Source organism: Taudactylus pleione, unplaced genomic scaffold (assembly GCF_031769625.1).
Source record: "Taudactylus pleione unplaced genomic scaffold, aTauple2 ptg000122l, whole genome shotgun sequence".
Taxonomy (NCBI): domain Eukaryota; kingdom Metazoa; phylum Chordata; class Amphibia; order Anura; family Myobatrachidae; genus Taudactylus; species Taudactylus pleione.
The window spans coordinates 1,884,797-2,028,975 of record NW_028284524.1 but is presented as its reverse complement, the minus strand read 5'-3'; the positions used below and the strand labels follow the sequence as shown (position 1 = coordinate 2,028,975).

Sequence of the window (144,179 nt, the reverse complement as noted above, 5' to 3'; positions counted from 1 at the left end):
ATATATCAGCTAATTGGGTTTCCTGTAATCTTTGTCACAATGATCAAGCAAAAATGCAATGAGCATGAAGTGTTCTTGTGAATTAAGGTCCAACTCAAACTGTTGTGGAAACCAATTGCCTTATCATTTGCTGTTCTTATTTCATGTAGTCTGAATCCTATCAGTTTTACAATATTTTGTCTGTATTCCAATGGAAGAGCTAGAGCAAATATCTTGGTATATTTACTAAGCAGTGGTTTTGCCCATGGACTAAACAAAAGGATGGATGTGCTATGGGATGTTCTATTCCAAAACCTAACTTACCTGAGGTTTTCCTAAACCACCATCTACCATCCCAGTCCTGAGGGCTAAATGTAATAGCATGTGGGTTCCCAGCAACGGAATGGGTATGTAATGCCAGCTGTCTGGATGCGTCCTGTCAGAATACTGACAGCGCCATCCCGATGGTTGGTATCCCGACAGCGGTCGGGTAAGTATACTTACCCTCCCACCCTAACTCTCCCTTCTTGTAGCCTAACCCACCCCATTCCTCACCTTATCCCTTCCCGATAGTGCCTAAACCTAGCCCCCCCTTCGTGCCTAAACCTAACCCTCCCCCATACTGTTTAACCCTAACCCCCCCACTAGTGGTTACTAACCCTAACCTCCCCCCCAAAATCTAACCCTAACCCCACTATGCTCGCTAAACCTTACCCCCTCCCCCATGCGGCTAAAGCTAAGGGCACCCCGGGCTTACCTCGTTCGGGCTCGCGTCCTTTGGCATTCCGGTGTCGGGATTAAGATAGGAGTTGGTATTTCGAAGCCTATCTTAAGTTCTTTGTCGGGATTTCGATGTCAATGTTGAGACCGGCGGCATCGCGCCCGCCGTTCTCATAACTACATCCCCCAACCAGAGTCTTCGGTAAGTTTCCTTTGAAACCCGCCGCAAGCAATAGGTTGCGAGTGAGCTGCCAACTCAGCAACCGTTTAGCAATGTCTGGTGGCTTAAAAAGCCACATTCGCCTGCCAATTTTCTGGGAACGCACTGGTTTTTATTTATTGTTTTTAAACACAACCCTCCCTCCCGCTAAGCTAGACTAGCCATAGCGCTTGTGCCTTGGCTGGTATTGTAAACATGTGGGAAAAAAGTGCATGGGGTACTCCCGATTTTTCTAACACCAGCGCTAGGCTTCTACAGCCAACCACAGAGGGTGATACAGTGTGGGGGTCCCCCCACCATCATTCCACTAGCCCTAAACAGTTAGTTTCCCCAGGAGAGTGGGGCCTGCAAAAAAAAAAAAAAAAGTGTAGTAACCTCCCCGAGTGCGACAAGCCCTAGTGCCAATATCACTAGGGCTCTCCTCTGTACTCCAGTGGCAGTGGGTATGGTAATAAAGATAAATGTGATAATAAATATTGTTGTTTTACAGGTGGAAGCCTTCCTGACTAAATAATATCATCCTGGTTGAGGATCTCCCTGAATGACTTGATCTGCAAAAAGTATAATTATTATTGTTGATTTTTACAGCACCATAGTGATTCACTATGATGGACAGTGGGGAATACACTTTATTCTGATAATACTCCATATACGTATAGATGCTACGAGACTATAAGAGAACTCATGTAAGGCTATTAATATACTAGATCAATTCACATTGATTTTGGATCAATTCACAATTAAGGGCCGAATTCAATTGTCGGCGAAAAGTACCGGACTTTTTGCTTGGTGCACTTTCCGCCGTCATCGCTGGTTTTGCCTCCGAAAAAGTATCTCGCTCGTCACCGTTTTTTGCCCTATTCAATTCCAAAGGACGCGAAAACGCGTCCCGGGGAAACTCAAACAGGTGAAAAGTGCTGTCAGATTTGGGGAAATCAGCCTGACACCCCCCAAAAGATGCACTGACATGGAGGATCATTATGGACAGTGGCGGGCTGGGCCGGGGGGCAGGGTGCCATCTGCCCCCCGGGCCGGTCCCCGCTGGGCCGGTCCCTACGTTGGCTTGCTGCCGCAATCGGAGCTGAGCTCCGATCGGGCAGCTATATCCGGCCCGCGGGCCGCATGCGATCGGGTAGTAGTACAGGCAGGGCCATATCTAGTTAGCCCTGCAGTCTCTGTATTACCAGGCCAGAGCACCAGACGCCTGCCGCAATACATCATACACACGTGTGCAGCGCTCCCGCCTGTCTCTTCCTGTCCATTAGCAACAGTAACAATTTGAGTTGCCGGGCACTCGCTGCCGCGCTGCGTGGTTTGATAGCAAGCGAGTCGCTGGAGTCCCAGCCTCGGCTGCCCCCGGATCTCCCTTCTTCCGTTCCTCCTTGCTCAGCCACTACCTCCTCCACTGTGTGGAGAGAAATCAAAACGTCGTGATGTCTCTGCCCATGCGGCGAAGCCAGGGGGGAAGTGTACGTGAAACAGCAGCAGGCATCAGTCACCGGGTGCCTGGAGGGCGCGGTCTCCATCCTCCCCACACAGCCTGCAAGACCCTGCAACCGGCACCCAGCGCCCCAGGCAGGCGGTAATTGACATGCAAGAAGTTAAAGTAAATATAAATGTACAATACACTGGGGCCTCTCCTGCAGGTGTTATATGTGCATACATTGCTGCATTTAGGGAAAAGTGCTCCCTATATATATATATATATATATATATGATATATATATATATAATTGATTACACACTACCCACATCGACAGCCGCCCCTTTTGTAGTGAGCCCCAGAGCGAGAGAATTTCTCTCTTGCTCCGGGGCTTGCGCACGCGCAGTGCGGCCGCTGCGTGTGCGCACAGCCAAACATCGACCAACTTGCGAGCGCTCAGGCGCTTGCGAGCGGGTCTGAATGATGTCCTCTGTTTGGGGTTTGTATGTTCTTCCAATGTTTGTGGGGGTTTAAGCCCACACTGCAAAAACATACTGGTAGGTTAACTGGTTTCTGACAAAAGAAAACCAATAACTCTAATGTGTATACGTGTGACAGGGAATATAGGTTTATAAGCTACGCTGGAGCAGAGATGTATGTGAATGATATTCTCTGTAAATCTCTGTGAAATGTGTGCGCTATATAAATATCTGTTAATTAATAAATTACTATATAAAGGTTTGGGGGAGTTATAGGCATAAAATAGATTATATAAGAGTGGGGGTGTTGGGCATAAAAAAGTTTTATATATTGAAAGAAATGTGATTACACACAATAATGTCTATAGAGTAGAGCACTGTAAATTAAAAGGGGTGTAGTAGGTATTACCGCTGGACGCATGTCCAGCAGTTCAAATCCAGACAGCAGCAGCCCGGCAAGGGTGAAAATCCTGATTGTCAAAAGGTAAGTATGTTCTAACCTAATTCTACCCCCTAACCCTAACCTTCCTTAGGGGTGCCTGACCCTAATGCCCCCTCTAAGTGCCTAAACTTAACCCCCCCTTCCCCGCCGACCTAAACCTAAGTCCCCCAGGGGGGCGCCTGACCCTAACCTCCCCCCGGGGGTGCCTAACCCTCCCTTCCCCTAGCCTGACCCTATCTCTCCCGGGGGGGGTGCCTAACCCTAAGTCCCCCCCGGGAACCCTAAACCTAACCCTCCCCCCCGCGCGGCTGTCCACGCCCGGCATCACTTTGATCAGGATGCCGGGCATCGGTCTTCCGGCGTCGGTAAAATGACAGGCGTCTAGATCTAACATCCCTATTTGAGCCATTGATTAGGACACGCTTTCGCGGTCGGTCTGCACGCGAGACCTCACAATCTCTATTTAAGCATAAGCCGTTGTTTATGGGCCAGTGCCCTGGACTTGCCCCCCATGCAAAAAGTTGCCAGCCAGCCCCTGATTATGGACACCCCCGAATAGCCCTGCTGAAGGTGTTTGGGGTGCTTAAATGCTCTTAATTATTGCTATTTAGCGTCTTTGCACAAGTGTTTTAAGAATAGCATTTAGAAGGGTTTTTTGTAAAAATAAGTAGTCCCAGCAAATTTGGGGTACTTAAAAATGGGTGCAAGCATGGTTAAAAATTGCTAAAGTGAGGTTTTAAAAAACATGCAAAACGCACCATCAGCATGCACCTGCAATAAAAACAACAACTTGGGCATACTTGGGGGACCCCCTGGAGTCTATTTAGCTAGTTTTTAAGTTTTTCCGCCAACTATGTTTTTTTTCGTCCCCAAAAAGAAAGTACTTTTTTGGGGTGATATAAAGTATTTTTAAACTTTTTTTTTTACACAGATTACCTTTGGGGGACTGTCCCAAGGCTGCAGGGGTGTTCCCGCAACTTTGCACCCCAAACCCACAATTCTGCACTTTTTTTCGCCTCCATTCAGAGGCGAATCTTTTCCGATGGTTACAAGGCGCAGACTTTTCGCACCGGCGAAAAGTCTTTGCAATTGAATACGGGTATAAGTTTCTGCCTGGCGAAATGATGTCATCGTTGGAAACTCTTCGACGAAAACGTCTTATCGCGGCTAATTGAATACTGCCCTATGTGGATGACCCTGTATGTTTCTCGCCCTTAGATAATAAAAGCTTGTAGTTAAGGGCGCAGATTTCTATGTAAGGATTATTACTAACATCAATCTCATTTACTAACAATGCCTTTTGGTGTAAAATATAGACTAAACCATATTGACTAATCATAAACTTTTTCCAGGGTATAAACTAGGTAAAGATTAATTGATTATTAGTACCTTTGCAGATGTTGCAGATAAATGATATGTTGTCACCTGGTATCTCTGTGTACAGTGACCGGCATTTCTGTGAATGCATAGACTGAGAGAAATAACTATGCTATAGCCATGCTTATGTCCTTTGGTGTGATGCATATTGAGTTGTACAGTGTGTTGAATTCGTCAATAAACCTTTTAATATATTCCTTCCTATAAACCTCTAAGATTCACCTGCCTAGAACCTCTAAGACAAAACCCTGCCTAAAACCTCTAAACAGAACGCTAATTGCGTACGCAGTTTAACCGCAAATAAAGACAGGAGTGGAATCTGTGTTTCCAACGCACAAGTATTATTCAGGTAAAAGTACAGTCAGTTACACGCAATCTATACATACACAAGTTAGGCGTAAAAGGAAATAATACAGACCCAAGTACGGTTATACATACGCTGCGCCTCTGGACCCAGAGATAGACTTCTGACTAGATATCCTCAGTTCACCCAAAATTCAGCATGAACTGGCAAACCAGTGTTCGGACACATGTATTTATTCCCCCCCAGACTGAAACAGGACAAAGGGGGAACTTCCTGCTGATCTCATTGGTTCCCAGAGGAGAAGCATATGTAACGACACATTTAACAGGTTATTTCAAATAGACTTTCCCTGCCTCTAACAGCTGGAGTCTTTCTGGTAACGCCTCCTGTAACATTCCATCAACTAAACATTTTGTTGCTTGTAAGTTCTGCGATCCGTATCTTGAGTTTGCATGATGCGATCTCTCCACCGATAACACCGGGATTCTGTAAAAAGCGTACGCATCAGAACGAAACCAAACACACCTTGCTTATCATGTATAATACCTTAGATATCAAAAACCTCTATTTCTTAGCATTTAAACTAACTTAACCAACTTGAATCATACAATTTGATGCTAATGGAACCTTGTGTGCAAATATGTAGTGTGTGAGTATTCGGGGTTTGATATAAGGACGCTAGTTATTAATGGGTGAGATTTAAGTGCATAATTTCTCATACACGAAGTGAACATCCAGCAGTGTGGATGGCTGAGGGTTGTAGTTCTACATGCCCTCTGTCAGCAGGCCCCCACCTGTTGTGTGTTCAAAGGAAAACAAAACCTCTTTTGTTCTCACAGACTCTTGTGTGAAGTGCAAATGTATTACCACCTCAAGCTGTGGAATTTGGGGCCATCCTGTCTAGGATTCAGACAAATCCAATTGTGTAGATATTATATTACAATTGCCACAACTATACTTTATCTGCATCCAGGGATTCCCAATTTGTATGTAAAAATACCCATTGTCTCTTATTATTTATTTTTACTCAGAAAGCTTGTTTTTCCAGTTGCCCTTGGTAGGTTAACAAAAACATTGCCATCTGTTCTTAGCTCCTGAGTTATAACTTGAATTGACGCTGACCACAAAAATGGTGTCTTGCGATCTCATTTCCAAAATGGAGTCTTGCGGCCATTCGCAAGATGGCGTCGCCGCGATTAAATTTTAAACTGAACTCGTCTCAGCCAATTATTCAGCTTCCACAGTCCACCCTTTGATAGCAAACAACATGCTATCACAATCTGCTATAAAAATGTATTTTGGGCTTACATTCACATATTATTTAGTGTTATCATGGGATGGCACAAGGTGGTTCTTAATCCATCAACAATGTGTCTCTAGGCGGGGGCATAAAACTACTATTATACGCACACCGCGGATCTTGGGAGATCATGTGACAGATGTGGGGATGCACCAGTCTTATAACAGTAGTTTTGAAGGGGAATTTGAGACTTTACATTGTCTGGGTGTTCTATAAATAACATTTCAATAATATCTTCTATGCATGTCTAAATATTATACATTTAAATGATGGTACTTCCTAGTTCACGGTTGTAGTGCAGTTCTGTATCTACCTCGGTATACATATTATCATTTCTGACCATCATCATAGTTTCATCCCTTCGTTTCACTCTGTTTTCACATTTTCCACACTTCAACACAATAGGAACACACCGGACGCATATGCCAATTACTATGATGACAATCAGTATAAGGATCAAGAATTTGCCTACGCTGGCGACCACTTCCTGGACCCACTCTCCTAGACCCGAAAACCATTTCACTGGGTTCAGCCATGACACCCATCCTTCTATCTTTTCCCCTGCTTCAGCCACTGATGCGTTATGGTTCTTACGAAATTCCCACTTTAGCTGCAGAATCTCATCCATCTTCTGGTCTATCACCTCCTTAGGGTCGCTGGTATCATTGGTGACATAAGTGCAACACTTTACTCCAAATTGGGTGGCTAACGTTATGCAATACCCTCCAGTAACAGCAGTTAAATAATTCAACACTAGCCTGTGTTGCACTAGTTCTTTCTTGTACGCTTGCAATTCTCTCCCTGTGTACCTGAATGTGTCATCGTACATCTCGGTGATATTATCTATTAATTTAGCAAGTTCCTGGATATATCTAAAATTTAATGTACCCCTAGCAATTCTGGTGGGATCCAGGGCGACTAAAACTTGGAAGCCAGTTGTCTCACTGATTAACTGAGCGGCTTTATGCATATCACCAGGTATCATATTTCTCTTGCCTCTGTGTTCATATTGTGTGTGAAGATATGGTGACGGTGTGTTTTTATGCATTCCCAACATTTCAACATGTGTGAGGGTCATAACTTCTGGGACAACTCTTCCCAGATAACACAAACCTTCGGAACTCGGGGAGAGCCATTTATACGCTTTTCTTCCACATATAAAATATACATTATCAGGGAGAATATAAGGAATGGTATGCATCATTATCATTAAAACACATTTCTCTTGCAAACAATCCTATCTCAGGCTCTTCCATCTGGTATACGCAAGTTTCTGGTTGTATTATTTTAGCACAATAACCATCTGGTACTTTACCAATCATTTCTTTGGTGGAACTCAATGTATACCGGTACCTAAAATAATTCCCACTTGATTTAATTGAGCGTAGCAGATCATAGTTTATGGACTCATTATCAGCTCTTTGTGAGAAGGTCATCGTCTGATTACTCCCCGTCACTTCCCAACCTCCGGGTTTATTGGGGTTGGTTATGTTTAAACACAAAAGTGATTTATCTACTTGAAATTGATAAAGTTTGAAATGAGGCGGTTTGGATGAGAGGAATTTTCCATCCAATGTTTTCCCCTTCTGTAATTCTAAAATTTCCGTGATATTCAGCGGAAATGGCACCAACCCTACATTATGCTGTCCCTGTGGCACATGTGAACACACCCAGCAATCGGTTTGATTTAACCCCTGGCCTACCATGCTGTGATAATCCTCTAAAGGATACCCTCCCCAGTACGGGTTATATTTAGGTTGGCACCGTTGAATACAGTTCTCATCAACTAGGGACCCACAAAACTCACAAATACAGGAATCTTCAGACGATAACCCTTCACACCTTCCCCGAGTATCCGGAATGACAGCTCTCTTAACAATAACAGTACTAAGATTGGTCAGACACTCCCCTGATTGGCATTGCACTCCTCCTTTCTCCACTCCATCAGCACTGCCATCAGCTCCTGTTTCCTCAATAGGTCCCCCATCACAGACACTGGGTATCCCCGGACTGACCAGGATGGTGAACACTCTAAAAGAGAATATGAAAATGAACACAGCAGGCCCGTCCATTGTCACAACAAGACCTGCAAATTTCTCTCAGTTCAGGTATCTCACTACCACCTTTTCAATCCTCCCGGAACAAGCTCGTGAGTGACAGATCCACACTATCAGCTTTGTCTCCGACCTGTTTCTCCACCGGTTGATTGACCTTTTTACAGTGAGTGGAATGGACCCAGGTATCTCTCTCGGCCACCTTCAAAGATGTAGTACTTGTCAGCAGCACCTAGTACGGACCTTCCCACCGATCAGTCAAACAACCTGAACGTAAGAAATTTCGGATCATTACATATTCTCCTGGTTCAACATCATGGCAGTTAATTTCAGGCATATCATGGGACAACAATTTCTGTTTCTGCTGCTGTTGCTTTAACTGCTTACTCATTGATATAAGATACTTCACAGTTACCTCGTTGTTACCCTTTAGATCTTCCTGTGGACTTATAATCAAATGAGGTTGTCTACCAAACAATATTTCAAATGGGGACAGATTCAGAGGAAATCTAGGAGTGGTCCTTATACTATGTAGGACCAAAGGTAAAGCTTCTGGCCATCCTAGTCCAGTCTCCGCCATGATTTTACTTAGCTTATTTTTAATAGTCCCGTTCATCCTCTCTACCTTGGCACTGGCTTGCGGTCGGTAGGGGGTGTGAAGTCGGCTATTAATACCCATCAGCTTACACATATTTTGGAAAACATCACCTGTGAAATGGGTACCCCTATCACTTTCGATGATTCTAGGGATACCGTACCTGCATACAAATTCCTGAACTATTTTTTTGGCAGTAAACGCAGCAGTATTAGTGGCTGCTGGGTAGGCCTCAACCCAGTTAGAGAATACGTCTGTGCACACTAATACATACTTAAGGTTCCTGCAGGGTGGTAATTGGATGAAATCAATTTGTATCACCTGGAAAGGTCCATCAGTCGGTGGAATGTGGGACGGTTCGGTAGGGATCGCTTTCCCTATGTTCTTTCTCAAGCAGGTCAGACAGGACATTGCTATCTTCTCTGCTTGAGAAGAAAACCCTGGTGCGCACCAGTATGCCCTCACCAACTTGCACAAGCCCTGTTTACCCAGATGAGTCAGACCGTGTGCTGCTTCAGCCAGGCTGGGGTAATATGCCTTGGGGGCTACTGGCTTACCATGTCCGTCCCTCCAGAACCCGGAGGACTCTTGCCCACACCCCTTGGACTTCCATATGGATTTTTCCTGAATTGAACACAAATTTTGCATCTCAATTAATTTCAGCATATCAATGGTTTGGAATGACATAATTGTTTCAATTGGAGAAGGCATTTTTAACCCTGCTGCCCATTTTGCAGCTTCGTCAGCTCTGTTGTTGCCCAGTGACACTGGGTCATTCTCACATGTGTGGGCTTTGCATTTAATTACTGCCACTGCTTTGGGCAGTTGGATTGCTTCTAAGAGATGTTTTATGTGTCGGGAGTGTGCAACTGGTGTGCCTGCTGCTGTCATAAAATTTCTCAGACGCCATAGAGCCCCAAAATCGTGCACCACCCCGAACGCGTACCTCGAGTCAGTGTAAATGTTAGCAGATTTGCCTGCTGCCAGTTCACATGCTCTAGTCAGTGCTGCTAACTCTGCCACCTGGGCTGAGTGAGGAGGACCGAGAGGTTTAGCTTCCATGATGTCTGTGTCATTTACAACAGCATAACCTGTACATAATTCACCTGTGTCTGTTTGTCTATGACAACTCCCATCCGTATAGAAAGTCACATCCACATTCTCTAAAGGTGTGTCATGTATGTCAGGTCTAGCAGTAAAGGTCTGATTCAGATATGTCATACAATCGAGGGTGTCATCATGTCTGCTGAACTCACCTCCCGCCAGCAACTCCTCTCCTTCCACCCTTTGTACATCATGTTGTACATATGGCAGGTATGTTGCTGGATTCAGCGTACTGCAACGTTTAACTGTAATATTTGCAGGAGCGATTAGGGCTAGTTCCCATTTGGTGAACCTAGCCGAGGAGACGTGTCTGGTTTGAGCTGAGTTCAACAGAGCAGATACAGCATGGGGAGTATAGACAATCATATCATGGCCCAATACTATGTCCTCACTTTTACTCACCAATAAAGCGGTAGCTGCTACACTTCTCAAACAGGTGGGGAGTGATCTTGCTACCGTGTCCAATTGGGACTGTAGTATGCTATGGGCCTACTGGCATCACCATGTTTTTGTGTAAGGACACCTGCAGCACAACCATCGGCTTCCATACAATATAAATCAAAATGTTTTACATAATCGGGTATTCCCAATGCAGGAGTTTAAGATTAATCCTTAAGATTAAGAAAAGCCTGTTCTAATTCCTCAGTGTGTGTGACGCGATCGGGCTTTGAGGAAGAGACTAGTTCCTGTAAAGGCAAGGCCAAAATAGAAAAACCTGGGATCCACATTCGGCAATATCCACACATTCCCAAGAAGGTACGAATTTGCTGTTGATTCTGCGGCAGTGTCATGTTTTGTATGGCCTGGATTCTATCATTTGTGAGATGTCGTAACCCCTGGGTTAGGCAATGTCCCAAATATTTTACTCTGGGCTGGCACGACTGTAACTTGTCCTTAGCCACTTTGTGTCCTGTTTGCGAGAGATGAAGTAACAAAAGTTTAGTATCATTCACACATGACATAAATGAGTCAGAACATAGCAATAAATCGTCCACATATTGAATTAGAACTGATCCATTGGCAGGTTGAAAAGCTTGTAAACAGTCATGCAATGCCTGGGAGAAAATACTGGGGCTGTCTATGAAACCTTGGGGAAATCGTGTCCATGTATATTGCACACCTCTGTATGTAAATGCGAATAGGTACTGACAGTCAGGGTGGAGAGGCACAGAGAAGAAAGCAGAACAGAGGTCAATGACAGTGAAATGGGTTGCATTTGGTGGGATCTGCATCAGGATGACAGCTGGATTCGGCACTACAGGGTATTGGCTCTCTACTACCTTATTAACACCTCTAAGGTCTTGCACCAGCCTATAACCCCTCCCACCACTCTTCTTTACTGGAAAAATGGGACTGTTGGCTACACTAGCTGTACGAACTAAAATTCCCTGTTGCAATAATCGCTCGATTATTGGAAACACCCCTAGTTCTACTTCCTGTTTTAGTGGGTACTGGGGAATTTTTGGAGCTTGCCTACCGCATTTTAAGTGTATCATTACCGGGCTTACATTTGCCATTAATCCAGTGTCCTGTCCATCTTTTGTCTAAAGGGAATCTGGAATTTGGGACAACAATTCATCTACTTGTGATGGATTTTCTTTTTAAACTGTAGAGTGGTACATTATCCTTTGTGGGGTGTCTAACATATCCCACACCTCGTATACCATTCTCTCTGGGATATCTAAATATACACCATCAGGGATGCAATATATGACACATCCCATTTTACATAACAAGTCTGCCCAGCAGGTTAGTAGGAGCCGCGGCAGCCAGAAGAAAAGAATGTCTGGTATGCAACGGCCCAATACTAACTTCTGCGGGTCTGGTTAAAGGATAACGTTCCACTTTACCTGTCACACCCATTGTTGGTATTGTCTCGTTGGTCACCTGTAAATTAACGGGAGATTTCATCACTGACTTGGTCGCCCCTGTGTGTACAAGAAAAGGATATTCAGTACCAGCTACATCAACCATCAAGACCTGTTCTTCCCTAGTACTTCCCGTTAACCTAACTATCTGTAGACTACAGGTATGACCTGACCCCTAGCGTTGGCTACCATTCTCCAATAAAGCATTTACGGCTACAATTGGAGCTGGTGCTTGCTGAATATTTGCTGATCTCTGTGCATATCCCTTATGGGGATATCCAGGTTTCCCTTGGTGTGGGGTCCATACTCTTTTTACTGTGCAGTTTCTACTTAAGTGTCCTGTTTGTTTGCAATTAAAACATGTCCGTGATTCAGGTGAAAGCATGTGTTGTTGTGAAGTTTGAGCAGAGGGCAAAGGTGGTGGATATGGGTAAGGATAGGGAGGGTAAGGGTATTGTGGGGGAAAAGAAGTGGGTGGATATCCTGGGACCTGTGGTTGCATTGAGTTAGTGGGATAGAGTTGTGTTTGTTGTTGAGTGGGGTTAGTGAGAGCAACTTGTTCTGGCATGAGTGTGTGTGCAAGTGCAAGCGTGTCTGTTGGCTGTGATGTTAACGTCATTCTCTCCAGAGCTTGTATACTGACAGCCATCAATTTTTCGCTCTGGGTCTCCCTCTTTTTTGAGATGTTTTTGTCATATTCTATGGCAGACTCTATGAGGTTATCTATTGTAAGTTCCCGCCAGCCAGGCTGTGAGGTCTGAACCCGAGTTTTAAAATTCTCTTTTAACCCATCCAATAATATCGTGACTATCATTCCCCTGTGGTGAATGCTATCTTTAATCTCTTCTATCCCAGTGTACTGGGTGATAGCCTGCAGAGCCCGGTCGCAATATTCTTCTGCAGTTTCACTCTCTTTTTGTTTGATTGTGAAGATTTTGTTCCAGTTAACTACTACTGGAAAATATGCACCCAATTGAGTCACAATGCGGGAAATGTTACCTTGATTTACTTGGTCTGTTAAGGGAACGTCGCCATCCAATACACAGTCCGTGATGAATTTTGTCACGTCGGTATTGTGTGGCAGGCAGGCCCTTAACACCACACGCCAATCTTTATTAGTGGGCTCATGAGAACTACCCAAATTTCTTAAAAATCTTTGACATTTGGCTAGTTCCTTTTTGGGATTGGGGAAATCATTTATGATGGAATTCAGTTCTGCTCTTGTCCATGGACAATGCATTACTACTTCCCTCGTGGGAACTACACCGTTTGCATCCGCATTTCCATTCGGAACAGTTATTGTCCGAATGGGATGCAGACCGGCAGCGTTGCTACCTCTGACCTGGTTACCTGGCTGGGGGTTTAATCTGCTGCTGCTACGTATGGTATTAACAATTTCCTCAGTGGGTGCCGAGTGTATTAACACTTCCCTTGCTGTTACCGATGGAGATGGCGGCACCACCCGTGATTGTGGTGATGCAGCATCTATCATTTGTACAGCATGGGAAATAGCAGACATTGCAATAGGCTCATCTTCTACATCATAAACATTTTCTTTATGGTTACTTAAGAGGGGGTACAAATTACTTGTTACATTTTTATTGGTATTTTTGGTAACTGTACTTGCACCTCCATCCACATAAAGTGGGGGAGGTGAACTGCTGGCAATACTTTCCACGACGCTACTTTGCCGCCCGTGCGCGCCAATTTGCGCTTCGCCTGTATTGCAACTCAGCGTCGCGGATGTATTTTCTGGCAATGCGTTCGCAACGCTAGTTTGCGTCGTTTGCACATTTTTAAGCCAAGCATCCCCTTCATGCTGCCATATTTTTAAACATTCAAAATACTTAATCTTTTTCTCTCGGGATCGCACCATACTGATGTGATCCTGGACATTATCTAACACATTTTTGTCAAAACTACCAATTCTGGGAAACGGTCTAACACTCTTTCTCGTCATATTAAACCATATATCACAATACCTTATTGCATAAGTACCGTACTTAGTATGCATAATACGACGGGCTGATCCAATCAAAGCCTCCATTAGCAGCACATCATTGCTTAACATTTCTATCGTTTGCGTGGCTCCCATTTTGAGACAACTCCTACGCTTTTCAATAAAAATTTAAACTGGTGAAAGACAATCAAGATACTTTCACTTACCTGTGAACGATTTAAGTCGGCGGCGCCCACACACCTGGATAAGATTTCGTAAGGCCACTTCCACACCTAGATAAGTTTTGAAACAGGCAACTTCCAGACCCGGATAAGCTTTAGTAAGGTAACTTCCAAACCTATGAGAGTTTGTATGTCGGCCACTCTCACGCACCTCTATACAACAAAGACAACATGTACACCTGCTACTGTGTTTAGAACGGTAAAGCTGCTTACCGAGCGACTAGGCTAACCCTTGCACCTAGCCCTTAAGGATCATACGGTACCCTTAACTTTAGGGAATAAATTACCCCTACCAACAATACACACACTGTTACACACTTTTTCTCTGCGCAGAAAATAAACGTTTAACCCAGATATTGCTAGGTAGAAAAAAATGTAAACCTCAATGGCTTTGTTCAAACACGTGGCAGCAGAACCGGAAGTGCGTATACGCTATTGTGCAATCGTCCGCATACACAATTATGCAACTACCACACAAGCGTATAATTACTTCTTTTTTTTTTAACTGCGTACGCAAAAATGCGTTTTAGCTGCGTACGCAAATACTGCAGCACCCCTCTAAACACAGGTTCTATCAACAGAGGAAAAACAAACTTTTTTCCTCTCTTGTCCCTGGATTCTAATCAGCGCTTCCTCTATACACAATAACCGGCAGTACGCTCTCAGCAACACTGTGGTAATGAAAGACTAATGCGTCTCCCAAAAGGCGCCTCCACCCTTTTGCTGAGAGAGGACTGACCGAGTGTTATCGTGTATCATATAGTGTGATAAACCGATGAGCCCCCACTGTTGAATTCGTCAATAAACCTTTTAATATATTCCTTCCTATAAACCTCTAAGATTCACCTGCCTAGAACCTCTAAGACAAAACCCTGCCTAAAACCTCTAAACAGAATGCTAATTGCGTACGTTTAACCGCAAATAAAGACAGGAGTGGAATCTGTGTTTCCAACGCACAAGTATTATTCAGGTAAAAGTACAGTCAGTTACACGCAATCTATACATACACAAGTTAGGCGTAAAAGGAAATAATACAGACCCAAGTACGGTTATACATACGCTGCGCCTCTGGACCCAGAGATAGACTTCTGACTAGATATCCTCAGTTCACCCAAAATTCAGCATGAACTGGCAAACCAGTGTTCGGACACATGTATTTATTCCCCCCCAGACTGAAACAGGACAAAGGGGGAACTTCCTGCTGATCTCATTGGTTCCCAGAGGAGAAGCATATGTAACGACACATTTAACAGGTTGTTTCAAATAGACTTTCCCTGCCTCTAACAGCTGGAGTCTTTCTGGTAACGCCTCCTGTAACATTCCATCAACTAAACATTTTGTTGCTTGTAAGTTCTGCGATCCGTATCTTGAGTTTGCATGATGCGATCTCTCCACCGATAACACCGGGATTCTGTAAAAAGCGTACGCATCAGAACGAAACCAAACACACCTTGCTTATCATGTATAATACCTTAGATATCAAAAACCTCTATTTCTTAGCATTTAAACTAACTTAACCAACTTGAATCATACAATTTGATGCTAATGGAACCTTGTGTGCAAATATGTAGTGTGTGAGTATTCGGGGTTTGATATAAGGACGCTAGTTATTAATGGGTGAGATTTAAGTGCATAATTTCTCATACACGAAGTGAACATCCAGCAGTGTGGATGGCTGAGGGTTGTAGTTCTACATGCCCTCTGTCAGCAGGCCCCCACCTGTTGTGTGTTCAAAGAAAAACAAAACCTCTTTTGTTCTCACAGACTCTTGTGTGAAGTGCAAATGTATTACCACCTCAAGCTGTGGAATTTGGGGCCATCCTGTCTAGGATTCAGACAAATCCAATTGTGTAGATATTACATTACAATTGCCACAACTATACTTTATCTGCATCCAGGGATTCCCAATTTGTATGTAAAAATACCCATTGTCTCTTCTTATTTACTTTTACTCAGAAAGCTTGTTTTTTCAGTTGCCCTTGGTAGGTTAACAAAAACATTGCCATCTGTTCTTAGCTCCTGAGTTATAACTTGAATTGACGCTGACCACAAAAATGGTGTCTTGCGATCTCATTTCCAAAATGGAGTCTTGCGGCCATTCGCAAGATGGCGTCGCCGCGATTAAATTTTAAATTGAACTTGTCTCAGCCAATTATTCAGCTTCGACAGTCCACCCTTTGATAGCAAACAACATGCTATCACAATCTGCTATAAAAATTTATTTTGGGCTTACATCCACATATTATTTAGTGTTATCATGGGATGGCACAAGGTGGTTCTTAATCCATCAACAATGTGTCTCTAGGCGGGGGCATAAAACTACTATTATACGCACACCGCGGATCTTGGGAGATCATGTGACAGATGTGGGGATGCACCAGTCTTATAACAGTAGTTTTGAAGGGGAATTTGAGACTTTACATTGTCTGGGTGTTCTATAAATAACATTTCAATAATATCTTCTATGCATGTCTAAATATTATACATTTAAATGATGGTACTTCCTAGTTCACGGTTGTAGTGCAGTTCTGTATCTACCTCGGTATACATATTATCATTTCTGACCATCATCATAGTTTCATCCCTTCATTTCACTGTTTTCACATTTTCCACACTTCAACACAATAGGAACACATCGGACGCATATGCCAATTACTATGATGACAATCAGTATAAGGATCAAGAATTTGCCTACGCTGGCGACCACTTCCTGGACCCACTCTCCTAGACCCGAGAACCATTTCACTGGGTTCAGCCATGACACCCATCCTTCTATCTTTTCCCCTGCTTCAGCCACTGATGCGTTATGGTTCTTACGAAATTCCCACTTTAGCTGCAGAATCTCATCCATCTTCTGGTCTATCACCTCCTTAGGGTCGCTGGTATCATTGGTGACATAAGTGCAACACTTTACTCCAAATTGGGTGGCTAACGTTACGCAATACCCGCCAGTAACAGCAGTTAAATAATTCAACACTAGCCTGTGTTGCACTAGTTCTTTCTTGTACGCTTGCAATTCTCTCCCTATGTACCTGAATGTGTCATCGTACATCTCGGTGATATTATCTATTAATTTAGCAAGTTCCTGGATATATCTAAAATTTAATGTACCCCTAGCAATTCTGGTGGGATCCAGGGCGACTAAAACTTGGAAGCCAGTTGTCTCACTGATTAACTGAGCGGCTTTATGCATATCACCAGGTATCATATTTCTCTTGCCTCTGTGTTCATATTGTGTGTGAAGATATGGTGACGGTGTGTTTTTATGCATTCCCAACATTTCAAGATGTGTGAGGGTCATAACTTCTGGGACAACTCTTCCCAGATAACACAAACCTTCGGAACTCGGGGAGAGCCATTTATACGCTTTTCTTCCACATATAAAATATACATTATCAGGGAGAATATAAGGAATGGTATGCATCATTATCATTAAAACACATTTCTCTTGCAAACAATCCTATCTCAGGCTCTTCCATCTGGTATACGCAAGTTTCTGGTTGTATTATTTTAGCACAATAACCATCTGGTACTTTACCAATCATTTCTTTGGTGGAATTCAATGTATACCGGTACCTAAAATATTTCCCACTTGATTTAATTGAGCGTAGCAGATCATAGTTTATGGACTCATTATCAGCTCTTTGTGAGAAGGTCATCGTCTGATTATTCCCCGTCACTTCCCAACCTCCGCGTTTATTGGGGTTGGTTATGTTTAAACACAAAAGTGATTTATCTACTTGAAATTGATAGAGTTTGAAATGAGGCGGTTTGGATGAGAGGAATTTTCCATCCAATGTTTTCCCCTTCTGTAATTCTAAAAAATCCGTGATATTCAGCGGAAATGGCACCAACCCTACATTATGCTGTCCCTGTGCCACATGTGAACACACCCAGCAATCGGTTTGATTTAACCCCTTGCTTACCATGCTGTGATAATCCTCTAAAGGATACCCTCCCCAGTACGGGTTATATTTAGGTTGGCACCGTTGAATACAGTTCTCATCAACTAGGGACCCACAAAACTCACAAATACAGGAATCTTCAGACGATAACCCTTCACACCTTCCCCGAGTATCCGGAATGACAGCTCTCTTAACAATAACAGTACTAAGATTGGTCAGACACTCCCCTGATTGGCATTGCACTCCTCCTTTCTCCACTCCATCAGCACTGCCATCAGCTCCTGTTTCCTCAATAGGTCCCCCATCACAGACACTGGGTATTCCCGAACTGACCAGGATGGTGAACACTCTAAAAGAGAATATGAAAATGAACACAGCAGGCCCGTCCATTGTCACAACAAGACCTGCAAATTTCTCTCAGTTCAGGTATCTCACTACCACCTTTTCAATCCTCCCGGAACAAGCTCGCGAGTGACAGATCCACACTATCAGCTTTGTCTCCGACCTGTTTCTCCACCGGTTGATTGACCTTTTTACAGTGAGTGGAATGGACCCAGGTATCTCTCTCGGCCACCTTCAAAGATGTAGTACTTGTCAGCAGCACCTAGTACGGACCTTCCCACCGATCAGTCAAACAACCTGAAAGTAAGAAATTCCGGATCATTACATATTCTCCTGGTTCAACATCATGGCAGTTAATTTCAGGCATATCATGGGACAACAATTTCAGTTTCTGCTGCTGTTGCTTTAACTGCTTACTCATTGATATAAGATACTTCACAGTTACCTCGTTGTTACCCTTTAGATCTTCCTGTGGACTTATAATCAAATGAGGTTGTCACCAAACAATATTTCAAATGGGGACAGATTCAGAGGAAATCTAGGAGTGGTCCTTATACTATGTAGGACCAAAGGTAAAGCTTCTGGCCATCCTAGTCCAGTCTCCGCCATGATTTTACTTAGCTTATTTTTAATAGTCCCGTTCATCCTCTCTACCTTGGCACTGGCTTGCGGTCGGTAGGGGGTGTGAAATCGGCTATTAATACCCATCAGCTTACACATATTTTGGAAAACATCACCTGTGAAATGGGTACCCCTATCACTTTCGATGATTCTAGGGATACCGTACCTGCATACAAATTCCTGAACTATTTTTTTGGCAGTAAACGCAGCAGTATTAGTGGCTGCTGGGTAGGCCTCAACCCAGTTAGAGAATACGTCTGTGCACACTAATACATACTTAAGGTTCCTGCAGGGTGGTAATTGGATGAAATCAATTTGTATCACCTGGAAAGGTCCATCAGTCGGTGGAATGTGGGACGGTTCGGTAGGGATCGCTTTCCCTATGTTCTTTCTCAAGCAGGTCAGACAGGACATTGCTATCTTCTCTGCTTGTGAAGAAAACCCTGGTGCGCACCAGTATGCCCTCACCAACTTGCACATGCCCTGTTTACCCAGATGAGTCAGACCGTGTGCTGCTTCAGCCAGGCTGGGGTAATATGCCTTGGGGGCTACTGGCTTACCATGTCCGTCCCTCCAGAACCCGGAGGACTCTTGCCCACACCCCTTGGACTTCCATATGGATTTTTCCTGAATTGAACACAAATTTTGCATCTCAATTAATTTCAGCATATCAATGGTTTGGAATGACATAATTGTTTCAATTGGAGAAGACATTTTTAACCCTGCTGCCCATTTTGCAGCTTCGTCAGCTCTGTTGTTGCCCAGTGACACTGGGTCATCCTCACATGTGTGGGCTTTGCATTTAATTACTGCCACTGCTTTGGGCAGTTGGATTGCTTCTAAGAGATGTTTTATGTGTCGGGAGTGTGCAACTGGTGTGCCTGCTGCTGTCATAAAATTTCTCAGACGCCATAGAGCCCCAAAATCGTGCACCACCCCGAACGCGTACCTCGAGTCAGTGTAAATGTTAGCAGATTTGCCTGCTGCCAGTTCACATGCTCTAGTCAGTGCTGCTAACTCTGCCACCTGGGCTGAGTGAGGAGGACCGAGAGGTTTAGCTTCCATGATGTCTGTGTCATTTACAACAGCATAACCTGTACATAATTCACCTGTGTCTGTTTGTCTATGACAACTCCCATCCGTATAGAAAGTCACATCCACATTCTCTAAAGGTGTGTCATGTATGTCAGGTCTAGCAGTAAAGGTCTGATTCAGATATGTCATACAATCGTGGGTGTCATCATGTCTGCTGAACTCACCTCCCGCCAGCAACTCCTCTCCTTCCACCCTTTGTACATCATGTTGTACATATGGCAGGTATGTTGCTGGATTCAGCGTACTGCAACGTTTAACTGTAATATTTGCAGGAGCGATTAGGGCTAGTTCCCATTTGGTGAACCTAGCCGAGGAGACGTGTCTGGTTTGAGCTGAGTTCAACAGAGCAGATACAGCATGGGGAGTATAGACAATCATATCATGGCCCAATACTATGTCCTCACTTTTACTCACCAATAAAGCGGTAGCTGCTACACTTCTCAAACAGGTGGGGAGTGATCTTGCTACCGTGTCCAATTGGGCACTGTAGTATGCTATGAGCCTACTGGCATCACCATGTTTTTGTGTAAGGACACCTGCAGCACAACCATCGGCTTCCATACAATATAAATCAAAATGTTTTTCATAATCGGGTATTCCCAATGCAGGAGTTTAAGATTAATCCTTAAGATTAAGAAAAGCCTGTTCTGATTCCTCAGTGTGTGTGACGCGATCGGGCTTTGAGGAAGAGACTAGTTCCTGTAAAGGCAAGGCCAAAATAGAAAAACCTGGGATCCACATTCGGCAATATCCACACATTCACAAGAAGGTACGAATTTGCTGTTGATTCTGTGGCAGTGTCATGTTTTGTATGGCCTGGATTCTATCATTTGTGAGATGTCGTAACCCCTGGGTTAGGCAATGTCCCAAATATTTTACTCTGGGCTGGCACGACTGTAACTTGTCCTTAGCCACTTTGTGTCCTGTTTGCGAGAGATGAAGTAACAAAAGTTTAGTATCATTCACACATGACATAAATGAGTCAGAACATAGCAATAAATCGTCCACATATTGAATTAGAACTGATCCATTGGCAGGTTGAAAAGCTTGTAAACAGTCATGCAATGCCTGGGAGAAAATACTGGGGCTGTCTATGAAACCTTGGGGCAATCGTGTCCATGTATATTGCACACCTCTGTATGTAAATGCGAATAGGTACTGACAGTCAGGGTGGAGAGGCACAGAGAAGAAAGCAGAACAGAGGTCAATGACAGTGAAATGGGTTGCATTTGGTGGGATCTGCATCAGGATGACAGCTGGATTCGGCACTACAGGGTATTGGCTCTCTACTACCTTATTAACACCTCTAAGGTCTTGCACCAGCCTATAACCCCTCCCACCACTCTTCTTTACTGGAAAAATGGGACTGTTGGCTACACTAGCTGTACGAACTAAAATTCCCTGTTGCAATAATCGCTCGATTATTGGAAACACCCCTAGTTCTACTTCCTGTTTTAGTGGGTACTGGGGAATTTTTGGAGCTTGCCTACCGCATTTTAAGTGTATCATTACCGGGCTTACATTTGCCATTAATCCAGTGTCCTGTCCATCTTTTGTCTAAAGGGAATCTGGAATTTGGGACAACAATTCATCTACTTGTGATGGATTTTCTTTTAAAACTGTAGAGTGGTACATTATCCTTTGTGGGGTGTCTAACATATCCCACACCTCGTATACCATTCTCTCTGGGATATCTAAATATACACCATCAGGGAGCAATATATGACACATCCCATTTTACATAACAAGTCTGCCCAGCAGGTTAGTAGGAGCCGCGGCAGCCAGAAGAAAAGAATGTCTGGTATGCAACGGCCCAATACTAACTTCTGCGGGTCTGGTTAAAGGATAACGTTCCACTTTACCTGTCACACCCATTGTTGGTATTGTCTCGTTGGTCACCTGTAAATTAACGGGAGATTTCATCACTGACTTGGTCGCCCCTGTGTGTACAAGAAAAGGATATTCAGTACCAGCTACATCAACCATCAAGACCTGTTCTTCCCTAGTACTTCCCGTTAACCTAACTATCTGTAGACTACAGGTATGACCTGACCCCTAGCGTTGGCTACCATTCTCCAATAAAGCATTTACGGCTACAATTGGAGCTGGTGCTTGCTGAATATTTGCTGATCTCTGTGCATATCCCTTATGGGGATATCCAGGTTTCCCTTGGTGTGGGGTCCATACTCTTTTTACTGTGCAGTTTCTACTTAAGTGTCCTGTTTGTTTGCAATTAAAACATGTCCGTGATTCAGGTGAAAGCATGTGTTGTTGTGAAGTTTGAGCAGAGGGCAAAGGTGGTGGATATGGGTAAGGATAGGGAGGGTAAGGGTATTGTGGGGGAAAAGAAGTGGGTGGATATCCTGGGACCTGTGGTTGCATTGAGTTAGTGGGATAGAGTTGTGTTTGTTGTTGAGTGGGGTTAGTGAGAGCAACTTGTTCTGGCATGAGTGTGTGTGCAAGTGCAAGCGTGTCTGTTGGCTGTGATGTTAACGTCATTCTCTCCAGAGCTTGTATACTGACAGCCATCAATTTTTCGCTCTGGGTCTCCCTCTTTTTTGAGATGTTTTTGTCATATTCTATGGCAGACTCTATGAGGTTATCTATTGTAAGTTCCCGCCAGCCAGGCTGTGAGGTCTGAACCCGAGTTTTAAAATTCTCTTTTAACCCATCCAATAATATCGTGACTATCATTCCCCTGTGGTGAATGCTATCTTTAATCTCTTCTATCCCAGTGTACTGGGTGATAGCCTGCAGAGCCCGGTCGCAATATTCTTCTGCAGTTTCACTCTCTTTTTGTTTGATTGTGAAGATTTTGTTCCAGTTAACTACTACTGGAAAATATGCACCCAATTGAGTCACAATGCGGGAAATGTTACCTTGATTTACTTGGTCTGTTAAGGGAACGTCGCCATCCAATACACAGTCCGTGATGAATTTTGTCACGTCGGTATTGTGTGGCAGGCAGGCCCTTAACACCACACGCCAATCTTTATTAGTGGGCTCATGAGAACTACCCAAATTTCTTAAAAATCTTTGACATTTGGCTAGTTCCTTTTTGGGATTGGGGAAATCATTTATGATGGAATTCAGTTCTGCTCTTGTCCATGGACAATGCATTACTACTTCCCTCGTGGGAACTACACCGTTTGCATCCGCATTTCCATTCGGAACAGTTATTGTCCGAATGGGATGCAGACCGGCAGCGTTGCTACCTCTGACCTGGTTACCTGGCTGGGGGTTTAATCTGCTGCTGCTACGTATGGTATTAACAATTTCCTCAGTGGGTGCCGAGTGTATTAACACTTCCCTTGCTGTTACCGATGGAGATGGCGGCACCACCCGTGATTGTGGTGATGCAGCATCTATCATTTGTACAGCATGGGAAATAGCAGACATTGCAATAGGCTCATCTTCTACATCATAAACATTTTCTTTATGGTTACTTAAGAGGGGGTACAAATTACTTGTTACATTTTTATTGGTATTTTTGGTAACTGTACTTGCACCTCCATCCACATAAAGTGGGGGAGGTGAACTGCTGGCAATACTTTCCACGACGCTACTTTGCCGCCCGTGCGCGCCAATTTGCGCTTCGCCTGTATTGCAACTCAGCGTCGCGGATGTATTTTCTGGCAATGCGTTCGCAACGCTAGTTTGCGTCGTTTGCACATTTTTAAGCCAAGCATCCCCTTCATGCTGCCATATTTTTAAACATTCAAAATACTTAATCTTTTTCTCTCGGGATCGCACCATACTGATGTGATCCTGGACATTATCTAACACATTTTTGTCAAAACTACCAATTCTGGGAAACGGTCTAACACTCTTTCTCGTCATATTAAACCATATATCACAATACCTTATTGCATAAGTACCGTACTTAGTATGCATAATACGACGGGCTGATCCAATCAAAGCCTCCATTAGCAGCACATCATTGCTTAACATTTCTACCGTTTGCGTGGCTCCCATTTTGAGACAACTCCTACGCTTTTCAATAAAAATTTAAACTGGTGAAAGACAATCAAGATACTTTCACTTACCTGTGAACGATTTAAGTCGGCGGCGCCCACACACCTGGATAAGATTTCGTAAGGCCACTTCCACACCTAGATAAGTTTTGAAACAGGCAACTTCCAGACCCGGATAAGCTTTAGTAAGGTAACTTCCAAACCTATGAGAGTTTGTATGTCGGCCACTCTCACGCACCTCTATACAACAAAGACAACATGTACACCTGCTACTGTGTTTAGAACGGTAAAGCTGCTTACCGAGCGACTAGGCTAACCCTTGCACCTAGCCCTTAAGGATCATACGGTACCCTTAACTTTAGGGAATAAATTACCCCTACCAACAATACACACACTGTTACACACTTTTTCTCTGCGCAGAAAATAAACGTTTAACCCAGATATTGCTAGGTAGAAAAAAATGTAAACCTCAATGGCTTTGTTCAAACACGTGGCAGCAGAACCGGAAGTGCGTATACGCTATTGTGCAATCGTCCGCATACACAATTATGCAACTACCACACAAGCGTATAATTACTTCTTTTTTTTTTAACTGCGTACGCAAAAATGCGTTTTAGCTGCGTACGCAAATACTGCAGCACCCCTCTAAACACAGGTTCTATCAACAGAGGAAAAACAAACTTTTTTCCTCTCTTGTCCCTGGATTCTAATCAGCGCTTCCTCTATACACAATAACCGGCAGTACGCTCTCAGCAACACTGTGGTAATGAAAGACTAATGCGTCTCCCAAAAGGCGCCTCCACCCTTTTGCTGAGAGAGGACTGACCGAGTGTTATCGTGTATCATATAGTGTGATAAACCGATGAGCCCCCACTGTTGAATTCGTCAATAAACCTTTTAATATATTCCTTCCTATAAACCTCTAAGATTCACCTGCCTAGAACCTCTAAGACAAAACCCTGCCTAAAACCTCTAAACAGAATGCTAATTGCGTACGTTTAACCGCAAATAAAGACAGGAGTGGAATCTGTGTTTCCAACGCACAAGTATTATTCAGGTAAAAGTACAGTCAGTTACACGCAATCTATACATACACAAGTTAGGCGTAAAAGGAAATAATACAGACCCAAGTACGGTTATACATACGCTGCGCCTCTGGACCCAGAGATAGACTTCTGACTAGATATCCTCAGTTCACCCAAAATTCAGCATGAACTGGCAAACCAGTGTTCGGACACATGTATTTATTCCCCCCCAGACTGAAACAGGACAAAGGGGGAACTTCCTGCTGATCTCATTGGTTCCCAGAGGAGAAGCATATGTAACGACACATTTAACAGGTTGTTTCAAATAGACTTTCCCTGCCTCTAACAGCTGGAGTCTTTCTGGTAACGCCTCCTGTAACATTCCATCAACTAAACATTTTGTTGCTTGTAAGTTCTGCGATCCGTATCTTGAGTTTGCATGATGCGATCTCTCCACCGATAACACCGGGATTCTGTAAAAAGCGTACGCATCAGAACGAAACCAAACACACCTTGCTTATCATGTATAATACCTTAGATATCAAAAACCTCTATTTCTTAGCATTTAAACTAACTTAACCAACTTGAATCATACAATTTGATGCTAATGGAACCTTGTGTGCGAATATGTAGTGTGTGAGTATTCGGGGTTTGATATAAGGACGCTAGTTATTAATGGGTGAGATTTAAGTGCATAATTTCTCATACACGAAGTGAACATCCAGCAGTGTGGATGGCTGAGGGTTGTAGTTCTACATGCCCTCTGTCAGCAGGCCCCCACCTGTTGTGTGTTCAAAGGAAAACAAAACCTCTTTTGTTCTCATAGACTCTTGTGTGAAGTGCAAATGTATTACCACCTCAAGCTGTGGAATTTGGGGCCATCCTGTCTAGGATTCAGACAAATCCAATTGTGTAGATATTATATTACAATTGCCACAACTATACTTTATCTGCATCCAGGGATTCCCAATTTGTATGTAAAAATACCCATTGTCTCTTCTTATTTACTTTTACTCAGAAAGCTTGTTTTTCCAGTTGTCCTTGGTAGGTTAACAAAAACATTACCATCTGTTCTTAGCTCCTGAGTTATAACTTGAATTGACGCAGACCACAAAAATGGTGTCTTGCGATCTCATTTCCAAAATGGAGTCTTGCGGCCATTCGCAAGATGGCGTCGCCGCGATTAAATTTTAAACTGAACTTGTCTCAGCCAATTATTCAGCTTCGACAAGTGAGAGAATAAAACTTTGAATGAGTGCCATACATACACTGAACACAAATGGCCTGATGCAGTGTTGGACATAAGTCGGCGCACATTTCTCAAAGGAAGATTGCACAGAAAATAAATGTGCATATTTGTCCATATGCAGTGGGGTATACAGCTTGACATGTGCCTGCATCTATGACTGTAGCTTATGCGCCTGGTTTACTATGTGCCATCATCATTGTGCACTTGCGTCTGCCATATTTAGATGCAAAAGCTACACCTCCAAAATAGGGTATATTTCACTTTTGTCCAGGTATGAACCTGCGCAAGAGCTCCCCACTACAAGCCAGTTCCCCCTCTACGGTCATAAGTGTAGAAGCAATTTAAATGCTTAAGACTCTGCATTGTCCGTATTTGCGTGCACTCATTTTCTGAGCATGCACACTGCAAATTCAAGGTGATATAAATCTGCATCTGCCCCAAAATTAATACATGACAAAAATAATTTGGGCACATTTTGTTGGAAGCTGTATTTTCTATATTGTGTTTGACAATAGCCTGAATTCAGCTTGCAAAGCGTTCGCTATTCTCACATCCTATCCTGAATGCTTCTATGTAATATTTTTTTTTTATTACAAAGAAACATAATTTAGCTTGATGCATTCAGTTCCATATCATTGAAGGTGCTTTAGGCTGCACATATTGGGTGGAATTCAATTCAACACGAATTAAATAGCGCGGGAAGGAGCTCCCGGAGCTATTCAATTCAGCGAGCTGCTATGTCGGAGAATGTCAGTTCTTGCGCCTTAAACATGGTGTTTAGTCACGAGAACCGGCATTCTCCGACATAAGTGCCCTGCGCGATGCTGTTTCCATCGCGCTAAGGGCAGAAAATGGCATCGCGCCAGCAGTTTTGTCGGATTTCTGCTCACACCCCATGAGGGGAGCAAGAAGAAATCCTTCAGTTGGCCTAAACAGCGCGCTGAATTGAATAGCTCCAGGAGCTCCTTATCGGCGCTATTCAATTTGCGCTGAATTGAATTCCACCCAATGGACAGTCCCTTTGCAAGCACATTTGTCAATGCCTTTACTGATCAAACATTTTATGAGAACCCTTTCTGGAGAAGTTATCCTTTAGCAATTACAGTAGGACTGCAGTATAAATAATAAGCCAACATTTGTTTTCTGCAGTTTTAATTTAATACAAACAGCACCCTCTTGTGGCTCTAGATGTAAATCAATGGGATAAGAAATAACAGGAGCATAATAATACAACGGAGTTGTAAATAGATGTTTATATGAAGCAGAATCCAGTTTATTATAAAACTAAATATGTGATTGAATCAAAAAAATGAAGAGCTTAACAGTGTTGGACATCTGTGAAGTGCGTGCAGTCATTTGCCCCCCAATTAGAGAGTGGGAATTCTCTATGAAAAGATGCCCAATAGCAGTGGCGTAACTAGGGTCTTCGGAGCCCAGGGGAAGTTTAAGATTAGTGCACCCCCACATACAGAAAAGCATAGTTTGCGCGCCTCTGGCGCACGCCAAAAGATAGGTGTGTCACATACCAGAAGGGGTGTGGCTACTGAAAATGGGACGTGTCAACATGACACGCCACCCATTCCTTGTCACTAGGTACATTCCATTCCATATGCACCTTACCTATATAGTAGTTTCTTAAAATGTGGAACCTCTGAAGAAATACATCCTCCCTGGGACGACGACGTCTTCAGTTGGTATTCAATATTCATGTAGGTCACATCGTCCAGAAGATGCCTGTTTGTGTAGGAACATTTATAAGGTCATCATCATACAACAGCGGTTCCACCAGACTCGTGCCCCCTGTGTAACTTCCTTCCCTCTGCATCTCTCAGCACACCATCATCTCACTGCATCATCTCTTAGCTACACCATCATCTCCCTCCCTGTGTCATCTCTCAGCAACATCATCAACTCCCCCCGCATCGTCTCTCAGCACACCATCATCTCCCACCTTTGTGTCAACTCTCAGCCACACCATCACCGCCCCCCTGCGTCATCTCTCAGCCACAACATCTATTCAGGCCAAACACCAACAGTTTCTAGAATTTACATAGAATGGTGAGCAAAACAAAAACATCAAGTGAGCCATAATGAAAATGCCTTTTAATGAGAGAGGTCAGAGGAGATTGGCCAAAGATGACAGGAAAGAGACATTAACTCAAACAAACGTGGTACAACAGTGGTATGCATAAGAACATCTCTGAAAACAAAGCATGTCAAACCTTGAAGTGGATGGTCTACAGCAACATAAGACCACAATGTGTTTCATTCCTGTCAGTGAAGAATGGATACCTGAGGCTACAGTGGGCACAGACTTAAGAAAGCTGGACAGCTGAATACTGGAAAAACATCTGGTCTGGGTAATAACAACATGCAGAAGGTAGTGTGAGAATCTGGTGTAAACAACATGTATCCATCCTGTCTTGTGTAAAGTGCTGTTGGCAGTGGTGTAACGGTGTGGGGAACATTAATACCAACTGTCAGTGCTGTGAAATATGATAACTGATAATAAACATACATTGCATCCCTTTATAGCCACCGTCTACCCATCTTCTAATAGCTAATTCCAGTAGGATATCACACCGTGCCACAAAGTACATGTCATCTCAAGCTCGTTCCATGTAGAGCACATTTGGGATGTGGTAGAAATGGCGATTTGCTGTATGAATGTGCCCCCAAAAAATCTGCATAAACTGTATGATTGCATCCTCCAAATCTAAAGAATGTTTCCAGCACCTTGCTGAATCCATACAGTGAAGCATTAAGGCTGTCATGAGGCAAAGGGTGGTCCTATCAAGTACTAGAAAGGTGTACCTAATAGAGTGGCCACTAAGTGTAAGCCATCCTGCTGGGAATGAGTAATGCCGGCTGTCGGGATGCCTCCTGTCAGAAAACCGACAGCGGCATCCCGATGGTTGGTATGCCGACAGAGGTCAGGTAAGTATACTTACCCTCCCTTCTTGTAGCCTAACCCTAACCCTCCTCACGATGCACCGTAACCCTCCCTGTTAGTGCCTAAACCTAACCCATCCCCTCAGTGCCTAATCCCCCCCCAGTGGTGCCTAACCCTAACCCTCCCCCCTAGGGGTCTAACCCTAACATCCCCCCCAAAATCTAAACCTAACCCCGCTACACTCCCTAAACCTAACCCCCCCCAATGCTAAGGTTGCCCCTGACTTATCATGTTCGGGCTGGCACCCTTCGGTGTTCCAGCGCCGGGATTAAGATAGGTGTTGATATTTCAGCGCCTATCTTAAGTCCCTTTTTGGGATTTGGATATCGATATTGAGATCGGTGGCATCATGGCCGCTGGTCTCGTAACTACATCCCATCCTGCTATAGACTTATGTGGGACCTTCTGAAACATGCAATAATTGATAAGTAGTGCGGTCAACTGGATCCGAAGCCAGAGCTGCTTATTAGCCTGTGGTTCTCTAGTTCTCGGCTCCGCTGTTGCTCTTTCAGCATGTGCTTGCTATAATCCACAGATGCCCTCAGGATTGTGCCTTTATTCCAATGTGTATCACTGCTGTTAAAAACAGGGAAAGTGCTTAATTACCTTCTAGATGTTGGTTACCAGAACAAAGGGGTAGATTTATCAGAGCCTGGAGAGAGATAAAGTACCAACCAATCAGCTTCTAACTGCCATGTTACAGGTTATGTTTTGAAAAATGAGAGGAGCTGATTGGTTGGTACTTTATTTCTCTCCAAGCTTTGATAAATCTCCCTCATAGTGCTCATTCTGCTAAAAATTAGAATGTGGCTCCACGTTATAGTGCTGTAACTAAAAAACATTGAACCTATATGCAAAAGTCAGGGCACATCCACCCACACCTAATAACTTCCCGTAAAAGCACCAGACCCATCCCACCTACTGTATCTTCATCACAGTCATTTATCTGCCTTCCTTTTTAGGCACATCTAACCCTCATGTCTTTTATTGGCCACCACTTCCCTACATCTACATTCCTTCTCTTCCAGAATATCTGCCTGCCAGTAGATCCCACGGCCTGATGCAAGCTCCGTGTATTATTAGAATGATTTACATAATTTTTTTTAATAGAACACAAAAAACAAAACAAAAAACAACACTTTACAACTTATGTCCTATGACTAACCTGTGCCCATGTATAACAAACATGAGGAATGAAAAAAAACATCTACTTGTGGCCTTTCACACTGGTGTATTTGATCCATGTGTGACCTGTTGCATTTCACATGGATCATACACAGAACAAGTGTGCAAAGAAACAGTTGCATGCAAATTGCTACTCAATGCGCTCTGGGGAAATGGACATGGAGTAATACCGGGCATGCACCATTTTTCTCAGTAAGGTCTGTGATCTGGTTCCCCACATCACAGTGGGGAAAAGGGATTGCAAAGCGATAAACATACTGAATTTTCTTCTACGCTCTATGGGCCTGATTCAGAGCCGCTCGCAAAAAGCGAGCGCTCGCTCTGAATCAGGGCAGCTGCATTTTGTTTTTAAAACCAGCCTCCTGGCCGCTCGCATAGCTGTGGGTGACCACCCACAGCTTTTGCGAGCGGCCAGGTGATGGTCGCGACCATCGGGCTTGCGGCGAGACCCTTGTGGTAGGGTCTTGTTCCCGCAAGCCCCAGTGAGCTTTCGGCTTAGTTTAGTCGATCAACATCGACAGCCGCCCCATTTGGATGCGAGCGCCGGAGCGAGTGATTTCTCGCTCGCTCCGGGGCTCGCGCACGCGCAGTGCACACTGCCCGGCCATCGACCCGCTTGCGAGCGGGTCTGAATCAGACCCTATGTTAAAATAAAAAAACAGATCACGCAACAAAAACCATTATGAAATAACCTTAACGGTCTCCTTACTGTACATATCCACAGCCAGTCAATTTGGAATGTACAGTAGATTGCCAGATACTAAATTATCAGTGGTGTAATTAGGGTATTTGGAGCCCAGGGCAAATGTTGAAATGGAGCCCCCCCCCCTTGTGCATGGTCACAAGGGATGGGGTCACTTAACAATGGGGCGTGTCGACAGGACACATATACCCCTTTCTTGTCACTCTTAACATTCCTTTACATATGCACCTTAACCCCTGTAGTGCTCCTTATACAGTCCGCCCTATGCAGTGCCCCCAGTAGTGTCCCTCTTATGCAGGCCACAGTAGTGCCCCTTGTACAGTGCCCCCAGTAGTGGTGGCTCTTATGCAGGCCCACAGTGGTGCCCCTTCTACAGTACCCCCAGTAGTGGTCCCCCTATGCAGTGCCCTTTATACAGAGCCCCCAGTAGTAGTCCCCCTGATAATTGCCCCCAGTAGAGGCTGCCCCCAGTAGTAGTCCCCCCGATAATTGCCCCCAGTAGAGGTTGCACCAAGTAGTAGTCCCCCCGATAATTGCCCCCAGTAGAGGTTGCCCCCAGTAGTAGTCCCCCTGATTATTGCCCCCTGTAGAGGTTGCCCCCAGTAGTAGTCCCCCCAATTATTGCCCCCAGTAGTAGTCCCCCCGATTATTGCCCTCAGTAGTAGTCCCCCCGATTATTGCCCCCAGTAAAGGTTGCCCCCAGTAGTAGTCCCCCCGATTATTGCCCCCAGTAGTCCCCCCGATTATTGCCCCCAGTAGAGATGCCCCCCCAAATACATAGCAAAAAAATAAAATAAAAATAAAACTTACCTGCATCCACGCTCCTGCTCCGGCTCCGTATGCCGCCGCAGCAACGTCCGCCCTCCCTGGTGGGCGCAGTCTGCATTATGGGAGAGACGTCATGACGTCTCTCCCATTACCCACTGCAGGAGCTGGAAGGGAGCCGGCTCTTGTGGTGGGCGCTGCAGCAGCCAATGAGAGTCTATCTGACTCTCATTGGCTGGTGTTTAACACACACATCTCCGCCAGCACTGGCGGAGATGTGTGTGCAGCAGTAGCAGACAATGAGAGTCTGTCTGACTCTTATTGGCTGCTGATTAACACACACATCGCTGCCGCTTTGCGGCAATGTGTGTGTTAGCACAGTCTGAGCCCACCTGCCTGCCCCCTTCTCCTGGCTCTATTGGGCAAGCGCTCAGGGGAGGGAACGGGCTCGTCTGTGCAGCACAGGACCGGCGCTGGGAAGCCTAGCGCTGGTCCGGTGTAAATGTGTAGAGCTGACCGCACTCACTGCGGTCGGTACTACACTGCCTAACTAGGGCAGGCCGGACCATGGCCGGCGCCGGCGCCCCACTGACAGCAGCAGATCCCTGCCTCAATGACAGCAGCAGATCCCCGCCTCACTGACAGCAGCAGATCCCTGCCTCATTGACAGCAGCAGATCCTCGCTTAATTGACAGCAGCACATTACCACCTCACTGACAGCAGCATACCACCGCCTCACTGACAGCAGCACATCACCGCCTCACTGACAGCAGCACATCACCGCCTCACTGACAGCAGCACATCACCGCCTCACTGACAGCAGCACATCACCGCCTCACTGACAGCAGCATATCACCGCCGCACTGACAGCAGCACATCACCGCCTCACTGACAGCAGCATATCACCGCCTCACTGACAGCACATCACCGCCTCACTGACAGCAGCACATCACCGCCTCACTGACAGCAGCATATCACCGCCTCACTGACAGCAGCACATCACCGCCTCACTGACAGCAGCACATCACCGCCTCACAGAAATATTAATTTCTGACAGAAATATGTCAGCCATTTGATTCACCTACACTGTTATAAAGTTAAACATTTATTCACTAAAAATAATTGTGGTATATATATATATATATATATATATATACACAAGTGTGTGTATCATCCTGTAATAAATATGCATATGTAGATATCTGTGTATACACACATTAATTTATGAAAGGAGTATTTGGATGCATTTATTTATTTATTTGATTAAAGCCATTTGTTTTTCTATCTCATATATGTCAGTGGTTCTCAAACTCAGTCCTCAGGACCACATACAGGTCATGTTTTGCAGGTCACCCAGCAGCTGCACAGGTGTAGTCATTACTCACTGACACATTTTAAAAGATTCACAGGTGGAGCTAATTATTTCACTGTGAGGAGACCTGGAAAACATGCACTGTTTGGGGTACTGAGGACCGAGTTTGAGAACCTGTGATATATATCTAATATCTATCTATATACTCCTTTCATAAAATATTCATCAAATTATTCATGAAATATTCTCTCTAAAGTGCTTCTATAGTTTACAGCAGTGGTTCTCAAACTCGGTCCTCAGGACCCCACACAAGTCACCCAGCAGGTGCACAGGTGTAGTCATTACTCACTGACACATATTAAAAGATCCACAGGTGGAGCTAATTATTTCACTTGTGATTCTGTGAGACCTGGAAAATATGCACTGTTTGGGGTCCTGAGGACTGAGTTTGAGAACCTGTGGTCTGCAGTATATAGAGGAAGGTAAAGATGGAACTGAAGAACAAGAGTTACTAAGGCAATAGTTTTCATATCAGGTGAACTACTGTAGGATTGCTGTGCTGGGTTTCAGTCACACTGCCAGAAAAATTTGGTTTCTCAGCTCAGTCTGTTCTAGCTCAGGGGTATATTTACTAAAGTGCGAGTTTTTAGAAATGGAGATGTTGCCTATAGCAACCAATCAGATTCTACTTATCATTTATCTAGCACCTTCTAGAAGATAATAGCTAGAATCTGATTGGTTGCTATGGGCAACAACTCCACTTGTAAAAACCCGCACTAGTAAATATACCCCTTAGTCTCTCTATACATGTAAGCTTGTGCTTGTTCCTTATGCTTGTATTCACTGCCCACATCTTCTCCAAACTAGGAGGTGGGAGTGAGTCATTAGCTCTGTAGGATACATCTGTCATGGAGGGAATGGGATTTAGCCGCTGGTTCAAATCCCGACAGCGGCTCCCCGACAGGATGAAAATCCCGACAAAGGCAGGTAAGTATGCTAACCCCCTCTGTTGTCCCCCCTAATCCTCCCTTAGTGTGTCTAACTGTAACCTCCCCCCAGGGGTGCCTATCCCTAACCCCCCCGTACCGGTCCTATACCTAACCCTCCCGGGGGGTGCTTGACCCTAACCTCTCACTGGGGGTGCCTAACCCTCCCCCCTAGGGCTGCCTACCACTAACCACCCCCCCAAAACCTAACACTAACCCCGCTAACTGCCCTAAACCTATTCCCCACCCCCCCGGCTAACAGGACGCGTCGTCCTGGATTCCGGCATCGGGATTATGATAGGCATCTGTATTGCGGCCGCCGGTCAAATAACTACTTTCCGTCATGGAGTACTCAGTAATAAATATATAACTTGTCTTGTGACTGAAGCCCCTCATGACTACTTGAGAAAGAGGCAGGCTCTAAAATAAAAGTGACATTTAAATAATCATGCAGTAACCTCACTTTACCTATTGTGAAGGTGGATGTTGGTGAGCTCTATTGTCCCAGATAGTAAAGGCAGCACTGGCAGGCACCTCACCACTCGCCCCCACCCACTCCTCTCCCAAACAGTAAAGGCACTGGCAAACACCTCACCTCCCCTAGCCCCCCCCCCCCCCAAACACTAAAGGCACTGGCAGGCATCTCCTATCCCCACCTCCCCCCAAACAGTAAAGGCATTGGCAGGCGCCTCATCTCCATTAGCCCACCCCACCCCCCCCAAACAGTAAAGGCACTGGCAAGCTCCTCACCTCCCCTAGCCCCACCTCCCCCCAAACAGTAAAGGCAGGCACCTCATTTCCACTAGCCTCACCCCTCCTCCCCCAAACAGAAAAGGCACTGGCAGACACCTCATCTCCCCCACACAGTAAAGGCTCTGCCAGGTATGTCACCTCCCATAGCCCCCCTCCCCAATTGCTGCAATCAGTAAAGGCCCTGCCAGGCACCTAACATCCTATAGCTCCCCCCAGGCAGTAAAGGCACTGGCAGGCACCCTCCTAGCCCGCCCCCCCCCCTCCCAAACAGAAAAGGCACTGGCAGACACCTCATCTCCCCCAAACAGTAAAGGTCCTGCCAAGCACCTCACCTCCCCTAGCCCCCCCCCCCCCCCCCTCATTGCTGCAAACAGTAAAGGCCCTGCCAGGCACCTAACCCCCTATAGCTCCCCCCAATTTGTGAAGGTGGTGAGCTTTATTACCCAAGATAGAAAAGGCAGGACTGGCAGGCAGTGACCTCACCTTTTATTCAGCAGCGTGCAGAGCACCTCACTGTCTTCCTGTCTGTGTTCTCGGCTCCTCACTCCCCCTGTCTCACGTGCACACAGTGCAGGAGAGGAGGAGACACTAGAGTAGACAGAGTGGTGCTCTATCAAATTGATGTGCAAGAGGGGCGGGGCTAAGCTCCGTCCTGTCCTATCAAATTGATGTGCAAGAGGGGCGGGGCTAAGCTCCGTCCTGTCCAGCCTGATGGAGCCTGGCAGAAAATGCTCTTTGCCCTGCTCAATTATACATCCCTGCCAGCGGCCGCGGCCGGGCCCTAAGCTTGCGCCTGCGTTGCCTAGAGATAAATCCGCCTCTGCTCCTATGTCATAGTCCGTGTCATGTCATATTCAAGACCCACTACTTCCAGCTCTCATCCTGACCCGCCACCACTACATGCTCCTTCCTCCCTGTCTAATCGCTAATGCAGCAATCTGTATAAACCATGACCTTGTCCTGCTTTGTATTGTACTGTAAGTCACTGGTTTCTTGTTCACTTATATGTTTATGTACTTTGTAAGGCGCTGCGGAACACTTGCGGCGCCATATAAATAAAGGACAATAATAATATTCTGTGTCATGCTGGAAGAAAAGCGACAACTGGTACTTAGAGTAGAAAAGCAACTGGGACTTCTGCGATACCATTACTGTATATCATAACTGTAACTAGCTTTCCAAATTCATTAAAACATGAGGATTGGAGCAATCTACTATATAATAGCGAACATTTGTCCTGCTGTCCTCATGTCTTTCTATACAAATCCACAGTTTTCTAGCCAAGATCGTGAAATTGTATATACGAGCGTATTAAAACACGGCGGAGGCAACTAAAAAAATGTGAAATTGAAATTAATTACTGTTCATTTTTAATTAATTAAAAAACACAATTTTTGCATAGCATTCACCCTCTACAGGTCAGGTACGGAATTAGAAAAGGATTTAGCTTATCTACTATTTTTTTCTTTTCTATCTCTACTATCTACTATTTGTCCTTCTGTCTTTCTATACAAATCCACAGTTTACAAGCCAAGATCTCTCATGGTTCTACGCCTAAAACACCAAAGAAGAATAAAAGCATTGTCCTGTTTGTTTTATTGTTATATGCAGATTTGGACACCATTCTTCTTGGGCCATCTGCAAAGTTATTTTTGTTTAATTTCATTATTTGATTTTATAACATGCATTTTGCTACATACTAAGGAATTATGGACTTTTATTCTGTAGCATATAATCTAATCTCTGAACATCATTTACTATGGCTCTCGCATGGAGTTTATAGTACCTTATAAATGCTGTATGAATTTATAACCACTATTGATATTAAGCCAGGCTTATAATGAGTCTGAATATGGTATCTGCATCCATGAGGAGAGATCCATCTGATTTAGAATCAGGCCCATAAAGATGGCAACTATACTGGGATGCAATTACACAGCTCTGCAGCACAATTTTTTATTTATTACTGGGGGAATTACAGGGGCCTTACTACTGGGGGCATCCTATGGGGGCAGTACAGTGGCCTTACTACTGGGGGCATCTAATGGGGGCACTACAGGGGCCTTACTATTGGGAGCACTACAACTGGGGCACTACAGGGGTCCTTACTACTGGGGGCACTTCAAGGGGCATTACTATTAGGGCACTGCAGGGAGCATTACTACTGGGGGCACTACAAGGGAATTACAACTGGGGGCACTACAGGGGCCTTTACAACTGGGAGCACTTCTACAGGGGGCATTACTTTTAGGGGCATTATTACTACTGGGTGCACTGCATAGGGGGACCACTACTGGGGACACTGTATAAGGGGCACTGCATAGGAGGACAACTACTGGGGGCACTGTATAAGGGGCACTACTGGAGGCACTGCATAGGGGGACCACCACTGGGGGCACTGCATTTGGGGACCACTACTGGAGATACTGTACAGGGGGACCACTACTGGAGGGACTGCATAGGGGACCTCTACTGAGGGCACTGCATAGTGGGACCACTACTGGGGGCACTGTATAAAAGGAACTGCATAGGGGGGTGGCAGCAGCTGGGGCTGGCACAGGTGCTGGGGGGGTGGTAAACATGTTTACACTGTACATCCGACAAATTTTGAATACTTCTATCTCCAAAGTTTGCTTTACACCGTTACAGGTCCTACTTCCTTCAAAGACAGGACTGTGGATGGGGGAGTTTGTCACACTTTTCGTGAGGCCTGCCTAAGGAGAGGTTTGTTGGAGGATGATGTGTAAACAAACATTATTAAAATCCCGGGCAACGCCGGGTACTCCAGCTAGTATGAATATAAATTGTTGTTAGCTTGACTGGTGGAAATATACTTTCAGTGTATTTCAAGTGGGTATTTGTTAGGATGTGCACCAACCCCCGTGTTTTGGATTTGGATCTGTATCTCCTTCAAGGTTTTGGATCTGGATTTGGTTTTGCAAAACCACCCTCAAGTATTTTGGTTTTGGATCTGGATTAAAAAAATATATATATATAAAAAGTTTTAAAAACAGCTAAAATCATGTAATTTATGCAATCCAAAACCTGAAAAATTCGGATTTAAAATCCAAATTCCGCACTGCAAAAAAGATCAGAACCGTGCCTCGGATTTACCCGGATTCACAAAATTCATGTGGATTTGGATTTCTGAAGAACCGAACCGCACATCTAATATATATTATATATTATATATATATATATATATATATATATATATATATATATATATAATACAGTCAGGTCCATAAATATTGGGACATTGACATAATTTTCATATTTTGTCCTCTATTCACAACCACAATGGCTTTGAAATGAAACAAACAAGATGTGATTTAACTGCAGACTTTCAGATTTAATTTGAGGGTAATTACATCCAAATCAGGTGAACGGTGTAGGAATTACAACGGTTTCTATATGTGCCTCCCACTTTTTAAGGGGACAAAAGTAATGGGACAAACTAAACAATCCTAAATCTAACTTTCACTTTTTAATACTTTGTTGCAAATCCTTTGCAGGCAATTACAGCCTGAAGTCTGGAACGCATAGACATCACCAGACGCTGGGTTTCATCCCTGGTAATGCTCTGCCAGGCCTCTACTGCAAATGTCTTCAGTTCCTGCTTGTTCTTGGGGCATTTTCCCTTCAGTTTTGTCTTCATCAAGTGAAATGCATGCTCAATCGGATTCAGGTCAGGGGATTGACTTGGCCATAGCATAACATTCCACTTTTTAGCCTTAAAAAACTCTTTTGGTTGCTTTTGCAGTATGCTTCTGGTCATTGTCCATCTGCACTGTGAAGCGCCGTCCAATGAGTTCTGAAACATTTGACTGAATATGAGCATATAATATTGCCCGAAACACTTCAGAATTCATTCTGCTGCTTTTGTCAGCAGTCACATCATCAATAAATACAAGGGAACCAGTTCCATTGGCAACCATACATGCCTATGCCATGACACTACCACCACCATGCTTCACTTATGAGGTGGTATATTTTGGATCATGAGCAGTTCCTTTCCTTCTCTTCTCTTCCCATAACTCTGGTACAAGTTGATCTTTGTCTCATCTGTCAATAGGATGTTGTTCCAGAACTGTAATGGCTTTTTTAGATGTTGTTTGGCAAACTCTAATCTGGTCTTCCTGTTTTTGTGACTCACCAATGGTTTGCATCTTGTGGTGAACCCTCTATATTCACTCTTGTAAAGTCTTCTCTTGATTGTTGACTTTGACATATATACATCTACCTCCTGGAGAGTGTTCTTGATTTGGCCAACTGTTGTGAAGGGGTTTTCTTCACCAGGGAAATAATTATTTTGTCATCCACCACAGTTGTTTTCTGTGGTCTTCCGAGTCTTTTGGTGTTGCTGAGCTCTCCGGTGCGTTCTTTCTTTTTAAGAATGTTCCAAACAGTTGATTTGGCCACACCTAATGTTTTTGCAAACTCTCTGATGGGTTTGTTTTCATTTTTCAGCCTAATGATGGCTTGCTTCACTGATAGTGACAGTTCTTTGGATCTCATATTGAGAGTTGACAGAAACTGATTCCAAATGCAAATGTCACACCTAGAATCAACTCCAGACCTTTTACCTGCTTAATTGATAATGAAATAATGAGGGAATAGCCCACACCTGTCCATGAAATAGCTTTTGAGTTGATAGTCCCATTACTTTTGGCCCCTTAAAAAGTGGGAGGCACATATTGAAACTGTTGTAATTCCTACACCGTTCACCCGATTTGGATGTAATTACCCTCAAATTAAATCTGAAAGTCTGCAGTTAAAGCACATCTTGTTTGTTTCATTTCAAAACCATTGTGGTGGTGAATAGAGGCCAACATCTGAAAATTCTGTCAATGTCCCAATATTTATGGACCTTACTGTGTGTGTGTGTGTGTATGTATATATGTGTAATATATATATATATATATATATATATTTATACATAGGAAAAGTATTTTGTTCTATGGTGGTGTCTGATAGCATCACACCAATAAGGAAAAGAAGGAGGCAGCACTCACAACAATAAAGGTCAAAACGTGTTTAAATATACAAAAACATGGATACAGATAGAGGTCGATGTTTCAAGGCTCTAAAGCCTTTTCATTAGGACTCTACCTGCCAACAGAGTGTAGGGAAGGTGCTTACCTTTAAAGAGAAGGTGCTGAAATTGGGTGGTCTCAGCACAGCATGTTCCAGCAGCACGGCCAGCGGGGACATCCGGCGGAAGTGGAGGACTCAAAGCTCGTCTCCTAGCAACAGGGACGCCTGGCGGGACGTGTCACTGGAGGCTGCCGCACTGAAACAAAGAGTGATGTGTTGTGTGAGTGATGTCTGTGAATGTATGGAAACATAGGGAAAAGGTGTTGAAAGTGAATTGAAGTGCCGTGCTAAGGATGTGGGTGTGAAATAATACAGTATGTGATCTAAGAATAAAAAAAGAAGAAAAACTGCATGAAGTGTTCTAAATCATATGGCAAGAACTGAAGTGATTACTGTGAATGTTAAAGAGACATTGCAACACCAATGGAGACAATGTAGCACAAAACAGGAAGCAAACCATAAATGCTGTACATACAGATTGATCTCAAGATAAGGATCAAAGGCATCAGAAGAGTGTTATGCAAGTCTCACATATGCATGAGCAAACAGGCTATCAGGATGATCGCCATACATCAATCTATAAAGTATATGGGGATCTAGATTAACCACTTGCCTGGCACGGTCGTATCAGATACGACCACAGCAGGCTGGGCTTTCCCTGACATGGTTGTATCTGATCCGACCAGTCAGAAGTGCCCACTAGGCGGCTGCGGGAAGCTAATCTTCCAGCAGCCGCCTACATCAGAGGAGCCTGCTGGTCCCTCTGCACCCGTAGCTGCCCCTCCAGTGTGTCCCGATCACTGCTGGCCACAGTGATCGGGCATCTCGCAGCACCCCCTACCGGCGCGTCTGCAGGCTCCAGTAAATCCTGATCACTGTGGGCCGGCCACCTCCTCCCAGTGCGGTGGTGTCGGCAGCGGCTTCTGCGACCACCTTCTCCTTCCAGCATGGTGATGTCAGCGGCGGCGGCTTCAGCATCCTGGTTAGCTCCTTCTCCTCCCTGCGCGGCGGCTCCTGCATCCCGGGGCCAGCCTCCTCCTCCTAGCGTGGTGGTGTCAGCATCCTGGCCACCTGCTTCTTCTCCCAGCGCAGCGGCTCCTGCATCCCAGGTCCGGCCTCCACCTCTCAGCGCGATGGTGTCAGAGGCGGCTTCAGTGTCCTGGCCACCTCCTTCTCCTCCCTGTGCGGCGGCTCCTGCATCCCAGGCCGTCCTCCTCAAAGCGTGATGGCGTCAGCGTCGGCGGCGGCTTCAGTGTCCTGGCCGCCTCCTTCTCCCTGCGCGGCAGCTCCTGCAAAGCGCGATGGTATCAGCGGCAGCTTCTGGGTCCCGGCCTCCTCCTCCCAGCGTGGTGGCCACTTCTGTGTCCCTGCCGCCGGCCACCTCCTTCAATCCCTGCAGCTGCTTCTGTCCTTGGGCCTGGCACCTGATACCTCCTCCCTCCCAGTCCTCCTCCCTGCTCAAGCTCTGCCTCTATCCCAATCACTGCTGGACACAGTGATCGGGCAGTAGATTGTTGGTAAAATATATATATATTAGGGACGGCAACCGACCATTGATGGTTTGCAAACCATCGATGGCCTGACTGAAAACAAGTGGTTTGCCATTGCTGGTGGCCATTAATGTTGCACCATCAATGGCAACCCTCAATCGATATTTAGGAAACATTGGCAGTTGTGGTCTACACAGATCTCGACCAGTCGCTAAACAATTGATGGCTTCTAACGATAGTTGAACCATCGATGGTACAGCTGTCAATGGCCATCACTACAGTATAACATAAAAATTGCTATTTTTATGGTATACTGTATTTAAAAAAAAAAAAAAAAAATTAAAATAAAATAGTGCTGGATAAGTTTGAATTAGGTCAAGAACATAATTTTCATCATAAAAGAAACTGACAATTTTAGAGCAGTTTTTGGAAAAAGAATTAGTCAGTTAAGTGGTTAAAAGGAGAAAGGGACAATAGAGGGGAAGGAGAAAGAAACAAAGGGGGGCACAGAAGAGGAGAACTCCGGAGAATGTGAAAGAGGGGAGGAGAAGGGAGAGAGGGTGATAGAGGCAAGCAAAGAGATAGAGGGCAAGGAGAAGAAAACAATAGAATAGGAGGGGGGGGAGGGGAGGGGCGTGTAGGTTATGGGGGGGGAGAAAAAGATAGGGGGGTAAGGAAGAAAGAGGGCACTGTGGTAGAAAGGAAGGGGGAAAAAAGGGGTGAGGTGGGCCAGGGCAACAAAGTGGATGGGGGGGGAGAGGGGGGGAAGGAAGGTGAGGAATTGAACAAAAGAAAGAGGAAGAAGACAGTGGAAATAAAGCAAAAGAGGGGGTCAGAGCATAAAGCGGTAGAGTATTGCCAAATGCAAAGGTGTATATAGACTACATAGCAAAGAAAGGTTATATGTAATAAAACAATGTGCTACAAACATAGCACGAAAAATTGCTACAAAAAAATTGATACAAATAATGGCACATTTTTTATACAGTACACAGGTTGCGCAATGGTATCAAATGTGGCCCCGTCATTTGCCAACATCTTTATGTTTGAGCAAGAACAAAAATTATTTTTCAATGATATCGATATCTTGTTCCTTATTTGTCAGGCACGGAGAATATCAATCTGCAGGATAATCCAATTAAGCTGACATGTCAAGTAAGCAATAAAGAAATCAACTATTTGGATGTCACATTTCCATACATTCACAGACATCACTCACACAACACATCACATTGTTTCAGTGCGGCAGCCTCCAGTGATGCGTTCCGCCGGGCGTCCCGGTTGCTAGGAGACGAGCTTTGAGTTCTCCACTTACGTCGGATGTCCCCGCTGGCCGTGCTGCTGGAACATGCTGCGCTGAGACCACGCAATTTCAGCACCTTCTCTTTAAAGGTAAGCACCTTCCCTACACTCTGTTGGCAGGTAGGGTCCTGATGAAAAGGCTTTAGAGCCTTGAAACGTCAACCTCTATCTGTACCAATGTTTTTGTATATTTAAAAACGTTTTGACCTTTATCGTTGTGAGTGCCACCTCCTTACTTACCTTATCAGTGTGATGCTATCAGGCACCACCATAGGAGAAGTCTTTTGTTCTAATTATTTTTATGAAGGCACCCCCCAATTGTTTCTTTTGCCTGTCGTCTAGTGGATAGGCACCTTTACAGCCTTATTCCAAAATGGAATAAATTAATTTTTGTCCTCAAAATTCTACACACAATACCCCATAATGACAACGTGTAAAAAGTTTTTTTGAGATTTTTGCAAATTTAATAAAAAAAAACACTAAGAAATCACATGTACATAAGTATTCACAGCCTTTGCCAGCTCAAAATTGAGCTCAGGTGCATCCTGTTTCCACTGATCAATTAAGCTGTAGGAACATCTCAAGGATGGAGTCCACCTATGGTAAATTCAGTTGATTGGACATGATTTTGAAAGGCATACACCTGTCTATATAAGGTCCCACACCTGACAGTACATGTCAGAGCACAAACCAAGCATGAAGTCCAAGGAATTGTCCGTAGACCTCCGAGACAGGATTGTCTAGAGGCACAAATCTGGGGAAGGGTACAGAAAATTATCTGCTGCTTTGAAGGTCCCAATGAGCACAGTGGACTCCATCATCCGTAAATGGAAGAAGTTCGGAACCACCAGGACTCTTCCTAGAGTTGGCAGGCTGTCTAAACTGAGCAATCAGGGGAGAAGCCACTCCTTAGTAAAAAGCACATGGCAGCCCACCAGGAGTTTGCCAAAATCCACCTGCAGGACTCTCTGGTCTGATGAGACAAAGATTGAACTCTTTGGCGTGAATGCCAGGAGTTATGTTTGGAGCAAACTAGGCACCGCTCATCACCAGGCCAATATCATCCCTAAGGTGAAGCATAGTGGTGGCAGCATCATGGTGTGGGGATGTTTTTCAGTGGCAGGAACTGGGAGACTAATCAGGATAGAGGGAAAGATGAAAGCCGCAATGTACAGAGACATCCTGGATGAAAACCTGCTCCAGAGCGCTCTTGACCTCAGACTGGGGCGACGGTTCATCTTTCAGCAGGACAACGACCCTAAGCACGCAGCCAAGATATCAAAGGAGTGGCTTCAGGCCAACTCTGTGAATGTCCTTGAGTGGCCCAGTCAGAGCCCAGACTTGAATCCAATTGAACATCTCTGGAGAGATCTGAAAATGGCTGTGCACCGACGCTTCCCATCCAACCTGATGGAGCTTGAGAGGTGCTGCAAATAGGAATGGGCGAAACTGCCCAAAGGTAGATGTGCCCAGCTTATGGCATCATATTCAAAAAGATTTGAGGCTGTAATTGCTGCCAAAGGAGCATTAACAAAGTATTGAGCAAAGGTTGTGAATACTTATGTACATGTGATGTCTTAGTTTTTACAATTTTTTATTAAATTTGCAAAAATCACAAAAAGCTTTTTACACATTGTCATTATGGGGTCTTGTGTGTAGAATTTTGAGGACAAAAATGAATTTATTCCATTTTGGAATAAGGCTGTAACATAACAAAATGTGGAAAAAGTGAAGCGTTGGGAATACTTTCCGGATGCACTGTAGATATATATATATATATATATATATATATATATATATATATATATTGTGACACAGTCAGATTAGGGGTCCCTCTCCTGGGTAGAGGACTCCTTCCTTACACACACAGCAGCTGGGAAACAGTACGCCAGTCTGGATTCGAGTACAAGCTGGTCGGCGCCAGTCTTTATTGTGCAATGTCAGAAATAACATAAAGAAAACAAACATAAATCCTAGCCCTGTCGGGGCACTAACTTTACAGGTGGTTCCCTCACTACCAGAACCTGGCAGTGCCTAATGCCCTCACCAGCAACAAAGGCACAGCACAACACACACAGTTTAGGTTTTCAAGTGTCTCTGAGCAAACTCCCTGCCTGCTCTCCCAGGTGAGACACTCAGCCTTAAACGAACTAGGCTTATATTGGCCACTCTCAGGTGGAAACCCTAACAAGCCTGTTACCAGGCTGCGAGAACCAAAACCTGGAGTGGCCGTGGGTGGAGCCCTCCCTCTCCTCTCACCTACAACCCCCAGGTCCCAAACCGGCTTTTCAAAAAGCCGAGACTCAAGCCTGCTACACTGCAGACTTTCTCCTGGGGGTTTTAAAACACATAAGACAGGAATCTGGGACAAATGTACCTGCCACAGACCACTTTACCAGTGATCCTATCACATATCCCCCCCCCCTTTGTTTCGACCTGTGGGGCGGAACAACTGAAGCCCCCAAACAATGAACGCATGACAACGCATCTGCATTGGCCAGCTGGCTTCCTGGCCTGTGTTCCACTGAAAATTTAAAAGTTTGTAACGCCAAGGACCATCTCGTAATTCTCGCATTACTGTCCTTATTTTCGGACATCCACTTCAAAGGGGCATGGTCAGTGATCAATTTGAACTTTCTTCCAACCAAGTAGTACCTGAGAGCCTCTAACGCCCACTTTATGGCCAACGCCTCCTTCTCCACTGTGGCATAGTTTCTCTCATGTACATTCAACTTTCTGCTAAGATAGAAAATAGGGTGTTCCTCACCCTCCTTGTTCTGGGACAGGACCGCTCCTATACCTACTTCTGATGCATCGATTTGTACTATGAATTCCCTTTCAAAATTAGGAGTCATCAGGACTGGTTGGGAACACAATGCTACTTTCAACTCCTGAAAAGCTTTCTCTGCCTCAGGACTCCATTCTACCATGACTTTTTGTTTGCCTTTGGTCAGGTCAGTCAGTGGGACTGCCATGGTGGCAAAGTTGGGTATAAACCTCCTGTAGTACCCCGTAATTCCCAAGAAGGCTCTCACCTGCTTCTTATTCAGAGGCCGTGGCCAGTTTTGTATGGCATCAACTTTATTGAGCTGAGGCTTTATCAGGCCTCTGCCAATGGTGTATCCCAGATATTTTCCTTCCTCCATGCCTAGACAACACTTTTTTGGGTTGGCTGTCAAACCTGCCTTATAGATGGAGTCCAACACTGCTTGTACCCTGGGTAAGTGAGACTGCCAATCAGGACTATGAACGACCACGTCATCCAGATAAGCAGCCGCATACCGTCTATGGGGCCTTAGAATCCTGTCCATCATTCTTTGGAAGGTAGCAGGTGCCCCATGTAGCCCGAAGGGCAACATCTTGTACTGAAACAAGCCCTCTGGCGCTGAAAAAGCTGTCTTTTGTTTGGCGCTCTCGGTTAACGGTACTTGCCAATACCCTTTGGTTAGGTCAAGAGTGGTTAAATACCTTGCCGTCCCTAGTCTCTCAATCAGCTCATCCACTCTTGGCATCGGGTAGGCATCGAATTTTGAAACACTGTTCAACTTTCGGAAGTCATTGCAGAAACGCACACTCCAGTCGGGCTTTGGAATCAACACAATGGGACTTGACCATTCACTATGTGATTCTTCAATAACCCCTAACTCTAGCATATTTTTAATTTCTTTCGACACCGATTCTCTTTGTGCTTCTGGTAACCTATAGGGCTTTAGATTAACTTTAACTCCTGGGTCAGTGATGATGTCATGTTTAATGACCGAGGTTTTCCCAGGTACGTCAGAGAACAGCACCCTATTTCTGATCAGAAACTCCTTGACCTCTTGTTGTTGAATTGCCGACAGGGTTTTTGCCACTGTCACTTCGGGAACTAAGGGCCCTGGATTTACTGGAGGGGCTCGGACGGCCGACAGTACCGTTCTATCTTTCCAGGGCTTTAACAGATTTATATGGTATATCTGTTCCGGCTTTCTTTTCCCCGGCTGGTAAACTTTGTAATTGACCTGTCCCACTCTTTCTAAGATTTCAAAGGGCCCTTGCCATTTAGCCAAAAGTTTATTTTCCACAGTGGGAACCAACACTAACACTCTGTCCCCAGGAGCAAAGCTGCGTAACCGGGCATTGCGGTTGTATACCCTCTGCTGTGCCTGTTGAACCTGTTCCAGGTGCTCTCTCACTATCGGCACTACCGCAGCAATTCTCTCCTGCATTTGAGAAACATACTCAATCACCGTTTTGTAAGGACTAGACTGCCCCTCCCATGTCTCTTTGGCAATGTCTAGTAACCCCCTTTGGTGTCTCCCATACAACAAGTCGAAGGGTGAAAACCCGGTGGAGGACTGGGGAACCTCTCTTATGGCCAACAATAAATACGGCAATAAGTAATCCCAATCCCTACCATCCTTGTCGACCACTTTCCTAAGCATGTGTTTTAACGTCTTGTTAAACCTCTCGACCAGCCCATCCGTTTGGGGGTGATAAACCGAAGTTCTTAACTGTTCAATTTTGAACAGGCGACATAACTCTTTCATGACTTTTGACATAAACGGTGTACCCTGGTCAGTTAGTATCTCCTTGGGTATACCCAGCCTGCTAAAGACATGAACTAGCTCTCTGGCAATGGTCTTGGTTGACGTATTGCGCAACGGGATCGCTTCCGGGTACCTGGTAGCGTAATCCATTATGACCAGAATATACTGGTGTCCCCTGGCAGACTTCATTAAGGGTCCAACCAAATCCATCGCTATTCTTTCAAACGGCACCTCTATAATAGGCAATGGAACTAGTGGACCCTTAAAATGTGGCCAGGGAGCATGATACTGACACTCAGGGCAGGATGCGCAAAAGTCAGACACCTCTTTATGAAGCCCGGGCCAGAAAAACCTCTGCATTATTCGATCAGTGGTTTTCTCTACCCCTAGATGGCCTGCCGTTACATGACCATGGGCCAGATCCAACACTGTTCTTCTGTAGGCTTTGGGAACTATTAGTTGTTCCACAATATCTTCCCCCTTCTTAGTCACCTGATATAACAAATCCTGACACATTGCCATGTGGGGATAGGACAAAGGACTATCAGGGTCTACGGGTTTACCATCAACTACTTTTACATTCTCCCTGGCTTTTACCAAAGTAGGGTCATTCAACTGCTCCACGGCAAAGACCTCTCTTCTGACCTCTAAATCAGGCAGACGATCACTTGGCCCAACAACACTTCCCACCTCAATGGGAGGCACATCAGTTGGCGGGCCACCGTCACGCTCCGCATTCTCTAGTTCGCCAACCATAGTAGAAAAAGGGAATAACTCTGACTCAGAAGAAACTCCCTCCTCCACTACATCGACAACCTTCTCAAATGGATCGGGGTTGTTCACCTCTGGAACAAAACGGCTTTCCCACAACTTCCAGAAGTGAGCACAGTCTCTCCCCAATATTGCATCGTACACCAGACCATGCACCAAACCCACAGAAACTATAGCAGATCCACATGGTGTCTCGATGTTCACCTCGGCCGTAACATAATATCGAGTATCCCCATGTATGCAGGTCACACCAACAGTTTTCCCCTCATGCCGCAAGGAGTTCACCAGCTCAGCTTTTATAAGTGTCACCAAGCTACCAGAGTCTAACAGTGCCTCTACTCGGTTGCCATCTACAGTGAGTACACACATGTGCTTATCAGTCTCAGCCTGCCGGTCAGCCGTACAGGCTATCTGTGCAAAGAAAGACCCCCTGCGGTAGACATGAGCAGTATCACATTGCATAGCTTCAGTTGTAAGTGAACAATTAGCGGCAATATGGCCGAAGCCACCACATCGGAAACACTGAGTCATATTAATGTCTAGTCGTTTACGGGGCAAGAACCTTCCTGGCCTGGCAGGCCTGTCTCCAGGTTCTACACCCTCAGTCTTAGGTACATTCCACCGCCCAGCACCCTTCTCCCCTCGAACAGTCTTACCAGTGTCTGTGGGAGTTCGCCGGTGCGCCATCGGGGCTCGGTGGGGCATACTCATCAGCTCCTCAGCCGCCATGTACCTCTCCACCAGCTCGACCAACTGGTCCGTGGACTTAGGGTCTGCATGGCTCACCCACTTGCGCAGGGTCACAGGTAATGATCGCAGGTACCGGTCCATCACGACCCTTTCCACGATCTGTGGTCCCGTCAGCGTCTCGGGCTGTAGCCATTTTGAGGACAGATGGACGAGGTCATGCATCTGTGAACGTGGAGGCTTGTCCCTATGGAACTCCCAGCGGTGGACCCATTGGGCACGAACAAAGGTGGTGACTCCCAAGCGAGTTAGGATCTCCTGTTTTAGGTTTTTATAGTCCTTGGCATCAGCCAGGCATAAGTCAAAATAGGCCTTTTGTGGCTCCCCAGACAAAAAAGGTGCCACCAGACTTGCCCACTACTCCTTGGGCCAACTCTCCCTTTTGGCCGTTCTTTCAAACGCGGTGCAATAGGCCTCCACATCATCACCCGAAGTCATCTTTTGGAGGAAGTGACTGGCTCGTACGGAGTGAGTGGTGGTGGGAGGACCAGTATTAACATCTCTGGGCCGGGCGACCAGGTGCTGTACCACCTCTCTTATGGCCTGGCTGTTTTCCGCTAAGGCCTGGCGGGTTTCCTCGATGGCGACCTGTTGTTGCCTCTGGGCTGTCTCCAAGGCCAACAGTTGCACCCTGGTGGATTCCTGCTGAGCTGCTGTAGCTTCCTGCTGATCCCTGGTAGATTCCTGCTGAGCTGCTGTAGCTTGGAGCAAGGCCATAATAATGTCCTCCATTTTGTCCTGGGGTGTAAGTTGGAAGCTGAGCCTTGCCTCTCTGAGCATTGGCTGACGCCTCCTCTATGGGACTCCAAGGACACAGTGTTATTTCCACACTCACAAATTGGGTGTCTGTCCCTTTAATTTTTAAACGGAAAGTTTTCCTCTCGCTGCAACTTCAGTGTGTGTGGGTGCCCGCATTCTCCACCATATTGTGACACAGTCAGATTAGGGGTCCCTCTCCTGGGTAGAGGCCTCCTTCCTTACACACACAGCAGCTGGGAAACAGTATGCCAGTCTGGATTCGAGTACAAGCTGGTCGGCGCCAGTCTTTATTGTGCAATGTTAGAAATAACATAAAGAAAACAAACATAAATCCTAGCCCTGTCGGGGCACTAACTTTACAGGTGGTTCCCTCACTACCAGAACCTGGCAGGGCCTAATGCCCTCACCAGCAACAAAGGCACAGCACAACACTCACAGTTGGGGTCTTCAAGTGTCTCTGAGCAAACGCCCTGCCTGCTCTCCCAGGTGAGACACTCAGCCTTAAACGAACTAGGCTTATATTGGCCACTCTCAGGTGGAAACCCTAACAAGCCTGTTACCAGGCTGCGAGAACCAAAACCTGGAGTGGCCGTGGGTGGAGCCCTCCCTCTCCTCTCACCCACAACCCCCAGGTCCCAAACCGGCTTTTCAAAAAGCCGAAACTCAAGCCTGCTACACTGCAGACTTTCTCCTGGGGGTTTTAAAACACATAAGACAGGAATCTGGGACAAATGTACCTGCCACAGACCACTTTACCAGTGATCCTATCACATATATATATATACACAATCCCTTTAGGACCGGCACTCTCCCTCCGCATTCAGCTGCTCAGGTGCCCTCTGTACAAAATTTCATCCAATCTTCCAAATAAACAGAGGCACTCGGAGACTGACAGAAATGAGTAAATCGTGTATAATAAAGTTGACACCAACGTTTCGGGACCAAACGTGTCCCTTTGTCAATCACCAAGCACCGGAAAGCCAGGAAACAAACCCCGTGTGACGTCAAGGCGCCGACTGCATACCGTTGCCCTAGCAACGCTAACTCAGTACGGAAGCCCTGAAGAAACAAATAGGTAAAAAGACAAAACATAAATCACACTGAAGATAAAAAGATGCCCTTACGTGAAATATAGTATAACACCAAGAGAGAGTGAGGAGACAGGGCAGCAAATCGCAATAGGCATTAAATATATTGATCCAAGCCGGCATTAGACCCTCCTATATAGCCACGATGACACACATATTAAACACTTAGCAACATAAACCATACATCAACCACATACCATCAAAAATAAGGGCCTAATGGCAAAATGTATATATAAAGGGCAGAAACAACTGGAGTGTGAAGTAATAACATCAAGTGTATACTTAAATGTGTACTGTACAATCCAGATTAATGCTGTAGTGCTACGTTCTGCGGGTGAAGACGTGTGATAAATTAAAAAAAAAAGTGTTGTGTGCCAAAATTATAAAAGTGTATACAGAAAACACTAGCGTGACTGTAAAGCAACATAACATGGCATGACATGCCAAAACTCATATCAAAACCCAACAATATCTTGGAGCTAGAATCAGCCCTTGATAAGTGAGTAGACAGGTTCTTGGAAAGAAGCTACAGCCCCCATTTGTTGGCACAACATAAAATGGAAGTCCTTAAAATCCCAAAGGGAGAAGCTACTTGCACCTAGTCATAGAGATTTGAAGGAGTGCATCCCTTTTGTCAATGAATATAGCTCTTCTAGTGCGGTCATACCTAGAGCGACAAGGGCTCTTTGGCCGATAGTTTCTACTGACAGAAATTTACCGTGTTTTAGGTACAAGAAACCACTTACTTGTTACACGAGAGCTAGAAACATAAAGGAGATTGTGGTACACACTGACATCACGGGCTTCGAACAGGGTTCTTTAATTCCCAAGAACGTTGGGTTTTTGGGAAGAAAACCTGGATATTACAAATGTCTTGGGTTCACCACATGCGACTATATGATAGTGGGGCAGACGTTCCAGCACCCTCATTTGGACAGAACTTATAATATTAGACATATTCTTACTTGTACCTCCACATATATAGTGTACTTGATCTTATGTCCTTGCAGGCTGGCTTATGTGGGTAAATCCATTCATACAGCCAGGGAAAGAATGGCCTTACACAGGTCTGCCATTAAATCTGCTATAGCAGGTAAAATCTGAACAACCGGTGGCCAGACATTTCGCTGAAATGAAACACAAGTTGAGTGATTTTAAACATCAGCTGATTGACTATGTTCCCAGGAGCCTGAGAGGGGAGATCGTGCTGGTAAATTATTATGGATGGAGGCACGTTGGATCTTCAACCTTAATACAATTAATCCAAAGGGACTGAATGAACAAATTCAATGGCCCTTATTTTTGATGGTATGTGGTTGATGCATGGTTTATGTTGCTAAGTGTTTAATATGTGTTTCATTGTGGCTATATAGGAGGGTCTAATGCCGGCTTGGATCAATATATTTAATGCCTATTGCGATTTGCTGCCCTGTCTCCTCACTCTCTCTTGGTGTTATACTATATTTCACGTAAGGGCATCTTTTTATCTTCAGTGTGATTTATGTTTTGTCTTTTATACCTATTTGTTTCTTCAGGGCTTCCGTACTGAGTTAGCGTTGCTAGGGCAACGGTACGCAGTCAGCGCCTTGACGTCACACGGTGTGTGTTTCCTGGCTTTCCGGTGCTTGGTGATTCACATATGGCGGGCTTCTTCACTGCATTTAAGGTCAGTTATTTTTCATTTCACTGTTACATGCCTTGACAAAGGGACACGTTTGGTCCCGAAACGTTGGTGTCAACTTTATTATACACGATTTACTCATTTCTATCAGTCTTCGAGTGCCTCTGTTTATATATTAGAGATGTGCGCCGACCCTCGTGTTTTGGTTTTGGATCTGAATCTCCCCTGGTTTTGAATCTGGATCGGTTTTGAAAAAACATGACCTCCGTGTTTTGTTTTTCGGTTTTGGTTTTGGATCTAGATTTTTTTCTTAAAAAATCATAAAAACAGCTAAAATCACATAAAATGGGCCTGTTTTTGTTCCTACATTTTATTGTATTATTAACCTCAATAACATTTATTTCTACTCATTTCCAGTCTAGTTTGACCACCTCACAGCTCACTGTATTGATTTTTCATCTAGTTAAGGCCAAAAGGTTGCATCCAGCTAGCTGACTCAAAACTGATTGATAAATAGAGTTGAGGACTGTGCAAAGATGATGGTTGGGGTACCCCTTGAGGATTGATGAATTGATAGTTGTCGCAGCCACTGGATGAAGTAAGAAGAGTTGATACTTTATAATTGGTGCAGCCACTGGTGATAGTTGGCGCAGACACTGGCTGACGTCAGAAGAGTTTATATTGATATATTGGTGCAGCCACTGGCTGAAGAATTGATAGTTGGTGCAGCCCCTGGCTGAAGTAAGAAGAGTTGACACTGGATAATTTGTGCAGCCACTGGCTGAAGTCAGAAAAGTTGATATTGATAAATTGGTGCTGCTCCTGGCTGAAGAATTGATAATTGGTGCTGCCCCTGGCTGAAGAATTGATAATTGGCACAGCCCCTGGCTGAAGTAAGAAGTGTTGAAACTTGATAAATTGGTGCAGCCCCTGGCTGAAGAATTGATAGTTGGCGCAGCCACTGGCTGAAGTAAGAAGGGTTGATATTGATCATTGGTGCAGCCACTGGCTGAAGAATTGATAGTTGATAGGTAATTGTTGATGCAGCCTCTAGGCTGAGTAGTAGAGGAATACAGAGCTATGATTAGGAAGGAACCAATCCTGCAACAGCCTTGAGGCCTGGAACTCTTGGCAAGTTGCGGCCATTACAGCCTTGAGGGCTGGTGAGGAGTGATGACAGGTGGCCTTTGGGCCGTGAAGCAGGATGCGGCCTTTGGGCCGTGTAGCAGCCTTAAGGGCTGAGAACCCTTGGCTGAATGTCACTGTTGTGCGACTTGTGCCGTCGAGTTGACGCAACAAGCAGCAATTGGTTCAGAATTTTCTTTAAAAAATAAATGAAAGGGGCATGAAGGAGATGCTGTCTGTGGCCATTACAATTACTGGACATTCATAAACCATAACACTAAAAATGTCAGGCAGAAATGCCCCAAACACAGCACATAATGGAAAGGAAAAAGGAGCAAGATGGAATTGTCCTTGGGCCCTCCAGCCCACCCATATATATATAATTTATTTTGATGAGCATCATCTTTTCCACATTTTGGGGAAGTAACCTCTTATGACGATCACTGACAAGGTTCCCGGCTGCGCTGAAAACTCTTTCAGAGTACACACTGGAGGGTGGGCAACTTAAGTACAGCAAAGCCAGTTTGTGTAAGGGACTCCAAATTGCCTCTTTTTCCTGCCAGTAGTGAAAGGGACTTCATTGTGTGAGCAAAACATGAGATGTGTTTGAATTCACCCAAATGTAATGCACGCAAAATATTGCTGGCATTGTCAGAAATCACAAATCCCGAGGAGAGTCCAAGTGGGGTAAGCCATTTTGCAATGATTTCCCTGAGTTTTTCTAAGTGGTTCTCAGTGGTATGCCTCTTAGTGAAACCGGTTATACACAGAGTAGCCTGCCTCTGAATGAGCTGGCATTTGTTAGTTGCTGCTGCTGCTGTTTGCACTGTTGGAGGCAATACACCTATCCAATGGGCTGTCAGTCATGTAATCTTTAGTTTGCCCTGTCCCACTTGTCCACATATCTATAGTTAAGTGGACAGTGGGCACAATGGCATTTCGGAGGACATTAATAAGGTTTTTTTTTAATGTCCTTGTACAGATTAGCAATTCCCATTCTAGAGAAGTGGAATCTAGAAGGGACACGGTAGCAGGGATACAGGAACTCCATTAACTGTCTAAAATCCACTGCATTAATTGTGGATACTGGACGCACATCTAATACCAGCATAGCTGTTATGGCGTCAGCAATCCGCTGTGCAACTGGGTGTTTGCTGTCATACTTGTTTGCCAATGCAATGGATTGTGTGATAGTCAATTGAACTACTAAAAGTAGTCTTCTTCCTGGTCCTCTTCTGGGATGAAGATCCAGTCATAGTAGCAGGCGTAACACTCAAGGATCCTTTTGAGGAACAACAGATCGGAGAGGAGTCAGTCTTTATGATATTGGTGTCACGTTTGGTGTCTGAGAGTTACCTGACTCAGGTGATGAACTGGATTCAGCAGAGAGTGGCATGACCAGAATCACAGATGAGGTAGATAGCTCTATTGCAAGACTTATGTGGCAGAACTGCCTTTGATGATAAATGACAGGAACTTGGAACCAGTAGAAAACTTGGAGACTGGGACCGGCAGGAAGACTTGCTGAGTTGAACTGGTGAACTGAAGAACTTGGGCTTTGACTCTGGACTGGAGTAACATGGATTGAACTGAAGAACTTGGGCTTTGACTCCGGACTGGAGTGACGTGGTTTAAACTAAAGAACTTGGGCTTTGACTCTGGAATGGAGTGACGTGGATTGAACGGAATCCGGATTGGGACCGGAACGGGCAGAATCCAGGCTGGAACCAGAACGGGCTTGAAACTTTACTCTGGACTGGAATAATGTGACAATGGCTGAAGGGAAATCAGGTAATGCTGAGACGAGGGCTAAACAGGGCAATCTGGAAATGCTGTAACAAAGGCTGGAAGTCAGGAGCAGGCTGGATTGGATCTTTGGGAATAACAGGTTCAGAAAGGAATAGGTAGGTCTGGGAATTTCAGGTTCAGGGAGGGAGTGGGTAGGTAGAAGGAGCAGGAGTTGATCCACAGCAGGAAGCAAGGCAGAGTAACACAATGCAGGTTTGCAGGGAGCCAGGGACCAACCAGGAGCAGGGCAAGCCGTGGAGCACAATGCTAAGGACAGGGGCACAGGAACTCACTTATAGCTGATCCTGAAACACACGAGTTGCACTGGCCTGGGAACTAGCAGGATTTTCGGATGCTCCAGGTATTGCTGTAAGCAGGACTTCTGGATTTGCCAGGTATTGCTGTAGCAGGACTTCTGGATTTGCCAAGTATTGCTGTAAGCAGGATTTCCAGATGAACTGGTCTAGGAACTAGCAGGATTGCAGGATGTACCAGGTATAGTTGTTAGCAGGATTACCGGATGAACTGGTCTAGGAGCCTGGGATACACTTGTACTCAGAAGTAGCACAAACTATACACCATGGGAAGTAACGAGATGTTCAGGCCCAGAATGCTATCAGATGAGGGTGTTTATACCCTGGGTCTCACAGGAATTGGTGGATACAGACAGGTGGTCTGGTAGTAGCACTCAGGATCTCATTCAGAGTCGGTCGAAGCGGCCGCACGGTCGTACGGAAAAAGCGGCCGGATATGCAAATGATTCCCTCGCAAGTTGCGTCCCTAAGTTCGGATCGGTAGTTGGCCGATCAAGGGGAGGAAGTGGTCGGAAGACAAAAAAATACGCCCCCTTCTTGTACGCATTGCACGTCATCTCCGGGCATATAAGGATTAATCGAGACCATCGGGAACCATCGGAACTGGTCGTAGAGCTTAAGGTTGACCATACCCTCTCTTAAGCACTACGATCAGGTCAGTGTACAAACCACCCATGTCACGTATGCCATGACACTACTTTGTTAATTATGCACTCCCATAAAACGCCGTTCGCATAATTAGGCATGCCTGCATTCGGATCTCCACTCCCCAGTTTTCAAGCACCTTCCCCTATTACCACCCACAAACGCCTCCATCTGTCACTCAAACTATCGACCTGGCTGTGTTCAAGGAGAAAGAAATTTCTGATCATAGCGGCTAGTTTGCGCACGCACATTGCGAACTTTACGCATGCGCAGTATAGCGAACATCGGTGGCGTGCGGCTGCAACGACCAACTCTGAATGAGGTCCTCAGAGTGGTGGAGGCACAACATGCAGAGGGAGCAATCATCTCTGCAGTACTGAGAGTCAGAACTACACCTGCAATTCCAATCAAGGCTAGCAGTGTTCACAGACAGAGGAGGGTCCAGGTGAATAATCACTGTGGAAAGGAATGCACACAAAGATGTGCTGCAGCCAGCATGATCAGAGCAGATCTCCCAGGCAGATTATACACACAGATCCATGAGACAGTTGGCAGGGGCAAGTCTACAGGCAAAAGGTGAAAACTAGACAGGGTCGTGACAGTACCCCTCTCTTTATGGGTGGACTCTGGACACCAAAAAAAAAAACTTTCTTCAGACATCTTCCCAATTCTCAATTTTGTTGGGATATCTAGAGTGGAAAGTCTACAAAGGAGATAGTTCAAGACCTTCACTGATTCTTCTTTTTGCTGTGAGAACGTTTTGTGCCAACCAATGGGCCTGGAATCTCTGGTAACTCCTGTGGAAATATGTGACTGGGAAGGAGAGGAACAGAATTTTGGGAGGTACAGTAGAATTAGTAGTACACGACACTCTTCTCTGGGAACTGGAACCTGAAACCCCCTCCTGGGGTATGAGACTTGAGACCCCCTGTTGGGGTGTGAAACTTGAAACCCCTTGCTGGGGAATAGTTCTAAGAACTCCATCCTGGGGTGAGACACTTGAATTCCCCTCCTGGGGAATAGCACTAGGAACCCCATCCTGGGGTATGAGACTTGAGACCCCTCCTGGGGCTGAGGCTCTGGAGACATCTTTTAGGATCGGTGATTTAGACACCCCTGCTGGGGAATAGCTTTATGAACCCCATCCTGGGGTAAGACACTTGAATTCCCCTCCTGGGGAATAGCACTAGGAACCCCATCCTGGGGTATGAGCCTTGAGACCCCTCCTGGGGCTGAGGCTCTGGAGACCCCTTTTAGGATCGGTAATTTAGACACCCCTGCTGGGGAATAGCTTTATGAACCCCATCCTGGGGTAAGACACTTGAATTCCCCTCCTGGGGAATAGCAGTAGGAACCCCATCCTGGGGTATGAGACTTGAGGCCCCTCCTTGGGCTGAGGCTCTGGAGACCCCTCCTGGGGTTACCAACTGGAGTCCCCTGCTGGGACAAGCAGAATCCGGGCTGGGACCAGAACGGGCAGAATCCGGGCTGGGACCGGAACGGGCAGAATCCGGGCTGGGACCGGAATGGGCAGAATCCGGGCTGGGACTGGAATGGGCAGTGAGACGTTGGCACTTGGGATTACTGTTGGAATTGCAAAGGGAACAGTCTTTAATGAAGTGGTCTGAACCCCCACAATAGAGACAGAGCTGGAAATCTTTGCGCCGCTGGCGTTCAGCCACAGAAAGCTTAGGACACTGGTAACTACGATGTCTCACATTACTTTGTTTGGAAGAATCCTTGTTTCTTAGGGATTCCAAGGCAGAGATTTTAGTTGAGTCAGGGGTAGCACTAAAAAAACTCAGGAATGATACAAAAAATTTTGATGAGTAAAGTCTGTAGCTGCTCCAGCAGTTGATGGAAGGTAGTTAGAGGTTCAGGTGGGATTTGAATGTCATTTCGTTGACTAGTCAAAGTTTGCAAAAGCTGTAAACACTTGATGCTGTACGGCCTCCTGTGAATCCAAGCGAGCGACCAGGTTAGGGAAAGCTTTTGGGACCTCATTCAGAGTCGGTCGTTGCGGCCGCACGGTCGTATGGGAAAAGGGGCCGGATATGCAAATGATGCACTCGCAAGTTACGTCCCTAAGATCGGATCGGTAGCTGGTCGACCAAGGGGAGGAAGCGGCCGGAAGACAAAAAAATACGCCCCCTTCTCGTACGCATTACACGTCATCTCCAGGCATATAAGGATTAATCGAGACCATCGAAACTGGCCGTAGAGCTTAAGGCTGACCATACCCTCTCTTAAGCACTACGATCAGGTCAGTGTACAAACCACCCATGTCACGTGTGCCATGACACTACTTTGTTAATTATGCACTCCCATAAAACGCCGTTCGCATGATTAGGCACGCCTGCGTTCGGATCTCCACTCCCCCGTTTTCAAGCACCTTCCCCTGTTACCACCCACAAACGCCTCATTCTGTCACTCAAACTACCGACCTGGCTGTGTTCAAGGAGAAAGAAATTTCTGATCGTAGCAGCTAGTTTTCGCACGCGCATTGCGAACTTTACGCATGCGCAGTTTAGCAAACATCGGTGGCGTACGACCGTGCAGCCGCTACGACCGACTCTGAATGAGGTCCTTGGTCCCTTGTTAGATGCTTGATCTGCCACCATCGTTGGGCATGAACATTCTGTCACGTTTGGTGTCTGAGAGTTACCTGACTCAGGTGATGAACTGGATTCAGCGGACAGCGGCATGACTCGAATCACAGATGAGGTAGATAGCTCTATTGCAAGACTTATGTGGCAGTGAGAACTGCCTTTGATAATAACTGACAGGAACTTGGAACCAGTAGAAAACTTGGAGGAACCGGACTGGGACTGGCAGGAAGACTTGCTGAGTTGAACTGGTGAACTGAAGAACTTGGGCTTTGACTCCGGACTGGAGTGACGTGGATTGAACTGAAGAACTTTGGCTTTGACTCCGGACTGGAGTGACATGGATTGAACAAAATCCGGATTGGGACCGGAACGGGCAGAATCCAGGCTGGAACCGGAACGGGCTTGGAACTGAATCTGGACTGGAATAATGTGACAATGGCTGAAGGGAAATCAGGTAATGCTGAGACGAGGCCTAAACAGGGTATCCGGAAATGCTGTGACAAAGGCTGGAAGTCAGGAGCAGGCTGGATTGGGTTTTAGGTTCAGGGAGGGAGTGGGTAGGTAGAAGGAGCAGGAGTTGATCCACAGCAGGAAGCAAGGCAGGGTAACACGGTGCAGGTTTGCAGGGAGCCATGGACCAACAAGGAGTAGGGCAAGCAGCGGAGCACAAGGCTAAGGACAGGGGCACAGGAACTCACTTATAGCTGATACTGAAACACACGAGTTGCACTGGCTTGGGAACTAGCAGGATTTCCGGATGCTCCAGGTATTGCTGTAAGCAGGACTTCTGGATTTGCCAGGTATTGCTGTAGCAGGATTTCTGGATTGCCAGGTATTGCTGTAAGCAGGACTTCTGGATTTGCCAAGTATTGCTGTAAGCAGGATTTCCAGATGAACTGGTCTAGGAACCAGCAGGATTGCAGGATGCACCAGGTATAGCTGTTAGCAGGATTACCGGATGAACTGGTCTAGGAGCCAGCAGGAGCCTGGGATACACTTGTACTCAGAAGTAGCACAAACTATACACCACGGGAAGTAACGAGATGTTCAGGCCCAGAATGCCATCAGATGTGGGTGTTTATACCCTGGGTCTCGCAGGAATTGGTGGATACAGACAGGTGGTCTGGTAGTAGCACTCTGAGTGGTGGAGGCACAACATGCAGAGGGAGCAATCATCTCTGCAGTACTGAGAGTCAGAACTACACCTGCGATTCCAATCAAGGCTAGCAGTGTTCACAGACAGAGGAGGGTCCAGGTGAATAATCACTGTGGAAAGGAATGCACACAGATATGTGTTGCAGCCAGCATGATCAGAGCAGATTATCCCAGGCAGATTACACACACAGATCCATGAGACAGTTGGCAGGGGTAAGTCTACAGGCAAAAGGTGAAAACTAGACAGGGTCGTGACAATTGGATGCAGGACTACTATTTCCGATCACGAATGAGGATGTTGATGATGTAGGTGTTGGTGGTGGAGATTGCAGGCGCTAGGATCCAGATAGAAGGATGCAGCTAGGTGACACTGGACTGATTGTTGTTTGCTTTTTTGTCCCCAAAGTTTCTATACCATTTCCAATTTGATGAATGCGCTGCAAGTGACATAACAGGGAGGAGGTTCCAAGTTGGTTAAGGTCCTTACCTTTACTCACTGTTACATGGCAATGGTTACATATGGCTTGGCAAAAGTTGTCCGGATTTGAGAGGAAATGATTCCACACATGAGATGTGGATTTTTTGGTCCTTTGCCCAGGCATGGCAACAATGGAATTTTTGCCACCATGGGCAACAGCTGTTGCCTGATTTACAGTTTTTACACAAACATCCTCGCCATCAACATCCTCATCATCCTTGTTGTTATCGCCAACTACATAAATAACCTCCTCATCCTCCTTGTGCAATTCCACAGAAGCATCCTCGATTCCTATGTCAGCGTTGCTGACTTGTGCTGCTCATCTCCATATTTGCAGAGGGCACACAAATGGTGTAATGAGGATCCAAAAGGTCAGACTCACACATGGCAACCGGGGACACACTTGGACTCTCCTCAGGGATTTGTGATTTTTCAAAGCACACAGTTGGTTCCGGTGTCTTACTCGTCTTAACAATTTATATTTTTTTGGTACTTCTCTTACAAGCAGAGGGGCTTAAATCATAACTAGAACCACCAGTTATAAATAATGAAGGCCAAGGCCTTCTCCTTTCCTTGCCACTTCGTGTAGTGAATGGTATATTTACAATTTTTTGTTTCTCTAAAGTTGACTTAGCTTTAGATTTTTTTTTTGCTTTAACATGGTAAAAGTTGATTTTTTTTTGCTTGATTTTTTTGGCTTGACAAGCCCTGGTACATCGGCCTTCATAGATGATGTTGAAGGCCTTGCATCGTCATCATGACTACTGCCGGCAGCTACAAGACTGGTATGTGGATCCTGCTCTCCGGTCATGTGACTGTCCTCCATACTCACTGTGGTCTTACAGCAGTGTCACCAAGAAATTATAGTTCAGCTAAGTTGGGGCTAACGCAACCACACAACCACACACCTGGGGGTGAAGAGCACCCATGAAGTTGGGGCTAACACGCACATAAAAAAAATTGTGTGTTCATTTTTTTCACTCTGGGGGTGGGTGAAGAGCACCCCTGAAAGAGGCAGCAGCCCCTTGACAGACAGCAGCACAGCACCCCTACGCACCTACGTTGATGACAGGTATGGCTAACACTCACACAGTATTTATTTATTTTTTCACACTGGGGGTGTAATGCATCCCTTATTGGCAGAGCACCCCATGGACAACACAGCAGAACAGCCAGCCCCTATCGACAACAACCAGCCAACCCCTATGGACTACAGACAGTCAGCCCCTATGGACAGGACAACAGCCAGCCAGCCCCTATATATGGACAACAGACAGCCAGCCCCTATGGATGGACATAACAACCTCAGTCACAACAGCCAGCCCCTATATGGACAACAGCCAGCCCCTATTAACATTAAGCAACACAACTGTAGCCAGCCCCTATGCACAGCAACACAGTACAGCTCCCAGCTCCCTCCCTCTTCATTCTCCACAGCCAAATGAAAAATGGCGACGATCGCGGGACCTTTATAGAATCCAAAACCCGCGAGAATCCGACAGCGGAATGATGAAGTTTTGTCTAGTTTTCAGATCCGAGTCAGGCGGGAAAACCCGAGTCAACTCGGATTCTTTTTTATCTGACACTCCCACACTCTCCTTGTCTGACCATCACACTGCAAATAAAGATTTGCAGAGTGCAACTACCTTGATGCACAGTGCGACTCAGATGCATGCACAGTGACAAAAATTTCTCTATTTGCATAAATATCGGCATTGTGTACATCTCCAATTCCTTCCTTCCCTTCCCTCTACCGAGCAGAAAGGAAATCGACAGCAAATTTGTACAGACATTTTGGAACAAACTCAAGTGGATTCAAATATTTACACAAAGTTTTTACCTGTGATGAAACATTGAGCTTCCAGTACGATCCAGAGACAAAACGCCAGTCCTCGCACTGGAAAACACCATCGTCGCCAAGAATGAAGAAAGTACGTCAACGTAGCAAATTCAAAGCCATGTTAATTGATTTTTTTTATATCAAGGGTGTTATTTTGGAAGACTGGGTACCGGAAAATGCAGCAGGGAATCAACATTACTACAAAAATGTTCTAGCAACTTTGCAGGAAATAAATAGAAGAGGCCAGAGTTGTGGAAAAATGGTTTCATCCTCCATCAGGACAATGCACCAGCCCACACAGCACTCTCTGTGATGCAGTTTTTGGCAGAGAAACAGATTGCAGAAAGGCAATTGAAAGTTGAAACTAGTTGGGAGTATGCGGGTGTGAGTGCACACCGAACCATCCCGACATTCACTGCGGCTGGTACTGCGATCCCCGCTGTGACCCATAAGTGAGCTTCCCCCCCACCGCCTATTGAGGACACATTACAGAACGGAGCACCGGACACGGCATACCTGCACTGTGTATCACAAAACAGTCTGGCCAAACACTGGAGGAGAAGGAGACGGACGGAGATTAGCTAAACTCATAGGGTAAGATGGGGAAAGATTTGTCTCCTGTGGCCTTAACACAGTATGGGACTTTGGGCCTGATTCAGACCCACTCACGAGCGGCTGTCCGCTCGCAAGTGGGTCGATGGTGTGCACTGAGCATGCGCACGACGGAGGGAGCTCCGTCGTGCGCATGCGCCAGACGCGACGAGCGAAGGACTTTCCTTCGCTCGTTGTGTCTGATCAAAGGGGGCGTGCTGTCGATGTTGATTGACAGCACGCCCCCTTTGGTGGGCGTGCCGGGGGCGTGCCTCCCAGACGGGGGCGCTCCCAAGGGAACGCCTACTGTCAGAAGCCAGCCCACTGACATCACAAGTGATGTCAGTGGGAGTGATTTTGGCTCTGATAGAGCCAAAATCACTCCGGGGCTTGCGGTTGAGAAACTCAACCGCAGGCTCCGGCTCGCAGTGGCGATGGTCGCGATGCTCAAGGCCATCGCGACCATCAACCTGCACGCTCGTATAGGCTGTGGGTGGTGACCCACAGCTATACGAGCGTCCAGGAGGACGCTCCATTTTTATGGAGGACGGCCCTCATTCAGAGCGAGCGCTCTGCTCAGAGCGTCCGGCACTGAATGAGGGCCTTTATCATACACTCCCAAAAGAGCTATAAAACAGTGATTACTGTCTCAAGCCATGTGTTTTTTATGTGCATTTTATATGTATTTATAATATATACTTTTTCTTTTTCTAGATTATTTTTTTATGCACTATATGCTGCCACCGATCACTAGGTTCACACTGCAGTATTAACTGCTATATAACCAGTTTACTACATTTAAGAAAGCCATTATAGCGCTTTCTCATTAACCCCAATAATTTGTGCTTGTGTAGGTGATCACAACAAAGGTCTTTTGAAATACTGTGTTCTATAGTCATCTATCAAGGTTGTAGCATTTTCATTAAAATGTGTCAAACGGTTGTGGAGGAGCATGCAAGGATCTGTTCCACTCTTCAGAGTCAATTAAGAATGTTCCTACAGCCACACTGGAGCCTGATTCAGAGGTGCACACTATTCCAGCTGCAACTGCATCTTTTGCCACAGCACGACTGCGTCTTTATGCTAATGCCACAGCCAATGTTTTTTGTAAAGAGATGCCCACTGGCTGAGGCACTAATCCGCCATCTGCATATTGAGATGCATCATCGGCCGCACCATTGGAGATTGCCCCCTATGTAGGCGTAGAATCTCCATCTGAACATGGTCCTGGTGTCACTGGAACCCCTCTGCTACTACCCAGGAAGGCTCAATGAAAATGCCTCTCTCCGCATTCAAATTCGTTCTGTGACTCCAGACAGATAGCCAAGGGAGCTGCTGTGCCTGCCCAGCTACAGCTACTCCGCTCACATCATGCCATCTGTTCTCCGACTCCAGCAGCCAGCCTGCTCCTTTCTTCAGCCCTTAATGTGTGTAAGTATGCATTGGGTGTGTGTATACTATGTGTATGTTTGCAAGTATGCTGTGTGTGTATTTACGTGTGTGCGTCATATATAGTGACAAGATAAAGGGATGCATCAAGCATCGCATTTTGCATGAGTTGCAACCTGCCACTCTTGCAATGCATGCCGGTGTTAATAACGCCGGTATGCATGAAGATTTGTGAGTATAATGGCAAAGGACAGCTCTCTTGATAAGAGCTTTGCAACAAAAGGACTTCTCAGTTTATGACCCAGAAGTCCCTGTGCGCATGCATTGTATATCACGCACACCACAGGAGGTGCTGGGAGTGATCCCTCTCACAGTAATAAGAAGCCTGTAGGCTTCTACTGGACAATGCCATCTGAAGATGGCATTGCCCACCGGGTGCAAGCTGCGGAAAGCTTTGTGCATATGAGAAATGCAGTCAAACCCCCAAAAACGGCAATTTCTGGGGTTTGACTGCATAATTGATGATAGAGCATCCCACCAGAAACCAACCCTGAAATCAACAAAAATTATTAATTTTTTGAGCAAAATAAAATTAAATAATAATAAACAACATTTTTGTTTCTAAAACCCAGGATTAAAACCTGATACAAACAGGGTATTTTATTAAGTCATCCATTAATTTATTGCGATTAACTCTTTGTCATTATTATTAGCATTAAGCTAGCTTAATGGTTTATATACAAGACAGTATTAGTTTAAAGATCAACGTTATTTATTTATTCTAATCAATTTTAATTCAATAAGGGTGGCAAAGGACGCTACCAAACACCAGCTCCAGCCAATTGACTCTCTTAAAAAATTGGGGGACGACTAAAATGCCCCCTCCTCTATAACGGTATAACCTGCGCTGTGCAGGACTCACCACCCTTTACTATAGCACAATGTGGACGCTCTGTAAGGAAACGCCCCCAGTCCTCCCGCAGGGGTAAGACATACCCGCCGTCTTTCAAAAGGGTAAGTGCCCCACAATGACCACTTATGCCACATGTGGCCGCTGGCTAGTAGCGCCGTCCTGCCACAGCTAGGTTCTAAAAACTGCAGCATGCCACCCTCAAGTAACACCTATCCCGAACTAGACCCAGCCCCTACTCAATCAAGAAATGAAAAAATATCCTTCAGGAACACTCCTAAACCGGACTCAGAAAGGTGCACCCCATCTGACCTAAAGTATTGTGGACTCTGTAAAGTCAACAACGGGTGTCTAATTACTACACCCCCAGAAGAAGCCACAAACCTGATAATAGTCGCATTGATCTTTTTCTTAGATTTGTCCACGGCCACCAGATCCCTGGAACCTCTCTAAACAAACCTAGGTATCAACTCCGACCATACCACATGAGCCTCAGGTCAGCGTGAGACCACCGCTACCAACTCAACCTTCACTTTTAAAATAAGGTTGATTCCTTTCACCTGCCCTACATCATTGCCCCCAAGGTGCACTACAAACCAGTCAGGCCTCCCCCATAGTTGTTCCTTCCTGAAAATTAACTCCAAAAAAGCAACCCACCTTAGGCCTCAAACTCCTATCCATCTAACCCTTCATCCCCCCAACATCAAAGAAGCCTTCCTAGCTAATGAATGACGCTCAGCCCAAAATATGTAGGAATGACTCACAATCCACACTTGCTCCGTTGATGCATGGGAAGCTGTAAAAGAAAGGACCCCTAAAAGTCAGTATTTTCACCCAGTAAAGCCAAATAGCTGAACGATTAACCAAGAACTGTGTTAGTGACAAACAAGAACCCAAGCGAAGGAGAAAACTTAAAAACCTCGCATGGACCTTGATATTCAGCCATTCGTAATTTAGGCCCCCTCGGAGGAAAATTAAAAATCCCTTCACACACCCAGTTTTTGAATGCTAGCCATTCAAAAACTGACGGGTAAGCAACGTTTTTGGGTTAGTGCAATAAGCGCAACATCAAACCTTATCACAACGTACATAAGACTTAAAAGCTGAAGACTTCCAACGGCCCATCTCCTGTATGGCTGTAGCTGGCAAACCGCTGGCCGCTGCGCAAGTAGCCGCTCCAATGTGAAAAGAGTGGGTGCCATAGTCCTCACTCTTCAGTCCCAACTTAACTAGACAGCACTTGAAAACTGCTGCAAATTGAAATTTAGTAAGGGGTAGGGAATCCGTATGCAATAAAAACTGCCCACCTCCTGCTGGCTGCAACAGCAAGTAATGCCTAGCTAAGCGCAAAGGGCAAATCTTAGCCAATACACTACTTTTTAAAGACAACCTCCGACCCCTGCCCATTTGATCCGTTTTTGAACGAGGAATCTTACAAAGGACTGCCTCTCCCTTCAACACAACATTTTTAAATAATAAACCTGTATCCTCTGATCGCTTATTTGAAGCCACTAACTCACTAATTCTAAAGGCCCCGAAGAAAGCAAAGGAAAAAGCAAATTGAAATAGTACTGCCTCATATTCTGAATCTGCCACCGATTTCAGGACTACAAGCAGGTCTTGCGACAAACCCAAATCAATGCGCCTGTGGGAATCAGCCGGGGGCGGCTTATCTTTAGCCCATTCCTTCAGTGCCTTGGACAGGACAAATGACCGAGTGGGATCATGAACTTGATTAATTTTAGCAAAGAAGGAAATCCTGGCTAAAGCAGAAGCCATGGAAGATTTGGACCTTCCCCAACTATAGTGCCCCCAAACGAATGCCAGCAAACATTCCTCATCTGACTTACCCTCCTGCTGATACCTAATATGATATGCTTCCCACTTGTGCCAAGCTGATGAATAGGCTCACAATGTAGCTGGCGCCAAGAATTTCCATGCCAATTCGACTATGCCTGATCGATATATATAATCTGCCAGACATAAGGAGGACACATTAATCTGTAGGGTTCCGCTTCCGGCACCAAAAAGTTAAACTTATCATAGTTGAACCGAGACAAAGCGTCTGCTATCTCGTTATCAACCCCTGACACATGCTTTGCTATAAAATTAATATGAAACTGTAAACACTTCAAAACAAGGTGCCTTAAAAGACGAAGGGCATGTGGTGAATAGGAATATTGGTTGTTAACCGCGTGAACAACTCCCAAATTGTCGCACCGAAAGACAATGCTCTGATTCGACAATTTTTTTGGCCCACAGTTTGACCGCCACAATTATTGGAAACAACTCCAACAAAAGCAAGTTGGCCGTAAAACTGCATGAAACCCAAGATGGGGTCCAGGGAGCAGCACACCATTCCACTTGGAAAAAAGCCCTGAAACCGTAAGAGCCAGCCGCATCAGTAAACAACTGAATGAATGAACGAATTTGTCACTGGCCTGGAAGGCCAGATCAATTCCAAATTGAAATTAATCAAAAATGAAGACCACACCGTTAAATCATCCTTTATTTCCTTTGATAGTCTTGACAACCCCTGCAGTTGCCCTCTCTAGCTTCCGGCAAAAAACTTTCCCCATAGGAATTACTCTACAAGCAAAATTGAAGGAGCCAAGGAGTGACTGAACCTGACGCAGCTTCACCCTATCCTTGCTCAAGCACTCCTTTATTTGGGCCAAAAGCTTTTGGACTTTGCCAGCAGGAATGCGACAACAACCTAATCCTGTGTCCACCTCAATACCCAGGTAAGAAAGCCAACATGTAGCGCCTTCCGTCTTGTCATGTGCATTTGGGACCCCCATAACTTTAAACAATGCACGTGCCGAAAACAAAAGATCTTGACAAACGCTACTGTCTCTTGGGCCTATAAAGAGAAAATCGTCTACATAATGTGCAATTCTACTATGGCCGGTGCCTGCCTGGATACACCAATGCAGAAACATACAGAATTTCTCAAAATAAGAGCAAGAGATAGATAAATGTTTACCCATACTGTATGTTCTAAGTAAAAGAGCCCGTCTAACTTGAAACCCATGAACCTCAGGGAATTGGGATGAAGCGGTAAGAGACGAAAAGCGGACTCAATGTCCAATTTCGCCATCAATGCCCCAGAGCAAAAACCCTATATCAAGTCGAGGGCCTCCTCAAACAACTGGTACCAAACGTTACAAAACTCCTCAGGAATCGTGTCATTAACAGAGGCCCCATGAGGGTAAGACAAATACTGGATTAAGCGGAACTTCCCCGGAACTTTCTTGGGCACCAACCCTAACGGAGAAATGCACAAGCCGAGCATGGGCTCAAATGAAAAAGGACCACACATGCTGCCCAAATTAATTTCCGCCTCCACCTTTTGTCTCACCACATGAGGTAATTCTCTGGCTGACCTTAAATTCCTGCACGCCACAACCTGAACCGATTCAATAATGGGAAAACAGAAACCTGAACTAAACCCATCCCCCCAAAATTGAGCATCCTCTCTCCTGGGGTATCTTGCCAGCCATTTATTCAATTTGGACAGAACTACTGGGGATGAAGCCTTATTTAGTACTTCTGCTACCTGTACCCCGATCGGGCTGACTCCCCCCTGCTGGCAACTTACACTCTTTGGCTGGATGCCTGCTCCACAAATTGTACAGGAGTGTCGAAAACGACACTCGTGCCCCTGTGTCATTATACGTGAAGCAATTACCCTTCTTCCTGTACCCAGTGACTGCCTTGGAGATAGGGGTGTGTTTTTTATCCTGGCCCTCAAGCACATTCTTGCTCTGTTGTGTGACCTCCAACCAAACTTCCACATCCTTAAAACCTAAAGGCATGGTTGGGTTTCCGTCTTGCTTTCAACTAAACTTTTCATCGTATTCCCTCCATACAGTGTGTAACCCCTTGATTTCATGAACATCTCGTGGACTAAAAATATGTGTTTTAAAATGTTGGGATGTTCATTGGGCCTTGTATTTAAATAAGATGTTGAAAAAACTAAGAAACTCCTCAGCCAGTGGTGGAAACTACGGAAAGCGATTTCTCCCATGCCTCCTGCATTTTTAGCCTTTTCAACATCCTGCCTCATTTCCTCAGTCAACGTAACACATCTACGTACTTCCCCTTCTTTATCTTTTCCTTCATTCTTTTCCTTAACCCCCTAGTGACTGCTGTGTTTGCGCAATGCACCATTTCTGAGAAAAGCGCCGGCTCAGAGGGAGCTTCTGCTGAACATGTGTCTTTCCACTTTGCATCTTTTTTAGCCAACCTGTGCGCAATTAATTTAGCCAATTCTCGCGGGCGCTTAGGGGAACCCGAAGATTCGCTGCTAGTTGAAGATTCGGATGTTGAACTGACAGATGACATATGAGAAACACCATGCTCACTAAATCCATATGGCCCTGGAATCTCCAAAGCATCCGCATTGGTTGCTGCTACCGAACTAGATTAATCTCAGGTTAACGCCACCTGTTCACCCGCCATCTTTCTCTTACTGCAAACTGTGTCCCCCGGCACCACCTGCACCGTTGATGTGCTAGCTACGGCTTCAGAACCGGAAACAGAAATTGTTAACTGGCTGGGAATAACCAGTTCTCTGGCTGGAGCAGGGGGAATGGGGGGAGGTTCTACACTGCCTACTACTTTGGGAATTGGAGGTATGGGGGGCGCGGGGGAAACCAGGGCTGTGGGGTGGGCAGGAGCAGCTGGAAGGAAAGGGTTACTCCCTATGACAGGGAGCGCATGGGAATACCTTGGTAACCAAGGACCTGGCGTTGCATATCCAGGTTGCCAGGAGTAATTGTATGAGCTTGGCGATTGTTGTGCAGGGTTTAAAGCTGGTTGCCAAAATGGTGACTAGCTAAAAACTGGTGTCAGCGGGGTATTGAATTGATATGGTGCCAAGAACGGCAAAGGATTGGAGGAGGGCACGATATTCTGCTGTACGTTTGAGGACCATGTGGACTGAACCACAGCAGGGGAGGAGATCACAGCAGGGACATATGGGGCGGACTGTGTGTACACCGGCATGTGCAAATATTGATTGTGTGTACTAGTGGCTGGGAAAACTTGCAAACCAGGCACACTAGGGTAAAACGTGCTGGCTGGAGGGGCCCTATGTGCATCTAATGCAGGGGGCTGGGCCAGTGGTGGTTCTAGGGGCGGGCAAGCAGGGCAATTGCCCGGGGCGCTTCTGCCTGAGGGCACAGTCGCAGTGTCCCACCAGCGCCGTCTAATTAGACGGCGTGCCCGCTGCAGCACCCCCATCTGTGACCACCATGGTGCCACTGTTATGGACACTCATTCCCTCCCACTGCCCCAGAATGCTTCACACCCCGCGTTGTCGTGGCCACGCTTGGCATCCTGGGAGTCCCAAAATGCCAGATGTGGACACAGGCTAGCGGCTACAACGACATCACTGGGACTGTGAGCGCAGGGGAGAGGACTCTGAGACCCAGAACACAATGCCTTGGAGCAGCAGCAGCTCGGCAGTGGGTGTGGTGCTACACGTCCTCGCACCACTTACTCATCAGCTCCGGTCCCTGCTCTCTATTCAATAGGGTTATGAAATGGATGAAAAGTTGTGACAGCCGCTGCCTCCACACGTGTCAGTGCTGCAGCTTGTGGCCCTGTTTGACTCTTGTGAGAGACTCCCTGTGTGCGTTATTTTTCCTAATGATTAATAATAATTAATAATTGCTTCAACTTAAATCCACACAGACAGTCTATAGCTGCCCTTTAGCAGAAGTGCTGTCACTAAGGTTCAGGAGAGAGGATACATGTATACATTAGGGGTGTGCACCGGCCACTTTTCGTGTTTTGTGTTTTGGTTTTGGATCTGGATCTTTCTTCGTGTTTTGGATCTGGATTGGTTTTGCCAAAACCACCCTTGCGTGTTTTGGGTTCTGGGTTTTGTGTTTTGGATCTGTATTTTTTTGAAAAAAAGCATAAAAACAGCTAAAATCACAGAATTTGTAGGTTTTTCTGCTCCTATGCTATTATTAACCTCAATAACCTTAATTTCCACTCATTTCCAGTCTATTCTGAATACCTCACACCTCACAATAGTGTTTTTATGTCCAAAAGGTTGCACCGAGGTAGCTGGATGACTATGCTAAGCGACACAAGTGGGCGGCACAAACACGTGACCCATCTAGGCGTGAAACTGCAGTGGCAGACAGGATGGCATTGAAAAACTAGGCCCCAAACTGTACATAATGCAAAGAAAAAAAAGAGGTGCAAGATGGAATTGTCCTTGGGCCCTCCCACCCACCCTTATGTTGTATAAACAGGACATGCACACTTTAACAAACCAATCATTTCAGCGCCAGGGTCTGCCACACAACTGTGGCTGAAATGATTGGTTCGTTTGGGCCCCCACAAAACAAGCTGGCAATTTATCTGTCCCTGCACAAACTGGCTCTACGGAGGCAAGATGTCATCCTCATCCTCCTCATCCACCGATTCCTCACCCTCTTCAGTGTGTACATCCTCATCCTCACAGAGTATTAATTCGTCCCTGCTGGAACCACAGGTCCCTCTGTACGTTCTGGAGGCTGGTCTCCCTGGAAGAGTTGATAATTCATTTTATGAACATCATCTTCTCCACATTTTGTGGAAGCAACCTCCTACGCCTTTCGCTGACAAGGTTCCCGGCTGCACTAAACACTCTTTCGGAGTACACACTGGAGGGGGGGCAACTCAGGTAAAATAGAGCCAGTTTGTACAGGGACCTCCAAATTGCTTCTTTTTCCTGCCAGTACAGGTACGGACTGTCTGACATGCCTACTTGGATGCTGTCACCGATGTAATCCTTTAACAGACAGACGCACGCTTGTCGCTGCTGCTTTGAGGATTCAAGTGCGGCTACAGCCCACACAATTCACAAAGACCGAAAAAAAAAAGAATATTTTTATTGTTTGTGGAGCACACTTTGAGGGTTACACCACCCTTTAACAGACAGACGCACGCTTGTCGCTGCTGCTTTGAGGATGCAAGTGCGGCTACAGCCCACACAATTCACAAAGACAGAAAAAAGAAGAAGAATATTTTAATTGTTTGTGTAGAACACTTTGAGGTGTCACCACCCTTTAACAGACAGACGCACGCTTGTCGCTGCTGCTTTAAGGATGCAGGTGCGGCTACAGCCCACACAATTCACATAGACAGAAAAAAGAAGAATATTTTTATTGTTTGTGTAGCACACTTTGAGGGTGTCACCACCCTTTAACAGACAGACGCACGCTTGTTGCTGCTGCTTTAAGGATGCAGGTGCGGCTACATCGCACACAAGTCACAAACACATTAAAAAAATAGTTTTTTATTTTTTGGAGCACTTTGAGAGTTACACCACCCTTTAACAGACAGACGCACGCTTGTCGCTGCTGCTTTAAGGATGCAGGTGCGGCTACAGCCCACACATTTCACAAAGACCAAAAAAAAAAGAACAATATTTTAATTGTTAGTGTAGCACACTTTGAGGGTGTCACCACCCTTTAACAGACAGACGCACGCTTGTCGCTGCTGCTTTAAGGATGCAGGTGCGGCTACAGCCCACACAATTCACAAAGACAGAAAAAAAAAGAACAATATTTTAATTGTTTGTGTAGCACACTTTGAGGGTGTCACCACCCTTTAACAGACAGACGCACGCTTGTCGCTGCTGCTTTAAGGATGCAGGTGCGGCTACAGCCCACACATTTCACAAAGACCAAAAAAAAAAGAACAAGATTTTAATTGTTTGTGTAGCACACTTTGAGGGTGTCACCACCCTTTAACAGACAGACGCACGCTTGTCGCTGCTGCTTTAAGGATGCAGGTGCGGCTACAGCCCACACAATTCACAAAGACAGAAAAAAAAAGAACAATATTTTAATTGTTTGTGTAGCACACTTTGAGGGTGTCACCACCCTTTAACAGACAGACGCACGCTTGTCGCTGCTGCTTTAAGGATGCAGGTGCGGCTACAGCCCACACAATTCACAAAGACAGAAAAAAAAAGAACAATATTTTAATTGTTTGTGTAGCACACTTTGAGGGTGTCACCACCCTTTAACAGACAGACGCACGCTTGTCGCTGCTGCTTTGAGGATGCAGGTGGAATCTAGACGGGATTTGGAACCGAGGACACACTACCTCCATCAATTGTCTAAATCCCACTGCACTAATGTCGGATACCGGACGCACGTCTAACACCAACATAGCAGTCAAGGCCTCTGTTATACGTTTTGCTTCAGGATGACTGCTGTCGTACTTCATCCTCATCGCTAGGGACTGTTGGAGGGTCAATTGTTTAGTAAAAGTAGTGATGTTCCTACTTCCTCTCTGGGATGATGAACAACTCCCAGCAGCAGCAACAGCACTAGTAGGAAGAGGTTCTTGATCTTTCCCTATTTTATTTTTATCAGAGAAAGTTGGGTCCTCCATTTATGTTATATTGATATATATACGTGCGGCTAAAGCGCACACAAACACAGAAAATATTTTTTTATTTTTGCTGGAGAGTAGTGCACTTTGTGGGTTACACCACCCTTTAAGAAATGAGCCAGCCGGCTCTTTACTTATGGGACACAGGCGCACGCTTGGCGCTGCTCCTTTGTTGATGCACATGCAGCCACAGTGCACACAAGTCACAAACACAGAAAATATATATTTTTTTGGACTGGAGTGTACTTTGGGGGTTACAGCACCCTTTAACGGTCAAGCCAGCCGGCCCTTTACTTATGACACAGGCGCACGCTTGGCACTACTTTGTTGATGCACGTGCGGCTACTGCGCACACAATTCACAAACACAGAAAATAATTTTTTTTTTGGTTTGGACTGGAGTGTACTTTCGGGGGTTACAGCACCCTTAACGGTCAAGCCAGCCGGCCCTTTACTTATGACACAGGCGCACGCTTGGCACTACTTTGTTGATGCACGTGCGGCTACTGCGCACACAATTCACAAACACAGAAAATAATTTTTTTTTTGGTTTGGACTGGAGTGTACTTTCGGGGGTTACAGCACCCTTAACGGTCAAGCCAGCCGGCCCTTTACTTATGACACAGGCGCACGCTTGGCACTACTTTGTTGATGCACGTGCGGCTACTGCGCACACAATTCACAAACACAGAAAATAATTTTTTTTTTGGTTTGGACTGGAGTGTACTTTCGGGGGTTACAGCACCCTTAACGGTCAAGCCAGCCGGCCCTTTACTTATGACACAGGCGCACGCTTGGCACTACTTTGTTGATGCACGTGCGGCTACTGCGCACACAATTCACAAACACAGAAAATAATTTTTTTTTTGGTTTGGACTGGAGTGTACTTTCGGGGGTTACAGCACCCTTAACGGTCAAGCCAGCCGGCCCTTTACTTATGACACAGGCGCACGCTTGGCACTACTTTGTTGATGCACGTGCGGCTACTGCGCACACAATTCACAAACACAGAAAATAATTTTTTTTTTGGTTTGGACTGGAGTGTACTTTCGGGGGTTACAGCACCCTTAACGGTCAAGCCAGCCGGCCCTTTACTTATGACACAGGCGCACGCTTGGCACTACTTTGTTGATGCACGTGCGGCTACTGCGCACACAATTCACAAACACAGAAAATAATTTTTTTTTTGGTTTGGACTGGAGTGTACTTTCGGGGGTTACAGCACCCTTAACGGTCAAGCCAGCCGGCCCTTTACTTATGACACAGGCGCACGCTTGGCACTACTTTGTTGATGCACGTGCGGCTACTGCGCACACAATTCACAAACACAGAAAATAATTTTTTTTTTGGTTTGGACTGGAGTGTACTTTCGGGGGTTACAGCACCCTTAACGGTCAAGCCAGCCGGCCCTTTACTTATGACACAGGCGCACGCTTGGCACTACTTTGTTGATGCACGTGCGGCTACTGCGCACACAATTCACAAACACAGAAAATAATTTTTTTTTTGGTTTGGACTGGAGTGTACTTTCGGGGGTTACAGCACCCTTAACGGTCAAGCCAGCCGGCCCTTTACTTATGACACAGGCGCACGCTTGGCACTACTTTGTTGATGCACGTGCGGCTACTGCGCACACAATTCACAAACACAGAAAATAATTTTTTTTTTGGTTTGGACTGGAGTGTACTTTCGGGGGTTACAGCACCCTTAACGGTCAAGCCAGCCGGCCCTTTACTTATGACACAGGCGCACGCTTGGCACTACTTTGTTGATGCACGTGCGGCTACTGCGCACACAATTCACAAACACAGAAAATAATTTTTTTTTTGGTTTGGACTGGAGTGTACTTTCGGGGGTTACAGCACCCTTAACGGTCAAGCCAGCCGGCCCTTTACTTATGACACAGGCGCACGCTTGGCACTACTTTGTTGATGCACGTGCGGCTACTGCGCACACAATTCACAAACACAGAAAATATATTATTTTTTTAGCACTTGGGGGGAGCACCCCTGATGGACAGAGCACCCCCTGGACAACACTACAGCACCTCTTTAGGACTGGGACACTGCACAGGACTTTGGAGTGGACACAGCCCCTATGGAGAACTGACTGCACAACACAGTCCAGCCAGCCCCTATGGACTTTGAAGTAGTGGACACAGCCCCTATTAACAACAGCAGCACAGCACAACACAGCCAGCCCCTATGGACTTTGAAGTAGTGGACAACAGCAGCACTACACTACACTACACTACACAGCCCTAACTCCCACCCTCCCTCTTCACTGTCCACAGCCGAGTGAGAAAATGGCGCCGACGTGGGTACCTTATATAGGATCCAAAGCCCGCGAGACTCGGAAGGCGGGATGATGACGTTTTGCCTCGATTTCAGATCCGAGTCAGGCGGGAAAAGTCGAGCCTGATTCGGATCGGACTCGGATCGGGGGGGCTCGGGGGGGTTCGGATTTCAGAAATCCGAACCCGCTCACCCCTAGTATACATTTGGTCAGCTCTGTATAGCAGTGGCACTCTGCAGTATGGTATAATGTACAAGGCTCTGTAGTATTCAGGCAATGCACAATGCTTTTCTAAATGACCTATCAACGTACAGTTGCTAGGTTTACTACATTGTAAAAATATGTCATGGATATACGTTTCGAAACTTTTCATGAATGTTTAGTATTGAACAAGGCATAATGTACAATGCTTTTCCTATTCTGTATATTTTAAGACAGGTCTCTGCATCTAGGTACACTGATACACAAGGCGTCAATCAAATTACATGTGGAGGGTGCGAGTTGCCATTGCAACAACGTTAAAAACCCTTCTCAGCCCGCTCCGAATTCGCCTAAATTAGCTTGGAGCCCTATGGTGCTGCGAGCACTTGTAAGCGAATCCGTGCTGCTGTCAGGCGGGCCCGTTGTCAAGATGACTTGCATGCGCAAGTACATCGTAAGTAATTGGATTGACTCCTAAGTCTTCGATTACAGCCTGGTATGCAGCATTGAATGGGACAGTGTGCGTTACAATATATTGTAGTCGGACTGGGTTCCTTCTAAATAAGAGGAACTTGGGACTGTGGGCCTGATTCAGAGCCGGACGCTCTGACAGAGCGCTCGCTCTGAATCAGGGCCAGGCATTTTTTTTTTCAGAACGGCCTCCTGGCCGCTCGCATTGCTGTGGGTGACCACCCACAGCTATAGCGAGCGGCCATGATGATGGTCACGATGGTCAAGACCATCGCGACCATCGGGCTTGCGATGAGACCCTTGTGGTAGGGTCTCGTTGCCGCAAGCCCCAGAGAGCTTTCGGCTCTGACAGAGCCGAAAGGTCTCCCACTGACATCACTTGTGATGTCAGTGGGGCCGGTCCCAGACGGTAGGCGTTCCCATGGGGCGTTCCCAGAACGCCTCCGTCTGGGCAACCATGCCCCCGGCCCGCCCACCAAAGGGGGCGTGCTGTCACTCAACATCGACAGCACGCCCCCTTTGGTATGAGACCCGGAGTGCCCGTTGCTATCCGGGTCTCGCGCATGCGCACGACGGAGCCGGCTCCATCGTGCACATGCGCACTGGCCTACCATCTACCTGGTTGCGAGCGCACAGCGCTTGCGACCGGGTCTGAATCAGGCCCTGTGTGTGACAAGGAACATGTGTCAAATTTGTGTATAGCTCTGTGTAGGGTCAGATTTTTGCACCACATTTTGTTAGCTCCATGCCTTACCTTCACCTAAGTTTTTACATATCCATTATTTAGTTTGCTTTTCCCTACAGAGGCTTAGGGTATTCAATGCTCAGCCATGTGCAGCTGTGAGTAAGGCTACTGGCACCCCTTTTTTGTTTGTACTTTTTTGTTTTAACCAGTGACCACGCCCCCAATTAAGCCACGCCCCCAAGCTCGGGGCGCCAAAGGAAACTTTCGCCCTGAGCTCTAGAATGTCTAGAACCGGCCCTGGGCTGGCATATTAAGTGAAGCTGTGAACTCACAATATGCATCACTCCTATATGGACAGCAGGTGGCGCTGCTTTCATACCTAAAATGGCTCGTGAAGCTTGTTGGGGGAACTGAGGCACTCCTCCCATATCTAACATAGCGGCTGCAGGCTGTATCATGAAAGCAGCTGCCCTACTTGGGGGGGGGGGCTGTTGTGTACTGCCTGATTTGAGGGGGGAGTCGTGCTCTAATGATGGCCACTAATGACGCGGCCGGGATGCCCAGTCCCCAGCGCTCGCATTGCTGAGGACAGAGTCCCCTGCGGCCGCAACTGTCCCAGGGAGTTGTGGCTGTGTAGGGAGCGGGCGGTGAAACAGAGGGCCGGGAAGAGGTGCCTCCTTCTCGCTCCGCGGGGGTAAGTGTGTGCCGGGAGCCAGGGGACGCAGGCAACTGAAGGGGGGGAAGCGGCGCCTCTGTCCCACTCCCTGTCTGAAGGGGAACGAGGGCCAAGGGACGCGAGAGGGTGGGGCAAGGCTGGGGTGAAAGCAGCACCTCTGCCCGACCTCACTCACACTGGGGCAGCGGTAACCGGCGGACGCCAGCAGGCAGGCTGCCTCAGCCAAACGCTGGGGGGGGGCTGCAGACCTTCTGGGCTGGGGCATTGTAATACAAATCTGGTTTTACACAAAAGGGAAAACAATATGATGTAAAATGGTAGGTGGAGGGGCGGTAGGGGGTGTTCATAGTTGTATAGGAGAGGGACTGCTGGGCAGCAGGGATGGGACAGGAAATGGGGGAGAACAGTTTATCGTGAAAAGGGAGGATTGAGCACCAATTAAGGAACAAAGGAAAAAAGATTTGCAAGCAATACACTGAAATAACAGGAATTCTAATAAAAGGATAGAATAAGTATATAGATGTATAGAAAGACGAATTCTGAGGTAATAGAAATCTGACACAGTTTCTACTCAGCCTGACTTCCAAACTGAAAAGAGGCTGTACAATATTCAAATCTCTCCTTAAATAGCCCCTTCAAAGGTATACGCCCCAAAACCTACTCATAGGCCAAATCCTATGACCAATCAATACCAACAAACCAATTAATCTACCTAGCAACAGGTTCCTAACCTCTAACCAATTACAAAAAATTAGGCCACTTATATTGCTTTGTACTTATGCAGCCCTCATCTTATTTTAATCCTTCAGCAGTGACTGCACAGTCTTGCAATGCTGATCCCACAGGCTGCAGAGAAGTCAAACTATTTGTATATGTATGTATGTATGTATGTATGTGTATGTATGTGTGTATATATATATATATATATATATATATATATATATTGTGTATATAATAGAAACACTCCACTATAGTTCAAAAATGCTGGGGTGCAAAGAAATCCCACTGGCAATCCAAAAGGGTACTTTTATACATTGCCACTAATATAGTCCATAGAAAGGAGCACTCCCAGGCTTATATTTCAAAAGGACAAAAAGTTTTTTCTTCTTAAATATTTATTCCATGGTACAAGTCAACGTTTCAGTCCCGCAACTGGACCTTTCTCAAGACCACCAGGCTCCAAGAACAGAGAGAACGATAGCTAACCACCACCACCATGTCGCCATATATACCCATGCCAAAGATCTGACAAGCCCCCACGAAACGGCGCCATTCGCGCCAAATACACTGCTCAATTACTGATCTAACTCATGGATATAAAATGACCTCATACTTATGTGCATCCATAGTCGGAGCAACGCCATTATACAATCCCACACGTGTTCCCACGGCACTCAGACCGGAAGTCACCAGACGCGGAAACCGGAAATACATTGGCAAACCAGCATCACTCATTGGCATGGTAATACATGCTTGCATTTCACACAGTGCAACGCATCCCTTGCGCTAGACCGGAAGTCCCCCTCAGTGCACAACCAAGCTAACACATTAAATATTGATACTTAACTTAAGCACTGTCTAAATCGCTAACTCAAAGAGAGAACATAATAGGGATCTCTCACAGCAGTCAAAACAGCAAAATCACTATCTTTAAGTCAGGGGCCATTAGCATCACAACCATAATAAAGGGAAGCCTATCAGAATCTCAAGAATGGGTAACCATGGCAACACGGAAAAAACAATATCACCAACAAGTGTGTTAAATAACACACTGGACAAACCACATTTAACATAAATATAAAATATCCATTATATAAAATATCAATTGTATATATGGGTCAACAGGTCCCAAAAAAATTAAAGCATCATCAAAGGTGTCATATTGTCCCATGGTCATTAAGAGGATTACTACACCAATCATTGACCCTTATAAACACTTTATAAGGAAAGTCATAGAAAAATATTCAGAGGATTTACCTCATTCAGGCCTCTAGGCGCCAGTGTGCCCAATCGATGGATCCATCTAGCTTCTCTTTTAGGAGCATCAGACCCCTATCTCCACCTCTTGGTAACGGTGCCACCCAGTTGATAATCATATATCGTAATGTTGAAACTTGAGGTTTCTCCTTCAAGTAACGCTGAGCCACCGGTTTATCAGAATTTCCTGAGGCATATGCCAACCTGGTAGATGATAGATGTTGCGACATTCATTCCCAAAATGTCCGCATTGTCTTCCCCACGTACAATAATCCACATGGACACACCAAATAATATACCACATGGTCCAATAAACACGTTAGATGGTGCCATAGAAAGATTTTGCTCCCATTATGCGGGTGACAGAAGAATTGTCCTGTACTCAGTGCTCTACAAGTAGTACAATTCAGGCACTTGAAACAGCCATTATGTTTATGTAACCAACTGGTTTCACCCTTGTTTTTAGGACACATATCTGAACGTAACAAAACATCCTTTAAATTAATTACTGGGTGATGGCTTGTGGCCCACAAGAGAGTATTTCTGTCAGTGTCCTTTGTATAGAGCGTGTACTCTAGGCCATTCAGACCGTTAAAAACAGTTACATCCAAAAAATGAATTTCCGTGTCGTCACACATGTATGTAAACCGGATTGGGCTGTCAAGCATATTCAAAAATTGTACCATTTCTACAAAGGACTTGGTGTTACCTCTCTATAGGACAAATATGTCATCTATGAACCGTTTGTAGTAAATTAGTTGTTCACCAAAATTATTTAGAATATGTTTGTGCTCATACCTATCCATAAAGATATTCGCATACGCGGGCACTAAGTTTGAACTCATAGCGGTTCCCGCTGTTTGCAAATAGTATTCCCCCTGATACATAAAATGGTTAGATTCTAACACATTTCTGAGTAGTGACAGAATAAACTCAATTGGTGGACCATTATATGGATCCAAAAGTAGAGCTTCCCTTACGGCCTCAATCCCATTCTCATGTGGAATCACTGTGTACAACAAGCACATATCAAGCGTACCCAGTACATAATCAGTAGGTAGATCAATCAAAGTTCTAAGATCTGACAAAAAATGTCCTGTGTCTCTTATATAGGCATCAGTCATTTTAACAAATGGCTGCAAGTAATAATCAACAAATTGTGCAATCGGCTGCAATATAGACCCCCTCGCCGAAATAATCGGCCTACCGGGTGGGTCTATCATAGACGTGCACTTTTGGAAGTGTATAGATAATGGGGCAAATAGGAAATTCAACTCTAAGAAATGAGGCTACTTCATTATCAATCCATGTATTTAGTAGTGCCAGATCTATCAAAGCATCTACTTCCTTCTTAATTCTCGACATTGGGTTGAACTCAAGCTTGCAATAGGTTCTACTATCAGATAATTGAGTTCTGATTTCTTTATCATAATCTGTAAAGTTCTGGAGAACCACAGCTCCACCCTTTGTCTGCATTTCTTATGACAATTGAGGTATCATCTTTCAAAGACTTCAATGCCAGTCGTTCATCCTGACTGATATTATCAAAAAACCTTCCATCACAATGTGCCTGTCTACAATCTGAGTCAACCAAACTTAGGAACGTTTTCAAACTGGGGTTAGACGACTGAGGGTCAAAAGTACTCACTTTTTTAAAAGGCCAAACTTCTAGATCACGACCCACCACATCCCTATTATCAAAATACTCTCTCAATCGTAATTTCCGACCCATTTTAAAGTGATCAATAGACCACTGAAATGGGTCAAAATTACATCTAGGGATAAAAGACAAACCTTTAGAGAGAAGAGATGTCTCTGCCATGGACAATTGTCTATCAGACAAATTAAAGATCAACTCCTTACTGCCCTTCTCCCCCTTGGTCTGCCTCTGTTTTTTCCCCCTCTTCGGGTGAGGTCTCTTATGTCTCCTATAGCACCCCTTGTGGTTGATCTCATGCCAGGACCAAAAAAAGGAGACCCAGATGGTGGAAGGCTCTCAGTGGTTTCTGACTCGGAAGAGGAGTACGATGTATATTTCCCCAGTCTGAATCCGCTAGAGACAGATCTAAAATTGGATCCTCTGTTACTTCTAGAAGAGTTGTTCTCCCCCGATAACCACTTATATACTGTGTGTCTCTGGTAATCTGCCTCCACAGTTTCCAGATTTTTCCTTTTAAAGGATATCAAGTCTGTACGATATTTGTCAATCTGTACTTGTAATCGGTCCAACCAATTATCAGACTTGTCAGCCTTTAAAGTGGTTAAGAAATCACATTCAAAATTCTTAATATCTGCCCTCACTTTCTGTAATGCCACACCAACGTCTTCCACCACCAGAATAATCAGATTTAACGAGGATTTATTCAATACACCACACCATTTGACGCAGAAGGCAGGATAACCAGTTACGGAAAATGTAGTACAGCTGCTGCAGCTGCCATATAATTGCTTGATTACAGCATATTGAAAACTCGTTTTAAAAAAAAAATAAAGCATGTATCCTCAGTTGGGGAAGAAGAAGGCTACTCATATGTTTAGAAGTGTTAACTATAAAGAAGTCAAATTGATATATTTACGTCTTGTTTGAGTTGCATTGAATAGACTGCAAGTGTTTGGGCTCTTTTTATCTACACTTTCCTACCATTTATTGTAATGTGTATGAATTGTGTACTGTGCTATTGAGCAGCTTCCGTGCTCATAGTGACGCCACCCCTGTTCCTGGCAAATCTGCTCCTGTACTTGCATGAGGAGGAAGGTGCATTTGCTTCCTATGCAGTGTTCGATGTACTGTAATTTGGTTTGTGGACAACTCTGTATAGGTACAGTAACATGCTCTTTTTATTCCCAGGTTGTGCAAAGATGCCATTTGTGTCCAACTCTGAATAAGTTCCACAATGTATTTCATAAATGAAGGTCCAATGAAGTCTTCCAGAGGTGTCATATAAGGTGATGGAAGCAATTACAGAATAAGCCAATTCTGTGCTGTCAAAGGGGCCTATTCACCATATAATAAATGGCCGGTTAACCATGCAGAGACACTAGTTTCAGTATATTTAGGTTGTCGGGCCTTTCATCATCAGGAGTCCAAATAGGACCACATGATATTCAGCAAACTCTGAAAACTGAAAGTTTTCAAAGTTTGGCGCTTGTTCTTGTAGCCCCACTCCTTCCTATGGGAAGGAGTTCCAGGTATGCGAAGAGGGATCTGAGTGGATCCATCTGCTGCCTCCTCACTGCCCCCTCTGGTGGCTCTGTGCATGTGTGACCTCAGGTAGAAGCGGCGACAGGGAGAAGGTAAGTAACACGGCTCCTTCTGTAGCTGCGCTACTAATCTCGGGGACAGCTGCTTTTCAGAGCAGCAGTTCCTGAACTGGAGCATTGATGAATTGCTCCGGTGTTAAATATCCCCCGCTGCGAGGTGGATACTTAATCAAAGGGGGCCATACGGCCCCCAAAGATGAATAGGGCCCTAAATCAATATAACAGCTCTTAGGGGTCAACATCAATACTCATGAGATCTCTGGATGCAATTATATTATTTATCAATATAATAGTCACATATTAAAATAATCTGACATACCTTCACTTTTTGTACCTTTTGATTTTTTTTGTTTTATACTTATTCGTTGTTAGCATTTGTCAGATTACTTTAATATATGTCAACTTTTTTTGATGAAATAATTGTAACTGTTTCCAGCGTTTTGTTGTTGTAGAGGAGTTTGTAGTCTCCTATAGCAGCAGCTGAGTGAGGATCATTATATACTCAGCGCTGAGGGATTTCCATATACTTGTCTGTTAGATTCCCTGCACTGTATCAGTGACTGTGTATATACGGTACAGTACAGTATATCTGACACGTGATATAACAGAAAGTGAAAGTAGTGCTCTGAGTCTGTTCTTTTAGTTTCTATTCTCTGTCACAGAACAGACAGGCAACCAGGAAACTGATCGTATTTTTTTGCCACGTTCATATTACTTTTCTGCTTATTACAACTATATAACGTCTGAGTTTCCTGCAGTTCTGAGCTGCATAGGGTAAGTGCTTTTACATTTTTTTGGCCTAAAAACAGCTCATGCTCTCGAATCTACTTTACATTAATTCACTATTGTTTCTTATTAGCCTTCTGTGGACTCTACCCTTTGTCTTCCTTTAGTCTTTAAATTGCTACAGTGTTTTAACTAAAGAGTTGCCTGTGTGTGAATATACATATACTTGTTACATTGCTCATTTACATTTTCTATTATGAGGTCCTGCAATTGTATTCAAATAAGCAGCTATTTTTATTATGTTCAAATTATGTATTTAGATTAGAAGTGTGTTGAACTGATATGAAATATGTGTGTGTTTGTGTGTGCGCATGCTGTATACTTGTTATATTACTGTCAGATATATTTTAAAATTACATATTGCAATACAGGTAGAAGGGCCAGTGCAGAGATGAATCGTTGTGGAGAGTATATAGCGTGTTTTCACTCTGCATAGGCTTTGGAACCAATTCTATGCAACTACAGGCGATACAGAGCTGTACGCAATTCAGTTATATCTCCACTTGAAGAGGCGTAACTGGCCTGTAATGTGGAGATCCCATGTACAGTAAGGCAGTGTTTACTGAGGGAGTGTCCAGGGAATTCCATGGAATTTCATACAGATCTTTTGCAGCTAGTATAGGTCCCAATCGTGAAGCACAGATGAGTATGCTGGCGTTATATAAGTAAATGTTAATAAGTGCATACTGATGATGTTGATGGCTGTCAAACCCAAAAATACAGAGAAGGACGGTCTGGCTAGAGAGATGCATATATATATTTCTTCATAAGTGGTAGTATTATATACTCTACATTTGGGTTGGGTATGGAATACCGACAGTCTGGATGCCGGACATCAAAATGCAGACAGCGGCACCCCGACAGTCAGAATCACTACGACCAAAGGTAAGTTGGCTAACTGTAACCCCTAACCCTCCCTTTAACCCTGACCCACCTTTCCCGCAGCCTAATCCTAACCCCCCCTCCACAGCCCAGGGTCGTAACTAGGGTAGTGAGACCTGTGCCATGGCAGAGGGCACTGTAGGGTAGGGGGCGCTGTTTGGGCCTGTAAATTTTCCTGTTTATTATTATTCTCACTTGTAGCTTCCTCTTCTTTTATCCCCAGCATCTCCTGGCTGCCCCTATCTCTTCCCTGGCCCTTCCCCATGAGGCCATGGCCTTTTTTTCGGGTGCACTATCTTATGTCACTATTTAAAAAATGGGGGGGCACCAAAAAGTCTAGTTACGGCTCTGCCACAGCCTATCCCTAATCCTACCCCTAGTGCCTAACTCTAAACGTAACCCTCCCCCTAACACTTACCATTGGGATGCAGGTGGTCGGGATCCTGGCGCCAGGATTCAAACTTCTGTTGGGATTCCAGCGCCAGTATTCTGAGCGCCGGCATCCCGACCGCCAAGGTGTCAACTACATACGATACATATTAAAAATCCTACTGTTCAGTGCAATTATGGGCATTTTGATATATATGTCCCAAAGTCTGGATCTGAAGTCCAGAAAAAAAGTGACCATGAATCTGAGAAAATCCAATGAATCAAACAATCATTTGTATTATTAGGTAATAGAAAGCAACTCCCTGACTTGAGTATAGACATTTTTTTAACTCATTATTGATAGACGTGTGTTATTATTTTACATTATTGATAGAAAAGTAATAATTGAAATATTTACTGGGAAAAAATACAATCTAATAATAATATATTTTTCTGGATATTACAGAGTATCATGAGTACAAGCATGCAGGATTTGACGTTATTAGAAGAACTTGAGAATTGCAAGGTAATGTTTTTAACCCTGGGTCCTGGGATATGTATTTTTAGGCCACAGGTTTGTGTCTAATTATTCAAGTGCCTGTGTCCCTTGCAGCTGTGAGAGTTTCAAGCAAATCTGTCATAATGAATCAACATTTTTAGGTAGCATTAGGATTAGTTGCAGAGTGCAAGATAGGTGTGTCATAGTAAATGTGTATTTTGTCATGTTTGTCTTGCCCTTTGAAAATGATAACTCCAATAATAACTATCACACTTGACAATCCCAATAATTATTAATAGCACACATTTCAAATACTTGCTATGCTGGGTACACACCGATGTTTACCCAGCACGATGTCGTCCACGGCGGGGGGTGCCGGCACTGGCAAGTGCATACACACTTGCCGATGCCAGGAGCGACAGTGGGGACCATGCTGCAATCTGCAGCAGGGTCATTCCACGTCATTTCAACCAGGTGTGTCCACCGCCCATCTCAGATTTTTACGAAACTTTTTTAGTTAAGAGATGAAGTCAAAAAAACTATTTCTGCCAAATATCTCTACTGTCATTGACCGTTAGTTTCTGAAATATTGATTTTTCAATTTATTAAACTACAGTGCATCTGGAAAGTATTCACAATGCTTCACTTTTTTCAACATTTTGTTATGTTACAGCCTTATTCCAAAATGGAATATTTAAATTTTTGTCCTCAAAATTCTACACACAATACCCCATAATGACAACGTGTAAAAAGTTTTTTGGGATTTTTGCTAATTTAATTAAAAAAAACAACACTAAGAAATCACATGTACATAAGTATTCACAGCTTTTGCCATGAGGCTCAAAATTTAGCTCAGGTGCATCCTGTTTCCACTGATCATCCTTGAGATGTTCCTATAGCTTAATTGGAGTCCACCTGTGATAAATTCAGTTGATTGGACATGATTTTGAAAGGCATACACCTGTCTATATAAGGTCCCACACTTGACAGTGCATGCCAGAGCACAAACCAAGCATGAAGTCCAAGGAATTGTCTGTAGACCTCCGAGACAGGATTGTCTCGAGGCACAAATCTGGGGAAGGGTACAGAAAAATATGTGTTGCTTTGAAGGTCCCAATGAGCACAGTGGCCTCCATCATCCATAAATGGAAGAAGTTCGGAACCACCAGGACTCTTCCTAGAGTTGGCCAGCCGTCTAAACTGAGCGATCGGGGGAGAAGGGCTCTAGTCAGGGAGGTGACCAAGAACCTGATGGGCATTCTGTCAGAGCTACAACATTCCTCTGTGGAGAGAGGAAAACCTTCCAGAAGGACAACCATCTCTGCAGCAATCCACCAATCAGGCCTGTATGGTGGAGTGGCAAACGGAAGCCACTACTTAGTAAAAAGCACATGGCAGCCTGCCTGGAGTTTGCCAAAATGCACCTGAAGGACTCTCAGACCATGAGAAACAAAATTCTCTGGTCTGATGAGACAAAGATTGAACTCTTTGGCGTGAATGCCAGGCGTTATGTTTGGAGCAAACCAGGCACCGCTCATCACCAGGCCAATACCATCCCTACAGTGAAGCATGGTGGTGGCAGCATCATGCTGTGGGGATGTTTTTCAGCGGCAGGAACTGGGAGACTAGTCAGGATAGAGGGAAAGATGAATGCAGAAATGTACAGCGACATCCTGGATGAAAACCTGCTCCAGAGTGCTCTTGACCTCAGACTGGGGCGACGGTTCATCTTTCAGCAGGACAACGACCCTAAGCACACAGCCAAGATATCAAAGGAGTGGCTTCAGGACAACTCTGTGAATGTCCTTGAGTGGCCCAACCAGAGCCCAGACTTGAATCCGATCAAACATCTCTGGAGAGATCTGAAAATGGCTGTGCACCGACGCTTCCCATCCAACCTGATGGAGCTTGAGAGGTGCTGCAAAGAGGAATGGGTGAAACTGCCCAAAGATATGTGTGCCAAGCTTGTGGCATCATATTAAAAAATACTTGAGGCTGTAATTGCTGCCAAAGGTGCATTAACAAAGTATTGAGCAAAGGTTGTGAATACTTGTGTACATGTTTTATATAATTAAATTTGCAAAAATCTCCAAAAAACTTTTTACACGTTGTCATTTTGGGGTATTGTGTGTAGAATTTTGAGGACAAAAATGAATTTATTCCATTTTGGAATAAGGCTGTAACATAACAAAATGTGGAAAAAGTGAAGCGCTGTGAATACTTTCCGGATGCACTGTAGATGGCGGTGCAATATAGGTATTTCTTTTTAACTATTTTCTACTGAAGACTGCAGGTTACATTTACAAACGAGTTCTTTTCTTTGTGATATTTTCCAATAACACTTGGCTTGGTGTCTTGCTGATATTTAACACCCACCTGCTCGCCGGCGAGCGCTAGTGTTAAAAACTTCTGTCAGCGCTGGTTCTCTGTCCAAACAGCGCTGACTAATGAGGTTTTTTTTATCTGTATAGGGAGCATGCGCAGTGAGACCGGACACCAACAGTCTGTTATGGCTTTTTCTTTTGTAGTGGAACAGGTTGTGTGCTTCCCGACCGTGCATGGCTCCACTCTAGGATCCCTGCTTGGCAGCGGGAGCAACCTCCCTTCCCAGCCCAGCACACAGTGTTGTTTGCTTGGCTGGGGAAGGAGGCTTCTGCCGCTGCATCTGCCTGCCAGGGATGGTGCAAGCCTTGCCGCAGCGGGAGGTAGAAGCGGGGGCCGTCGTCTGCTGCTGGAGGGAGGGCACAAGCTGTTTTACACTTGGGGGAGGGACGGGGTGCTGTCCACGGGAGAAGGCGATTTGCGCTGTCACTGTGTGCTGTACACTGGAGTGAATGGACGGGATGGACCACAGCGCTTGCTGGTTAAAGGAAGCCAGTGCCTGGAGAGTTCATTTTAGGAAAACGAGCAGTAAGTTTTCATTAGCCCTCGTTTATAAATAAGGGTTGCCATCTGGATTTCATTGGGAAATGTTAAAAAATAGCGATTCTGTATCCAAACTTATAATAAATATCAGGAACACTTGTTTACCGTCAAATTTGAGTTGAAACACCTGATGCTCGTTAGTAAATGGAGCCCTGTGTCGTAAGGAAAAAATAAACTTTATATTTAGTGCACTGTGTGCAGTGGTATACACTCTTTGGAAAAGGGAAACAAGATTAGATGCTGAGAATAACATATAGCTTTTCAGAAGCATTTGATATTTCTGTAATATTGTGCTTCATAATTACACATACCCCACTCTGAGTGCTATTCAATTGCAGGCAATGGCCAGGAAGTGCCATTGGAACAGCAGCATTTTGTGACCATCGACATCACCAATTTTGCCTTGTACCCCATACAGGTGTATAAGAAAATTGGTGATGCTGGGGCACCACATTCTACCTTAAGCTGGGTACACACGTAAAGATTTTCTGTCCAACCATCCAACTAGTTGATTGGTTGGAATGAAAATCTGGTAACGTATGGGAGTAACTGATGATCAGCAATTTTCTCCTAAATGCCAGAAAACAGATGAAAATGGTCGTCAGACAAGATTGCTAAATGTTTGATCTAAACAATTTTTTCAGTTTTTGTCCATTTTCCGGCATTACGGAGCAAATTGCTGATTGTCATTTGCTTTCATACCTTACCAGATTTTCATTCCAACCAATCAACTAGTTGGATGGTTGGACAGAAAATCTCAGGACCGTAGCTAGGGTAGTGCGGTCGGTGCCATCGCACAGGGCACCACAGATCAGGGGGCGCTGTTTGGGCCTGTCAAACTTCAGTTTATTATCATTCTCACTTGTAGCTTCCTATTATTTCATCCCCAGCATCTCCAGGCCTCCCCTATCTCTTCCCTGGCATTTCCCCATGAGGCCATTCCCCTTTTTTGGGTGCATTATGTCCCTTTGAAAAATGAGGGGGCGCCAATGCCCTTTCTGGCACAGGGCGTCTAGTTACGGCTCTGGAAAATCTTTACGTGTGTACCCAGCCTTAAATATTGAGTTTGCACATGGTGGAGAATTGATTTTGGACCTATAAGTTCTTTTTATCTGGGTAAAGAGAGTATAATAAAAATAATTAAGGGATGAAGTATGTTTATTAGCTTCTTGGCCACTGAACTAAATTAAGGGTCCACAGCCTCAATAGGTTTACTGGCAAACAGGAGAATATCCACTTTTTGGCTAATGCCTACAGTAGTTAGGCAGATGCACCCATGTAGACTTTGTGAGGGGTCCTCCCATACAGTAGGATTGACAATGTTATCTGCTCACATCTGCCAGTAGGTTTTGGGGCCATTAGGCTGGGGTGTGTTCAGTATCAGAAACCTCTATTTAAGTTGAACAATCACTACAAACCTACAATGCCGGAAATGTAACTAGCCACATAGTCATGCCAACTGTGACTCTTGCCAATTCGGCTGAACTTGTGATTCATGTAGGATGCTTCAGTTGAATTAAACAGCTACATGGGCTGGGGGGCTACATAATATGAAAACAAATCACTAAGAAAATGCAAATTGTTTTGCCTGAAACACTCCCTTAGATAAAGTATCTACTTTATGTATATATTAATATTGTGTAGTAGAGTAAAAAATGTGTTTGTATAGCTGAATGAGTTACACGAATAAAAGCAAAAAAACACTTTTTGTGGCAAAATAGTTTATTGTACATGGTTGAAAAAAAACTTCTTATGATTGTTAAATCATACATATATAATAATTTACAGAGCCGCCCCATCTCACATGACGTCATGACATCACAGAACAGCGCCAAGGAAGCAGGATGCACCTTTCTATGTAGCAAGCAGCAAATGGGTACTGTCAGGACAGCGACCATGTTATCCCTTAGCCTTGCACCCTGAGCGACAGTGTCACACATACTTTGTTATGGCACTGATAATTTACCTTGGTAGTGAGACCAATTATTTTCTTTTGTAGTGCAATTTAGTCAAGTGATGCTAGTTATTATTTGTCCTAATGTAGTAAATGCAGCGGATCGCGTCATATTTGTCTTACATTCAGGGGGGAAGTGCAGCATTATGCCATTGAAGCTAGGCCATGGTGATGCATTTCACCACAAATTGTGTCATCATGTGTATTCTCCCAGGAGCCAGGGGAAACCTACCCTAAATTTGTGAGCAGTCAGCTATGAGTATTAGTGGTAGTATTAGTGGTAGCTGTAATAATTGGAAGCCATTCTTGTTATTTTCTCCTCCAGGAACAATTTAATGAAGCTGAAAAACGCAAATCCATAATACTTTTAGAGAAACTGGATGCAGATCTTAAATGGAAAGAAGCACAGAAACGTCTGGAATCATTGCTGGCAAAACAGATGATGTTTGAAAATGCTCAGTTCGAAAAAGACGCTCTTTACAAAGTAAGAAAGTGATTAGAATGTTTTCAGGGTTTTTAGTTTTTTACTATTACAGCGATGAACTTGCGGTTCCGGCAGTATGTCTAAATCTCAATGTGGGGGAATTGTACTAAGCTCTGGTAAGTGATAATTTGGAGAGTGATAAACTACCAGCCACTCAGCTCCTAACTGTCATGTTACAGGTTGTGTTTGAAAAATGACAGTTAGGAGCTCGTTGGTTGGTAGTTTAGCACTTTCCAATGTATCACTTTCCAGAGCTTAGTAAATCTGCAAAAAAATACCCTCCTATTATACTTCACACTGTATTATGGGTTACATTGGTAGTAACAAATATGTGGCTATTTGGATTTAACCTGAAAAAGGGAAATATACCAGGTGCATAGTAGTAAGATTGATCTTTTTCTGGGTGGGCAAAGTGTCTGAGATCTCTTAAATAAATGGGGCAGATGTATAAAGGAGGGAAAAGAGTAAAGAAGAGGACCAGTGGAGAAGTTGCTCATAGCAACCGATCAGCTTTTACCTATCATTTTATAAAATGTTCTTTATAAAGGCTACCTCAATGCTGATTGGCTGCTATGGGACCTTCTCCACTGGTAAAAAGTTGCTGTGAGCGACTACGGTAATGAACCTTGACACATGTGCAGTGAGGCTTAGAAGCATGCGCAGTTAACCAATAATCCTTCAACTGCATAATTGCGCACATCTCTGAATCAGACCCATTATGCCCACTTTGCGACCAATTCTGCTTCAGACCCAAGTCAGGGCTGAAAGACAAAAAAGCCAGAAAGAAGCAACATAATTAGAAAAAAAGAACTAACGTATGCGAAGACGAAAAGACCTTTAAAGTTTGTGTGTGCATTAAAACAGGATATTAATTTAAATATGAAATTGTTATAATAAAACAGTGGCGCTATGACTACATAGATGGTCACCACTATGATTATTTGTCACCTGCATTTGTAGAAAGCTTATCATTTATTAGGATTGGTTAATAACTTTCTATAATTTTTATGTTGTATGTATTTTAACTTAAGAAAGAACTACAAGGATTACAAAGGGAGAGTTCTGAATTAAAAAAAAATATCACCGAACTTGAACATAAACTGAAGGCAAAGAAGAGAGCTTATAAGGATATGCAAGTTGAGTTACAGGTACGTGAATTGAGGATACACAGACACATCATTTATAAAAACACAGGAAAAAAAGAAACTTGATGATTTTTCTATGAATTACAAAATCAGAAGTAATGTCTTATTTGTGACTTTAACAGTAGTAATTACAGCTATAAGGAGAAAAATAACCTGTTTTGTTCTGTGCACTCTTATTGGGCGGGATGGAAGACGCATTGCAATTTGCATGCTATGCACCCCGCCACTCTTCGCATGCATTCCCGAGTTAATTACGCCGGTATGCATGAACAAGAACGCAAAGGACAGCTCTCTTGGTAAGAGCTGTCCTTTGTGCCTGAGGGACTTCCGGGTCTTGTTTTAAAAAACATGAACTTTGCTTCAAAAATGACAGTATATTTTATGCAAATAAACGGTGTCAAGTTGCAATATGCATTTGCATATCAAATAATACTGAATCTAGACCGATCAGAATTTTTTAATTTTATTTTGCCTGAAGGACTGTTTTGCTCCAATCCCTGTACACTATACAGCTCCATTATCCCTAAACTCCATTTTGACTGCATTTATCATATGAACCAAGCCCCAGAATCTGATACATTCCGGGGGTTAGATGCAGTGGGCGATGCCATCCTCAGATGCCGTTGCCCAGTAGAAGCCTATGGGCTTCTATTCGCGGCTTCCCTCGCAACACCCCCCGTGGCACGCGTCCTTCTGCGCACTCGCAAAGGATAGCTCTTACTGAGAGAACGGTCCTTTGCGTTTTTCATCATGCATACCGGCGTAATTAATGCTAGCATGCATGCGAAGAGTGGCTGGATGCATCGCGTTCCGAGTGCTATGTGTCATGCATCCAGCCCAGGGCCGGCACTAGGCAGCGCTGCGCCCAGCGCCGTCCTCTGTTGACGCCCCTTTCCTCCTCCACTCCCTCCCCGCCATGCTTAAATATATCCTATACCACCGGGCGGGTGGTGGACGTATCCTGCGCCCCCCGTAAACGGTAGCACTCCGGGCGACGGACCGGCTTGCATGTGCCTGGAGCCGCTACTGATCCAGCCCAAGGTGCCCAGACTGCATAATGAGAATAGTTCTATGCTAAACGTAAACCATTGTCACCCTGTAGACCTACTCTAATGTCATTTATTGTGCATCTCTAGAATGTATTGTAGGTGTGCAGGTTACTCTTTAAGGTGTATGAGCGTAAGTAGTAGTGTTGGTGAGTCAAGGGTGGATGCATGAGATACATGTATTGGTATCATGGTTTCACAGGGTATTGAATCTGAAGGCGATCTAATATAATTTCAGAAAAACTGGATTGTAATTTGGGACGGTTGTTCACACCAATTGAGATTGGAGAATTAGTAAAGTATTTACTGATATAAAAACTCCCAGCTTTGTGATTGGGAAGGACCACATGTAGGGGTTGCTGGTCCCAAGTAATCAGAGAAGTATTTTCCATGCTATGACCAATCAGAGATAAGCCTCTCTGATTGTAAACAAAACCAGCTTGTCCTTTGTAGAGATGAGCGGGTCCGGCTCCCTGAGAACCGGATCCACCCGAACTTCAGGGATACGGGGCGATCCCAGGCGCCCCTCGGTCTCTCCTCCTGCCCCGGATCCCTAATCGAGGCAAAACCTCGCGATCCTCTGTCGTATCTCGAGATTTTGCCTCGAGCAACCATTTTTAAAAATCCCTTTGCCTTCAATGGGCAAAGCGCTGATTGGCTGACAGAGCCGTCTGTCACGGGTCTCAGCCAATCAGCATTAAGCCCATTGAATGCAGGGAAAAAAGAAGATGGCACTGGTTCCCATGGCTGGCACCCCCCACTGCCGACACACCTGCTGCCGGCACCCCCCGCTGCCGACACACCAGCTGTCTGCACCTCCACTGCTGACACCGCCGGCAGCCCCGCTGCTGACACCACTGGCTCCCCCATGCTGCCGACACCGCTGGCACCCTGCATTGAGAACACCCCTGCACTGCCGACACAGTCAGCAAACCTGCATTGAGGACACCGCTGGCACCTCCGCACTGCCTACACCGCCAGTACCCTTCACTGAGGACACGACACTGCCAGCACCGCACCACTGCCATTCCATGTACTGAGAACACTGTCAGCAACCCCCGCACTGCGACACAGCCAGCAAACCTGCACCGAAGACACCGCTGGCACCCGCGCTCTGCTGACACCGCCGGTACCCTGCACTGAGGACACTGCTAGCACCGCAGCACTGCCATCCCATGTACTGAGGACACCGTCAGCAACCCCGCTATGCCAACACTGCTGTCACAGTAAGTGCACTATTGGTGTATCCAGCCCACACTGTATAACACACTGTATCCGTGTAGGAAATTGGAAACTGAACTGCCACCTGTAAGTGCCCCTCACTGTGTCACTTAGCTTAGTCAGCCAGCTAGCTGGATGCAACCTTTTGGCCTTAACTAGATGAAAAAAATAATATTGTGAGGTGGTCAAAATTGATTGGAAATGACTGGAAATAAAAGTTATTGAGGCTAATAATACTGTAGGATCAAAAACAGGCCCATTTTATGTGATATTAGCTGTTTTTATGATATTTTAAGAAAAAATCCAGATCCAAAACCAAAACCAAAACCGAAAAACAAAACACGGAGGTGAGGTTTTGGCAAAACCAATCCAGATCCAAAACCAGGGGGGATCCAGATCCAAAACCAAAACACGGGGGTCAGATCTCCAATTCTTTGTGTTTTTTTATTTTGCCAAATTAGGATGTGGATTCTACTTGAAAATAATCCATTGGATCTGAGTGAGTATTAAAGGGGGAAAAGAAGGAGAGTGTCATGGAGTATTTATTTCAACAAAAAGTTTTATTTACTGTGTGTGTGTGTGTGTGTGTGTGTGTGTGTGTGTGTGTGTGTGTGTGTTTTTATTTAAAACTTTTTTTTTTTTTTTAAGTATTTTTTTACAAGTACACTAAGGGGTAAATTTACTAAGATTTGTGTTGGTCCAAGATTGCAATCTCGGTTGAAAATATTGTTTTTTACCAACACAGGAATATACTATTGTTAAAATCTGGGTATTTTTTTCATTTAGGGGGGGTGATTTCGGCCGTGTTAATCCCGCAAAATCGGCCATTTCTTTCAATAGAAATGAATACACCATCGACTCAGATCGGAACTACTTTTCATTCACTTCAGCATAACATGGGAATTTACCATTATTCATTTTGTTCGGCCATTTTTTGCAGTCAAATCAGGGAGTCAATAGAAGTTTTAAGTAGACCACCTCCTGGGCTGCGAGTTTTCCTGAAACATACACCGATCAGTGTGATTTGTGTATGTTTCAGCATGGAAAAAGTATGTAAATGGTTAATTTTTTAACAAAAATTACGTAGGGTTACCCCCTAAAAGGCATAACCAGCCCCGGACTGCTCAGCCAGTCCTGGCTCCTAAAAATACGGGGGAAAAGACGAGTAGGGACCCCCATATTTTAGGAACCAGCACCTGGCTGCTGGCCTGTCCTGGTTTTAAAAATAGGGTGAAAAAAATTGTGTAGGGGTCCCCCTATATTTGAAACCAGCAGCGGACCAAAACCGACCGGGGTATAATGCCACAGCCAGGGGACCCTATCATCGTGTCTCCCCGGCCAAATCATTATCACCCCAAGCCGGTCAGCCCAAGCCGGGGATCTCAGGGGAGGTGGGGACCCCCCCTCTCCCGAACACCCCAGGTTTAGTCTGAAGCCTGGGCTCTTCCTCACACCCCTGGGCTGTGGGTACGGGGGTAATAATGATGTAAAAATAGTGAAACTATTGTATTTTACAGTGGAACTACAGGTGCCAGCATGCCTGCCCTTTGGCACTTGTGGAACTACAAGTGCCATCAAGCGGCCGGCACCCGTACCCCCACTGTAAAAATAAATAGTTAAAAAACCACAACACTCACACACCGTCTAAAGTACAACTTAATAACATACAACTACCTACCCCACTCACACATACTTACCTGCTGCCAGCTGTACTGTCTCCTTCTCTAGTAGAATCCAATGGGAGTACATGGCAAAAAAAATCCGATACTTACCTCTATCCTCGCGCCGCTCTCCGTAGCATCCAAAATAAGGAATACAAGTACCAAGATGGACAAGTATAGGTATGTGTTACCACACATACCTATACTACGCGAAATGACAGATGACGGCCCGCCAGCCCGTAGCAGGAGCTCATTGGCTAGGACACACGTGGGTCACAGCCAATGAGCAGCTGTGACCCATGTCGCAGACTGGTTTAGAGTCACCTGATGCTGTGACCACTTTAGCTCCTTTTGCGTAGTGACAGCCGTGTTGCGACTTTATGCTAATGCTAAAGTATCAGTCCTTTCCCTGGTGTACAAGCATGCGTCTGACTGTGCCAAGACCAAGACGCACAATTTGAGCATCTTTAGATGATGAAATATTGCTTGGTGCATCTTTAGACCCCATAGTCTTCCGAAAGGATTGTGACACCAAAGTATGGTATCTGATCCTGATTATGTAGAACACATTCCTCCTACAGGTTCATCAACCGCAGCAGTTTCAGTTGAAAAAGTTGTATCGCAAAATGCTGGAACTTGTGCTTACGTGTTAAGTGTCACTAGTCTCACGCTGTCATGCAACTGATCATGCTGTCCATGCCTCCTCAGCTCCCGTGCTGGAGCTTGCATTGCGCACATTGTTCTGGCATTCCGACACTACACACAGCTGAACGGCTGACAATATGTACTCCATACCTGTTCCGATGTCTTGTCCTCCTACACAGTGGCGAGCTGCTGCTATTTCAGTCCTCTATGCTTGTTATCATGTGATAAATGACATCAGAGCTTCTGATGAGCTAGCATATATAAGGCTCTATCTGGGAGCAAGTAGCTGCCAATGTATTAGGTCCTTACACCTAGTATTGAACATTATATTCTGGTCTCCAGTTGTTGTATTGTCATGTTTCACCCCGCTTGTCCTGCCTAGGGATGCCAATCCCTTGATCGGGATCCCGGGATGTTGGCCAAAAAATGCCGGGATTTGGATCCCGGGATTGGTGATTTCAGTCCCTGGAGTTCCAGGATTGCAGTGTGCATGTGCAGTTTAGTCGGGCAGCGCTGAGCACTCAGCTCAGAGCATGCTTCCCCAGCACAGCCCCACCCCAGCCTGTCCCTTTAACAGCCACGCCTGCCTGCTTAAGCAGAGGTGAGCCAGTGAGGTGAAGTGAGTGCCACGACCGCATGTGGGGGCCCATTTATTAAGGATCGCATTTTGCAATGCGATCAGGGCATGCAATACCGCCCATGATCGCATTGCAAAATGCGATCATAGCGGCCGAATTTATGACCCGGCACATGCAGGGAGACGGGCTCCGAAAAGAGCCCGTCCCTGCGATGTGGCCGGAGCGCATTCCAGGCTACTGCACATGCGCAGTCCCGAGGACTGCACATGAGCGGCGCCCATTGCCGGCGGAGGGATCTGGAAGATCCCACCGCCGGCTGAAATGCGGTGAGTGCCCATAGGACACTCACCTATGGGGGAGGCGACTGCTGGCGGCAATGGAGGGATCGCAGCAGGTATCGGAGATACCTGCTGCGGTCCCTCCTTCATACATCCGGGGGATACTTAGTATTTGAGGTAAACCCCCGAAAACAGGTGTTTTCGGGGAATTTACCTCAAATGCACTTTGATAAATGGGCCCCGTGGTGAGTGACACAGTGAGTGACACTGTCACCATGTCACACAGTGTCTGAGGGCGGCTGAGTGGCACCTGCAGCTGGATTGTCACTGCTCTGAGTCTATGACTTGTTGGAGGCTTGGAATGAGAAGGACTGTCACAGTTGTCGCTGCCGGATACCTGCTGCGCCAGTGAAGTGAGTGCCTGGGCTGGCCTGCCTGCACTCTCTCTGCTCTGCCAAATTGTGCTGCACTGGCACTGCAAGTGGACTGATTGCTGAAGCTGAGGAGGCCGTGTGTGCGCTGCACTGCTGCTGCCTTCAACTGGACTGGAGTGGAGTGCACTCTGGAAAGAGAGTAGAATTAATGTTTTTTTTTTCTTTATGTGGTGCTGGGCTGGCTGGGGGGATCATGAAAGTTATTTTATTCCTGTGGGGGATTGCGGGGAAGCATGAAAGAGTTTTTATTTTGCCTGTTGTGCTGGGCCATGATAATGATGTATGCTATTTTATTCCTGTGGTGTGGGGGCTGGCTTGGCTGGCTGGGAGTGCCATGAAAGTTATTTTATTGATTGACCAACTCAAACCTGGGTATTCCGGGAATCCCCGGGATTAGGATTTTTCAATCCCGGGATTGACTAAATGAGGCGGCATTGGCTTTCCTAGTCCTGACTACGCCTATTATCTGCTGCTCTGTATCACCCGTGAACTGGTTCTTAACCATGTTGCACAGATACAAGAAAGCAGCACAACCAGCCACTTCATCCTTTTTCAGGGGAAAGAATAGGGCTCCACAGAATGGAGGCTCTCTCCCTAAACACTTACAGGGGCTATTCCAACAACTGTTATGATTATTGACCAGAGGAGTTCCAATTAGACCGGGCTCACTGTGTGCTGACATCAAGGGCTTGCTGGCACCTGTACTCCACCCGTGAAAAATATATTGAAAACACAGTACATACACGGGATGTACTAAAAGGGATAATCGGGATGATCGCCTGCACTTCCCATTCACAGCTATAGATGTCACTATATTTTTTACACTATCTGAGAATTAACAAACTAAAGCAGGCCCATATATATGTTTCCAGTAGGAAGATGGCTGTATAGTTTTTATTTATGTGGATGATCACATTTTTAGTGCATATAACTATACCTGGGACTGTTTTCTATATGTTTCCAGTAGGAAGATGGCTGTATCTTTTTTATTTACGTGGGATGATCACGTTTTTAGCGCATATAACTATACTTGGGACTGTTTTCTATATGTTTCCAGTAGGAAGATGGCTATATCTTTTTTATTTACTTGGGATGATCACGTTTTTAGCGCATATAACTATACCTGGAACTGTGTTCTATATGTTTCCAGTAGGAAGATCGCTGTATATTTTTATTTACGTGGGATGATGAAGTTATAAGCGCAGATATGTAAACTTGGCACTATGGCCGGGATGTACTAAGTCACAGCAACCTTACTAATCACATATTAGTATTGCAAAGGACAGCTCTTGCGATAAGAGCTGCCCTTTGCGAAGCAGTCGACGCCGGGTGTCGGGGACCCCGCCCCCCTGAGCCGCGGGAGCCTCCTGCTGGTCACCTGTGCAGGAAGCCCCGGGCTCCTCCTATTCCTCCCTGCACCCAGAAGAAGAATAGGAGGAGGAGGAGGACCCAGGAGGAGCGCGGGACGGTGACCATGGAGAGCAGGTGAGTGGGTGCCAGCGCTGGGCGGCGGCGGGGCGGTGGTGAAACGTTGGGAGTGGGGCGCTGTAAGAAGTCCATAGGCTTCTATAGGGTAACGCCGATAAAAGTGTGGCCGGGGCTTAGTACATATGGAAATACGGTAAAGTACCCGAAAACATGGTTTTTACTGCATTTTTCCTTTAATACATCCCGGTCTTTTTTCTATGCTTTTCAAGGAGGATGTGTTGGCTTTTTCTCTTTTATTTACAAAGGATGATAGCGTTTTAAGTGCAGATATTTACAAACCCATGTTTCTAGGAAATATAAAATAATGCATATCTCCAGTGTCAAATAATCGATATCTAAGGCATACTTAAGCTATTTCTAATTAAGGGAGAGATGTTCTAAAGGGGAAAATGTGGTAAAACCCCCGTAAATGCAGTTTTTTGGGGGTTTTACCAGATTCCCCGAATGTACTATGCATTCTGCTGCTTCACGTCGCTAGGTAACGCCACCTTCAGGTGGCGTTACCCAATAGAAGCCTATGGGCTTCTTAACGCGACACTCCTGGCTGGGAGTGATCCGATCGGATCCCTCCCATGAGCCCCCGCAGCCCGTGGCTTTGTGCGCATGCGCAGAAGGACTTCTAACCCAGTGCTAGTTGTGCAAAATACAAAAGACAAATGAAGTAGGTATCCCCTGTATTTAAGCACAACTAGCACCAGGCTCTGATCTGGTACTGGTTCTGGAAATACAGGGGAAAAAATGCGTAGGGTTCCCCTGTATTTACCAAAACCAGCAGCAAACTTTTTCTAATGGGGGGGCTAATGCCACAGTCAGGGGAGCCCTTTCACCGGGTCCCCTGGCCGAAGCATTAACCCTGACCGCTAGTCAGCCCAGGCTGGGGATCCCTGGGGAGCTGGGGACCCCCCCTCAATAAAGGGGTCCCCCTCTCTAGAGCACCTCAGGCCTAGGCTCATAGCCCGGGGCTATCCCCAGCATCAATTGCCAATGGGTACCAGGTTGATAGTATGTGTAGTGCAAATGAAAGAGTTAAAAATAAGAGTTATGGTAGACTTACCTTAGGTAACTTTTTCTTCGAGGGTCATAGGGTCCACAGGGATACAATGGGGTGTATGTGGTTGGAGTGATCCAGGCACCAACAGTAAAAGCTTTAGCTCCCAGGATGCATATGTCCTCTTCCATATATACTCCCACCCCTGGCTACAGGTACTCACTTTTGTAACCAAGCCCAAGGCAGGAGAAGACAGAGGAGAAGGAAGAGCAATGTACATCAGAAACACTCTCATACAGAAGAGGGAATCAATGAACATGAGGAAAAAGATTATCCAATGAAGCCAGGTGAGTCTGGGTGGGTGCCCTGTGGGCTCTATGAACCTCGAAGAAAAAGAGTTACCTAAGGTAAGTCTACCATAACTCTTATTTTCTTCTTCAGGTTCCATAGGGTCCACAGGGATACCACTGGGATGTCCCAAAGCAGTTTCCCCTAAGGGTGAATTTCCCTGAGCAGAAAGGAGAATCCGCCACCCAAAGGAGGCTTCCTAAGATGCAAAAGAATCAAAAGCATAAAACTTTAAAAAGGTGTGGATAGATGACCACATGGCTGCCTTGCACAATTAATCAGCAGAGGCGCCATGTCTAAAAGCCCAATATGGTCTCACAGACCGAGTAGAATGTCACTGTGTTAGGAAAAGGGAGATCGGCCTGTGTGTAAACCTGAGAGATTGTCATACGAAGCCATCTAGCCAGAGTCTGTTTGTTGGATGGCCAGCCCTGCTTGTGAAAGCCATAGAACACGAAGAGAGAATCTGATTTCCTGATGGCGTTGGTACGCTCCACGTAGATCCGGAGAGTATGAGCCACATCCAGGGAAGCTTCACCTGCAGAAAGATCTGAAGACTGGAAGGCTGAAGCCACAATATCTTTATTCACATGAAAACGGGATACTACCATAGGCAGATAACCCGCCCGGGTTCGAAGAACAGCTCTATCCAGGTGAAAAATCAAAAAAGGAGAGTGACAGAAGAGCACTGTCAAATCAGAGACCCTGAGGGCAGAGGAGATAGCGTGGAAAAAAATTGTCTTCGCTGTCAAACATTTGAGGTCTATCGAGTCCAGTGGTTCAAAAAGTAGGAGCTTGTAGCATCCTAAGAACCAAAGGGAAATCCCATGGTGCTACCAGAGGAATAAAGGAGGTTGAACATGGAGAACACCCTGAAAAAATGTCCTGACATCAGACAGAGGGGCAATCCTATGCTGAAACCAGACTGACAGCGCAGAATCCTGAACTCTCAGTGGCCAGGCAGAGACCCAAGTAAAACCCAGCCTAGAGAAAAGCAAGTACCCAGGAAACCCAAAAAACAGTATGGTCAAAACCCTTGGTTAAACACCATTGAAAATAAGAATACCAAGTGCTGTGATAGATGCCGGCAGATGGAAGGCTTTCGTGCCCTAAGAATTGTCTGAATCACAGAGCGAGAAAAACCTTTGGCTCTTAAGATGGAAGACTCAAGAGCCACTCGGTCAAAGACAGACGAGGATGGGTCGGATGCAGGCTGGGACCCTGCCCTAACAGATCCGGCCATAGAGGAAGAAGAAACTTAAGGACCCTTGGTAGGAGGGATATTGGTGGAAAGAGGAATGCCAGCTCGAAGTTCCATTTTACTGCCAGAGTGCCCATCAAAGTGGCTGAGGGGTCTCTGGTCCTGGACCCGTACCTGGGGTCCTTGTGGTTGTGACGAGATCCCATCAGGTCTATGTCTGGAAGTCCCCATTTGTCCACCAGGAGCTGAAAGACATCCGGGTGAAGAGCCCACTCTCTGGCGTGTATGACGACATAGGAAGTCCGCTTCCCAGTTGAGGACAGTGGAATAAATACTGCCGAGATTACCTGGAAAACTATGTTCTGCCCAGACCAGAATGTTTGCCACTCCCCTCATGGCTGCCCGACTTCACGTGCCTCGTTGATGATTTATGTAGGCTACTGTGGTCGCGTTGACGGACTGGATCTGGACCGATCTGCCTTGGAGGAGGTCCTGTGCCAGGATGAACGCTTCATACACTAGGCCTAATTCAGACCCGTTCGCTAGATGCTTTCGCACGCAGCCATCAGCTGCCAAAGTATGCAAATCCCGCGATCGCACGGCAAGACATTAGCACTTCCACTATATCTTGTTGTGCGATTGTGGTGTGTATTTAGACGCCCACCAACCTGTCTTGAGACGCCCACTTTCCCTTCGTAACACACGTCATCTCCAGGAAGTGTATGCAACAATGGTTAACATCGAGAACCATCGGAGCCATACGCAGCACTTGTGGTTGACCATATCCTACCGCAAGCACTGCGAGTGCTGCAGTGTTTTAAACAGCCATGTGATGTGTACTATGACCCTGTGTCTTATTTATGCATGCCCTAGAAACTGCGTTTTGACGCTCAGGCACGTCTGCGTTCGCACCACCACACCCCCATTTCCATTGACCTCCCACTGTCACCACCCACAAACGGCACATTCTGTCACTCAATCTTGCAAGCCGTATGTGTACTCGCTGTGTTCTCTTCCCGATCGCAATGACTGGTTCGCGCACGCGCACTGAGTCTTTTACACATGTGCAGATCACGAAAATCAGCCAGCAGAGTGCGAACGCAGCTTAGAGAACGGGTCTGAATTGGGACCACTGCCCTAAGCTCCAAAATGTTTATGGAGAGTTGACTCTCCTGGGTTGTCCATCTTCCATATTCCACCATGTCGAAAGTGGATAATATTGACCCCAGGACCTGCATCGCTGCATGAATGGAGACCCTTTGCAAGAGAAATTTGCGCACCTGCAATTGTGAGGCAGAAATCTTGTTCTTGTCCACTGGCAGAAATACTCTTTGTGCCCGTGAATCCAGGAGTGCCCCTAGATACACCATCTGCTGTATTGGAAAAAGGAATTACTTCTTCCAATTGATGATCTAGCCGTGCATCTGTAGACAAGCCAGGTGGGCCGTCATAACTGCCATTATTTTGGTAAAGACCCAAGGGGCCATTGAGACCAAAGGGCAGTGCTTGAAATTGGTAATGCTTCTGCAGAACCACAAATTGTAGAAATTATTGATGGGATGATAAATTAGGCACATGTAGATACGCATCCTGAATGTCCAGGGAAACCATACCGGCTCTTAGAGGAAGGTATAGATGGTAGACCTGCAGATTTTGAGGCTGCCAGAGTCGTCACTATCTTATCCAATTTTACTTCAAAAGTCCTGCGTTTATTGCAGCCTCTCCCAAATAAGAAGCAGCTTCTTCTTATATATATATATAGGAGACATATATCAGCTGTTCTCTGGTAGCATCTTGCAAAGAGTCTTCCAGTGCCCTAATCCATTCCTCCATGGCTCTGGATACCCAGGCTATAGCTTTAGCTGGTCGAGTCACAGTTCCAGACATAGAAAATACTGATTTAAGACAATTTTCAAGTCTTCTATCTGTATGATCCTTAAAAGAGGAAACCGATGGAATGGGCAATGTAGAACTCCTACCTAATCGTGCCATAAGGGCATCTACATTAGGATGGACTTCCCACTTAGTACATCCACCATGGGAAAGGGTACACGAATGCTAAACTGCTAACGTGGAATCGTTTATCCAGTGTACTCCATGCTTCTTTCATAATTTCTGTAAGCTGTTCAGACTCAGGAAAACTCAATCTTAACCACCTTCGGGCGTTTAAACAACTGCGGGCCTAATTCAGCAAGGAACGCAAAGGAGAGAACGCACGCACCCATCCGCTGCGAGAATGTGCTAATCAATGCATACGCATGGAGACTGCAGCACACAATGCAGATGACCAGCGGCATACTAAGCGTGGGACCAGACAAGTGGTCCACTAGCTGCGTCATAACCTAAGACAAGGAAGATAGCCAGGGTGTTTCCTGCACAGGAGCTGGTACACTGGCCTGAGGTGGCCATCCTGTATGAAATCCTGAGAGGACAAGCCCAACAAACAGGATTTGCATGTAAAAAGCTCCTGTTTACCCGTGGCTTTAGGCATATCAATAGCACAAAGGTAAAAATACAATGTGACACTTCACAAATATTAGAAAATGTGAAGTACAACAAAATCCCCACACACCTGTACAACGGGATGAGGAGAAAAAGCAGTGATCGTTATAAACTGACAGAATAGAAATAAAGACAGTAAAATAATAACATAACAAAAGTCACATACAATGCATATACAATTTACTTGCAATGGGCTCTGGATCAACTACACAAAACACGAGGCTTGGTAGGATATAAGGGGTCATTCAGACCCGGTCGCAAGCGCTGAGCGCTCGCAACCGGGTCAATGTTCCCGCACTGGGCATGCGCACGTCCGAGCCGGCTCTGACGTGCGCATTCGCGAGACCCGGTTAGGGTCACAGTGACACAGACTACACCGGCCCGCGGCCCGCATGACGCTGCGGCCTGGGGGGCACATGGCACCCTGCCCCCCGGCCCAGCCCGCCACTGCTTATGCTTATCCCCGGCGTCAGACAATCAGGTCCCTGTGGTCTAGTGGTGGAGTGGACGACCCCAGTCCCTCACTACAGCGGCTTCCGGTGCAACTCCAGCAAGAAGCAAGGACTGCCACACGCGATTCCCTGAATAGCGGGGAATCGCGTTACCTGCCATCCCGTGTATCCGGCCATAGTCTGGGCCCCAGTGATGCCGCTAGCAAGCTCTGCTGTGACCCGCCGAAATCACGTGATGTTACTGGTGTCGGCGCTGGAGGAGGTAGACGGAGTCATAAGTGCGCAACGTCTTATTTGGACACCCACTCTAGTAGAAAAACATAAATAAAATCAAGGCTTAGGACTGCCTGAGCAGTCCTCTGTTATAAAAGGTGCGTCTGAATCCTGCTGCACTAAACAAAAAACTGAGTACCTGTAGCCAGGGATGGGGTATATATGGAGAAGGACCGACACATCCTGGGAGCTAAAGCTGGGAACTAAAGCATTAACTGTTTGGTGCCTGGATCACTCCAACCACATACACCCCATGGTATCCCTGTGGACCCTATGGAACCTGAAGAAAATATTGTCTTTTGCTGCGGAACTACAGGTCCAAGCAAGCGTCAACCACATGCTAGTACTTGGAGAACAAGTACCAGCATGTGGGGCATTATGGGCTCGCTGGTACCTGTAGTTCCACAGCAAAAGCAATGTTAAAATAAACACAGGACACACACACCGTACAAAGTAAAAGTTTATTAAACATACATGCACTCACACATGTACACACACTATCTCACACACTCACCTGTATCCCTGTACCCCAGCGGTCCTCTTCTCCAAGTAGAATCTATAGGGTACCTGTAAAAAAAATACCATACTCACCGTCTCCTATGCAAAGTTCGGGTCCTCTTTGTTCCATGGGGAACGGTATGAATATTCAAATCCCGACGGCGGAAGACCGGCAGCAGTGAAGATCCCGACAAGGTAAGTGAGTAACTATCCCTAACCTCCCCCCCCCCACAACCCTAACCCACCTTTAGGGGTGCCTAACGCTAACCTCCCCGCTTAGTGCCTAACCCTAAGCCCCCCGTAAGTGCCTAAACCTAACTCCACCTTCCCCACAGTCTAAACCTAACACCTAACCCTCCGGGGGGTGCCTAGCCCTGACCTCCCCTGCGCCTGCGGCTGTCCGCGCCTGTCGCCCGGCTTACCTTCGTTCGGTATGCCGGGCGTCGGACTACCGGCGTAGGGATAATGATAGGCGTCGGGATTTCGATGCCTATCATTAGTCCCCTGTCGGGATTGCACAGTCGGGAAGCCGGTGGGCGGCATTTCGACTGTCGACTTTCTGACTGCATCCCGTTCCATGTAGGCAATTCCTGGGCATGGCAAAAAAAAAACGCAGCCACCGAACAATAGTACCGCCCTCTACAGACGCAGAACCGGATTAACGGGGTGGGTGACAGGGGCATTCGTCCCTTGGCCCCCACACATTAAGAGCCCCCACACCCACTAGGGTTAAAGTGGGCCAGACCGAGAGACGGAACCAGTTCCGCCTCCGCCGGCCCACCTAACCCTGGTGCCGCAGGGAGGCTCTATTTGCCGGGCGCCCAACGGAGATTTTGTTACCAGGGGCACCAGGCTCCCTCCACACTGTGGCAGCCGGAGGCTGGAGCTCAATCTCAGCCAGTGAACAGTTCCCACCATTAACTTCAATGGTGAGAACCGAGAAAGTAACCTTAAGTTACCTTTGCGGTTCTCCAATTGACAGCATGTGCGCGTCATCAGTCTATAATTTGCTGAGTATGGATGAGGCTGGGGGACAGTCCAGGAGTGCAGGGCAAGACCCCAGCATGATAAAAACAGCAGCGTAGCTTTTCCCATGAAGCCACGCCCCATATTAATAGGCCTCGCCAATATAATGTTCCTGTTCACTTCTTTAAAAGTTGTGAGGTATGGTATCGGGAGTGTACATAAATGCAGTAATCCAAAATTATGCGTAAAGTACATGAGATTTTTTACATCTCTAAACCTCACGCCAAAATAAATTAACCCCATGAAGTCAATTTTAGATGTAAAGAGTATGGAAAAGTCAAGGGCAGAGTGAGGAGGGGGCAAAAAGGGAATTGAAAGTGGCTAAAAGAATAAAGGTGGAGATGAGGTTCTTGAAACAAAAGTGATCAAAAAGGGAGAGGGTGGCATTGCAGATTTAGAGCATAAATTAGAAAGAGATGAAGTATGCCTCGGATATCGATTATTTGACACTGGAGGTATGCATTATTGTATATTTTATAGAAACATGGGTTTGTATTGTAAATATCATCACTTAAAACTAGGGGTGTGCACCGGCCACTTTTCGTGTTTTGTGTTTTGGTTTTGGATCTGGATCTTTCTTCGTGTTTTGGATCTGGATTGGTTTTGCCAAAACCACCCTTCGGTGTTTTGGGTTCTGGGTTTTGTGTTTTGGATCTGAATAAAAACAGCTAAAATCACAGAATGTGTTGATTTTTCTGCTCCTATGCTATTATTAACCTCAAAAACCTTAATTTCCACTCATTTCCAGTCTATTCTGAACACCTCACACCTCACAATAGTGTTTTTATGTCCAAAAGGTTGCACCGATGTAGATGGATGACTATGCTAAGCGACACGAGTGGGCGGCACAAACACGTGGCCCATCTAGGAGTGTCACTGCAGTGGCAGACAGGATGGCAGTTTGAAAAACTAGGCCCCAAACAGTACATAATTCAAAGAAAAAAAAGAGGTGCAAGATGGAATTGTCCTTGGGCCCTCCCACCCACCCTTATGTTGTATAAACAGGACATGCACACTTTAACAAACCAATCATTTCAGCACCAGGGTCTGCCACACGACTGTGGCTGAAATGATTGGTTCGTTTGGGCCCCCACAAAACAAGCTGGCAATTAATCTGTCCCTGCACAAACTGGCTCTACGGAGGCAAGATGTCGTCCTCATCCTCATCCACCGATTCCTCACCCTCTTCAGTGTTGTGTACATCCTCATCCTCACAGAGTATTAACTCGTCCCCGCTGGAATCCACCACCACAGGTCCCTCTGTACATTCTGGAGGCTGGTCTCCCTGGAAGAGTTGATAATTAATTTTTATGAACATCATCTTCTCCACATTTTGTGGAAGCAACCTCCTACGCCTTTCGCTGACAAGGTTCCCGGCTGCACTAAACACTCTATATTTTTTTGGTTTGGACTGGAGTGTACTTTGGGGGTTACAGCACCCTTTAACGGTCAAGCCAGCCGGCCCTTTACTTATGACACAGGCGCACGCTTGGCACTACTTTGTTGATGCACGTGCGGCTACTGCGCACACAATTCACAAACACAGAAAATAATTTTTTTTGGGGTTTGGACTGGAGTGTACTTTGGGGGTTACAGCACCCTTTAACGGTCAAGCCAGCCGGCCCTTTACTTATGACACAGGCGCACGCTTGCCACTACTTTGTTGATGCACGTGCGGCTACTGCGCACACAATTCACAAACACAGAAAATAATTTTTTTTTTGGTTTGGACTGGAGTGTACTTTGGGAGTTACAGCACCCTTTAACGGTCAAGCCAGCCGGCCCTTTACTTATGACACAGGCGCACGCTTGGCACTACTTTCTTGATGCACGTGCAGCTACTGCGCACACAATTCACAAACACAGAAAAAATATTTTGTTATTTGGTTTGGAGTGTACTTTGGGGGTTACAGCACCCTTTAACGGTCAAGCCAGCCGGCCCTTTACTTATGACACAGGCGCACGCTTGGCACTACTTTGTTGATGCACGTGCGGCTACTGCGCACACAATTCACAAACACAGAAAATAATTTTTTGTTATTTGGTTTGGAGTGTACTTTGGGGGTTACAGCACCCTTTAATGGTCAAGCCAGCCGGCCCTTTACTTATGACACAGGCGCACGCTTGGCACTACTTTGTTGATGCACGTGCGGCTACTGCGCACACAATTCACAAACACAGAAAAAATATTTTGTTATTTGGTTTGGAGTGTACTTTGGGGGTTACAGCACCCTTTAACGGTCAAGCCAGCCGGCCCTTTACTTATGACACAGGCGCACGCTTGGCACTACTTTGTTGATGCACGTGCGGCTACTGCGCACACAATTCACAAACACAGAAAATAATTTTTTTTTTGGTTTGGACTGGAGTGTACTTTGGGGGTTACAGCACCCTTTAACGGTCAAGCCAGCCGGCCCTTTACTTATGACACAGGCGCACGCTTGGCACTACTTTGTTGATGCACGTGCGGCTACTGCGCACACAATTCACAAACACAGAAAATAATTTTTTTTTTGGTTTGGACTGGAGTGTACTTTGGGGGTTACAGCACCCTTTAACGGTCAAGCCAGCCGGCCCTTTACTTATGACACAGGCGCACGCTTGGCACTACTTTGTTGATGCACGTGCAGCTACTTCGCACACAATTCACAAACACAGAAAATAATTATTTTTTTTGTTTGGACTGGAGTGTACTTTGGGGGTTACAGCACCCTTTAACGGTCAAGCCAGCCGGCCCTTTACTTATGACACAGGCGCACGCTTGGCACTACTTTGTTGATGCACGTGCGGCTACTGCGCACACAATTCACAAACACAGAAAATATATATTTTTTTGGTTTGGACTGGAGTGTACTTTGGGGGTTACAGCACCCTTTAACGGTCAAGCCAGCCGGCCCTTTACTTATGACACAGGCGCACGCTTGGCACTACTTTGTTGATGCACGTGCGGCTACTGCGCACACAATTCACAAACACAGAAAATTATTTTTTTTTGGTTTGGACTGGAGTGTACTTTGGGGGTTACAGCACCCTTTAATGGTCAAGCCAGCCGGCCCTTTACTTATGACACAGGCGCACGCTTGGCACTACTTTGTTGATGCACGTGCGGCTACTTCGCACACAATTCACAAACACAGAAAATAATTTTTTTTTTGGTTTTGACTGGAGTGTACTTTGGGGGTTACAGCACCCTTTAACGGTCAAGCCAGCCGGCCCTTTACTTATGACACAGGCGCACGCTTGGCACTACTTTGTTGATGCACGTGCGGCTACTGCGCACACAATTCACAAACACAGAAAATATTTTTTTTTTGGTTTGGACTGGAGTGTACTTTGGGGGTTACAGCACCCTTTAACGGTCAAGCCAGCCGGCCCTTTACTTATGACACAGGCGCACGCTTGGCACCACTTTGTTGATGCACATGCGGCTACTGCACACACAATTCACAAACACACAAAAAATATAATTTTTTTAGCACTTGGGGGGAGCACCCCTGATGAACAGAGCACCCCCTGGACAACACTACAGCACCCCTTTAGGACTGGGACACTGCACAGGACTTTGGAGTGGACACAGCCCCTATGGAGAACTGACTGCACAGCACAGTCCAGCCAGCCCCTATGGACTTTGAAGTAGTGGACACAGCCCCTATTAACAACAGCAGCACAGCACAACACAGCCAGCCCCTATGGACTTTGAAGTAGTGGACAACAGCAGCACAGCGCAGCACAACACTACTCTGCACTACACTACACAGCCCAGCCAGCCCTAACTCCCACCCTCCCTCTTCACTGTCCACAGCCGAGTGAGAAAATGGCGCCGACGCGGGTACCTTATATAGGATCCAAAACCCGCGAGACCCGAAGGCGGGATGATGACATTTTGCCTCGATTTCAGATCCGAGTCAGGCGGGAAAAGTCGAGCCTGACTCGGATCGGACTCGGATCGGGGGGGCTCGGGGGGGTTCGGATTTCAGAAATCCGAACCCGCTCACCCCTACTTAAAACACTGTCATCCTTTGTAAATAAAAGAGTAAAAGCCAATATCATCCAGGAAAAACATACCAACAAGTTTACATATCTGCGCTTATAACGCCATCATCCCACGTAAATAAAAAAGATATAGCAATCTACCTACTGGTAACATATAGAACACATTCCCAGGTATAGATATATGCGCTAATAACGTGATTATCCCAGGTAAAAAAAAAAGATACAGCCATCTACCTACTGCTAACATATAGAAAATTACCAGGTATACATTTATGCGCTAAAAACTTGATCATCCCACGTATATAAAAAAGATACAGCCATCTCCGTACTGGTAGCATATACAACTCATTCCCAGGTATAGTTATATGCGCTAAAAACGTGATCATCCCACGTAAATAAAAAAGATACAGCCATCTACCTACTGGTAACATATACAACACATACCCAGATATAGTTATATGCGCTAAAAACGTGATCATCCCACGTAAATAAAAAAGATACAGACTTCTACCTGCTGGAAAACAGTCCCAGGTATAGATAAATGCACTAAAAACGTGATCATCCCACATAAATAAAAAAGATATAGCCATCTTCCTACTGGAGACATATAGAACACATTCCCAGGTATAGTTATTATATGCGCTAAAAACGTGATCATCCCACTTAAATAAAAATGATATAGCCATCTTCCTACTGGTAACATATAGAACACATTCCCAGGTATAGTTATATGCGCTAAAAACGTGATCATCCCACGTAAATTTTAAATTGATTTTTATGCACAGAACACAATATATTAGTATACTGTACTATATCACACTATTCAATGTTATATGTACATATATTATAATATATAATAAAGTATGGATAATGCACATTTTACTGAAGTAATAAGGATATTATAAATCACTTATGGGGTCTGACTTTTATATAATTTTATATAATATGTGTTTTGTAGGTTGTAACAGTTGAAATTAAGGTGAAAAAAACTGCCACCTAGTGTCTTGGAGGTGAACTGCATGCAGTCATCCTGATCATCCCTTTTTGTGATCATCCGTTTAGTACAACCCTACATACACGCACACTGAATATTTGATTAAATAAAATACACCTGACACAACCCCAGTTTACCCATTTATTACTTACAAAATTAAGGGGTCACGTCCTCTTCGGTCCCTGTAGCATCCCAGAATCTTGGCAAAAAAAAAAAAAATACTACTGCAGCCCTATCGCGAATGAGAAGTCACTTGGGCACACTCTCCTTAGCAATGAATGGGGCCACTCTGATTGGTCTGTTTCTGGCAGCTCCCACGCTCTGGAGTTAAAGAGACGAGGGGGCCTGCATGCAGTCTCCGTGCAGCCCCTCTCTTGCCAGCACATGCGTCAAGTAGATTTTGGCACTGTGCCAAAGTCTATTACGCATGCGCAAATCTCCAGGAACGGCAGCGGTGCTAATTTTATGGTGATTACTGTGTATGCGCAGATCTTTTTCCGCAGTGCATGATGGAGAGGTAGCTGTAGTCACACGGGGTGTGTGGTGTGGGCCCTCTTGGACCCAGGGGCCATGTGCCTCACACACCCTGCATCGATTATAGATATGCCCATTCCCTCTCCATCCTGGATCAAAATCCAACTGCTGAATGTGAGTGGGCTAAATATCCTGCAAAGACATCCTGGGGGTGATCAGAGGTCGATGCAGTTGCAGCTGCTACTGTGTCTTTATTCTAATGCCGCGGCAAATGGGTGTCCTATAGAGATGCCCATCGGTTGTGGCACAAATTTACTGATGTAAGCACACCCTTCGCATGCATGCCGGCGTTAATTACGCTGGTATGGATGAACAAAATCACAAAGGACAGCTCTCTCTCGGTAAGAGCTGTCCTTGCGAGTGAGAGACTTCTGGGTCTATGACCCAGAAGTCCCTCTGATGTCATTCTGTGCATGCGCAGAATGAGACACTTGCCGTAAAGGGTGCTGGGAGGGACCAATTGGATCCCTCTCACAGCACTCTGCAAAGAGAAGCCCATAGGCTTCTATAGGGTACCGCCATCAGAAGATGGCATTACCCACCGCATCCAAGCATAGCATTCCAGGGCTTGGTGCATATGAGAAATGCGGTCAGACCCCTGAAAAAGGAATTTTCGGTCGTTTGACCGCATTTCTCACGTTGCTGCATCCTCCCATTAACTGTTTTTGCAATGTTTATCTATAATCAACCAGATACCCCATGAGTTATAATAACCCCATTAGCACTCATTTGTGACGCTACAACGGGTTACGAAATCAGATCAGTATTTAGCAAGCATCAGTAGCTTAGCTTATTGGTGTTTATGAAGAAACCCTTATGCCATCTATAGATTGTGTAAGCAGAACAAGCAATTGGGACCCAACTAAGTCTTTTCGGCTTCAGTCCCATCACTTAGTAACGTCACAGAGGTAGCATACTCATTCATACAGTATGTCACTCAGGTCATCATTCATACACATGCAAACGGGAGCATTGCATAGGTAAATATTAAGTTGAAATGTTCTCTAGTCTACAACATAATAGTTGTAATACATATGTATTTTTGTAAAATCTGTTTTATATACAGTACATCTCAATTTGGCTGTCTCTCCTGTCACATATCTCAATTTATTTTTGTCTATAGTCATAATTGTTTTTTTTTTTATGTTCTTATGAATTTCTGAATTTCCTCCAGAATTTTTGCAATTGGCTTTTTATAATATTGATATTTTGTCTACATCAGGTTGAAAACAAATTGCCAGTAAAGAATGTTAATTTTACACAAAAGGAACAAACTGAGGAAAATCCAAGTACGGAGGAGCTGACTGATATCTCCTGCACTTGTCACATCGTCATAGGTTGCCCATATGACTTACAGCCTGGACAGGCACTTGTTACATTTGAGAGTGAACAAGGTACTTTAACACATGCATTTTAATGGACGTTGTGGTGTCGTTTTATTGGGTGTTTAATTAACGTCATCACCTATTGTATTAATTCTTCCCCTCCTACATGTCAGTGTTTAACTAGCTTTTAAGAGCACTGGCCTAGGGAAGCCTTAAGCCAAACAAAAGCATTATAATGGTAACAGTAGCACAGAGTAAACCTGTGAAGCTCCTGCTAACTGATGCAGTAAGATCGTGGTGTTAAACTGACCTTTATGTAAAACAATTGTACTTTGTATCTTTGCGACCGGTCGCAAAATATTGATCGGTCGGACATGCCGTATTGTTCAGCATGACCGTCCAATGCGATATTTTGGGGTTACAAGTCAGCCACATCAGCCGCTGTATGCGCTGCTACAGCCGACAGACGAACATTTCCCCTGTTGCTTCAGAGGGGAGGCACAGGGAAATGTCTCCTCCCCAGCGGAGGAAGCCAGATATCGTATGGCCATACACTGTAACACATCTCACTGTGGGCCTGATTCGGACTTGAACGCAAACCAGAGAGTTGTTACGTACAAACGGGGGCGTGGCCTCACGGCCCGAATCCCCGTGGTCCCGATCTTAATATTACTGGGGAAGTGCAGTGGGTGCGTGCTGATTGCCTTGTCTTGCAGTGCCCGGCTCCCTCACAGTGTCAGGAGCCGGGTGCTGCACTTAATATTACAGTGCAGCACCCGGCTCCTGTCACTGTGGGGGAGTGTCAGTCTGCACCATGGTGTCACCCTTCGGCGGGTGACTCCTAGGTGCGGCCCGCACCCCGGCCACTGCGTACAAATCCAATGTTTTGAGATCTGCGCATGCACAGGACCCAGTCTGCGCATGCGCAGAACGGGTTCCGTGTGATTGCTCGCAGTCCCCACTTAGGTTCGCAGATGCATGCAGGAGGCGGCATTTTTGTTGTACAGTATTGCACAGCCACTTCCCTCCGGCTGTACAATAATGTCCACATCTGAATAAGGCCCTCCTGTATGGCCATGATATCTGCTGGATTACAGGCTGTCACATAAATGTGTTTTATATAAATTCATTTATTTCTTTATATCATTGAAGAACATCAACTGTTTTATGTTCATTATGCTGGGCATACACATCAGACCACCAGACATTTTCTGTTTCTGTGCCATTATCCTAGTCACTGTTGGCCTTCTCTTCAGCCACAAGTGTTGTATGCTAGACGTAGCAATGTTCTAGGCTCCTTTTGTGATATTTTATCATGGGAACAGTTTATTCAACACTCTGGGCCTGATTCAGAGATGAACGCTAATGCATTCGAAGCTGTGATCTCGTATGCACTTGCAGTGCGAATATATACTAATGCGGTAGCCAGTTGAAAATGTATTGAGACTTCCACCAACAGCTTTGCAGATCCAAGCAAGTGTGTACAAATACGCAGCTGCCGTCACAGACCATTCGATTATCGCCCATCTGAGTAGCCCTGTGGTCAAATGGCTGCCTGAATTGAGCCATCGGAACCATTTTATCTGCGTACGGGATCGCAGACACAGTCTACGCATGCCCCCAAAACGACCAGTGCATGCCGGCGTTTTTTGCTGTCACTCACCGTTATCTCCCCTAAAATGGTTCTTGACTCAATCACTTTGCGAAGAAATCCTCTTTGCAAGCGGCATCGATAAGGTACCCTGGCGCAATGCAACCGCGACACATGTACAGTTGGACGATAATTGCTCAGCTTCATAAATACCGTAATAGCGTACATCTCTGAATTATTCCCCCTGATCTATAGTTAGAATGCATACTATTTACTAAATATAACCAAGCATGATTGTGTTTGATGGTGGCAGTGGTACTTGTAAAATGGAAGGGTGTCTCAGAGTGTCACTCGCTATGCAGGATCTCAGGGCACATGTGTGCATATCTCTTAGTGAAATACATTTCTAAGTATTTCAATTAGGTAAAATTGCTTGAGTCTCTTTGAGAAGACCTGCCATACCTCCATGCTCTATGTGTTTGTACTACATGTAATAAAGGACCCAGAAGGACCTGGACATTTAGAAATTCTTTCTTAATTACAGTTGCCAAAGACATTATTAACAAAGGAAAACATGTCCTGAAATTAGATGGTGCAGAGGTAGAAGTGAGAGTTTATGGAATAAACCCGGAAAGAACAATGGAGTTTGAGGTACAACAAAACCATATATTGTGTGATATTAGGGTTTGATCATGATGTTAAATATCGGTGTCAGTTCGTACCCCGATAATTAACATTCTAACTCGATGCGAGCGCCGGAGCAATTTATCATTGCTTCAGCGCGGAGACAGCTGATCTGAAAATCAGCTGTCTCCCCGAAGTGTTTCACTGCTCCTTTTGGAGATTGATGAATTCTGTCCCCATACTAGTGTATGAGGACAGCGGGCTATTCCGCAAGAGGAAGGTAAGCAGGAAATATCTGTGATACTAATCTATGGGGACAGCGGGCAATTCCGCGAGAGGAAGGTAAGCAGGAGATATCTGTGATACTAGTGTATGGGGACAGCGGGCCATTCCACCAGAAGAAGGTAAGCAGGAGATATATGTGATACTAGTGTATGGGGATACCGGGCTATTCTGCCAGAGGAAGGTAAGCAGGAGATATATGTGATACTAGTGTATGGGGACAGCGGGCCATTCCGCGAGAGGAAGGTAAGCAGGAGATATATGTGATACTAATCTATGGGGACAGCGGGCAATTCCGTGAGAGGAAGGTAACCATGAGACATATGTGATACTAGTGTATGGGGACAGCAGGCCATTCCACCAGAAGAAGGTAAGCAGGAGATATATGTGATACTAGTGTATGGGGACAGCAGGCTATTCTACCAGAGGAAGGTAAGCAGGGGATATCTGTGATACTAGTGTATGGGACAGCGGGCCATTCCGCGAGAGGAAGGTAAGCAGGAGATATATGTGATACTAGTGTATGGGGACAGCGGGCCATTCCGCGAGAGGAAGGTAAGCAGGAGATATATGTGATACTAATCTATGGGGACAGCGGGCTATTCCACAAGAGGAAGGTAAGCAGGAGATATCTGTGATACTAATCTATGGGGACAGCGGGCAATTCCGTGAGAGGAAGGTAAGCAGGAGATATCTGTGATACTAGTGTATGGGGACAGCGGGCCATTCCACCAGAAGGTAAGCAGGAGATATATGTGATACTAGTGTATGGGGACAGCGGGCCTTTCCGCCAGAGGAAGGTAAGCATGTGATATATGTGATAATAGTGTATGGGGACAGCGGGCCTTTCCGCGAGAGGAAGGTAAGCAGAAGATATCTGTGATACTAGTGTATGGGGACAGCGGGCCATTCCAGGAGAGAAAGGTAAGCAGGAGATATCTGTGCTATCTCCTGCTTTATCCTCTTGTTGAATGGCCCGATAACTTCATTCATTTTCACCTGCTTTTGTAGAAATTAAATGATGATGAATAGGCCCCATTGTGGGATGCGCTATAGACAGCTTATCATTGTAGCGTCACTTGCCTTTTCTGCTTTATAGGTAAATATGGATATTTCTACCAAGAAGCTATGTGTTAGTGGTCTGCCTTCCAACGTCCCGGATGAATTACTGAAGGACAAATTGGAGCTTACCTTCTACAAGTCTAATATAGGAGGAGGAGAGATTGAGGCAGTGGAATACAACAAGAACAATAACGCTGCCTGCATTGCATATCTACAGAATGGAGGTGTGTTTAAATCCAATACAACCATTGTTAATAAGTGTGTACTCTACCTGTTCATGGGGCCTGATTCAGTAGTGGGGGCAATGGCAATTACGGGTGCACATCGAGCGATTGTTTGCCATCACGCATGCGTATAAGCCGCACTGCACACATACAGCAATCGCATTGTGATTATGGACACACAGAGGAATCCATCACAAAGTGAGTGACATGCTGTTAGCGTTTTGGGGTGGTAATGGAGGAGTGGTCAGAAGAAAGCAGACGTGTCTGTCCGTTTGAACGCCGTTTCATGGGCGTGCATAAATTAGCCACTGCGATTGCATACACAGCATTAGAGCTCTCTGCGAGGAGACGCAGTGTTTGCAGCTGGTTAGACTTGGTGTTGATGGCACCGATGTTTACGCAGAAGAGCAACATTGGAGGGTGAGAAGGCAGCAATGGGCGTCTTTATGTCGGCTGTGCTTTGGCAGACATGAGCATATTTTAGCAACTGCAATCCGTAGGCGATTGCATTTGTGTTCACTGCTGAATCAGGCCCTTGGTCCCTAAATTTAACATATGCTTCCCTAATCCAGCAAGCCACTGATCAATCAAACACAACATTGATTGTTATTTTTTACTAGGAAAAATAGTTTATCGTTATCTGGCCTGTATGGTAAGTTCATCCCAAACAGGGCACAGAGAGAAATGTGCTGGTCCCATTGCACAATTCTGAAAGGACCTCCAAGCTCTCTGGAGTGCCTCACCTCCCCTTTGAAGTTCCATCTAGACGCCTCTGTTTGAATGCAGCAACACTTTGCCCTGCTGTGCTTTTCCTGCTCAGAGAGCAATGAGCATGAGCTGCCTTTATCTGAATAGGCTAGTATTCTTTTAATACTGGATTATGGAAGGCACTTATGCAGGGCTGCCCAGGAAAAATAAAGGTGCAATGGAACTATGAAGAAATAGGAACAGAAAGCTGGGTGGGGGACCAAATGTGGTTTAGGGAGGGGAAATTGAAATCTGGGCTACATAATGTATAAATATTTTATTGTCCATATTACTCTTCTTTAAAGTGGCTCAACGTGTCCTAAAAAGGAGTCAACATCAGCTTGCAGTCGGGGGTGACAAACATGAAGTTACAGTGCAACCAGTTGTAGAACAGCGTTTGAACAAACTGCAGGTAAAATATGCTGTCATGTTCTATATACTGTATAAGTATGTGAATCTATACTGTCAAATGTTTTAGGTAGCACAAGAAATTGAACAAGGAATGAAAACAAGTGATTTGTTTTAAATATATTCGCCTCCGATGAAGTAATATGCACCCACACCAGTCCTATCCCTGGTGCAAAATATCTGTATGAAAACAGGCCTAAATATGCGTATGCAAAACTCAGTGTATACCATCAGTGTATACCTCAAAACAAATAGGGGCCTAGTATTTATCAATTAATATTTGTGTGATAACCCCCTAATACAGGGAATTGCAGTCAGGGTAGGCAGAGCCTCCCCTGTCATACTCTTGAGATTTAATATAAAACTTATTAGAATAACACAAAGAAGATATTTAAAACTTATAAACATCTTTGCTTATTGTAATCATTTTTATAGTTAACACTCACCAGCTTTGTGAAGCTCCCTGGGACTGCAGGGAGACGAGAAATGAGGCAGCAACAGCTTAGCCTCGCTTCTGTATTCAAGGACACTTCTTGCAGAGCTGGAGGCGGGGCCACATCACAGGCAGTAAGCTGCTGTGTTTAGAGATTACAGCTCAGTCAGCAGCAGCAAGAGAAGACACGGGGCCTGATTTCAGCAAGGATCGAAGTTGCAAACATGCACACAATCGGCCGATAGTTGCGTTCTGCGCATGCGTATGCACCACAATGCGCGAACCAGCCACTGCAATCGGGACTGCGATCAGCGGCTACGCAGACCCATCGCAGAGTGATTGACAGGAAGTGCCATTTGTGGGGGGTGACGGGGGATCAGTGAAATGCAGGCGTATCCACTGCGATTTATATATTTTTTTATCAATATTTTAAATCACTTTTATAATTGGTTGTTTATTATTTATGTCATTTTAATTCTTTCTCATTTCATTAACACTTATTGATTTATCTTTACACATCTATCCTTTACACTTCACTATCACCTTTTTTCCCGTTTTCGTGTGATGCCCTGGGGATGCTCCTTGGCTGGAATTTTTTGGGGTACCTTGCTTCTCGGACGTGAACCCCTTAATGTTAGGAACGTCAGTATAGAGGAGCCTTGACGATGGCCTGGTGCTTATTCGTATATTTGCAAATGTATGTAACTAATATCTCTGAATCTCTATTATCATGTAGGATTTAAGTATTTTTTGTTGATTTTGCTGCAGTGTGCTGGAGGGCAAATCCCTTTTTTTTTCTGTGTTCAGTGTAAACCCCACCCTTTACAAGCACCTCTGCTATGTCATTAAGCTGATATAAGCGACCACCATACTTTTTGTTTGTATCCACTGCGATTCCCTACGCAGCATGAGGCCTGATAGCGTGCGCTGAAGTTAGCAATTCCTGTGTAAGGTCAGAGTTTGTGAAAGTGTGCGTGAGACAGCGATGGTACTCGATTGTACCGATGGTTTCGCAGTCTTGCTAATCATTACGGATGTGTGTAAGGTAAAGTGGGTGTCCTTATGTAGTGCTGCGGCGGCATATCGATCGCAATGGATTAGCATACTATCGCAGTTGAACTGCGTGCGCAATCGCTATTGCATTCGCAGTTGCGTTCCGTAATTAATCAGGCCCACAGTGATGCAGGTAGGAGAATCAATGGACACTGAAGCTTAGTGTAGTGAGGGGAGAGTTACAATGAGTAGGGGTGAGACAGGCTTCCAGCACTCAGACCCTTCTCCATGTTCGCCTCCCCAGCCATTGACTTCACCGCACATCACTGCCCTAGAACACCCTTTTTCAGGGGGTACCCACTAATATTTATTACAACCCGAATGTATCTATGGGGGACTACAGCAAATATCGGAGACATCTGCTGTGATCCCCCATTTTTGCAAACACAGCCCCTATAGCAGGAATGGGGAACCTCAGGCTCGGGTGCCATATAAGGCCCTCAGAATCATTTGGTCTGGCCCTCTGAGCTTTTCTCTGCTAGCCTCATCTGGCTAGCAGGGTGTCCAGAATGGCACCCTGCAGCCAGAATCTATGCAGCAGTGCCACCAGGAGCATCCTTAGGTCCGTTTTGAAGGTACACTGCTGCCCTTACAGCTCCCTCAGAGCATCCTCTGGATGCTTCGGGCATTGCCGTAATCAACGGCGATTGTGGCCCTGCCCCATGTGACGTCACATAGACGGAGCGTGGCCTGCACTGGGCCCGCGAATGATGTTATATATATCAAAATGTCCCTCGGCAGAAACAAGGTTCCCCACCCCTGCCCTATAGAAACCTGTGGGGGCTGCATATTTGCTGAATTTATCAAGCTTAGGTGTGAGGCATTCCAGAGCTTGGCCCCAGTAGCTAACGCCATCTCCAGATGGTGTTAGCTTTTGTAGCCTATGGGCTGTTTTCTGCAAAAAGTGCCAGGAGAGGGATCCACAGGATCCCTCCCCTGCACTCTCCACTTGTGCATGTGTGGTCAGCACCCGGCTCCTGAAGGAGAAGTGAAGTGATTACATTGGTGATCACTTGACAATATAACACACCACAGGGAAAGGCTCCTTTTGGAGACCCTGTCCCTGTGAGCTTAGTTTAATACAGCTCTGCATTCTATGAACTTTTATTGCAGCGAATAGCGAAGATAAGTATAATTATCCGGTCTAGAACATATAATTGATACATGCCACTTATTTAGTCCTAATTTTGTATAAGTCCCATCCAATTTCAGCCAAACTCCACCCTAACCTGCCCACTTTTGGCAAAATTCTGCCCCATATGAAGGCTGTGAATGAGGACTGTCCTGCAAACAGTGGTACAACATAATGTACAGTTATACCAGTGGGTGTAGTATGATCTGTCTACAGTCATAATGTCGACATTCATCATGTAGACACTGATGAAATGTTGACATGTTAGAATGACAACATATCGTCCCTGGTGGCCCAGTGGTGACTTAACCTGCTCCTGGTGGCTGCAGCGGCTCCAGCGCAACTTCAGGTCCTGGCAGTCATGATTAGCAGGAATAATTTTTTACAGTTTCTAGATACAATATCCCATATCTGCAATTAAAAGTAACTAAAAATCAACCACACTTCATTCAATATAAGTTCCAGTTTATGCATTAACCATATGCAACAAGCTATTTTATTATTGTATCAGTGTCAATTGTTTTTGAGTATCTGGGTTTGTATCCATTGCAGATATTTTCTGGTATATCCAAAAGAACGGTGCTGTTAGCTGGGATCAAAGCTACCCTAGAAAATGAAGATGCAATTCAGGATATTATACAGATACATTTCCAGAAAGCTAGCAATGGTGGTGGCGAGGTGGAAGTGGTCGCGATTTCCCTGGAGAAGAACAAATTTGCTCACTTTGAGGAAGATTTAAATGAAGTCTGAAGCATGTATGCTGAATCCTGTCTTATAATATAACATGCAACAGACATGCTTGTGTTAATTTACAAATCTTAATATATAAATGGCAAATTTATATGAACTTAAAACTTATATATGTAACTCAGCTGCTTCCTCTCTTTAGCAAAGCTCTGGGAACTACGCACTGGTTTATGATGATTTTACATTTTTAGAAAAGTGTTAGCCAATGGAATATGTCTTATAGATGGGGGTGTGACATCCGATGAAAAACAACATAGAGCCTGATTCAAAGGTGCTTTACCTGCACTACGGAAGATCACAATCCGGCAGATGCACAACACAAGTCACTGAGGTGCTTACCCTGAGTCTGCGGTGTCTCCTTTTTCTAGCCAGAAAAAGTACTTTTAGTTGGAATCAGGTGGCAGAATAATAGTGGTGTTAATATATCCAAGGTCTAACGCATTTCTCCACCATTATCTCAGGCTGTTTCTACAAATGGAATAGAGTGCTTACTGATTTTACTGTATTTTAGTCGCATTGGTAGTTTCAATATATATTACCTTTTCCATTAAATTAGTGTATTTAGGGCCTGATTCAGCAACAGACACAATTCTACGACTTACGCAGATCGGGCGATTATTTACCATTGTGCATGCATGTAAGTCACAAAGTGCACATGTCGTGATCGCTTTTTGATTACGCACATAGGAATCATTTACAAAGTGAATGTCATGTGGCATTTGGGGAAGGTAACGGGGAGTGGTTAGGTGAACGCAGGCGTTTCTGACCATTTAAACGCTGTTCCATGGGCGTGCATAACTCCCACTGCGATTGCTTTTGCAGCATGAGACCTCTCTGTGTGTGAGGAGAGCTGCAGTATTTGAGACCGGTCAGACCTGCTGCAATGGCGCTGTCTAATCTGCGTCGATGTTACCGATGTTTACGCAGGTCCGCGATGATGGACTCAGATGAGAAGGCAGCAGTGGTCGTGCCTATGCCCAGGTAAGCTTTTCAACAATTAGCATATTTTCACAACTGCGTTCCGTGCGAAATCGAAACTGTGATCGCATTAGCTCCCGCTGCTGAATCAGGCCCTTAATATAAGCTACTTAATTAGGAGCAGCACCTAATTGGCATAGCTTTCAATACTAATTAATCCTAATATATGTGCCTAGCTATTTATCAGTTTTCCATAAGCTCTCTGCCTGTGGTTTCCAAATGATCTTCTATAGGCTCTAACCGATGCGGTAATTACAGCAATATGGGAGCTCCAGTAAAATCTCTTTCATCTTGTAGTTCCAGGTGGTCTACTCTGTAAGGTTTAGGTAGGAGTGCTGCTTTCATTACATGGTTGTATAAGATCGATTATGTTCAGGGCTGGTGCTTACGTGCTGTGTGTTGTTATAATTTTCTTCGCACTGCACCCGAGAATACTAGAATCCTGCGAATTGGACCCCTATTTGGGAGTTCCACCCAGTTCGTAGCATCAGGCTGAATGGCTGTGAATCTCTTCACCGCTTCATAATGGAGGCTTCTTACCGCAGGAAAAGTCCTTATGTACACAAACCATGGAGGCTTTTTGGAGTGAGCATAGTAAAGTGATGTCTGCAGATGGACCCACTGTCTGTGATGGATCCAACAAGTTTTGTCTGGAGACCCCCACACTTACTCAGGAATAATGCTATATATGATTGAAGGGTAGGATCAGTTCTTATAGACCGTAGTGATTTAGTTGGTTGCCTGACTGTCGCTTTGTGGTGGCTTATTAAGTAAAATTAACCTCATTTTCACAATATTACTTTTTTTTTTGTTAAAAAGAGATCTTTCTGCCAAAACATTTTGCTTATCAATGTTCTATATTGGGGTAATTCCCTATTCTGAAACTTTGCCAATACTTTCTTTGTTTAGATATAAATGAATGGATAATTGCATTAAATTATCATCCTGTTTATTTAGTGCCTGTTGACAGCAAATCTCCAACATATAACAATCCTCCTGATGAAAATAAATCTGACAATTAAACTGGTCTGTGTGTTGTTTTTGGAGGGGATTTATACGGATAATGCATGTGTCAGTGAATAAGATTGTAATCAATAGAGGAGTTGATGTCAATAAATACAGGAGAGGGGGTTACTGATAATATTTTTCTATTTTCACATTGCCCTCATTCTTTCAGGAAAGTGCCTAATTCGTTCGAAATGTAGATTTAGTCTTTACAGTGCCGAGTAAATATACGTACATTTGGTTACTTCTTTGGATATATGTATTGCATATGATTTGTTTAAGTTGCCCTAGTGTCGCCCTCCTCAGGATGCAAATGTACAGACAGCTGATTTATCAGAAGTTACGGTTGGGTATATATACGCAAATAAATCAAAGCTACTTTAATTTTTATATTTTCATTCAATAATATATTAAATTTGAAACTCTCCCAATGGATTGACGTCTCAAATAACATATTAGTGGCTATGTGCAGTAACAACATCACAATAATATTAATATATAATACATGTTTAAAGAGTGAAGTACATGTTTAGGAACTTATGATGTTTATTGGAACTTAGGAAGTGTATATAAGTAAAACATATGTCCGTTTTAATGTACCCATGTGATTTTGAGAAACTCACACCAGCAAAACCTGATGTTGGGGGAAATTTAATAAGAGTTCGATTTGCGGCGACTTCAAATTTGCAGCAAATAGATGTCGATTTTGGCTTTAAAACAGCTGGGTATAAAATATGAACAGCTCAAATTACCTAGAAATTCCGGGGGCCACCTTTTTTATTACAGTATGACATGCAAGATATTGTAGCTCTGGATCACCCTCCACCATACATAGAAGATACCAGGAGGTATTACACAGTTTTGAATCTGTGTTTGTATGCTGTGGCAGGGTAGCTATGAAGCTTTCCCAAATCTCGAAAAACCTCAAATTTTTTGTTTAAGTAAGTAAAACCAGTGGACCCTGAATATGTGTACCATTGCAATGGTTTTAAAACTGATTACTATTTTAGCAAACCTACAGGCAGGCTCGGATTGGGCTGCCGGAGATTTGGGGGATTCCCCGTTGGGCCCTGGTTTTTAATAGCCATGCCCTCTACTGCGAGAGGGCGGGGCCTAGCTAATGCACCTTAAATACTGTCCGCTGTTGACTGACCCTGCTGAAGGGGGATAGGGTGGAAGGGCGCTCAGTGAGGATATCAAATAAGCAGCTACCTGCACCACTGATTCTGGAGGTGACATCACGCATCGACAGCAGGGGGGGGGGACATAGAGAGGAGCCTGGAAAACAACAAGTAAGTGGATCCATGGATTATTACTGTAGCTGCACCCCAGCAGACTGAATGGCCTTAAGCCAACCCAACAAGCTTAGTAGTTGTAATAAAGAGTGAAGGAAATGTTTAATTTTCCATTTACTGTACATGGCAGGTTAGGTTACTAAAAAAACAGGCAGTGCCAGTGTCAGACGAAGATGCATTAGATCACACTGTCTAATGCTTGTCTAAACTATTTAAATTGTTGTTTTGTTAATCCTGTCAGTGTCCCCCCAAAATATAAATCAAAGGATTAACAAAACAACAATTTATAGGTTGTGTAAGCAAGCATAATAAATGGTCCCCAACCTGAGCCATTTTTAAAGTTTACTTGATTTTCCTGCAGTCCCCAGAGTACCGGGTTTACTATTAGTACTTTGAAGAGATGAGAACTGACTAAGTTTAAATCTATATAAGAGTCCTTAGTTTTTTGTAATTGGTTGGAATTTGTCAGTAGTTGCTAGGTAGAGTAGTTTGGGGGGGGGTTATCATGGTTGGTTGGTCGCTGACCATGTGGGAGCTCGTGGGAGTGGCTTGGTGGACTTTATAGGACTGGGGTACGCCCAGCAACTTCCTTTTCTGGACGGTGTTTGTCCTGGACATCCTCAGACCTGTATCTGGTGACATTTAGCTTGTATCTCCCTGTCTGTTTTGTTCTCCCTGCCTCTTGTATTCTCCTGTTTTTGTGCACCTCTTGTCTGTTGCTTCCCCCCTGGTTTTTTCATTTTCTTATTTTCACTCCCCTGTTTCATCAACCTTTTCCTCTTTCACCCTCCCAACCCCCCCCCCCTTTTTTCATGCCCCGCCCAAAACGATCAGTACCCCCCCCGCCGATTCATGGATTCTCCTGTTCCCCCCCCACCTCCCCCTGCCCGGCGGCGCCTTAGTTTGCCGTCTATTTTGTCCCCGGCCGAAGTCTCCAATGCTTCATGGGGACCGGCCACGCCCCCCGCCGCCGACTATGTTCCCCCTCCTGCCGGGCCCTTTTTCCCCCTGGGCGAGCGGTCCCCGTCTCCTGCGGGGTCACCGCTCACCCCGTCAGCCTATCACTATCTCCTCGCGGGCGCTCGGCCACTTCCGGCGCCCGCGTTCAGCTCCGGCCAGGCCTTTCCTCCCTCCGCTCCTGGCCGCATACTGTCCCCCCCTGCCGGGGCCACCCCGTGGCGCTGTGTAAAGCTGCGGGGGGCCCGGCCTTCACCGCCCCGGCGTGCAGCCCTGGCCAGTCCCTTCCTCCCTCCGCTCCTGTAATACTGTCCCCCGCTGCCGGGTGCCCCCCCGCGGCGCTGTATACAGCCGCGGGGGGCCCGGCCCTCCTTGCGGCCAGCTCTCCACGCCCCTTCACACCTGCTATGCTGCTTCATGCTGCAGGGGGCCCAGTCCTCCATGCGGCCAGCGACGCCCCCCCTTCCCCCCGCGGCCGCCATTTTGTCCCCGGGCCCCGCCCCACATCACCAGCTTTCAGCCCCTGTTTTCATGGGGGCCACTTACCCTGGGGGCCCTGTTTCTCACCACCCTACAATTCCTGCCGGGGCGGGTTTCGCCCCCCCCTCTCTATAATCCCCCTCCCGTTCCTCCCAGCCTCCTCTCCCAGCCTGTTTCCTCCCTCCCCCCCTTTCCTCTTTCAGCAGTCCATCCTCCTTTCCCTGTTTTTTCCTCTGCTCCTTCCCTCACTTCATGGTCCTCCCCAGTTTTTCCTTCAGCTTCCCAATCTTCGGTTTTTCCTACTTTTCCTGGCCAATTTTCCAATTACCCTCTTTATCCTCCAGCGGGGGCCCCTTTTCCTTATTGGCACCCCTCTTTTGCTCAGCCTTACCATGTCCCAAATTACCCTGTGCCCGTGAATTCTCCTTCCGCCCCATCTTGGCCGCAACAGTTTGTTCCCCCACAGGGTCCTGCCCCACGCCCACCAGCGTCTTCTCTCAGTGCGGTTTGCGCCGCCCCTCCCCCTTTACCTCCTTCTCCTCCTGTCCCGGTTTTTCACCCGGCGACAGTTCCGGTACCTCCGCTGTGGTGTCCAGTGATTTACCATCCTCTATGTCTCGCCGCAGTGTTTTGCCTAGTGCTCCAGTGATGGCTTCTGGTGATGCTGGGATCGCGAGTGGTAGCGCCGTGGCCGGTCCTGCTACAGGTGCCGTGATCATTGCCCCTGATGTTGCGGTGCCGGAGGCTGTCGGTGACGGGATGTCGGGTCTGGCTGGTGGTGAGTCTGCTGTCCCTCCTTTGCAGTTCGATTCGGAATCTTCAGGGTCTAGCGATAGTAGCTCCTCGTCTAGCTCTCCGCCGTGCCCGCGTAAATTAGCTAAACTGGTTGCGCAGCGTTTAGTTAGGAAAGCGGCTAAGTGTCAGTCAGCTCCAGCTGCTAGTGTAGCGCCTGTTGAAGATGCCGGTATGGTTCACTGTGCCAGTACGGCAGTAGACAGGGTTTGCGTAAGCGAGTTAGGGACAAGATTCGCAAGGGTAAATTTGTGGATGTGTTTTCTCTAACCGACGACATGAAGAAAGCTTTAGATAAAGCCAAAAAACCTGGGGGTGGCGGGGAGGATTCTTGCCGTGGTTTTCATCATTGGCTTAGTGGCATACTGTTTTTTTCGGCCTGCTACCTTGAAACGCGCCCAACGGAGCACCGTAATGTAATAAAGTATATTCATTTGGTGCATGATATTTTTATCAAATCCAAGGGCTTTGTTTGGAGAGATTATGACGAACAGTTTCGTAGGAAGCAGGACGGTCAGCTGGTTATGCCTCTGGGCCGTAAGGATGTGGAGGTCTGGTTAGCTGTTACACAGGAAACTAAGGCGCCTGCGGAAGGGGCACAGGGTAGGAAGGCTTCTCTCCCTTCGGGTGCTGGAGCGAACATGCTCGGTAAAGGGAAGTGTTTCGTCTATAATGACTCTCGGTGTTCCCGGGGGTCAGGCTGTCGTTTTCGTCACTCCTGCCGCATCTGTAACGGTAGTCACCCCGCTAAAGACTGTAAGTCAGGAGCAAAGGGCGGTTCGGGGGGCAGGTCTGACGCTACCGGAGTTGACAAGTAAGGCCTATTCTCCGGTGGTACTAGACGAGTTAGCGAAATGGTTGGGATGGTATCCTTTGCGGGACGAGTCCCAATTTTTTGCTGGATGGTTTTCGTTTGGGTTTCCGATTACCCGTAGCTGGCGCTTTGCATGTAGTCTCTTCCCGGAATTTGCGGTCGGCCAGAGAGCTTCCCCATGTGGTACGACAGAAAGTCTTTGCTGAAGTGGCTTTGGGCCGTATGTCCGGGCCTTTTCCCTCCCCTCCTGTGCAGGACCTATGCATTTCTCCTCTGGGAGTCATGCCTAAAAAGGTCCAGGGTAAATTCCGTCTGATACAGCATTTGTCGTACCCTCATGGGGGCTCTGTGGACGATGCAATCCCCCACTCGCTTTGCCAGGTCCAGTACCAGCTATTTGATGAGGCGCTCGCTATGATTAGGGGTTATGGTCCTGGGACGGGGATGGCAAAATTGGATGTGGAATCTGCTTTCTGCCTGCTTCCGTTGCACCCCGAGTCCCTACGTTTTATGGGTTTTATGTTGGATGGTCAATTTTTTGTCGACAGGTGCCTCCCCATGGGCTGTGCTATCTCGTATGCTTATTTTGAAAAGTTCAGCACCTTTTTGCATTGGTGTATTCAGGCTGGCACTGGCCATGCTGGTATCGCACATTATTTGGATGACTTTTTGTTCGTCGGCCCACATGATAGCACAGTTTGTGGGGACGTGTTGTTTTCTGCGCAGGCCCTTTTTCGGGTGCTCGCCGTTCCTGTGGCCACAGACAAGACGGAGGGTCCGAATTCTTGCTTGTCTTACCTAGGTATCGAAGTGGACACTGTTGCTGGGTGCTGCCGTTTGCCAGACGATAAGGTGCAGCGATTGCTAGGTCAGATTCAATGTTGCTTAGATTCTCGGCGGGTTAAATTGCGCCATGTTCAGTCGGTTCTCGGTTCATTTCACTTTGCGTGTCGGATCATCCCGATGGGGAGAGTGTTTTGCCGTAAATTGGAGCGGGCCATTGCTGGGGTCTCCAACCCGCATTTTAGTGTTCGCCTTTCCAGGGAAATCCTAGATGACCTCCGGGTGTGGGCTTCATTTTTGTTGGATTTCAACCTCAAGTTAATTTGGCCATTGCAGCCGGTTGACAATGCTGAATTGCAGTTGTTCACCGATGCTGCAGGTTCAACTGGCTTTGGGGCATATTTTCAAGGGGAATGGTGCGCTGCTCCATGGCCGGCATCATGGAGAGCTCGCGGATTGCAGTATAACCTGTTGTTATTGGAACTTTTTCCGATAATAGTGGCTGTGGATTTGTGGGCTGACAGTTTGTCTAACCAGAACATTATTTTTTGGTGTGACAACCTGGGCGTGGTGCACGCTATTAATAATCAGCGTTCTTCTTCTCCTATGGCGCTGCGTCTGTTGAGGTTTTTAGTTTTGAGATGTTTGAAGGCGAATATTGTCTTTAGGGCGAGGCATGTACCGGGCATTGAAAACGGGATAGCGGATTCACTATCCCGCTTTCAATTTGATAGGTTTCGGGTGTTGGCCCCTGAGGCTAATCCGATTGGGATGACGTGTCCGTCTTCTGTCTGGCAGATTGTCGAGCCGGACTAATTGGTCTGGCCCGGAAGTCCCTGGCTCCGTCAACTTTGCGAGTTTACGAGGCAGCGTGGCGCGACTGGGAGGCTTATCGGGTTAGGCATCCTGCGGTGGGTAAGTCTTTAGATCAGCGTTTAGTTGAATTTGTGTGGGACCATTATCAGAGGGGCCGATCTAAGGCGGCCATGGCTTCCGCCCTTGCAGGTATTGCCTTCACGGCGGTCATGATCCCACAAAGTCCTTTGTGCTGTCTAAAGCCCTTAAGGGTTGGGCTAAAGAAAATCCCATGGTGGCTGATTCTCGCCGGCCGATTGACCTGGCACTGCTGCAGCGGTTGATAGGGGTAGTTTCATTGATTACATCTTCCGAATTTGAGTCTTTTTTGTTACGTTTAGCGTTTGCGCTTGCTTTCTTTGGCGCGTTTCGGATTAGTGAGCTTGTGGCATCTAGTAAGAGGTCTGCTGATTCAGGGCTATTATTTAAGCATGTGGTAATCCAGGCGGGGGCTATCCTGTGCAAAATTCCACATTCCAAAACTGATCAGTTAGGGCGTGGGCGTTGGGTTACCATTAAGCCGCATGCTAATTCTGAGATTTGCGCTTGGCTGGGATATATGCGGGTCTGCGCCCGTCGGTTGGCGCGCAATGGTTATTACATGCTGACTCCTCTCCTTTGACTAAGTTTCAGTTTGCTGCTGTGTTTAAGCGCTGTTTGGGTCAGCTGGGTTTAGATGTTGCGCATTACGGGACGCATTCTTTCCGTATTGGCGCGGCTACGTGTGCAGCAGCTAGCGGGTTGCCTCCATCTGCCATTCAAGCGATTGGGAGATGGAGGTCATCCGCCTATAAATCATATGTTAGATGTGATAAGCTTTAAGTTGTGTTTTTCTCACCCAGAAACGTAGTTTACCCGCCAGTTTTTGAATGGCTAGCATTCAAAAATTGAGGGTGTGAAGGGATTTTTTAATTTTTCCTCCAAAGAAAAAAGGGCCGTAATTCAATTGGCTTATTATACACGGCTCATGGATCACTAGGACAAACAGGAGGTTTTTTGGATTTTCTCCTTCGCCTGGGCATTGTTACTAACGTTCTCCTCCTAAGTTACCTCTATCCCTTCATATAATGTTTCTTTACTGACGTTTTAGTTCTTTTTGCTCTTTTACAGCTATGTCCGTGTCTTCTGAGCAAGTCTGGCTTGTGGGCCATTCGTTTATTTATTGGGCTGAAAGGCATGCGATGGCAAAAAGGGCATCCCTGTTGTTAGCGGGGCGTCAGGTTCGTTGGTTTGGAGTCAGGGGCATGCGGTGGCCAGCTCTTTTGGAATTCTTGTTTCAGCAGGAGATGCGCTGTGGGCGCCCGGCATGGCTGGTGATTCACCTCGGAGGCAATGATGTGGGGCAGTCTAAGGGTATAGATCTGATCTTGAGGATGCAGGCTGATTTGTGCGCCCTTCGGTCCTGATGGCCGGAGGTGCGCTTGGTATGGTCGGAAATTATCCCTCGCCATGTATGGAGGGGTTCAAGGGACCTGTTGGCTTTGGATAAGGCTCGCAGGAAGATTAACAAGGCTGTTTCTCGTTTTGTCTCCGGGTCAGGTGGTTTGGTGGTTCGGCACCCAAGTTTACGTTTAGAACAGGCTCCGTTTTTTCGCCCTGATGGGGTGCATTTATCAGATTTGGGGTTAGGTGTGTTTTTGGGTGATGTTTTTTCCTGTTTGGATGTGGTCTAGTGTTTTGGTTTGGGTGGCAGGCTGCGGTTCTTTGGAACCTGGCGGTGGCGGGAAGGTGCTACAATTCAGCGGCCACGTAAAGTGTAAGAGTATTCGTTGTGGAGCACATATCCTTTAAATGGTCGTAGTATGGCCTACCTCTGCGGGAGGACTTTGGGCGTCAGTCTCTGCGGACACGCTCGTACTATGCAATATCATAGGGGTTGTGAGTCTTCGCAGCTTAGCTTACAATGACCACAGGGGGGGCGTTTCAGTCGCTCCCTAATATTGGTCACAATGGCCACAGGGGGGGCGTATCAGTCGTCCCCTAATATTGGCTAAGATCATATGGCTGGAGCTGGTTGTAGCATCCTTCTTTGCCTCCCAATAAAGTAAATTGAATAATTTAAGTATAATTCAGGGTCATACCTTTAATAAAGAAAGTTATGACCATTTAACCAAAGCAGTCTGTGTCCTGTCTTTATTTTAGTATAAGTTAGTGTAAGCTGTTATATATTGTGTTTAATTGCAATAAAGTTATGGACGCCTTATGCTACTGTTAGGTACCCACTAGCAGGGCTGAATTAAGGTTTGCGGGTCCCCTCAAGCAACTAGGTTATGTCGCTCCTATAATGGTTTGCCACTTCTCTCTGGTCAGGTGGCCACACCCCTTAGTGGACCTCTGTGGTTGCATTCCTTTGGTGGGTCCTTCATGCCTCAGTCCGACACTGCCTGCAGGGCATTTTGATTCAACTTCATTTCAAGAACTTTTTACCAGATTAAAACTTTATTTGATTTGCTTGAACAGGGTTGATGACTAATATTTGAAGAGAGCACTTGAAGAAGTAAAAAAATGAATAAGGGGACACCGCATAGAGAAACAAGTAGGATAATATTCAGTGACACAGTCAAGCAGAGGAAGTCTCCTGCATGTGATTGAATATATCCTATTGAGAGTGCATGAGGACTGGCATTATGAAACATTGGGGTACAGTGTTGTTAAAATAGAAGTTACAGGTTTGTATTTATTTACCACTGCTTATTATTCGGTATTGAGAATTGCCCCTTTATGATATGATAACCACTCCATGAGCAAGTCTATTATGCGTTGAAGGCAACACAGTGACTCCTCTAAATAACTGTATATGAGAACGGGCTGTAGGAAAGCGGTGGAATCATTGTAATGGATCATCACTATGAGCATACCTAATTTAAAATTTGGAACACACGCCACTGTACCTTAAATATACCGCAGCCCAAATGTTAGCATGCCGAGGATATTTGCAATCTCCATGCAATCTCTTATTGTGTAGTGTATAATGGGTATTGTACATCGCTCAACCCCAGGTTTGAGTGTCGCCAGACGATTAAAGAAGTAGGCAGACCTATTTATTTATTGGTTGTCTAACCAACATATGAGAGGGTGCAATAATTGTATGACACTTTGGGCCTGATTCAGATTTGGGAATAGAGTAACAAAGAGCCAGTAACTGAGCATCTTGGTAACACCATGTTGCGCTGCAGGTGGAGCAGATGTAACATGGGCAGAGAGATTTAGATTTGGAAGGGGCGTGTGGAAAATTACATCTAAATTGCAGTGTAAGAATAACTGTAATATTATTTTGTAACTACTTATTTATTTTACAAATTATAATGCTTTCAAGTTCAGCTTTCCACGAGGAAACAACATAGTTATTTATGCCGGTAACTATACTGTTTGTCACTAAACACTATAACCTGGTTTTGTAAACACTTTGTGCACCACTAGTGGTCCACAGAATACCAGAAATGGTGTAAGTCACAGCCTAGTACTATACAAATAAATGAATACCAGGAAACAAACTGAAATTTAGTTTTGGGGACAAATAACCAGCAGCTAGAAACACCAATATACAAATACCATCCATTTGTTCAAACACTATACATGAACAGAAAGGAATGGTATATCAGCATATAGGTGGTCCTCCACAGCTGATCTAAACTGTCTTTCTTTTTCTTGATCTGTGGTATATCAATTTAAGAAGAAAATAAAATTCATTGGGGGGAATTCAATTATTTATTTGGACATCTTAAGTAAATGGCGTCTATCAGAGCAATTCAATTGTTAGTCTGTTAGACGCCCATTTGCTGTGGATGACACAAACTTTTTTTCTCGCAGCCTCCTTAGGTACGAGAAAAAATATGTGCAAAGTCCATAGTTTGGGCACCCAAACTAGGGCTTTAGATGCCCAAACCAGGTGTTTAGTCGGGTTTAGCCATTCTGCGTCTAATTCTGGTGCTTCTGGGCGCGTTAAACACTAATGGGCATCTATTGGAGAAACAACTGAATTGCTCTGATAGATGCCTATTAGTTAAGACGCCCAAAAAATAATTCAATTCCCCCCATAGTGTGGTATTTAAATGAATCTATCATGAAGCATCCTTGTGTGAAGGCAAGAAATACATACAGTAGGTGATAGATCATACTTGCCTACTCTCCTGAAACAGCCGGGAGCCTAATGAAAATTGGACATTTCAAAATCCAAATATTGTATTCCTTTAGTCCATTGTTTTTTTTTTTTACTCAAAAGTTGGACTAAAGGAATATTTGGCTTTTGGATTTCTAATCATACAGTATCACCTATGTATTTCTTGCCTTGCCACAAGGATGCTTTAAGGTAGATTCATTTAAATACCACACTATGGTAGATTCATTTAAATACCACGCAGGGGGGATATGATGGTGTGCTGAGATGAAGCAGGGGGGCAGTGATGGTATGGCTGAGAGATGACGCAGGGAGGGGAGGTAATGGTGTGGCTGAGAGATGACGCAGTGGAGGGAGATGATGGTGTGGCTGAGAGACAATGCAGGGGGGATATGATGGTGTGACTGAGAGATGATGCAGGGAGGGAGGCGATGGTGTGGCTGAGAGATGACGCAGGGGGGATATGATGGTGTGCTGAGATGACGCAGGGGGGGCAGTAATGGTGTGGCTGAGAGATGACGCAGGGGAGGGAGGCGATGGTGTGGCTGAGAGATGGCGCAGGGGGGGAGGCGATGGTGTGGCTGAGAGACAATGCAGGGAGGGAGGCGATGGTGTGGCTGAGAGACGATGTAGGGGGGATATGATGGTGTGCTGAGACGAAGCAGGGGGGCAGTGATGGGGTGGCTGAGAGATGATGCAGGGAGGGGAGGTAATGGTGTGGCTGAGAGATGACGCAGGGGTAGAGGGGATGGTATGCTGAGAGATGATGCAGGGTGGGAGGTGACGGTGTGGCTGAGACAATGCAGGGAGAGGAGGTAATGGTGTGGCTGAGAGAAAATGCAGGGGAGAGGTGATGGTGTGCTGAGAGATTATGCAGGGTGGAAGGCAATGGTGTAGCTGAGACAATGCAGGGGGGCAGTGATGGTGTGGTTGAGAGACAATGCTGGGAGAGGTGATGGTGTGGCTGAGAGACAGTGCAGGGGGGGAGGTGATGGTGTGGCTGAGAGATGATGCAGGGGGTGAGGTGAAGGTGTGGCTGACAGGTGATGCCGGGGGTTAGGTGATGGTGTGGCTGAGAGACAACGCAGAGGGGAGGTGATGGTGTGGCTGAGAGATGACATAGGGGAGAGGTGATGGTATCCTGAGAGACAACGCAGGGAAGAAGGCGATGGTGTAGCTGAGAGATGACATTATGGTGTGCTGAGAGACGATGCAGGGAGACATTGTGTGGCTGAAAGACGCAGGGGGAAGGAAGTTACACAGAGGGAATGAGTCTGGTTGAACTGTTGTTGTATGATGATGACCTTGTTAATATTCTTACACAAACCGGCATCTTCAGGACGATGTGACCTACATGAATAGTGAATACTGACTGAAGATGCCGTCTTCCCAGGGAGGATACATTTCTTGAGAGGTTCCACATTGTGAGAAACTACTGCATAGGTAAGGTGCATATGGAATATAAAGAAATGTTCGCAGAGTGATGAGAAATGGGTGCCGTGTCATGTTGACACACCCCATTTTCAGTGGCCACACCCCTTTGGTATGTGACCACGCCCATTTTTACTGTGTGCCTTTGGCGTGCAAATACAATTTTTTTGTGTGTGTGTGGGGGGGCCCTCCATTCTTCAATTTGCTCCAAAGACCCTAGTTACGCCACTGTATGTGACAATGGGTAGGGAAGTGAGGGTCACATATCCATAGCTCAATTTGGGACAGTGTGTGGGTAGCCAAAACAAGGAGAAGCAAAGTTACCATATATGGGGGCATGACACTGTGACTTTGAGGCCTCTCACATGCCCCAGGCATTTTAAAGACTGAAATATTTGTAGGGTGAGGGGAAAATTCCATTATATACTGTAGAGGTCCCTGCTGCATTTATTCTGTGGTTCTGGGGAGTCTTCACTTTTAAATGAAGCATGCAGGCTCCACTGTCTCAAGACTCAAAGATAAGTATCGCTACCTGTACTACACTACCTCATCCATCACAGCAGTGGCTGTCATACTATACAGAGAGCTTCACAGTGACCTCCATATAATGCAGAAACATCACAGTGACTGCCATATAATACAGAGAACATCACCATGAGCATAATATAATACAGAGACCATCACAGTGATCGCCAGATAATACTGAGAGCATCAATGACCGCCATATTATACAGACAGCATCAGTGACCGACCATATAATACGGAGAACTTCACAGTGACCACAATATAATAGAGTGTTTTTGATACCCTTACAATATTCCCTCATCAATAATTAACCCTTCAACAAGAATTATTAACTACTTCAGCATATTCATAGCAACCCAACTCAATATAATTAATATAATGAAACTCTTTATAATCAATAACTTTATAATCCCCATTATCAATTAGTCTCAATATCAACATCATCATCAATGCCTTTAATTACATTAACCCCTTAATGACCCAAGCAAAGTCCTTGCAAATGACATACAGTAAGTTGATTTGTTGATTTGTGCGATATGGGCACGGGATGCCAGCGCTCGGGATCCCGGCAGTCAGAATCCCAATGCTGGCATCCTGACAGGGTTCAGATACTTACACCTGTCGGTAGGTATCCTAACCCTCTCCCTACTCTAACCCTCTCTCCCCAATGCCTGAAATAAAAAATCTAACCCCTAGTGCCTAAACCTAACCTACCCCTCCCCACAACCTAAACCTAACCCTCCCCCTTAGCAGGGGCATTTCAAGAGAGGAGGGGGCCCGTGTGCAGTCTCAGTCATGGGTACCCTCCACTCAGTCCAGCGTCCGGCAGCGCACTGAGCGCAGCACGAGCAGCGCTGCACTGATAGACTATGGGCACTAGAATGTGCCAAGAGTCTATAGTGCATGCGCTGGTCACCAGGAAAACCGCTGCAGCGACCATTTTCCCTGTAACGTGCATATTTGCAGAATGATGGGAAAATGGCCGTGGCGTTTTTACAGAGCTGACACCGGCGCCGATGTGGGACTTTGGAGAGGTAAGTATAATATGCCAGTGTGCACTGCACACCCTGCACCCATTATAAATACACCCCTGCCCCTTACTCCCTAACCCTCCCCCAGTGCCTAACCCTAACGCTAACCCACCCCTATCCCCAATACTTACCTTCTGGATTCCAGCAGTCAGGATGCCGGTGCCGGGATTCTGATAGGTGTCAGGATTCCAACTCCGACTGTCTGACCGCCGGAATCTCAGCAGTCGGGATATTGACTGCATCCCACATTGGGCAACTACGCCACTTTATCTCTGCTTTAAACGTAACTATCCCCAATAAATCATTAACCCTTACCCCCTTATTCTTACTCTTACTAAAATAAGCTAAACCCATCCCCCCCAATACCCTAACAACTTGCCACCCATTCACCCTATGCCCCAACTGCTCTATTCTGATTTACTTGCAGCTACAGCAGCAGTATTCAGGAACATGAAGCAGGTACTGCAGTGCCTGCCAGCCCTCCCATAGCTGTGTATTGTATTAGGTGCAGCTAAACATGATTAATTAAGCCTGCTTAAATATCTGCTCTTTTTTTCCCTATGGGTGATATTACTAGATACGAAGGGAGCAGTGGTGTTTGTCTTAATTAATTGATTACTTTCTACTTCAGGGTCCATAGGGTATCCACAGGATACCTTGGGGTATAGGTGATGACGTCAGGCATCGGGCACCATAGAGTTAAAGCTTTCAGCCTCCCAGGATGCACTAGGGTCCCCCTCCTATACCCCGCCCCCGAGCCAAGGCATCTCAGTTTAGTTTGGTGCCCGGCCGGAGTCGGATGCACCTGAAGTTTTCGTCTTTGCAGCTGTGGCTGCACATCTGGAAGTACAGCATGGACAGTCAGTCCTGACGTCCATGCTGTCTTCCCTTCACCCCCGCCGGTACCAGAATGCCGGTACCGATCCGGGGATGCTGGTAAGCATCTGGGGTCACAGCTAGCGGTGACCCCAGATGTTTGGGACCATGGCCGGATCCAAGGGGGACTACAAGGTAAGCAGCAGGGTCCCGCGGTGGAACCCTGCTGAACATGGTCCTAAGTCCCCAGGCAGGGGCTCCCTGGGGACTGGCTGCAGCGTGGAGCCAGGTACTAACCTGCGCTTCCACTACACCCCTGGGACAGCGGACCGCAGCAGAGTGGTAGCGCTGCGGCGTCCCAGGGGCTAAATGCATGCCAGGGGAGCGCGCCTTCCCTCACAGCCGGCACCTCCCCCGCTGCACACGGCCCTCTCTGCTCTAGCTGACTGGTCCTGTGTCAGCGCTCCTCCCCCAGGCCGGCCTCCTCTCTGCTCCTCGGTGGCCATCTTTGGAAGAAGCATGGTGAGCGCTGCTGGACGCTGATGAACGGTGGCATCGCGGTCTGGGTCCCCCTGCATACCTCTCCTCCGTTGGATTAAGGTCTGTGTATGCAGCGCTGTGTCCTACCAGGCTCTGAGTCTGCATAGTTGAGGATCAGCGCTGATAGTGCAGGAATTGATTTCTTTGCATTGTATGTGACTTCTGCTAGCGTCTGCTGCCTGTACTTTCATTTTCTTCTGTCAGCATTTCACTTTCAGTGATCTTTCTGCTAAAGCCCTTGCGGTGCGGTGCTTGCAGGGTGGTCTCACACTATACTAACGAGTATCAGTGAGAGGGGTCACATACTTACCATTATGTCTAAAAGTGACTTTCCTCTCCAGCTTTTATGTACTACATGCAAGGTACCTATAGCGGAGGGGGACGGTAGCGCGGAGGAGCTATGTCAGCAGTGTTATTCATTTACGCGGCTGATTACGGTCACGGCTCCGGTACAGGAGCTGCCCTGGGCTTGTTTCGCCAAAGCACTTACAACCCTCGTGGGCCAGTTAGCTCCGCAGCCTGCCTTCACTCAGATGGGATTGTCCCAGCAGTCAGTGGTGTCATCACCCATGCAGGGTTTCCCGAGACAATTGATGGTACCCCAGTCTCCCTATTTCCCCTCCTCAGGTGTCTCATGAGCGTGTGTGGGTTAATTCGTTAACAAGCTCTGTACAGCATTTGTCAGAAGTGTTGCAAGGGGAGTCTGTGATGCGGCCTCACAAGCGGCCGGTGGCATCTCTGTCTGCTCCTTATGAGGATGACGACGGGACGTCCGATGATGGAGAGATTCTGGATCTTTCTGACCAGGAACCTCCCCGTCCTAAAGAGTCGGACGCTAAGTCTAAGGTTTATATACCTGGCCTTATTCGTGCAGTCCGTACTGCTTTAGCTATTGAGGATGAGGAGCCTCCGGTATCAAAATCCAAATACGCCTTTTTCAAGGATGTTAAGGAAGATGCCACAGTGTTTCCTCTTTCGGGGCAATTAGTGGACCACCTAGAGGAAGCGTGGAAACAGCCAGGCAAACGGTATCAGCCTCAAAGGCGTTTAGCAGTGGTGTATCCGTTTGCGGACAATTATTTTGCCAAGTGGGAATCTCAGCTACAGGTGGATTCCCATGTCACACGCCTGGTCCGAAGTGCCATGTTGCCCATGCCCTCCATGTCCTCCTTAAAGGATGCCACGGACCGTAAGGTGGAAATCTGCCTAAAGTCCGTTTATTCCCTTGCGGGGGGGGGGGGGGGGAAGATACGTTAGAGGCGTCCTTCGATTCCGGCTGTTCGGCTGAACAGACCGAGTTGATAGGCAATCTCAGGGATTCGGCCACTTACATTAATGAAGCGGCTTTGGATATCAGTACCCTGACCTCACGGATTTCTTTGGCTGCTGTGGCGGCTCGTCGCACGTTATGGTTGCGATCTTGGAAGGCGGACGCTGATTCCAAGAAGGGCCTGGAAGCCTTGCCCTTTAACGGAGAAGTCCAATTTGGTCCAGATCTAGACAAAATTGTGGCCACGCTGGCGGCAGCCAAATCGGCATGTTTCCCGTCTGCTGCACTTCCGTCCAGCTTGGGTACGTCGTCCTTTCGGTCTTACAGGGCCCAGGGTAGGCCTAAAGCACAATCTTTTCCCCAACAGGCTGGCCCCAAAAAATCGGCCAAGCCCCGGAAGCAGGCCTGGAGTACCAGGCGTCCGGCTCCTAAGCCAGATGACAAGCCTGCGGCCTGACGGTCCGGGCCTCCCTTTGGGGGATCCCAAAGTGGGAGGCCGCCTGCTGCAGTTCGCCCAGTGTTGGTCGGTCACCACGACGGACATTTGGGTTCTCGAGGTGGTTTCTCATGGGTACGCCCTCTCCTTCCGGCACAGACGCCCGTCTCGATTCTTCACCACGGGTCTACCATCAGACCGGAACAAAGCCTTGGAACTGCGGAAAGTTTTGCACACTATGCTCCAGGCTGGAGTTATAGTGCCTGTTCCATTCTCCCAGAAGGGCCAGGGTTTCTATTCCAATCTCTTTTTGGTGCAGAAACCCAATGGGTCGTATCGTCCGATACTCAACCTCAAAGCTCTCAACAAGTCTTTGCGGGTACCGAAGTTTCGGATGGAGACCCTGCGGTCCATCATTCTGGCGCTGGAACCTGGGGACTATATGGTGTCGTTAGACATACAGGACACTTACCTGCATGTCCCTATTCTTTTGCGCCATCAACAGTTCCTCAGGTTTGCAATCCGCAACGACCACTTTCAGTTCCGGGCATTGCCTTTTGGCCTGGTGACAGCACCGCGTGTTTTCACCAAGGTGATGGCGGTCATGGCGGCTTTCCTGCGGCTGCAGGGAGTCCGCATGTTACCATACTTGGACGACCTTCTCTTGGTGGCAGGATCTCCAGAACTCCTTCTGCGCCACTTGGACCTGACCATTGCGGTACTGCAACAGCACGGCTGGTTGATAAACTGGCAGAAGTCCACACTGATCCCGTCTCAGCGGATTCTGCACCTCGGAGCCTTATTGGACTCCGAACAGCAGAGGATCTTTGTGACGGAGGAAAAGATCTCTGCCTTGCAGTTGCGGGTGCGCAGTTATCTGCAGAGCCGCCGGGTGTCTCTACACTCGGCGATGAGGTTACTGGGTTCCATGGTGTCGGTTTTCGACATGGTGGAATATGTCCAGTTTCACTCCAGACCTCTGCAGCACCTGATCCTGTCCAAATGGAATGCACTGCCTCAGAGTCGCCTGTCCCTAGCCTGCTGGTTGCAGACGACCCATCTCAACAAGGGTCGTCCATTCTGGGTGGCGAATTGGGTCCTGTTGACAACGGACGCCAGTCTTCGGGGCTGGGGAGCAGTTTCGGGTCCACACTTGTTCCAGGGCAGGTGGACTCAGGCAGAGGCAGAGCTTCCCATAAACATTTTGGAGCTCCGCACGGTATTCAATGCTCTCCAGCAGGCACATCTGGTTCTCCGAGGTCACCCAGTGCAGGTCCAGTCGGACAACGCTACCACCGTGGCCTACATAAATCGGCAGGGAGGAACCTGAAGTCGGGCGGCTCTCGTAGAGGTGTCCCGAATCCTGGTATGGGCGGAGCGCAATCTCCCAGCCATATCAGCGGTATTCATCCCGGGAGTGCTGAATTGGGAGGCGGACTTTCTCAGTCGCCAGGACGTTCATCCGGGGGAATTGTCTCTGCACCCGGACGTCTTTCAACTGCTGGTGGACAGGTGGGGTCTCCCAGAGATCGACCTCATGGCGTCCCAGCACAACAACAAGTTGCCGGTGTACGGGTCTTGCACAAGAGACGAAAAGGCGTCTCTGGTGGATGCTCTGTCCGTCCAGTGGACGTTCCGGTTCGCTTATCTTTTTCCTCTGGTTTCCCTTCTTCCGCGAGTAATCCGGAAATTCAAACAGGAAGGAGGGACGCTCCTGTTGATAGCTCCCGCATGGCCCAGACGGCACTGGTTCTCAGACCTTCAGGGTCTGTCCGTGGACAGTCCTCTGCGGTTGCCGCTGCGACTGGACCTTCTGTCTCAGGGTCCCTGTCTTCATCCGGATCTGACTCTGCTGTCTTTGATGGCGTGGCTGTTGAGACAGCCATGTTAAGGTCCAGGGGTTTCTCCAGCTCTGTAGTGCGAACCATGCTCAGGGCTCGGAAACCGTCTTCCGCGAGAATATACCATCGCGTGTGGCATACGTTCTTCCAGTGGTGTAGACCGAGAGGTTATGCACCTAGGGAATTTCGTCTGTCTAGAGTGCTAGCCTTCCTACAAGCAGGACTGGACCACGGGCTTCGCCTTGCTTCTTTGAAGGTGCAGGTTTCTGCCCTGTCTGTCTGGTTCCATCGTAGGATTGCTACAATCCCTGATGTGCGCACCTTTATGCAGGGCGTTTTGCGCATTCAGCCACCCTTTGTTCCACCTGTGGCACCTTGGGATTTGGCTGTGGTCCTGAGGGCTCTCCAGGGACCGCCGTTTGAACCACTGGGCTCAGTGGACCTTAAATGGCTAACAGCTAATACTGTTTTCCTTCTGGCCATCGCTTCGGCCAGACGTGTTTCTGATTTAGGGGCTCTTTCTTGTAGACAACCTTTCTTGATTTTTCATGGGAACAGGGCAGTGCTGCGCACTCGTCCTGAATTTTTGCCCAAAGTTATTTCCCGGTTTCACATTAACTAAGAAATCGTTGTGCCGGCTTTTAACTCACCTGGTCTTTCAGTGGGTGAGGCCACTTTGGATGTGGTGCGGGCCTTAAGAACTTATGTTGACCGCACTTCTTCATTTAGGAAGTCGGACGCCTTGTTTGTCCTCTATGGCTTCCGTAAAAAGGGTTTGCCTGCTTCCAAACAAACTTTGGCAGCTTGGATCCGTATGGCCATTTCAGAAGCTTATCTTCATGAAGGCCTGCCGGTTCCATCCTCTGTGAGGGCTCATTCCACTAGGTCTGTGGGTCCTTCGTGGGCAGCTCGATGTGGTGCCTCTGCAGTCCAGATCTGCAAGGCTGCTACGTGGTCCTCTGTCCATACCTTTGTGAGGTATTATGCGTTTGACACCTTTGCCTCTCAGGATGCTTCCTTTGGGCGGCGGATTCTCCTTTCAGCACAGGAGCGTCCCCACCCTTAAAGGATACTGCTTTGGGACATCCCAAAGGTATCCTGTGGATACCCTATGGACCCTGAAGTAGAAAATATGAGATATGGTAAGAACTTACCCTTGTTATCTCTATTTCTACGAAGTCCATAGGGTTCCACAGGACTCCCGCCCTGTCGCACCTGTGCTGCAGATGGGCTTTATTCTGGTCACCGTTTTTTCCGTCTCCCTCTGGTGAGAATGTGATTCTTGTGTGTGTCCAGATCATTTTTCTCTCTCTTCCTTCTCCTCCTCCGGCCTATGGCTTGGCACGTAACTGAGATGCCTTGGCTCGGGGGCGGGGTATAGGAAGGGGACCCTAGTGCATCCTGGGAGGCTGAAAGCTTTAACTCTATGGTGCCCGATGCCTGACGTCATCACCTATACCCCAAGGTATCCTGTGGAACCCTATGGACTTCGTAGAAATAGAACTGCAAATGATGGGTTAGAACTGCGCTCTGCTGTATGGGCAGATGGGATGTGAGATGTATTGTTTGTGTCGGGGTGCTGCACCTTCCTAAAAGCAGGAGTACCGGGTCCTGTGTAACGATATAATGGGGTAGAGGGTGCGGAGGGTGCGCTCGCCCTATGGGTGTAATGCTGGAGTAATAGTGTGTTGTGGTCTTTTGTGTTCAATGTTGTTTGTGGAGTGATGGGGTGTAGGGAGGGAAGGGGGTCTAATGGACTGGGGGTGGTGGGTGAGGAAATGAAGACAGAGGCAGAAATGGGGGCCAAAGGGTTTATTGGAAAAAAACAGTACTAATCCTGTTTGGTCCCAGGCACCCAGGTGGGGTGAGCGATCCACTTGGGGGTGTGTGTGGGTGGAGACTGGGGAGGTGAGTGGACCCTTTTAGGGGGCTCCTTTCCGTGCAGTTCAATAGACCGGCACGTTACCCCTGCTGGACCTTTGGTCAACAGTCTTAGGATGTCTCGGGGGGAGGGGAGTGGTGGGTTGGCAGCGGGTCTGGCGGTTGTGGATGTACACCCTGGCGGCGTCCTGTTCAGGGGTATAAGTCTCGGAGTCACTTACCTACCGGTAGGATTTGTTGGTGAAAAAGGCTTGGGCTGCTGGTAGCTGGTGTTAGTTTCCTTTTGCAGATGCGGTGTTGGATGGCTGTTGCGGTGTCAGCGGTTGGAGGAAGCTCTGTGTGTGGTAGTGGCTTGCTGGTGCACTGT

At 46.0% G+C, this 144,179-nt stretch overlaps 1 protein-coding gene across 3 annotated transcripts; it reads left to right on the top strand.

The window, feature by feature from the left end:
- The first annotated feature begins 33,573 nt into the window (after positions 1-33,573).
- On the top strand, positions 33,574-123,953 carry NMI (N-myc and STAT interactor). Of its 3 annotated transcripts, none has more exons than XM_088472395.1 (9): positions 33,574-33,657; positions 85,637-85,696; positions 90,874-91,032; positions 92,064-92,180; positions 113,560-113,731; positions 115,798-115,904; positions 117,259-117,445; positions 118,498-118,604; positions 121,771-123,953. In XM_088472395.1, exons 2-9 carry the CDS (start codon positions 85,643-85,645, stop codon positions 121,966-121,968), a joined length of 1,101 nt encoding a protein of 366 aa, XP_088328521.1. In that variant the 5' UTR covers positions 33,574-33,657; positions 85,637-85,642; the 3' UTR covers positions 121,969-123,953. The 3 variants fall into 3 exon arrangements, with proteins under 3 accessions (XP_088328521.1, XP_088328522.1, XP_088328520.1); XM_088472396.1 differs by lacking the exon at positions 33,574-33,657 and adding an exon at positions 82,744-82,818; XM_088472394.1 differs by lacking the exon at positions 33,574-33,657 and adding an exon at positions 83,809-83,907.
- Positions 123,954-144,179: the final 20,226 nt, after the last annotated feature.

What these genes read in the sequence shown, in the direction of transcription:
- NMI (XM_088472395.1), top strand. Translation starts at nt 85,643, where the DNA reads ATGAGTACAAGCATGCAGGATTTGACGTTATTAGAAGAACTTGAGAAT. An exon ending in AAAAAGACGCTCTTTACAAA is followed by an intron (nt 91,033 to 92,063) that starts GTAAGAAAGTGA and finishes TTTTAACTTAAG; the next exon opens with AAAGAACTACAAGGATTACA. An exon ending in TACATTTGAGAGTGAACAAG is followed by an intron (nt 113,732 to 115,797) that starts GTACTTTAACAC and finishes TCTTAATTACAG; the next exon opens with TTGCCAAAGACATTATTAAC.